The 102622-nt window shown below is 46.1% G+C and overlaps 2 protein-coding genes across 4 annotated transcripts; both read right to left on the reverse strand.

Annotated features, from left to right (window-relative positions):
- Positions 1-15260: 15260 nt before the first annotated feature.
- On the reverse strand, positions 15261-64082 carry LOC144484289 (NACHT, LRR and PYD domains-containing protein 3-like). Its single transcript, XM_078202817.1, has 11 exons — positions 64034-64082; positions 63625-63788; positions 58887-59058; positions 58732-58797; positions 51980-53717; positions 48266-48352; positions 40672-40842; positions 36498-36668; positions 31575-31745; positions 20892-21059; positions 15261-17855 (listed from the first exon to the last, which is right to left on the reverse strand). Exons 1-11 carry the CDS (start codon positions 64080-64082, stop codon positions 17768-17770), a joined length of 3045 nt encoding a protein of 1014 aa, XP_078058943.1. The 3' UTR covers positions 15261-17767.
- Positions 58887-101662, reverse strand: LOC144484298 (uncharacterized). Of its 3 annotated transcripts, XM_078202833.1 has the most exons (8): positions 100403-101662; positions 97780-97865; positions 97503-97561; positions 77543-77769; positions 72601-72763; positions 66334-66428; positions 63625-63788; positions 58887-59058 (listed from the first exon to the last, which is right to left on the reverse strand). In XM_078202833.1, exons 1-4 carry the CDS (start codon positions 100519-100521, stop codon positions 77692-77694), a joined length of 342 nt encoding a protein of 113 aa, XP_078058959.1. In that variant the 5' UTR covers positions 100522-101662; the 3' UTR covers positions 58887-59058; positions 63625-63788; positions 66334-66428; positions 72601-72763; positions 77543-77691. The 3 variants fall into 3 exon arrangements, with proteins under 3 accessions (XP_078058959.1, XP_078058958.1, XP_078058957.1); XM_078202832.1 differs by lacking the exon at positions 97780-97865; XM_078202831.1 differs by lacking the exons at positions 72601-72763; positions 97780-97865 and having other exon boundaries at positions 58916-59058.
- Positions 101663-102622: the final 960 nt, after the last annotated feature.

Genomic DNA, 102622 nt, shown 5'->3' on the forward strand with positions numbered 1-102622 from the left:
GGTTGTAAAATGAGGAATATTCGCACCAATTACTGAGCAGCAGGATTAACCTTTTATTTACAAGACTCAATCGCATATAAAACACGTCACATGTGGAACAGATTTCACTTAAAACTAGCGCAGATCAGACAACAGAATCAAGCTAATTGTAAATGAAAATCACAGATAATACGAATGTAACTCCCCTCCCTCCTGTATTTTGTAGTTTGTGTCCAGCTCCTCTCCCCTCCACCCCCTCCACCACCCCCCGGGGGTCACTGTCCCCCGAGTCTTCAATCTCCAACAGTGCTCTTGCTCTCTTGCCGCCAGTTGTGGACATTTGCCTTCACTTGTCCTTTTCCTGGGGCACAAACACCTTGGTGGAGCGGGACAGCAGCTTCTGGCCACTGCTGCCATCCGGCCGCTGATCTTTCCCATGACTCCTTCAGCAATTGGAGCAAACTCCTCAAGACCAGAGAGATTGCGTCTGCGTTGACAGTGGAGACAAAGAACCAGGAGCTCCTCTTCCAGCGGATCACTTGTTTCTGCAACAACTTCCTTCTCATAAACTCTGTCAGCAAAGAGCCAGCCAAGATCTAGCAGCTCCTCTGGAGGATGGTCAGCGTATGTTTCTGTGTCTTCATTATCTCTGTTCCAGCCCGTCTGAGAAAGGAAGGTGAGAGACCTGCAATCTCCTCCTCTGGTCCAGTGGTTACCGGCTGCTCCAACCTTCTTGTGTAGAGCCAGGTTCAGTTATTTTCTCACTCAACGGGCCGATGAACAGATATTGGAAATAAAAAGATTGGCACAACATTAAACATGTGTTCAAAAATAAAGCTCAGATATAAAAAGAAACATCTTGCTGAGCAATGAACACAATTTTGAAGCAATAAATTGATAATGTTAAAACATGAGTAATAAATAATGATGACCATTCGGGGGAGAGTGTGTGTCTGTCCGTCTCATCCCAATATCAGCGGGTGTGAGTGTGTGTTGGTGTGTGGCAATGAGGGTGGATGTGAACCCTCAGAGTGAGAGTTATCCAAAACATTATCACTCACTCACAAACACCTCCAACTTCCTCACATGTAAACACACACGAACACACTCTTACATTGCACATACAAAGAGATACACACGCAAACATACTTCTCTCTCTTACACACACACTCCTATTTCTTGCACACACACGGTCTCCCTCACACACTCTCTCACACAGACACACACATACACACACACACACAGACACACATTCTCTCTGACACTCTCTCACACTCTCTCTCTCACGCACACATCTCTCCTACACTCACACTCTCTGGCACACACGCTCTCGCACACACACACACACTCTCACACTCATACTCTCACACTCACATACTCTCTCACACACACGCTCTCTGGCACACACTCTCTCGCACAGTCTTGCACACACCCTCTGTCGCACACACTCTCTCTCTCTCACACTCACACACACTCTCACTCACACACTCTCACACACACTCTCTCTCGCACAGTCTTGCACACACCCTCTGTCGCACACACTCTCTCTCTCTCACACTCACACACACTCTCACTCACACACTCTCGCACACACTCTCTCTTGCACAGTCTTGCACACACCCTCTGTCGCACACACTCTCTCTCTCTCACACTCACACACACTCTCACTCACACACTCTCTCACACACTCTCTCTCGCACAGTCTTGCACACACCCTCTGTCGCACACACTCTCTCTCTCACACTCACACACTCTCACTCACACACTCTCTCACACACACTCTCTCTCGCACACACTCTCTCTCGCACACACACACTCACACATGGACACACTGTCAGACATGCACACACTCTGTCACATGCACACACATCACTCTCACACACACATGCTCACCCTCACATACGCTCATCATCACACACGCTCGCCCTCACACACGCACTCCCTCTCACACGCACTCCCTCTCACACGCACTCCCTCTCACACGCACTCCCTCTCACACGCACTCCCTCTCACATGCACTCCCTCTCACACGCACTCCCTCTCACACGCACTCCCTCTCACACGCACTCCCTCTCACACACACATGCACAGTCACACACACACAATCAAGCACACTCTCAGGCACACACTCTCTTACGCCCACACTGTCACACACACACACTCTCTCCCACACACTTTTTCAGGCAAACTCACACTCACTCTCACACGCACACACACTCTCTCACACGCACACACACTCTCTCAGACACACTCTCGCACACTCTCTCGCGCACACACTCTCTCGTGCACTCTCTCTCTCGTGCACACTCTCTCTCGCGCACACTCTCTCTCGCGCACTCTCTCTCACACACACTCTCTCTCGTGCACTCTCTCTCTCGTGCACACTCTCTCTCGCGCACACTCTCTCTCACGCACTCTCTCTCACACACACTCTCTCTCGTGCACACTCTCTCTCGCGCACACTCTCTCTCGCGCTCTCTCTCGCTCACACACACACACTCTCTGTCATACGCACACACACTCTCTCTCTCTCTCACACACATACACTCTCTCACACGCTCTACCTCACACGCACACTCTTTCTCAGACACACTCTCTCTCACACTGACTCCAGTCCCTCAACTCTCTCTCTCTCAGACACAAACATACCAGCTCTCTCACACACACACACCCTCCTCTTTCTCTCTCACACAAATATGCACGCATGCGCAGACACAGACACACACACTTCCCTCCCTATCTTACATTTACACACACATGCCAAAAATTGACACACTCTCTCTCACATACATACACTCCACACTATCTCTCTCTCTCTCACACACACACACTCCTCTTTCATTCTTTCACACACACACACACACATCTTGTTTCGCTCACACATACAGGCTCACACACAGACTCCTCTCTCACACACACAAACACACCGCTCCATACTGTCTCTCACACACCACACCCTCCTCTTACACACACAAACTGTGAATGTGTGTGTGAGAGAGACAAGAGTTGCAATGTGTGTGAGCGAGAGTGTGAAAGGAGAGTGTGTGTGTGAGAGACAGAGTAGAGCTGATATCTCTGTGTGTGAGAGAGGAGAGAGAGATTGGAATCAGTGTGTGAGCGTACATGTGTGAGAGAAACAAAGTGTGTGGGTGTGTGATAGAGAGTTGAGTGCTTCCATGTGTGAGTCAGAATGATGGGTGTGAGTGAGAGAGGGGGAGAGATTCTGTGTATAGGGGTGTGTGTGTGATATAAAGAAAGACTCTCCTCCTTGCTCACACACAAACAGACACACACTAACAAGCTGATCCCCAGTGTCCCTACCCAACCCGGCGCGCAGCACGGACTGGCCCCCCCACACTCACTCTGTCATCTCTCTCTCACACAGACACACCTCTTTCTTTATTCCACACACACACACAGCCATACACACTGAATCCCTCTCACTCACATCCCTCATTCTGACACATACATGCGCTCACCTCTCTATCACACACACACACACAGTGTTTCTCTCACACATGTATGCTCACAAACTGATCCCAATCTCACTCCTCTCTCACACACACACATAAAGATACCAGCTCTCCTCTATCTCACACACATTCACACTCTCACTCACACACACATTGCAACTCTTGTCTCTCTCTCACACACAGACATTCACACTGACTCCACTCTATCTCACAGACACACACACTCTGACAATTTCTCTATTTCACACACACAGACTCCAGTCCCTCACCTCCCTCTCTCACACACGCAAACATACCAGCTCTCACACACACACACACACAGCCTCCTCTTTCTCTCTCTCACACACACACACAGCCTCCTCTTTCTCTCTCTCACACACAGCCTCCTCTTTCTCTCTCTCACACACACACACACAGCCTCCTCTCTCTCTCTCTCTCACACACACACAGCCTCCTCTTTCTCTCACACACACACACACAGCCTCCTCTTTCTCTCTCACACACACACACAGCCTCCTCTTTCTCTCTCTCACACACACAGCCTCCTCTTTCTCTCTCTCACACACACAGAGCTTCCTCTTTCTCTCTCACACACACACAGCCTCCTCTTTCTCTCTCACACACACACACAGCCTCCTCTTTCTCTCTCTCACACACACACAGCCTCCTCTTTCTCTCTCACACACACACACAGCCTCCTCTTTCTCTCTCACACACATGCACAGATTGAGCTGGCCGAGCGCTAAAGGACACAGAGTGTCTGTGGCAAGTGAAGGAAACAACAAGAGGGAAAACATACAAGACCTCTTCCTCACCAACCTGCCTGCCACAAATACATCTCTCCATGACAGCAGTGGTAGGAGTGACCATTGCACACTCCTTGTGTAGATAAAGTCCCATCTTCACAGTGAGTGCTGTGTGGCACTATCACCGTGCTGTATTGGATAGATTTGGGGTTTAGGATTGAAATAAAAGTTCCGAATCTTGTTGTAAACTAATTTGTGATGAGAGTTACAGAATGATGGGGAAAGATCACAGACAGTGCTTCTTAAAGGGACTCTGTACTGGTTGGAGTCATACCTGACACATGGGAAGATGGTTGTGGTTATGGGTCTCAGTCATCTCAGCTCCAAGACATCACTGCAGGAGTTCCTCAGGGTAGTGTCCCAGGCCCAACTATTATGTTTCCATCTAATTATAAACAATAAAAAGACAACCATTTAGGTCAGTATAATTAAAACAAGGAACAGTTTACTTAACGTCTTCATAGTTGCATAGTCATTCTAATACTGCTTCCCCAGCTTGTTCCCTGGGTCACCTATCCCGGTCTCTTAAAGGGGCATAACACCCCAAACTACATATATAACACTCCTCCCCTTTAATTTCAAAAACTCTCAGTAACAACATATGTACACAATTTTAAAGATTATGCAGGCATTGGAGCAAACATATAAACATGGTAAGAACTGCTTACAGGAAAACATGGAAACACATGGAAAACAACCACCCTCCACCTTAAGCATCATATCCAATCATTGGAGGACTTTGACATAACTGAAACAAGGTCTCTCAGCATCATAGGGCAGGGTGGGTGTTACTTGTTTCTTCGATTGTAAAGACCAATTCAAAGTATCTGTTCAATTCGCATGTCATATCCTTATTTCCCATTATTAATTCTACAGGCTCACTTTCTGTGGACAAACACTCACTTTCAGTCATTTCTGTTTAAAAATATCTGTGGAAACTCTCAATATCTGTCTTCAGATTTGTGACGAGCTTTCTACTGAACTCTAAACTTCCCCTCCTTGTTCATCTTTCAGTCATTCTTTACTATTTTTGATAATCTGCCAAATCTTCTGATCTGTCACTCAAATATGTTTCATCTTTAACTTTGATACTGTCTTTATCTGTTCTAACTAACCACAGAGGGTGGGCCCTCCCCCCGGGAATTTATCATTCTTGTTTGAATATATCGAGTCTGTGGATTGTGAAATATTAAACTTATTTCAGTTGAGAATATTAGGCTCAGATCCTCCCTCAAAATGAATGCTAAATTCCATCACATTATGATGGCTGTTATCTCAGGGTGCCTCCACTATCAGGTCATTAATTAATCCTTATTTGTGTACTTTCCCAGGTCGAGTATAGGCTGCTCTCTCGTAGGTGGCAAAACATGTTGTTCTAATAGACTATCCTGAAAATAGTTATCAATTCCTCACCGAGGCTACCTTTGTCCGTCTGATTTTTGTCTTTATCTAGATTAAAATCTGGAATGATAATCGCCATCTCTTTCTGACAAACTCCTTTATACCTTGTTCCTCCTGTGTGGTTACTGTTTAGGGGCCTGTCAATCCCACTTCTTCCCTTCATCGTTTCTCATAAATTTCTTCCTGAACCGTTTCTACATCCAGGTTTCCTGAGTTTAGTCCATCCTCTCTATTGTGTTAACACCATCATTAATTAATAGAGCTAGTCCTCCTCCACCTTTTCCTCACTTCCTGTCCTTCCCAAACATCTTGTACCCTTCAATATTCCGGTCCCAATCTATGTCATCCTGCAGCATAAAACGGCTCAGATTATATTCATTTATTTCCATTTTTGTATGAAAAACAATTTAAAAATAAAACAAGAAGCTAAATAACCAAGAAACTGATGCTACTTCACAGTCTCACATTCACTCACTAACTCACTCTGCAAAGGTTACAGGAGTAAAAAAGGAAATGTTCCCACACCACTTCTCTGCTGTAATCTGATGATCGAAGTTGCAGTCCCGATGAGAGATCTCCTTTAGTGAAGGATCAGTGAAGGGGTTTTGACAGCCGGGGTAGAAGATGTTTGTTGGGATCCTCTTGAAAGGATGAAGTTGGTTTCTGGTCGTTTCTTCAATCGATGAACAGTCAGTTCCTGTGTGGGTTGAGGTTCAGGGAGAGATTCGTCTGCTCCTTGGTTTGTCACCAGAATGGACGGATTCTTCTTGTGGTGTCCTGAGGCTTCAGAGACTGTGGCCAGAAAAGCAGTTTAATGTTTTTCCTGATGTGTTGTGTCTGGATCTCTTCCCTGGCTGTAGTCAGAATGAGTTTAATTGTTTTTACTCAAACCAATAACTAACCTCAAACCAGCAGTGGTTGTGCTCAGATTTCTCCAGAATCTGCTGCTTCGCTCGGGCTGCTGTCACCGACAGTCACAATCCCTTCTCTTTGTGAGGCAGTGACTCAGTTCCCTGACTGGGTTCTGGGATCCACACAGCAGTGTCACCTGATGGTCAGAGGCAGCTTTGTGAACGCAGTGACCTCCTTTCTAACCTAACATTTTGACAGTCTCTCTGTGCAATGTCCACACTGAATAAGATCCATATTCTAACTGATGTGAGCCATGCCTTACATGGCAGCATCCTCTGTAGCTGGCATCAGACCAGCTCTGAAACCCAACCTCCCAGAGTGACCCCCAAACTGATTGGCCGTAACCAGGGGTGATGACCTGTCTCCAGGTGACATCACAAAGCAGCCAGCAGCCAATCACACGGCGGCCTGCAATGATGTCCCCAAGCGGCTGCAGTGGCCAGTTTGAATGGACGGGGAGTTTGTGACCGCTCCCAGCTCCAGGCACTGGACCCTTCAACAATCTCAACACCATCAACAACTCAATGCAGCAAGAGACCCCTCACCCCTGACATTACTGGGGCTGAGTGACGGTGTGTTTCAGAGGTTGCATCATCTCATTCGCTGTCCCAAAAGGAAGAAAAATAAATTAAAATGGATTGAATTAAATTGAAAATTGAGTACAGCCACACAAAAAGCAGCACTCGTCAGCTTTTGATGGCCTCCCTCACAACGGCGCGTAGAGCTCTTGATAGTTTGCTTTCAGAACAACTCAAAGGCCATAGTGAGGGAGTCCAGCAAAAGCTGCTGAGTGCTGCTTTTTGTGTCGCTGTACTCAATTTTCAATATCTAATATCTGTACTATGTTATCGATATAGATAATAATATCTATATTATCCATAGGATAAAAAGTGAGATCATAAACCCAGACCAAACTAGTAGAACAGGGCATTACTCTGGGGACAATCTCCACAGGCTCCTTTACATCATGACTCATGCCCAAGGTCGTGGAGTTGAGGCCATGGTCTTATCTTTCGATGCTGGAAAGGCCTTTGACCAGGAATCATGGGTGTTCCTATTTCAGACTTCAGACGGCCTGGGGTTTGGGCCCAACTTTGTAAGATGGGTCCAGATCCTTTATTCAATTCCACAGGCCTCTGTCAGAGCGAATGGTCAAATTTCTGAAGTCTTTGGACTCAAGAGGAGGACAAGACAGGATTGTCCTCTGTCCCCCCTTCTGTTCACTATCTGCATAGAATCCTGAGCACAAATGGTGAGAGACAGTCAGCACATAAAAGGTGTTCTAGCTGGAGAAGAAGAGCACAAATTGACATATTCTGATGACATCCTGCTATATTTATCAGATCCTACAACATCCATATTCTTTCTGAAAAGAGAATATTATAAAGTTTGGCGATTACTCAGGTTACAAAGTTAATGTTGATAAAACTGAAGAAATGGAAATAACTTCCCTGAAATGAGTTCCCTGCTTTTGGAATCTGTGCCACAATTGATAACTTCCTCTGTAAATTTAGAAACCCGACAGTGCTGAAGGAGGCCATTCGGCCCATTGTGCCTGCACCGACAACAATCCCACCCAGGCCCTATTGCTGTAACCCCACATATTTACCCTGCTAATCCCCCTGACACTAAGGGACAATTTACCATGGCGAGTCAACCTAAACTGCACATCTTTGGACTGTGGGAGGAAACTGGAGCACCCGGAGGAAACCCACACAGACACGGGGATAATTCTCTCTGGACACTCAGTCCAGGTCTAAATAGTGTTTGATATAGCTCAAGCAGAACCTGCCCTGCTCTGGTATTCTATACATCAGCCAGTAAAGGAAAGTATTCCATCTGCCGGTCGAAACCACCTTATCGAGCTGTCCTGTTACCCTCAGGAATCACTGGACACTCACTCTAAGATCCCTCTATTCACACACACAGGGAGATCGTATTAGAGAGAGAGGGGGGGATTGTTATGGGAGATGCAAAGGCCCAATGTGTCATATGGTCTCAATCTGATGTCTCTCTGCCTCAGAATTATTCAACACCGGCTCGGAGTGGGAGCATCACCAGAATCAAACACACGCCGCTGTTCTTTACATCCAACTCTGTAGCTCGGCCTGGCGTCCCCTTTGCCACATCAGGGTGTGGTGTCAGTTTGGATCTCTCCATCAAACCCATGTTCCTGGTGCTGTGAGGCAGCAGTGATAACCACTGTGCGACCGTGCCGCCCCCGTCTCGAGTTCAGATCCCAGTACTTTTTAGTTGGAGCATTGAGGAGTCAAAAAAACGGAATGAATGTGTGTGAGCGTCGGTGCACTTATGTTTCTGTATTTCTGTGTGTCTGTGTGAGAGAGTTTCCAACTGTGTGCATGTGTTTGTGTGTGTGTGAGCGTGTGTGTGTATTTCAATGTGTTTCTGTGTGTGTCTGTATCTGTGTGTGTATTTCTGTGTGCACGTGTGTGTGAATGTGTGTCACTGTGAGTGAGTGTATATCACTGTGAGTGTGTGTGTGTGTGTTTATTACTGTGGGTGTCTCTGTGAATGAGTGTGTGTGTGTCCGTGAGTGTGCATCTGTGAATGTGTGTCTGTGAGTGTGTGTGTGTGTGTCTGTGAATGTGTGTCTGTGAGTGTGTGTCTGTGTGTATGTGAATGTGTGTGTGTCTCTCTGTTGTGTGTGTGTCTCCGTGTGTTTGCGTCTGAGTGTGTGTGTCTGTGAATGTGTGTCTGAGTGTGTGTGTGTGTGTGTGAGTGTCTGTCTCTGTGTGTTTATGTCTGTGTGTGTGTGAGTGGTGGAGCAGGCTCGATGGGTTAAATGGCCTACACATATTTGAGATTTAAATATATTGATACAGATGCATGCTGTCACCCCCCCTCCCTCCCCACCCAGCCACAGAAAGATATCTGCAGTTTTGTCATATTTTTTGAACCATTTAATGTGACAGAATACGAAACATCCTGGCCAATGACACAAACAATGATCCAGCATTGTCAGCAGCATCGCTGGAAACATCAAATTGCAAAGTTATTCATATTTTGTAAATTGACAAAACTGATGGAGAGGTTTGAGTTCAGGGAAATGTAAACCGACACAACTTAGATTGAAAAGGGCTGGAACAATGTACTTTAATAAATGATGAAAAGTGGAAGCTCAAAATGTTCCGATATTTCACAGCTGGATTCACACAATACACAGAGCAATGTCTCTGATACTCTGGAATTGCTGCAAATGTGGTTAATCTCAGTACGGAGGCTGCTTTCATGGTTCAATGTTAATCTGATCACTCTCATCAAAACAGGGTCAACATTTCTGTACAATGTGAGGGATTCGTAAGTTAATATAGTTCAGTTTCAATGTTTAAAATAACCAGTCACTTTTCTGTGGCTGCTTTGGGAGTGTCAGTGGAATGTACTTCACAGTAAAGTGTGAACAATTGTATTGGGGAATAACTGGAAGCAGTTTCCATTGAGAGCTTCCTGCATTCTGGAAATGTGTGTGATCTATTCAGAGATTGGAAATGACGGATGAATAAAGATACAGTTTGTTGTTAGTTTCATGACATTGTCTGCCTTGAAGGTTCACCAGTTCCATGTGCTGAGAGAAAGGAATGATTAAACAATGTCTATAATTCAAATCCTTCAGACAAGTGAAAAAGCAGGAGAACAACTGAATCCACAAACGCTGCCACAGACAGTATTCAAAGCTTCAACTTCATGTTTGAATGTGAAGGGCTGATTGAAATAAACAGGAGGCCACACTGGGATGCTGAGCTATTTGATTCCTGTTTTTCCTAAACTAATAAAAACCTGTGATGAAACATTCCTTGGACAGAGCAGAGGGAATTTTACTCTGTATTTAGGCCATTACAGTATTTGTGTTGGGAACATTTGATGAACAGTGCAGATTAAACATTATTCTTAACCGCTGGAATTTAAATTAGAGCCTGATTTAATCAAACATTTAAAATAATGAGGTAAAGGGAGAGGCTGATAAAGAACAAGTTTTTCTGCTGGCTGGGAACTCCAGGATTTGGGGACATTTGGATGTAGCCTCAGTTTAGGATTTTAGAAATGTGGGAATGAAATCATTGCCAGATGTGGTGTGGAGTTAGTTTGAAACAATCTTCTGCAAATGGCTATTGATGCTCAGTCACTTGTTATTATTTTTAATCTGGGGTTGGTAGATTTCCCTTAGTCCAAGGGGTAAAGAGGTAGAGAGTTAGATCACAGATCAGCCATCATCTTATTGAATACTGGAACAGGCTTTCAGGAAGATTATTCCAGATTCCAAGCAGCCTCTCGGTGAAGTGATTTTACTCACTTCACTTCTGATCCATTTCCCCATCATTAATAATCTGTACCCTCTTGATCCTGACCATCTCTTGAGAGGGAAGATTTTCTCACTCTTTAACCAGTCCATACCTCTGAGGATCTTGAATCTCTCTATCAAGTCTCCTCTCAGCCTTGTTTTCTCTGGGGTGCGGGGAGAAAACATTCATTTCCACATCCTTCCCATTATTAAACTCTGACCAAAGGGGAACAGATTTCAAAATGAAATGAAGGTGGTAATGCCTGGTGACTGTCCAGCATTAAATTAATTAAACACATCAAAGCATTTTGGTGGGGGGAGTGGGTGGGGGTGGGTTTACACCAGAGACTGGCAGTAAAGAAACAGGGGAGGCTCCCCACTCCCCCATCCCTTCCCTGATCTGTGTCTCTCCCTCTGCGTTTAACCCCCACCTCCAGCTGTGTTTCTGACTCATTTTACAAACCGCACCAACACTGAGAATCTCCCTCATTCGATATCAATACATTCAATCTCAGCAATGAAGCTTCTATCACCCCCGCCCCCCTCTCTGTCTCTTTCACTCTCCCCCCAGATCGAGACCTATCCAATACACAATCTCTGCACCCCCTTCCTCTCCTGCTCTGGATAATCTGTCCTGATCTCTGCTCTGTTTCTCTATCTCAGTGTGAATCTGGATGAAGTGCTCTCTCTGATAAGTTGCTGTCTGACCGTTTAAAATAATGATGTGCGCTGTGCATCATGTTTTAAAGCTCAGAATGAGAAGAGAACAGTGGGAGGGGGAGCAGGAAAATCCACAATCCCACCCTGAAGTGGCTGCTGCACGTTTTATTGAACCATTGAATTCAGCCACTTCAACCCTGTTCGGGAATTAAGGAAATACGAAGGTGCCCCTGAGATTAGGCCTTGAATTGAGACCCAGTCACATAGGCCTTGAATTGAGGCCCAGTCACACAGGCCTTGAATTGAGGCTCAGTCACACAGGCCTCGAATTGAGGCCTACTCACACAGCCCTTGAATTGAGACCCAGTCACACAGGCCTTGAATTGAGGCCCAGTCACGCAGGCCTTGAATTGAGGCCTACTCACACAGGCCTTGAATTGAGGCCTAGTCACACAGGCCTTGAATTGAGGCCTAGTCACACAGGCCTTGAATTGAGGCCTAGTCACACAGGCCTTGAATTGAGGCCTACTCACACAGCCCTTGAATTGAGGCCTAGTAACACAGGCCTTGAATTGAGGCCGAGTCACACAGGCCTTGAATTGAGGCCAAGTCACACAGGCCTTGAATTGAGGCCCAGTGAAACAGAACAATCCTTTCCATCCACAAATCCCAGTGCCCTGTTTAAAAACACAAGGAGGACTCTGGGATTGAGAACAAGCCTTTCCTCAGGCTCAGGAATGTGAATTTCAGCCCCCTCTCCCTCCCGAGTGCTTCACAGTGAGAGAGGCAGACGGAGAATGTTACAAAGAGAAACTCAGTAAAAGTAGATTGAAGCGCTGCCCTGGGCTCTCACACAGCACCGTGACATTACTGAGAGTAAAACACAGGCACTGTCCAATTGGCCAATTAAACCGGGTCCCAATCGCAGCCTTTTTCATTCCAAGCCCCTGTGAGAACTCGATCGAAACGCCCTCTCTGCAGCTCTGCCTTACCCTGTTCCTCTCCATATCCCACCCTCCTTTCCCTCAATCTTTTATGTTTAAAATGTGGACACTGATATAGTGTTAGGAATATGGGGCAGGGAGGAGGCACAGAGCATGAGTGCACAGCAAGATCCCACACAGTCTGAACATGGCCAGATACAATGTGATATTTAAGTGAGGATTGAGGTGAAGTCAGTGGGAATGAGGGACCACACCTCTCCCTCTCTCCGCCCCTCTTCCTTCCACCCCTCCCCAGTTAAAATAAGGGGACATCACTCCTGGTTTGGTGCTGTTTGTACATTTGACATGAACAGGGAACCTTCCACTTCGAGCACAGTCACTCCTCTCTGATTCCCTCTCTCTTTTACCTCCACCATCTCTGCCCCTATCCACCCCCCTCTTCTCTCTCCTGCACTTGATGATCTATCTCTGTTCTCTCTCTCTCTCTCTGCCTGTTTATCTCCCCCTATCTCTGTACGTACCCATCGCCCTCCTCTCTCTCTCTCGCCTGCTCTGGATAATCTCCCTGTCTCTCTGACGATGAATCTGGATTGAAATGCTCTCTGAAAGGTTTCTGTCTGACCATTTTAAATCATGTCACCCTGTGACCACTGTTTGTGTTGATCACTGATTCACATTGAGAAATGAGGCTGGGGGCAGTGGTGGGAGATGGAAGCAATCACAGTCAGTTGTCAGTACACTGAACTTGGGGAGCGGAACCACGGTCTCCCAGCAGGATAGGCTGCAGGGAAAATACACACAGCAAGATCCCACAAGCAAACTGCTCTGTTACCCTCCCGTTCCCCCCGCCCCTCACTGTTACCCTCCATTTCCCATTTCTCTCACTGATAACTCACAATCAAAGGAGAACGATGGGAGACAGAGAGAGAGAGAGAGAGAGAGCAGGAAAACCCACAATCACACCCTGAATTAAATGGATTATTTTGTTTTTAACCATCGAGTTCTCCCACTTCAGCACAGACGCTGTTCGGGGATGAAGCAAATACAAAAGGACATTCTGAGGGCCCTCTGAGATTAGGCCTTGAATTGAGGCCTAGTCACAGAGGCTGCATTAAACCTCGGGGACAGAGGACAGTTTTCTTCCCCCTCCCCCAGTGAATGAGGACAATCCTCTCCAGCCCCGAAACTGCCCCAGACACGACTGGAAGGAGTGAGAGGGAAAAGGGAGAGTGGGGATGAGGGTGGAGCCAGTGATCTCCAGACCCTGCCCCTTCCACCCCCCCCCCGCATTAAAACAACAAATCACGTTGGGATTTTCCTCGACTTTATTACAAGATGCAACACAGAAGCAAATAAGCGGAGCAACGGGGAAGGATTGCAGGAAAGTGAGTGAAAAAACACCCTCGCCCTCTCTCTCCCCCTACTCTTGCCCTCCCTCTCGCGACCCACATTCTAGAACCTTTGATCTCTCCCCCTTGCACACTCTGCCTCCCTCACACTTTCCCCTCTTGTCCACTCCCTCTCCCACTGATTCTCTTCCCCTCACCCTCTCTTCTCCTCACTCCCTTCCTCCTCACTTAATTTCTCCCTCCCCCCACTCCCTCCCTCAATTCCTTCCCTTTCACTCTCTTCCCCCTCAGTCTCTGCCCTCACACTCTCCCCTTTACTTTCCATCCCTTAGTCTCTCTCCCTTCACACTTCCCCACTCGCCCTCCCCTCTCTCTCCTCCTCACTCTGTCTTCACTCTCTCCCTTCCCCTTCAGTGTCTTCCCCCTCAGTCTTTTCCATCACACTATCCCGCCTCAGACCTTCCACTCCCTTCCCCCTCAGTCTTTTCCGTCACACTATCCCGCCTCAGACCTTCCACTCCTTTCCCCCTCAGTCTTTTCCGTCACACTATCCCGCCTCAGACCTTCCACTCCTTTCCCCCTCAGTCTTTTCCATCACACTATCCCGCCTCAGACTCTCCCCTTCACTATCCGTCCCATCAACCTCTCTCCCGCTTATGCTCTCTCCCCTCAGTTGCTCTTCACTTACTCTCTCCTCTGACTCTCTCCCCACCAGTTCCTCTCCCCGTTCTCTCCCTCCTCTCTCCCTCATTCTTCACCTTTCTCCCCCTCTCACCGTCCCTTCACTCCATCTCCGCTCACTTTCTCCCCTTCACTCTACCTCATTCTCTTCTCTCTCCTCCTCACTTTCATCCCCCACTCTCTCCCCCTCACTCCGTCCCCTCTATCTCTCCGCTTCACCCTTCCCCTCCCCCTGCGTCCCTCGCACTCCCCTCTCATTCTCTTACCCCTCATGCACTATCTTCCCATCAGTCTCCCTCCCCTCCTCACAATCTCCCTCCCCCTCTCTCCCTCCCCCATTCTCTCCCTCACTTTTCACCTATTCTCCTCCTCATTCGATCTCCCATCGCGCTCTCCCCTCACACCATCTGCCCTCAACCTCACCCCCCCCCTCACTCGCTCTTCACCTACTCTCCCCCTCACTCTCTCTCATTGATTGTATTTAAGACAGAGATAGACATGTTCTTGATTGGTCAGGGGATCAAATGTTATGGGGGAAAGGTGGGAGAATGGGGTTGGAAACTTATTAGCCGTGATTAAATGGTGGAGGAGACTCGATGAGCAGAATAGCCGAATTCTGCTCCTGTATCTTATGGTCTTTTCAGTTTCACGCTCACTGTTAGCTACAGTATTTACACTCGTTCCCCCGCTCTTTATTAGCTTGTGTACGTATTAGTTTCAGCATTCCAATGATTCACAATTAGCATTTAACTAATTAACCAATAAGCATTTAATTGTAAATAACTACAGTTATACATATTGTAAAATTAGGAATATCCATTACAATTACAGAGCAGCAACATTAACCCTTTCTCTTCCAAGACTCAATAACACAGATTATGTCACATACTGAGCAGTATTCAGTTAAAACTAGCACAGACCAGACAACACAATAAAGTTAGTTTAAATTGACATAATGGATGATATGAATAGTTTGTTCTGAAGAAATGATATTAATTTGAAAGTGATTAATTCATAGTCTTTGAAGAATTTCCCCGGTTCAATGTGAAGCTTTTAATGGTGTAGAATATCTACCCACTTTTCAGCACCGGCATCTGCAACTGTAGATGGATGAAAAGCAACAATCTGACAAACACCAGGTAATATCTGTCATGGTAAAATAAACAGTTTGATAAATAATGGGAATATCTGACATCATGCATCTGTCCTGAGATCTTTGGGATAATCCAAAATAAATCATACATTCAGAAATTAAATAAAGCTGAGGTGAGTGTGCAGGGACAGAGTGAAATTGTGAATTCCAGCTTTCTATGCTCTCGCTCTGTATCTGCTCAGTGAGATATAAGGAACAAGGAAAGAGGAAACTGCATTTCCGAGGCTCTGATCCTGTGCAATGCTGCGCCAGTGTTCCTGTGTTCCTTTCGTTCGAGGGATGTCGGTTTCAGAGGAAATGTTATCACTGTTGTCCAACTTAAATCATTTGGTTGTGGGGTGCTGAGAATTCATTAACCTCTGTAATGCATGGGTTTGTGATGTGTGTTTCTGTGGGTGTATGGCTGCGTGTTATGTGTATTTCAGAGAGATTCTGTGTTTCTCTCTGTAAGTCTCTCTGTGTCTCAGTACGTGGGTAAGAGTCTGGGTTTGTATGTGTGTGTTTGTGAGAGTATGTATCTCTGTGCCCGTGAGCATGTGTGAGAGTTTGTCAGTGTGTGAATGAGTGTGTGGGTGCCAGTTTGTGTCTGTGTGTGTGCGTCTGGAGGGATGTGTGTAGGATGCACAGATGCGTGTATGTGTATGATTATGTGTCTGTATGTCTGTGTGTCGGTTTCCATGATTGTGCCTCTCTGTGTGTTGCTCTGTGTCTCTCTCTGAGCGTGTGTGAGAGATTGTGATTGTGTGTTTTTGTATGGGGATGTCAGTGCCTCTGTGTGATTGAGATTATAAATCAGAAACACATTCCACCTTTGGATTGGAATCAATTTAATCAACCTGTGCATTCGGGATTGTAACAGTTCCAGAAATAATTGCAGTAACATTTACCGTGTGTGTGTGTTGTGGGTTAAGGAATGGAAACCCTACTTCACCAGAGTCAACACTGAAACTTTCCCAGATAAATACGTGGGAACTTGTGTTGAGGTTGATAATTGGCAGGGTAAACGGGGGGCGAGAGTGGAATGAGAGAATTTGGATTCCAACTGAGCTGCTCTCTGTATCACCGAAACCTGTGGAATTGGAAAGCAAGAGTTGCAAAAGGGGAATAGTTTGTTTGGAAATTATTTTCTGTTCGAACACGGACAAAATGTGATTAAAGGTTGTAATTGTGTCTCAAAATGTTTGTGTTTCCAATTTTCAGAGAATCAGTCTGTGAGATTGAGACAATTCTCTTGGAAACGTTAAAAGAACCGTGAGCAAGATCCACTGTGTAAGATTAAACACTGAATGTCTGACACAGGAATTACAGAGTGCAGCAGAGTTTACCCACTCCCATTCTGAATGGAATTAGTGTCTGATAACTGCACCAAATGTACACATTACAGTCTGAGATCATCCCCAACTACAATCTCCAGACAATATCTCCCAAAGGGAATGAGGGAACAGAGTTCATGTACAGTGTCTGGTGATAAAAGGGTGAATTCACCAGCCGGGGTTCCTGCTACAAACTCCAATCCCTGTCAATATTGTTCAATATTCACGCTGCAGAAACCGGTTCCCAGATGCAGACATGGGACTTACTGAACTTGTCTGAGGCTCACAGAGAGCAGCGCCTGCAGTAGCTGGGAGCCGCCAGCAGATGGTGGCATTGTGTCACTTTAATCACCAGATAGTGAAAGAGGTTTTGAGGAGAGGCTGGTGGAGTCTTTGATTCATTCACAGAGACAGAGAGGAAACTCTGACAAGATTGACCAATCTGCCCCCTGCTGGACACTGTCAGAATCACACACACACTGTTCTCTCTCTGGAGAATGATCTCTGCTGCTCCATTTTGAAAGGAGGTTGAAGACTCTGTTGCTGAGAACACTGACAACACATTGCTGCTTAAACAATGATTTGCAGCAATCTTTCCTTCAATGTGGAGACTAAAACTACAACAGTTTTCCAGCTGGGAAACCAGGTAAGCAGGGAAATCAGTGCCAGGCTGGAGGGGCTGATGGAATAGGGAGGGAGAGGGGCAGGAATGAAGGGTTTGGAAGGAGCTGTCGAAGATCTTCACAATTCAGGATTTCACTGTAACCGGTGGAGCAGCAATGTTTATAGATTGAAATGTTCACACGGACACTGTCAGTCCCGATCTGGATCTCCGCAGCGACTTCAGCTGTCTCTCTCCATTTGGATTGAACTGATTTCCCCGCAGCCTGAAACAGATTAAAGATGAAACAGGAAATAAACAGATTGAACAACAGAGTAAATAACAGGAGACTGGAGTTAATGGGACAAATCTTCTGGTCTCTGGATCGCCAGAGACCAGACACACATCCGAAGATGAGCATCGGGACCCTGTGGATGTCCTGATGCACTGATCTACCTGGAATTGTCCCAGAGGTATTAACTTCTATTGGGGAACTCCCCTGCTGCAGTTAGAGTCAGATACTTGGGACAGATCCACAAAGTTTACCTGGATAGTTGCTCAGGTAATGTTAGACAGCTCACCACCTGGGCTAATACCTGAATAGCACACCCGAGTCCCCCAATCACTTCCCACTGATCCCCATACTCCACCTCCCACAATCTGACTGGACCCACTCATAGAGTCACAGAGGTTTACAGCATGGAAACAGGCCATTTGGCCCAACTTGTCCATGCCACCCTTTTAAAAAAAAAACCCGAAACTACAGTTCCACCCATATAGACTCAGTGGCTGAACCCTCGGATATATCCCCTCTCAGTACGGCCGTGATGCTTTCCCTCATCAAAAGTGCAACTCCCCCTCCTCTCTTACCTCCTGTTCTATCTTTCCTATAGCACCTGTACCCTGGAACATTAAGCTGCCAGTCCTGTCCCTCCCTTAGCCATGTTTCAGTAATTGCTCTAATATCCCAGTCCCATGTACCCATCAATGCCCTGAGTTCATCTGCCTTGCCCGTCAGGCCTCTTGCATTGAAATAAATGCAGTTTAATCTGGACTTCCCTTGCTCTCTGTCTTGCTTCTGTCTGATCTGTCTGGTACTAGGATTACTGACACTGCCTTTACTAATTAATGTGCTCTCTTTAACTTCCGTGCTGTCCTCAAACTTCTCTTTTGTCTCCCTCCTGCTTTGGATCCCACCCCCCTGCCAACCTCGTTTAAACGCTCCCGAGCTGTTCGAGCAAATCTCCCCGCCAGGATGTTAGTCCCCCTCCAGTTCAAATGTAACCCATCCCTCTTGAACAGATCAGCCCTTCCCCAGAAAAGATCCCAATGATCCAAAAATCTAAATGCCTGCCCCCTGCACCAGCTCTCAAGCCAAGCATTCATCTGCCTAATCCTCCTATTCCTACTCTCACTAGCACGTGGTACCGATAGTAGTCTTGAAATTACTACCTTCGAGGTCCTACACGTTAGCCTTCTGCCTAACTCTCTGCATTCACATTTCAGGACCTCATCCCTTTTCCTACCTATGTCGTTGGTACCAATATGTACAACGACCTCTGGCTGCTCACCCTCCCCCTTAAGACTGTCCTGCAATCGCTCAGAGACGTCCTTGACCCTGGCACCAGGGAGGCAACATACCATCCTGGAGTCTCGATTGCAGCCACAGAAACGCCTGTCTGTGCCTCTAACTAGCGAGTCCCCTATTACTACTGCTCGCTTGCTCTTTGCCCGACCCTGTCCCACAGCAGAACCAGCTGTGGTGTCACAGGCCTGGCTACTGCTGGTATCTCCCCCTGACAGGCTATCACTCCCGTAAATCATCTCTCCCTCCCCTCCAGCCCGACTACCTCCCACTAGCCCTTGAACAAATCTGACTAAACCTCCCAACTTGGCCTCATCCGTCCCAACCTCTCCTGACCTGACACAGAAACATGGAAGATAGGAGCAGGAGGCGGCCATTTGGTCCTTTAAGCCGACTCCAACATCCATCACAATCATGGCTGATCGTCCAACTCAAAAGCCTAATCCTGCTTTCTCCCCATAACCTTTGATCCTGTTCGCCCCAAGTGCTATATGCAGCCGCCTCTTGAATACATTCTTGACTATATCTCTGACTTAAACTGATTACTCAAGAACCAACCCCAACCCACTACTCTCCAAAGCTAGAAACCAATCCCAACCCCCGACCACGCAACCAAATCTAACTAGACACCCAACATTACCAACTCCCAGCCACCATCCAAACTGCTGATTAACCCTCCAACCCAACACAACACAACTCGACCACCCTCCCGACACCCAGAACTAATCCTTGAACCTCTCCTCAGCTCCCTGACTAACCACTCATCCAGCGACACACCAACCCATTCACTCCCACAATCAACTAACACTTATGGAGCTCCCCGGGGTCACTGTGCTGTAAATAAGGTGTGCTCGCTCTACCGCGACTCCACTCTGCTCTGATGGAGATCGCCTGGGTCACTGCTGTAAATAGGGTGCGTGCTCTCTCTTCCCCGACTCTACTCCGCTATGATGGAGCTCCCCGGGGTCACTGTGCTGTAAATAGGGTGCGTGCTCTCTCTTCCCTGACTCTGCTCTGCTGTGATGGAGCTCCCCAGGGTCACTGTGCTGTAAGTAGGGTGTGTGCTCTCTCTCTTCCAGGACTGTGCACTGATGGAGTTCCTTGGAGTCACTGTGCTGTAAATAGGGTGTGTGCTCTCTGTTCCCCAACTCTGCTCTGATGGAGTTCCACGGGATCACTGTGCTGTAAATAGGGTGTGTGCTGTCTCTTCCCCGACTCTACTCTGGTGGAGTTCCCCGGGGTCACTGTGCTGTAAATAGGGTGTGTGCTCTCTCTTCCCCGACTCTACTCTGGTGGAGTTCCCCGGGGTCACTCTGCTGTAAATAGGGTGTGTGCTCTCTCTTCCCCGACTCTGCTGTGCTGGAGCTCCCCGGGGTCACTGTGCTGTAAATAGGGTGTGTGCTCTCTCTTCCCCGACTCTGCTCTGGTGGAGCTCCCCGGGGTCACTGTGCTGTAAATAGGGTGTGTGCTCTCTCTTCCCCCACTCTGCTCTGATGGAGCTCCCCGGGGTCACTGTGCTGTAAATAGGGTGTGTGCTGTCTCTTCCTCGACTCTCGTCTGCTCTGATGGAGCTCCCAGGGTCGCAGTACCGAAGATCCTGGGAGAAATATGCAGCAGTTTCAGTTTGGGGGAATTTTCACACATACCATTGCTGCTACTTGGAAGATTCAGGCCCATTTATACTTTAAATCGATTTATATTTTAATTGTTACACTGAAAATTAACACAAACACTCACCAGATCTCCTCCAGACTCCTGCAGGTCAGTATGAGGCGGCGGAGAGCAGGGACAGATTGATCTGTGAAGGAGTTGAATTCCAGGTTCAGAATCCTCAGTGACTGTTTTGTACAGAGAGCGGAGGCGAGATCCTCAGCACAAGAATCTGTGAGAGCGTTCTTAACCAGACTGGAGACCAGAGAGAGGAATAACAGGAATCAGGCTCAATCCCCAGTGTTTTAAATAATACTGTTAATAACAATAATAATGTATTGTATCAGACATTCCAAACACACAACCTGCATTTCTGTAGAATGAATAAATACTCAATGCTGAAAATGAAATATAAATAAACTGGAAATGCTCAGCAGGTTAGCTAAATACATGTGAAGAGAGAAACAGGCGTAAAGTTTGAGCTTCCATTGGAACTGGGAACGGGCAGTGTGGTGATATAAACAGGGCCTAGTTTTAAGGCTGATAAAATTGGATATCCTAAATTAAAGAATTGGGCACATTGAAATCAAACACAGTCAAACCTCAGGCAGGCCAATTGTACAATACACAAATGTGTCTGCGCCTGACCCATCAACCACCCATCAAAGGTCGTTACACTCTACTTGAGACTTAGCAGGAGATCATGGCACCTCATTGAAATGCATCGGTCTATTGTTAGAAGCCCAGATCGGGCCAGACTTTCTGTCACCAAGAGATCCTGTAGAAACCTTACCGGATAACAAGTTTAACAACATGGAGATGGACACCTGGGGGCGGACCCTGGTGTCCTGTCAGGCAGACATCAAGAAACCCACTGGGTATTGGAACCCCCTCCTGGGACCTCATTGGCCAGAAGCCAGAGAAGTTTCTGGAAAGGCAAGCAGGCTGGGGATAAAGGGACACACTCAGGCACACAGGAGCGAAGACTCGACAGGGGAGACAGCCGTGACCATTCGGAAGACTGACCAGGGAAGGAAGGAAGGAAGAAGCGGCCATCGAGACTCACCTTCGTGACAACAGACCAGAGGGACTCAGAGAATCGGACCTGCAGTTTCACCAAACCATCTTTACGGGTAGTATACTTGAATCTGCTGGGGTATCCTCTTGTTTTATGTGGGTAATTTAAGGGTTAATAGTGTTATTTAATAAACTTGTTGAATCTTTACTTGTGTTTGTCCTTTGTCCACCTTGCAAATAAGGGCACCGGGGTAAAACCTTGGAGTAAGTAAACTGGTTGAAAGTATCTAAGAATTAACAGGTACAACAGTGGCGACCCAGATGGGACTTCGATAAGAAGTAATACGTTGCTCTGAAGTCGAACCTTCAACCCGGTATTCTCCAACACTCCGTCTGAGCCTGAATTAAGAGGGCAGCTGCCCCACGTGACGGCCAGTCTTAAGTGAGTGAAGGACTAATACAGATTCAACCAGTAAATTGGGCCATAAACCCGGTGTCTGTAACACAAGGTGGACAAACTGTAGTCAGAACTAGAACAGTCTAGGGAATTTGGGTAAAATCTACGGGAGGGAATTTAGTGAAAACCGGACCCCTACCCCGATCCCTTACGTATACTCAAGTGACGAATCCTAAAAGGAAATAACCATGGCCAGTCATGCTGCATGGGAGGACCTCTGGGATTGGGGTTCAAATGTCCAAATCCACCCATGGATCCGCACACTGTCACAACTGGCCGTAATAGGAATCCTACTTATGATCGTGTACCTAACCATCCTCACATTTAAGTGTGCCCGATGGAAGACCGCGCGCATACAACAATTGGAAGTGGAGGTAAGCACAGGAGAAGAAAGGAACCAGATTAACATGATACACATGAGCCAATTCCAGGCTCAATGTGATAAAGCCTGCCAAAAGGCACGGCGTGCTGTCCGTGAGAGAGAGGCTGCGCTGCAACAGGTAGAGGAAGTTAAACGTAAATGCAGCGACCTACAGGCTGCAGTAAAAGTTTTGCACCAAGCAGGAAAAGTAAATACAGCCCGCGCAACAGACCACTCCAAATGCCTGCGCGAGATTGAAGATTTAAAAGCACAACTAGCCATAAAAAGGGGTGTAATGTGTGAATACATGACTGAAACAGGGGATAGTGACCCAGGGGTAGTGTGGGGGGATTTAGAAGAGGATGCCTGCCATTATGCAACAGCTAGCGTCACTGCCGACTGGGGACCCCCACCTCCCTTCCCGGGAGTGGAACCAACGGCACCACCTAATCCGGCTCCCATCTGGGGAGCTCAGTCTCAGCTCCTAGTCCTTGTACCATCCCAAAAAGCCCAGTCACTAATCCGGTTCCTGTACCGATGAATCCGGTCACCACCCAACGACAGGACGGACAGAACCACAATGTGACTTATGTAACTCCATACACCATGACACAGTTTACTGACATAGCTAAAGTGATTGGAATATTTGAACCCTCCAGGGATCCACATGCTCTCTTTGACCAGGTTACACAATATCGTGTTTTAAACGGTCTAGATGAGGCAGAAGAGGTTAAACTTATTCTGTTATGTTTAAGTCCTGCCATCCGTTCCGCCCGACCCGAACCCCAGAACGTGGCCGGGGGAACCCTACCAGAAATGAAGGCGGCCGTTCTGGCCGTCATAGGCTACAATAGGGATGACCCGGTACAAGGCTTAAACAACTGCCAACAAAAGAGAGGGGAACACCCGACGGCCTATGCTGGCCGACTATGGAACCAATTTGTTGCGGTTTTTGGCCAATTAAATCGAGTCCAATTAAATGCACACCACCGGCCCACATGGATCCGGACCCTGATAGCACACGCCACCGAGGGGAGTCGGAAAGCCTGTGAGAATTTTGATCCCGATGACAATACACACACAGAAGCCTGGGCCATCCGCAAAATGACTCGTGTGTGGGAACGGGAAGTCAGACAAACAGACACCCCCAAGCCCACAAAACACGGAAAGATGAACCCGATCCACACAGACCCGGCCCCGGTTTGGCGTAACGAAGGGGGTGGTGGAAACAGGGGACTGGGAAACTCACCCCCATATACTCCTGCCAATCATCGATACAGAAAACCGCAGCCCCGCCCAGAACCCCGATATATCCACAACCCCAGGTACAGGGAACAAGACAAAACCAACCCCAGATATGCACCCCCACAAGCACAGTGTTATAACTGTGGGCAACCCAACCATTTTGCCCGGGACTGTAGGGCACCACCAAATTTCAGGGGACAAGGCCGCATAGGACATAGGCCCAACCCCCGGCACCGAGAACGATATAGAGCTGAACCCAGAGGCCCATGCCCACAAGCACAGTGTTATACCTGCGGGCAACCCAACCATTTCGCCCGGAACTGTAGGGCACCACCCAACTACCCCGCATGGCCATCTCAGCGGTTCCCCGACGATGGACCCCGACCCATGCCCCTTGAAGGACCAGCCCGACAAGCATCTATAACCCCCACATTCCTGGCAGACAACCTAACCTACGGTGGGGAGCCCCATGAATGCCAGGTTCCGGCAATAAAAGACCCCAAGGGGCCATTTTTGCCAAAACAAAATGGGGGAGGAGCCAGGGGAATCAGCCAAACCGCGGCCCAGGGGACCCCGATGGAAAGGATGGGGAACCCACAAACCTTACCCCCTATGGCACCCCTGGTACTGGGACTCCCAGAACCGTTTGACCCGGCGCTCACCACCAGAGGTGGTAATGCAGTGGGTACCTGGCAGCCAAAGCCCGCCCATATAGGTTCCCCCCACTAAGAAAGAATCAGGACATCACAGTCCAGATTGTAAATAGCTTTATCCGTCCACTCCACGCATCACCCAATTGAAAAGGGTTTCTTATCTGCCCACATTATACTGCGTTATAATCTTCCGACACACCACAGTTTGGTTGTGAGATGAAGAATCTATTGTTATACTGTGCCATAGTCCTCCAATAACAAGGACACGTGCCACATACCCAACATTTTATTTTCACGTTCTGCAAACTCCTTACCCCACTACCCTTCGTATGACACGATTGGGCCTTTATTATTCCTTTACTTATTTCTTTGGTTTTATTTTATAAAAAAGAGGAGTCATACGACATTCTAGTAAAGAAAAGGAAAAGAGAATCAGATATTAATAAGAATTAACAGGTGCTACCTTGATCTTCCCCAGAATGAACTACATACTTCCCTGTTATCTGGGACTCCTTGTCTCAGACCGAACCAGAGACACCACACCAACCAAAGACCAGAAGATCAGCCTACGATACCCCGGATACATGTGGTTCACCCCACGCCCGATGGAAGTACACTCGTCAGAGGTCAACCTTTTGGCACCCCTTAGAAACTTTCTGGAAGGGGACTACAGAACAATATCTAAAGAACGTAAACTCTTGCAGAATAAAAGACTTGATTTAGATGCAGCAAAAGCAAGACTGAAGAAGGCAAAGGTCTCAGAGGCCCGTTCAGCAGCAGAACAGGAAATGTGAATTACACAAAGTGAATTTGATCGCCAGGCAGAGATCACAAGACTTTTGCTTGAAAGAATTAGCAGTACACATGCTCATCACCTTTGTTGCCTGCATGACTATGTTGATGCCCAGTTGACCTACTACGCTCAGTGTTACTATTGCTTTGCTTTGTATATACCCAATTGACGTATTGTTTCTTGTTTTTAAAAATTATTTTACTTCATTTTGTACTGTTTATTGCTTTGTTTTGTACATACCCGATTGCTTATTGTTTTTTAAATTATTTTACTTATTTAAATTTGTTAGTACTATTGTGGGTTAGGGATGATACTGTCAACTCCAGATTCGGGGTACTTGCTTGTTCAGATGTTTTGGTGAGAATTGTGTGATCCGGTTCGCTGACGCTCATTGGATCAAGAGGAGGGAATGTGGTGATATAAACAGGGCCTAGTTTTAAGGCTGATAAAATTGGATATCCTAAATTAAAGAATTGGGCACATTGAAATCAAACACAGTCACACCTCAGGCAGGCCAATTGTACAATACACAAATGTGTCTGCGCCTGACCCATCAACCACCCATCAAAGGTCGTTACACTCTACTTGAGACTTAGCAGGAGATCATGGAACCTCATTGAAATGCATCGGTCTATTGTTAGAAGCCCAGATCGGGCCAGACTTTCTGTCACCAAGAGATCCTGTAGAAACCTTACCGGATAACAAGTTTAACAACATGGAGATGGACACCTGGGGGCGGACCCTGGTGTCCTGTCAGGCAGACATCAAGAAACCCACTGGGTATTGGAACCCCCTCCTGGGACCTCATTGGCCAGAAGCCAGAGAAGTTTCTGGAAAGGCAAGCAGGCTGGGGATAAAGGGACACACTCAGGCACACAGGAGCGAAGACTCGACAGGGGAGACAGCCGTGACCATTCGGAAGACTGACCAGGGAAGGAAGGAAGGAAGAAGCGGCCATCGAGACTCACCTTCATGACGACAGACCAAGGGGACTCAGAGAATCGGGCCTGCAGTTTAACCAAACCATCTTTACGGGTAGTATACTTGAATCTGCTGGGGTATCCTCTGGTTTTATGTGGGTAATTTAAGGGTTAATAGTGTTATTTAATAAACTTGTTGAATCTTTACTTGTGTTTGTCCTTTGTCCACCTTGCAAATAAGGGCACCGGGGTAAAACCTTGGAGTAAGTAAACTGGTTGAAAGTATCTGAGATTAACAGGTACAACAGCAGTGAATTGACAGGTTTGAAGTGACAGCGGTGGGTGGCTGGGGAAGAAACGAAGAAAGGATAAACTGGAATTACAGGAGTGATTAAATGATAAAAGTGATGATGGGACAGGACCACAATCACAGGATCCCCATGTCCTTACTCGGAGTGGCTCGGGAGGGACATGGGATGGTCAGTGGTTTGGGAATGCAGTTTGTGGCGAGGTTGAAGATAATGGCTGTGATTTTACCAGAAGCTCTGAAGTCCCAGCATGGGGATTGGAAATGGGTGGTGTGTCCGTGTGGGCAGGATAGGCAGAGTTATGAAGGTGATATTGTCAGAGGGGGACAATTAACGGCTGGCAGGCAGGGGGAGCTGCCCACTGAGGCAGCCTGGGCATGGGGCAGTCCCGGTTCAGGCAATGCTGGCACCATCTCCAAAGGCAGCAGGACTTTCAAACAGCAGCTCTGGAGGGAGCAGCGAGGGAGCTCTGCTTACTGAATGAGGGGCTGAAATGTCAGACAGCAGAGCAAGGCTTGCGCCCCGCCCCCCCCCCCTCCCTGGAGGGGCTCCTCCCGGCTGCTCAGGCTCAGAGGGAGGTCCTGTTCCCTCAGGATGGGAGGAGATTATCCCATCGGTACAAGCCAGTCTGGATGGAGATTGCTGGGAGGTGAGCAGGTTTCAAACACGTGGTTACAGAGTGGAAAAGGATCAATGTCCTGATGTGTTCTGCCACGGTGAGTGCAGCACAGCCTGATATGTGAATAAGGATGAGGGGAAAATTGTGGATAGAACATCTCCACCCAGACACTGGCAATGCAAAGGACTTGCAGAATCTCACTGGCTGTCCTGTCTGGAGACAATACACATCTCTGTAACCTGTGCTCAATGCTGCCTTCTCTCACATTATCTGTCTCTTTAAGACCTGGTTGGCTGTAGGGATTCGCATTCTAATCAGTATTCTGGAACTTGATTTTGTGTCTCTATGCCCTGTTTGAGAGCAGATTTCCACTCCATCTGACGAAGGAGCAGCGCTCCGAACGCTAATGGTATTTGCTACCAAATAAACCTGTTGGACTTTAACCTGGTGTTGTTAAAACTCTTACAATGCAAAGGCAGCAGCATTGACTGTCAGAGACATGTCCGTTAGGCTGCCACCAGCACAGGCTCGAGCAGGGCTGACCAACATATTCACTGGGCAAACACACGTCAATGTTTTTCTCACTCAAGGGGCCGATGAGTAAATTTCAGAATGATAAAGTTTGGCACAGCAGAAATTTCAATTAAAAACTAAACTGAGATATGAAAAGAAACAACTTGCGGAGCACAATAATGAGTAATAAATAAAGATGATTATTAGAGTTTAATCCTCATCAATCACAAATTGTTTCTCTCCCACATTTGCTGCAGATTGGCTCAAAAACCCAGCAGCAGCAAACATGGGAAAGAAACGGGATGTGATTGGAGGAGCAGCTCCATGCAGATTCTTCCATTCAAACTGAACTGTGTGACTGAGATTCTGGAAACTCGCTCCGGGGGCCGCATTGAGGGGCTTCGAGGGTCACATTCCCCCCTTGGTCCACACGTTGGACAACCCTGGGCTACTGCATGTGTTTGATGAGTGAGTAACAATTTATGTGTTTGGAAAGAGAGCAAATATCATCAGGGAATGAGTGAAGAAGAGTGGAGACATCCAGGTCTTGCCATCCTTACGCCAATGGAAGATGAAGTACTGGATCAGGAAGGCCTGGGGGCAGAGTGGGTAATTACTGCTGGTGAGATGGGTTGAGTGGGTGGCCTAATGAATGGGCACAGGAGAGCGTCTGGTGAGGACAAAACATAGAGCTTATGTATCCATCACTGGTCACAGAGAGCAGTCTGAAGGACGTATTGGGATAGGAACAAAATAACTAGGAGCAGCAGAAGGCCATTCAGCCCCTCGAGCATACTCCATCACAGCTGATCTAATTATAGTCTCAACTCTTTTCCCCGTAACCCTTGATTCACTTCTCAATCCAAAATCATTCTTAACTCAGCCTTGAATATATTCAATGACTCTGCCGCCACGAGTTTCTAGGGAAGAGAATTCCACTGACCAGCCACCATCTAAAATATAAATTTCTCCTCATCTCAGTCTAAAGGGACTGACAATTACATTTTAAAATCTGTCCCCTTGTTCTGGTCTCTCTTACAAGAAGAAACAGCCTCTCAGCAACCACCCTGTCTCATCCCCTCAATGCGATCACCTTTTAACCTTCTGAACTTTCATAGATATTGCTCCAATCTGCCCAAATTTTCCTTGTAAAATAAACCTCACCATCCCAGGAATCAGCCGAGTGAACTTTCTCTGAACTGGTTCCAATACAATTCTATCCTTTTTTAAGTAGAGCTCAACACTGTACACATTACTCCAGTTGTGGAGCCTCCCTGAGCCTCTCCACATCCCCTTGAAACATCTTTGCATCCTCCTCACAATTCAGATTTTCACCTAGGTTTCCATTATTCGCAAATTTGGAAATATTATATTTGATCCCCACATCCATATCATTGATGTAGATTCTGAATAGCTGAGACCCAAACACTGATCCCTGCCGTACTCCACTAGTTAGAGGCTGTCAACCCAAAAGTAACCCATTTATTCCAACTCCTTGTTTCTGTCCATTAATCAGTTCTCAATCCATGCTGGTATATTCCTCCCAATCCCACATGCTCCAATTTTATTTAATAACCTCTTGTGAGTGAATCATGCAACTATAGAATCCCTAGTGAAGGAATCGTCATTCGGCCCATCGAGACACACTGACAGAGTAACTTACCAAGGTCCGCTCCCCATAAACTCACAAATTTACTGGGGCTAATCCACCTAACCTACATACCTTGGGACACGAAGGGCAATTTTACCATGGCCAATTCATCTACCATCCATATCGTTGGAGTGTGGGAGGAAACCGGAGCACCCAGAGGAAACACACGCAGACACAGGGAGAATGTGGAAACTCCACACAGTCACCCAAGGCTGGAATTGAACCCGGGCCCCTGGCTGTGATGCAACAATGTTAACCACTGTGTCACCGTGCCAGCCTTTCATAAATCCATGTTGGCCCTGTCTAATCCTGCCATTAATTTCGAAGTGTTCTGTTATCACTTCCTTTATTATAGATTACTATAGGATTTCCATACCATCAATGTCAGACTAATAGATCTGCAGTTGCCCGGGTTCCCGTAACCCCACATATTTACGCCGCTAATCCCCCTAACCTACACATCCTGGACACTAACGGGCAATTTAGCATGGCCAATCCACCTAACCTACACAGTTTATTTGGACTATGGGAGGAAACAGGAGCAGCCGGAGGAAACCCACACAGACACGGGAAGAACGTGAAAACTCCACAGACAGTCGTCCAAAGCTGGAATGAATCCGGGTCCCTGACGCTGTGAGGCAGCAGTGCCAACCCCGGTGCCACATCTTCGCTTAATCTAATACACTCCTTGAATTAGCAACGGCTGGAACACTTCTGCTGCTCTTCTCCAAATGAAAGGAATGTATTTTTGTTGGAAACGCCACACATTTGCACATCACCATGTCTAAAACAGCTTGTTTTGTGATTGGCACTGGAACGTGCTTCTCCAAGAAATTGCTTGAATAGATTCTGTGAACGAATCTTCTTTTCAACTTTTGACAATCTGAGTGATTTATACAGTAAATGGAAGAAGCCACAGGAGCATTGACCTACAGAGGGATCTGTGTGTACAAGTCTACAGATCCCTGAAAGTGGCAACACTGGTGGATGAGGTGGTCAAGAAGGCAGACAACATGCTTGTCTTCATCGACCGGGGCATCGAGTGTAAAAGTTGTCAAGTTATGTTACAGCTGTATGAAACTTCAGTTGGCCACATTTGAATATTGCTTGCAGTTCTGTTCGTGACACTCCCAGAATGATGTGGATGCTTTGGAGAGGGTGCAAGGAAGGTTTACCAGAATGTTGCCTGGTCAAGGACGGTTAGGTTATGAGGAGACGTTGTATAAACACAGATTGTTTAACTACAAAAAAGGGAGGCTGAGGGGTGACCTGATGGAGGTGTCCACAATTATGAGAAGCATCAATATGGTGGATAGTCAGAGACTTTTCTCCAGGGTGGAATGGTCAACTACAAGAGGGCACAGGATGAAGGTGAGAGGAGCAAAGTTTGGAGGGAGGTGTGTGGGGTACGTTTTCACCCAGAGGGTGGTGGGTGCCTGGAAGGCACTGCCAATGGAGGTGGCAGAAGCAGGCACGTTTCCAATGTCCAAGGTGCATCTTGGTAGATACATGAACAAGAGACAAACAGAGGAATAGAATCCGCAAATTGGCAGTAAGTTCTGGGTCTGAATAAGCGTTAGGAGGCGCCACAGGCTTGGTGGGCTGAAGGGCCTGTTACTGTGCTGTGCGGTTCTTTGTTCTTCTTTGTATATGAAGATTAAAAACACCCGTGGTTATTGCAATATGTTTTACAAGGCCCCGTTATTTTTCCTGTGTACTGTGTCGGAGATTGTGACTGTTGTTAGGAGCCTATAAATGATTCCCACAAGTGATCTTTTAACTTTGTTAAATCTTATTTCTATCCAAACTGATTCTGCATCTTGAACTAAGTTCAGCTCTCGCTGCTGTACTGACATCTGTTACTAACAGCGAGACTCCACCACCATGTCCTGTCCTCCATTTACTGTCATCTATTCACTCTCCCCCCCTTCACTAATCAATGGATGCTGTGTCCGGGGAGAGCTGTGCACATCTGAGGAGGAGGAGAGGACCTCAGAGGGGGAACCATAACATTATTCCCCCACTCCCTCAACATAAGGATCTGTGGGACTGACATCCCATTGCTCAGAGATCAGAGAGAGAAGCAACAGGAGTCAGAGGAAAAGCAGTTTTCCTGATTCATAACCGACGCCAATAGTAATGGGCGGTGTTTTTTATACAAATACCAGTGGTGAAATTATATTGTTGAATATTCAGTTATTATAAACACAATCTCACACAGTCTGCTACTTACTGCAGTTTCTGTATTTTACAGTCCGGATTCCTCAGAGCCACAGACAGCAGTTTCACTCCGGAATCTCCCAGTTTATTGACACCCAGATACAGATCTATCAGTGAGCGGTTTGTACTGAGAGCAGAGGCCAGGTCCTCGGCACAAGAATCGGTGAGATCGTTACCATAGAGACTGGAGATCAGAGAGAGAAAAATAACAGGAATCAGGGTAAATCCACGGTGTTTTTAAGAATAAGATCATTAACAATAATAATGTACAGCGCGGGACATTCACGAAACACAACTTCAGTTGATACAGAAGACAAAATTCTATTGATGCTGTAAATCTGAAATATGAATAAAATATGTGGAAAATCTCAGCAGGACAGGCAGCATCTGTGAAGAGAGAAACAGATTTAGTTTCAGTTCAATTAGCTAAAATTAAAACTTGGGAGTAGCAGTGAATTAAATTGTTTTAAGTGACAGGGAGCTGGGGATGGGCGGGTGACAAGGAAAGAACAAAATGGAAGTGCCGGAGTGATTAAATGACAAAAAGGATGATGGTGAAAGGGAAGAGCACAGGATTCCCATGTCCTTACCCTGAGTCACAGGGGGGGACATGGGATGGTCAGTGGCTCAGGAATGGAGTGTGTGGTGGGGTTGAAGATGATGAGAGAGAAACCTTTTTCACGATGCCAGTGGTTCGGGTCTGGAATGTACAGTCTGGAAGTGTGGTGGGGGCAGGCTGATTCGAGGCATCACAGAGGGCAGTCGATGAACAATCGAATGAAACAATGTGCAAAGATACGAGGAGAAGGCAGTAGAATGAGACAAATTCCTAATCCTAGTTTGGTGAGCCGGTGCAGACACATTTCGCCTCGTGGTGCTCCGCAATAATTCTGTGAAGATAATGGTTGTAAATGTATCGAGATTTTAACTGGAAGCTGGTGATGTTGCAGTGTCAACAGGGTTAGGTAATTTAGCCAGTGTCCACAAAGGGCCATTGGTATCTCTCTCAGGTAGAATCACAGAATTGTTACAGAGCAGAAGGAGACCATTCGGCCCATGCTCTCTGCACCGACTCTCTGAATGAGCAATTTACTAAGTGTCATTCCCCCAAATTCTCCCCGTAACCCTGCACAATCTTCCTTTTCAGATCATAATCCAATTCCCTTCGGAAATTTTCAACTGAACGTGTCTCCACCACACTCCCAGACAGTGAACTCCAGCCCTTAACCACTCGCTGCAGGAAGTCCCGGTTCAGGCAATGCTGGCATGGGCAGCACTTTGATAGGCAGCAGCTCTGGAGAGACCAGTGAGGAAGATCTGGTTAAGAACACAGGGCTGGAATGGGAGGAGGAAGGTTAAACTCAATTCAATGATGCACTTGGCAACACTTGGTACTCTTCCCCAAGGCTACGTGAGTTTGGAGCAAATTTCTGTTCTCTCAGGACTGGACAGTATCTGCCACATCAATCCAAGTATATCGGGATGGAGATTACTGGAGACCTGAGTAGGCGTGGGTTATATGGTTGCATGAGGCAAAAGGATGAATAACTTGCCAAGTTCTGACAAGGTGGTGAAGCATTTTATAGCATATAATCTGAGGCATATGGGGTCGAATGAGAATGAAAGTGTGCACGTGTGTGTGAATGTGTGTCTGCGCGTGAGTGAATGTATATCACTGTGAGTGTGTGTGTGTTTATTACTGTGGGTGTCTCTGTGAATGAGTGTGTGTGTGTCCGTGAGTGTGCATCTGTGAATGTGTGTCTGTGAGTGTGTGTTTGTGTGTCTGTGAGTGTGTGTCTGTGTGTATGTGAATGTGTGTCTGTGTCTCTCTGTTGTGTGTGTGTCTCCGTGTGTTTGCGTCTGAGTGTGTGTGTCTGTGAATGTGTGTCTGTGTGTGTGAGTGTCTGTCTCTGTGTGTTTATGTCTGTGTGTGTGTGTGAGTGGTGGAGCAGGCTCGATGGGTTAAATGGCCTACACATATTTGAGATTTAAATATATTGATACAGATGCATGCTGTCACCCCCCCTCCCTCCCTCCCCACCCAGCCACAGAAAGATATCTGCAGTTTTGTCATATTTTTTGAACCATTTAATGTGACAGAATGCGAAACATCCTGGCCAATGACACAAACAATGATCCAGCATCGTCAGCAGCATCGCTGGAAACATCAAATTGCAAAGTTATTCATATTTTGTAAATTGACAAAACTGATGGAGAGGTTTGAGTTCAGGGAAATGTAAACCGACACAACTTAGATTGAAAAGGGCTGGAACAATGTACTTTAATAAATGATGAAAAGTGGAAGCTCAAAATGTTCCGATATTTCACAGCTGGACTCACACAATACACAGAGCAATGTCTCTGATACTCTGGAATTGCTGCAAATGTGGTTAATCTCAGTACGGAGGCTGCTTTCATGGTTCAATGTTAATCTGATCACTCTCATCAAAACAGGGTCAACATTTCTGTACAATGTGAGGGATTCGTAAGTTAATATAGTTCAGTTTCAATGTTTAAAATAACCAGTCACTTTTCTGTGGCTGCTTTGGGAATGTCAGTGGAATGTAGTTCACAGTAAAGTGTGAACAATTGTATTGGGGAATAATTGGAAGCAGTTTCCATTTTTGGTGGGGGGAGTGGGTGGGAGCTTTACTCCAGAGGCTGGGCAGGAAAGAAACAGGGGAGGCTCCCCACTCCCCCATCCCTTCCCTGATCTGTGTCTCTCCACGTCTAACCCCACCTCCAGCGGTGTTTCTGACTCATTTTACAAACCGCACCAACACTGAGAATCTCCCTCATTCGATAATGCCAATCCATCTACCATCCATATCTTTGGAGTGTGGGAGGAAACCGCAGCACCCAGAGGAAACACAGGCAGACACGGGGAGAATGTGGAAACTCCACACAGTCACCCAAGGCTGGAATTGAACCCGGGCCCCTGGCTGTGATGCAACAATGTTAACCAGTGTGTCACCGTGCCAGCCTTTCATAAATCCATGTTGGCCCTGTCTAATCCTGCCATTGATTTCGAAGTGTTCGGTTATCTCTTCCTTCATTATAGATTATTATAGGATTTTCCATACCATCAATGTCAGACTAATAGATCTGCAGTTGCCCGGGTTCCCGTAACCCCACATATTTACGCCACTAATCCACCTAACCGACAAATCGGACACTAACGGGCAATTTAGCACGGCCAATCCACCCAACCTACACAGTTTATTTGGACTATGGGAGGAAACAGGAGCAGCCGGAGGAAACCCACACAGACACGGGGAGAACGTGAAAACTCCACAGACAGTCGTCCAAAGCTGGAATGAATCCGGGTCCCTGACGCTGTGAGGCAGCAGTGCCAACCCCGGTGCCACATCTTCACTTAATCTAATACACTCCTTGAATTCGCAACGGCTGGAACACTTCTGCTGCTCTTCTCCAAATGAAAGGAATGTATTTTTGTTGGAAACGCCACACATTTGCACATCACCATGTCTAAAACAGCTTGTTTTGTGATTGGCACTGGAATGTGCTTCTCCAAGAAATTGCTTGAATAGATTCTGTGAACGAATCTTCTTTTCAACTTTTGACAATCTGAGTGATTTATACAGTAAATGGAAGAAGCCACAGGAGCACTGACCGACAGAGGGATCTGTGTGTACCAGTCTACAGATCCCTGAAAGTGGCAACACTGGTGGATGAGGTGGTCAAGAAGGCAGACAACATGCTTGTCTTCATCGACCGGGGCATCGAGTGTAAAAGTTGTCAAGTTATGTTACAGCTGCATGAAACTTCAGTTGGCCACATTTGAATATTGCTTGCAGTTCCGTTCGCGACACGACCAGAATGATGTGAATGCTTTGGAGAGGGTGCAAGGAAGGTTTACCAGAATGTTGCCTGGTCAAGGACGGTTAGGTTATGAGGAGACGTTGTATAAACACAGATTGTTTCACTACAAAAAGGGAGGCTGAGGGGTGACCTGATGGAGGTGTCCACAATTATGAGAAGCATCAATATGGTGGATAGTCAGAGACTTTTCTCCAGGGTGGAATGGTCAACTACAAGAGGGCACAGGATGAAGGTGAGAGGGGCAAAGGTTGGAGGGAGGTGTGTGGGGTAAGTTTTCACCCAGAGGGTGGTGGGTGCCTGGAAGGCACTGCCAATGGAGGTGGCAGAAGCAGGCACGTTTCCAATGTCCAAGGTGCATCTTGGTAGACACATGAACAAGAGACAAACAGAGGAATAGAAACCGCAAATTGGCAGTAAGTTCTGGGTCTGAATAAGTGTTAGGAGGCGCCACAGGCTTGGTGGGCTGAAGGGCCTGTTACTGTGCTGTGCGGTTCTTTGTTCTTCTTTGTACATGAAGATTAAAATCACCCGTGGTTATTGCAATATGTTTTACAAGGCCCCATTATTTTTCCTGTGTACTGTGTCGGAGATTGTGACTGTTGTTAGGAGCCTATAAATGATTCCCACAAGTGATCTTTTAACTTTGTTAAATCTTATTTCTATCCAAACTGATTCTGCATCTTGAACTAAGTTCAGCTCTTGCTACTGTACTGACATCTGTTACGAACAGCGAGACTCCACCACCATGTCCTGTCCTCCATTTACTGTCATCTATTCACTCACCCCCCTTTCACTAATCAATGGATGCTGTGTCCCGGGAGAGTTGTGCACATCTGAGGAGGAGGAGAGAACCTCAGAGGGTGAATCATAACATTATTCCCCACACCCTCAACATAAGGATTTGTGGGACTGACATCCCATTGCTCAGGGATCAGAGAGAGAAGCAACAGGAGTCAGAGGAAAAGCAATTTTCCTTATTCATAACTGACGCCAATAGTAATGGGCGGTGTTTTTTATACAAATACCAGTGGTGAAATTATATTGTTGAATATTCAGTTATTATAAACACAATCTCACACAGTCTGCTACTTACTGCAGTTTCTGTATTTTACAGTCCGGATTCCTCAGAGCCACAGACAGCAGTTTCACTCCTGAATCTCCCAGGTTATTCTTACTCAGATTCAGATCTATCAGTGAGCGGTTTGTACTGAGAGCAGAGGCCAGGTCCTCGGCACAAGAACCTGTGAGATAGTTATTATTCAGACTGGAGATCAGAGAGAAAAATAACAGGAATCAGGGTAAATCCACAGTGTTTTTAAGAATAACATTAACAATAATAATGTACAGCGCGGGACATTCAAGAAACACAACTTCAGTTCATACAGGAGGCAAAATTCTATTGATGCTGTAAATCTGAAATATGAATAAAATATGTTGCAAACTCTCATCAGGTCAGGCAACATCTGTGAAGATAGAAACAGATTTAGTTTCAGTTCAATTCGCGAAACTTAGAAATTGGAAATAGCGGTGAATTAAATTGTTTTAAGTGACAGGGAGCTGGGGATGGGCGGGTGACAAGGAAAGAACAAAATGGAAGTGCCAGACTGATTAAATGACAAAAAGGATAATGGTGAAAGGGAAGAGCACAGGATTCCCATGTCCTTACCCTGAGTCACAGGGAGGGACATGGGATGGCCAGTGGCTCAGGAATGGAGTGTGTGGTGGGGTTGAAGATGATGAGAGAAAACCTTTCTCACACTGCCAGTGGTTCGGGTCTGGAATTCACAGCCGGGAAGTGTGGTGGAGGTCGGCTGCATCGAAGCAGTCAAAAAGGAATTAGATGATTATTTGAATATAAAGAATGAGCTAGGATACGAGAAAAACGCTGGAGAATGACTCAAATTCCTAATGCTAATTTGGTGAGCTGGTACAGACACGATGGGCCAAATGGCCTCATTGTGCACCGTAAGAATTCTGCGAAAATAATGGTTGGAAATGTATCGATATTTCAACTGGAAGTTGGTGATGTTGCCGTGTGGACAGTGTTAGTCGCCATAGTCCTCAATAAAATGTTAATACTGATAGGCAGAGGGATCTGGGTGTACAGGTCCACAGATCACTGAAAGTGGCAATGCAGGTGGAGAAGGTAGTCAAGAAAGCATACGGCATGCTTGCCTTCATCGGCCGGGGCATTGAGTTTAAAAATTGGCAAGTCATGTTGCAGCTTTATAGAACCTTCGTTCGGCCGCACTTAGAATATAGTGTTCAATTCTGGTCTCCACTCTACCAGAAGGATGTGGAGGCTTTGGAGAGGGTACAGAAAAGATTGACCAGGATGTTGCCTGGTATGGAGGGCATTAGCTATGAAGAGAGGTTGGAGAAACTTGGTTTGTTCTCACTGGAGCGACGGAGGTTGAGGGGAGACCTGATATAGGTCGACAAGATTATGAGAGGCATGGACAGAGTGGATAGTCGGAAGCTTTTTCACAGGGTAGAAGAGTCAATTGCTAGGGGGGCAAAGGTTTAAGGTGCGAGGGGCAAGGTTTAAAGGAGATGTACGAGGCAGATTTTTTACACAGAGTAGTGGGCGCCTGGAACTCGTTGCTGGGGGAGGTAGTAGAAGCAGATATGGTGGTGACGTTTAAGGGGCGTCTTGACAAGTACATGAATAGGATGGGAATAGAGGGATATGGTCCCCGGAAGGGTAGGGGGTATTAGTTAAGTCAGGCAGCATGGTCGGTGCAGTCTTGGAGGGCCGAAGGGCCTGTTCCTGTGCTGTAATTTTCTTTGTTCTTTGTGTTTCTCTCCAATAGAGAGAGAGACAATTTGTTACATGTAGCTTCAGGGATACAATTTAATAAACGTGCGGCAATGGGAGGAGATGGGATTCCATGAACCCCACAGCCGGTAAGAGGACCAAACCCTCAGATTTAGCATCATTCTACATCACACTCTAAACACCAAACCAAATGAACTAACCAACTCCACATATAACCAAACAGGCACATTAATATCTGACAGGTTCGGGAAATCCGTGCACTCAGGCAGCACAGGCAGAATCACAGAATTGTTACAGAGCAGGAGGAGGCTATTCGGCCCATTGTGTCTGCACTGACTCTCCGAATGAGCAACTCACTGAGTGTCATCCCCCTACCTTCCCCCCAAAACCCTGTGCATTCCAGAGCTTAACCACCGTCTGCAGGGGAAGGCCCCATTCAGGCAATGCTGGCAACAGATTTAAAGGCAGCCAACGGCACTTTTAAAGGCTCTGAAGGGAGCAGTGAGGGAGCCCTGGTTAATGAACAAAGAGCTGAAATGGCAGAAGGCAGATTAAACCCAATTCGCTGACACTTCCCTGGAAATTCTCACGGCTATATCGGTTTGGAGGGAGGCTCTGTTCCCTCAGGAGTGGAGGACGAGACCTGTCACATCAACCCAAGCAAGTCTGGATAGAAACTGCCGAGGGCCAGAGCAGGCAGCACGTGGCTGCAGTGAGGCAAAGGGATCAATAACCTGATATGTTCTGACAAGGTGAGCGTTAAACTTACAGGCTGATATGTGAATAAGGATGAAAGGAATGGTGGAAAGAACATCTCCACCCAGACACTGGCAATGTCCAGACAGCAGCATCAATCTTCAGGAACATGTCAGCCTCTCTGTGAAGGGTTCCGGTCAGTCAGAGATGACTGCTGCACTGCCGACACTGAGTGACCATCCTGGTGGTCCCATGATGGGCAGTCTGGCAGCACCATAGGCTTGTGTGTGTCTTTGATGGGTGAGTATCAATGGAAATTTATGTTCTTGTAGAAGAGGGCACTCAGCGTCAGAGAAGGAGCCAAGAGTGACAGTGTCTGGATTGTGTCATCCTTATGCCAATGGAAGATGCAGTGCTGGAGCTGGGAGACCTGGAGGCTGGGTGGGCAATCGCTGATGGTGAGATGGGTTGTGGATCCAGAGAGAGTGAGTGAGTGAATGGATGGGCACAGGAGAGGCTCTGCTGCTGAGTCCATAACTTGGAGCTTGTGTGTCTTCCATTGGTCACATGGAGCTCTGGATTAGGAACAGTCAGAAGTTTAACAGCACCAGGTTAAAGTCCAACAGGTTTATTTGGTAGCAAATGCCACCAGCTTTCGGAGCGCTGCCCCTTCGTCAGGTGGAGTGTAGAAATGCTCACAAACAGGGCATACAGAGACACAAACTCAATTTACAGAATAATGACTGGAATGCAGTCTTTACAGATAATCAAGTCTTAAAGGTACAAACAGTGTGAGTGGAGGGAGCATTAAGCACAGGTTTAAGAGATGTGTATTGTCTCGACAGGACAGCCAGTGAGATTCTGCAAGTCCAGACAAGCTGTGGGCCATTCGGCCCATCAATCCTTCACTAACAACAATCCCGCCCAGGCCCTATAACAGTAACCCTACATATTAACTCTGCAAATCCCCCTGACATTAAGTGTCAATTTACCATCGCCGCTCAAACTAGCGTGCACATCTTTGGCATGTGGGAGGAAACTGGAGTAACTGAAGGAAACCTGCGCAGACACGGAGAGTACATGCAAACTCCACACAATCTGTCACCCAAGGCCGGAATTGACACGGTTCTCTGGCGCTCTGAGTCAGCAGTGCTAACAGCTCTACCACCCTGCCGACCATGATCAGCCGTGGTTCGTCCCAATTGCAGTGAGTATAGGACGAATAATTTCTATATTCTTTCATAAGATAAGCCTGGCATGCCATGAAAGACTCAAGCCAACATTTTCTCAAATGTTTATAAAATACGTTCATAAGGTGACCAAAACTATATACGTTACTTCAGCTGTGCTGTGACCACAAACCTATCAGATTTGTGACTGGCGACCTTTGCTCCCAGGCGAATTGTCCCTCATTGCCTTTTCTGTTGATTTGTCAAAGCTGTCGGATCTTATAATATGAAGTCATGTGACTGGATCAGGTTGGGGATTCTGAGAGTCAGCACACCCGAAGGTAGAAATTCAATACAGTTTGCAGTTGCCAATGACTGGACCTCAGAGGGTGAACCATAACATTATTCCCCCACTCCCTCAACATAAGGATCTGTGGGACTGACATCCCATTGCTCAGGGATCAGAGAGAGAAGCAACAGGAGTCAGAGGAAAAGCAGTTTTCCTTATTCATAACTGACGCCAATAGTAATGGGCGGTGTTTTTTATACAAATACCAGTGGTGAAATTATATTGTTGAATATTCAGTTATTATAAACACAATCTCACACAGTCTGCTACTTACTCCAGTTCCTGTATTTTACAGTCCGGATTCCTCAGAGCCACAGACAGCAGTTTCACTCCTGAATCTCCCAGTTCATTGTCACTCAGATTCAGATCTATCAGTGAGCGGTTTGTACTGAGAGCAGAGGCCAGGTCCTCGGCACAAGAATCTGTGAGATCGTTACCAGACAGACTGGAGATCAGAGAGAAAAATAACAGGAATCAGGGTAAATCCACAGTGTTTTTAAGAATAAGATCATTAACAATAATAATGTACAGCGCGGGACATTCAATGAGTATTCTGAGTGCAGTTAGACAGAGACACCAGGAGATGGAGACAGTGAGTATTCTAACTGAGTGCAGTTAGACAGAGACACCAGGAGATGGAGACAGTGAGGGGGTAACTGAGTGCAGTTAGACAGTGACACCAGGAGATGGAGACAGTGAGTATTGTAACTGAGTGCAGTTAGGCAGGGACACCAGGAGATGGAGACAGTGAGTATTCTAACTGAGTGCAGTTAGACAGAGACACCAGGAGATGGAGACAGTGAGGGGGTAACTGAGTGCAGTTAGACAGTGACACCAGGGGATGGAGACAGTGAGTATTGTAACTGAGTGCAGTTAGGCAGGGACACCAGGAGATGGAGACAGTGAGTATTCTAACTGAGTGCAGTTAGACAGAGACACCAGGAGATGGAGACAGTGAGTATTCTAACTGAGTGCAGTTAGACAGGGACACCAGGAGATGGAGACAGTGAGGGGGTAACTGAGTGCAGTTAGACAGGGACACCAGGAGATGGAGACAGTGAGGGGTAACTGAGTGCAGTTAGACAGGGACACCAGGAGATGGAGAGTGAGTATTCTAACTGAGTGCAGTTAGACAGGGACACCAGGAGATGGAGACAGTGAGTATTCTAACTGAGTGCAGTTAGACAGGGACACCAGGAGATGGAGACAGTGAGGGGGTAACTGAGTGCAGTTAGACAGGGACACCAGGAGATGGAGACAGTGAGGGGGTAACTGAGTGCAGTTAGACAGGGACACCAGGAGATGGAGACAGTGAGTATTCTAACTGTGGCTCAGGAATGGAGTGTGTGGTGGGGTTGAAGATGATGCGACAGAAACCTTTCTCACACTGCCAGTGGTTCGGGTCTGGAATTCACAGCCGGGAAGTGTGGTGGAGGTCGGCTGCATCGAAGCAGTCAAAAAGGAATTAGATGATTTTTTGAAGATAGGCAATGAGCTACGAAAATGGATACGACAAAAAGGCTGGAGAATGACACGAATTTCGAATGTCAATTTGGTGAGCTGGTGCAGACACGATGGGCCAAATGGCCTCATTGTGCTCCGTAAGAATTCTGTGGAGACAGTGGTTGAAAATGTTATCGATATTTCAACTGGAAGTTGGTGATGTTGCCGTGTGGACAGTGTTAGTAGCCACAGTCCCCAATGAAATCTCTCCAATAGAAAGAGACACAATTTGGTACATGTCGCTTCAGGGATACAACTTAGTAAACGTGGGGATATGGGAAGAGTTGGGACTCCATTAACCCCACAGCCAGTACGAGGACCAAACCCTCAACAACAGCGTCATTCGACATCACGCTGGAGACACCGAACCAACTGAACTAACCAACTCCACACAGAGCCAGAACGGGCACAGTAAATGTCTGACAGGTTCGGGAAATCCGTCCACTCAGGCAGCACAGGCAGAATCACAGTATTGTTAGAGAGCAGAAGGAGGCCACTCGGCCCATCGTGTCTGCACTGACTCTCCGAATGAGCAATTCACTAAGTGGCATTCCCCCACCTTCCCCCAAATCCCTGTGCATTGCAGAGCTTAACCACTGGCTGCAGGGGACAGCACAATTCTGGCAATGCTGGCACCAGATTTAAAGGCAGCCAGCAGCGCTTTTAAAGGCTCTGAAGGGAGCAGTGAGGGAGCCCTGGTTAATGAATAAAGGGCTGAAATGGCAGAAGGCAGATTAAACCCAATTCGCTGACACTTCCCCGGAAATTATCAAGGCTATTTCGGTTTGGAGGACGGTTCTGTTCCCTCAGGACTGGAGAAGGATACCTGTCACATCAACCCAAGCAAGTCTGGATAGACACTGCCAAGGGTCTGAGCAGTGGCTGCAATGAGGCAAAAGATGAATAATCTGATATGTTCTGACAAGGTGAGCGTTAAGCCTACAGGCTGATATGTGAATAAGGATGAAAGAGAAATTGTGGAAAGACCATCTCCACCCAGACACTGGCAATGTCCAGATAGCAGCATCAATCTTCAGGAACATGCCAGCCTCTCTGTGAAGGGTTACATGGAACATAGGACATAGAACAGTACAGCACAGTACAGACCCTTCGGCCCACGATGTTGTGCCGAGCTTTGTCCAAAACCAAGATCAAGCTATCCCACTCCCTATCATTCTAGTGTGCTCCATCTGCCTATCCAATAACCGCTTGAACGTTCCTAAAGTGTCCGACTTCACTATGACAGCAGGCAGTCCATTCCACACCCCAACCGCTCTCTGAGTAAAGAGTCAGTCAGAGATGACTGCTGCACTGCCGACACTGACTGACCATCCTGGTGGTCCCATGATGGGCAGTCGAAATTAGCGTCAGGTTTGTGTGTGTCTTTGATGGGTGAGTAACAAGGGAAATTTATGTTCTTGTAGAAGAGGGCACAGAGCCTCAGAGAAGGAGCCAAGAGTGACAGTGTCTGGATTGTGTCATCCTTATGCCAATGGAAGATGCAGTGCTGGAGCTGGGAGACCTGGAGGCTGGGTGGGCAATCGCTGATGGTGAGATGGGATGTGGATCCAGAGAGAGTGAGTGAGTGAATGGATGGGCACAGGAGAGGCTCTGCTGCTGAGTCCCAAACCTGGTGCTTGTGTGTCTTCCATTGGTCACATGGAGCTCTGGGTTAGGAACAGTCTCCAGGACATGTTGGAATGTGCATTACCCTCTAACATTCTTCACTCTCTCACAAATCAACAGCTGTGGTGAGCGGGAGACAGGCGTGTAGCTCTGAAGATGGGGAGGGGTCAGAGGATGGATTGTCACATGATACTCTATAACGTCCACCAGAGCAGATAATGTCTCTCACGATTAGCAAAGTGGTTACAATCTGGCAGCACAGGAGAGCACACACAAACCCGAGCAGCTGATGGAGGCAGGAATAGCTGAGTTCACTCACACTCTCGAGAGGACAGGTCATTGTCAGCTTCAGGAAGATGAAATGTGACTGGAGTCTTTAACAATGCAGCAGATACTGGAGCTGCAGCGTAAGGTATTTTAACATCCGGTGGAGTTTCCAAAGGCTGTGTGTATCCATACATAAAGGATGGAGGAGTCAATCCAGGCCAGCAGTGTTACCATGTCTCAGGTCTGAGCACAAATAGCATCCTCCACAGAGAGATTGGTGACCTTCATGGAGAGTCACATCCAGCCTATCACCCACAGGAAATACACATGAACCTGCATGTTCTCACCACCTCCATGAGCTCTGTGGAACACGGGCTGTGGGAGGCGTGGGAAAATGTGCCTGGAGTAACTGTTAGGAGCTCCCCAGCTGAGCAGGGAGGGTCCAGTTTGCCCTGAATGGATAGAGGAGCGGCTGCCTGCAGCATTTGGGAGCTCCACTCAGGATGCCCCTGGTGTGGGCAGTGGGTCCCCTTCTGCTCCGACTGTGACACAAGCACCTCACGAAGCTATGATGACAGAGACAACTCCAGCATCTGTGCAGAGGACCCGCAGTTGGCCGGATCCTTCCAGGACTCAGGAAATCCGAGGACAAAGGCCACGGTCATCGAAATTCCCAGAGGAGAGGAGAGAGGTAAGATGCTGCCTGCAGCTCAGCGGAAAGTGCGGGGATGCCGGTGGTTGTCATGGTGGGGTTGCTTCCTTGGGTTTCACAGGATTATACTTTGTTATTACTGGTCACTTTGTTATGTCTGTATTTTCAGTAAATTCAGAGATGGAGCACCACTAAAAAAATGCTTCACCATATTACTGGGTCTTTAACAGTTCACTGGGAATGTGAGATGGGAAATACAGCACTGAATCAGGTCAATACAATTCCAATACCTTTGTTTCATGTCGTGACGGCTCCAGGGAAATTATAAAACATTCACAGAAACAGCAACAGTGCTGGAGATGGTGAAGATTTATTACACTGAATGGCTGTGTGAGTTAAGGTTCTTGGAAAACATGTCTGCATTACTGAATCTCGATCCTCCCTGACACATATCCCATGTCCCTGGCCTGTGGTCCATGGGGTTCCTCATCATGAAGCATCTGGTCAACATTGTATTGCATCACACTTTCTTCAAAGCTTCTCCACTCTAGATCCAGGTTGTATGGAACACAGCACAACACCTGGACATTTGAGACCCTCGCTGAGTATATTGAATAGTTCCATCAGATCTATCTTTAGAATTCCACTGGCCTGTGCAATGGTCACACTATTTGTCCTGTCACAGCTGTTTTTTCTCTCTTCTGTGACTGAGTTTGGGTTACACACAGGCACAATTACCCACCTCTACAGTGGGTAGCGCTTGTCTTTATTAATTCTTTCAAGGGATGATGGTATCACTGGCAATGCCAACACTTGCAGCCCATCCCCAATTGCTTTTGAGAAGGAGGTGGTGAGCCATCTTCTTAAATTCTGCAGACCATCTGGTACAAAACCGCTAGGAAGGGACATCCGGGATTATGATCCCGCATCAGTGATGGAAAAGCAATATATTCCAAGTCAGAATGGTGTGTGGTTTGGAAAGAAATCTGAAGCTGGTTGGTGTTCCATCCTTCTGATATCCTTGGCCATCTCGGTGATGGATAGTGCCTGTTTGCATGATGCTGGCTCAGGAACCTTGGTGAGCTGCTACATTCCACCTTGTATGTGGTAAAATACTGCCACTGTGCGTCAGTGGTAGAGACAGCCAATGTTTAGTTTGGTGAATGGCCAGCTGATCCAGTGGACTCCTTTTCCATGGATGAGCTTCTTCAGTGTTTTTGAAGCTGCAGTCAATCCAGCAAGATGAGCGGATTCCATCACACTGCTGACTTGTGTCTTGGTGGTGGGAAAAATCTGGGAGACAGGAGGCGAGTTCCTCATCTCCGAATTCCCAGACTGTGATCTACCCTTGGAGCCATAGTGTTTACAGTTCAGTGTCTGTTCAATGGTCCCAGTGCGCCCCCACCACTCAGGATGTTGATGGTCGAGGATTCAGCAATGGTGCTGCCATTCAATGTAAAGGGAATATGGTTAGATTCCCGTCTGTTAGAGATGGTCCTTGCCTGGCATTTGTGCAGTGAAACATTACTTGCCATTTATCAGGTTAAGCCTGAACGTTCTTCAGAGCTAAAGACGCTAGCTCTGTCGAAGAGTCATCCAGATTCGAAGGGTTAGCTGTTCTCTCTCCACAGAAGCTGTCAGACATGCTGAGCCTTTCCAGCATTTTCTGTTTTGTTCAGGTCTTGCTGTTTATGGGCATGGACTGCTTCAGTCTCTGAGGAATTGTGAACAGTACTGAGCATTGTGCAATCATTAGTGAGCATCCTCACTTCTGACATTATAATGGAAGGCAGGACATTGATAAAGCAATTGAAGGTGGTTGGGATTTGGACATCACCCTCAGGAACTCCTGCAGTGATGTTCATGAGGCACTGGAAGGATGACACTTTTCTGACGTTCAAGAGCAGACTGATGGAGCAGCAATTCATCAGATTGGATTTGCCCTGCTTTTTTCAACATTGTCCGGTAGATCCAGTGTTGTAGCTGTACTGGAACAGCTTGGCTAGGGGAATGGCTAGTTATGGAGCACAATTCTTCAGTACCATTGCTGGGGTACAGCCAGGCTGACAGAGTTTGCAGTATGCAGCGCCTTCAGTCATTTCTTTACCTCACATGCAGTGAATCAAATGGTCATCTGTAATGTTGGGGACCTCAGGAGGAGGCTGAGATTAATCATTCTACTCAGCACTTCTGGCTGAAGATGGCACTGATGCTCTGGCCTCCCTCATCAGTAATGATGGAATTCTTGTGCATGTTTATAGAATCATAGAATTCCCACAGTGTAGAAGGAGGCCCTTTGGCCCATCGAGTCTTCACCAATTCTTTGAAAGAATATCATATCCAGGCCCTATCTCTGTAACTCCACATATATGGCCCACTAATCCCCGGAACCTACACACCCTGAGATACCAAGGGACAACTTAGCATAGCCAATCAACCGAACCTGCACATCTTTGGACTGTGGGAGAAAATTGGAGCACCCAGAGGAAACCCACACAGACACTGGGAGAACGTGCAAACTCTACACATCAAGTCACCCAAGGCCGGAATTGAACCCTGGTCCCTGGCGCTGTGAGGCAGCAGTGCTGACCACTGTGCCACCTTGTCGCCTAATGTAACCGGCATGTCCAACATTTTGTGGCATGTCTAACACTATTTATGACTGGATATGGCAAGACAGCAGATCTCTGATCTGATCCATTGGTTTTGGTGTGATTGAGCTCGGTCTATCATATGCTGCGTCCGCTCTGTGGTCTGGTGGCCGTGTGCTGGAGCTTCACATCTCATCTTTAGATAAACCCAAGTCTCATTTGGTAGTACATGTAAAGAAAATTAGTTGTAGTAACACAGTACTGGTTGCTGGGGAAAGCCACTGTCAGCTTCCGATAAATGAAAAGGTACAGTTCACCTCTCCTGCCTGTTTCCTGTCACTCAGATAACTTCATATCCAGGCTGCCTTTGTCTCTTTTATTTCATGGTCTCCAACTTTGCTCCCAAGCTTATTTTGTGTCTACTAATAGCGGACAGTGTTTTTAATAACACAAATACTGACAGCAATGGTATATTTAGTATCATTATTTGTGTTCTTAAAAACAATGTCCATTATTGATAGGGACAACATTCAGACTATTCTGCACTGTGATTATTGCCATTGCCAGCTGAGCTGTGCCTTGAACTGCTGGGCTGTGAGCTCTGGAATTCTCTTCATAACCCTCCCCACCTCCATCTCTGCATTCTCTTTTCAGATGCTCCTTAAGCTCCGTTTAACGTAAATTTGAGAGTGGATCCCTCAGGATAAAACTCATCAGAATTCAATGTAGTTTGTAATCTGCCTTACCGATATACAGCAGTTTTCTATGTTTAATCAAACTGAGAAGCCGACAGACATAAACATCTATAATCTGAATGACAAATTAAACTAAATTGAACATGTGACCAGCCATATCTGGGAATTCTATAAACATTTAATTGTTTTGTCCATCTTTTTTATTCTCATGAATGGATTTGAGAATAATTATAAATGATTAGTTAATTCTTTCACTCCTGAATCTCGCAGTTTATTGTAACTCAGGTTCAGACACATCACTGACGGGTTTGTACTGAGAGCAGAGGTGAGAATATCTGAGGCTGTTACTCTCCAAACTGAAAACAGAGAGGGAAAGATTTCAGGAATCAGAGCGAATCCGTGGTGTTGAACACGAATACTGACAGAAATTATGTGGAATGGTTATTAATGACACGATTACTGACACTGATAATAATTTACAGTGTCAGACCATCCACTGATTATTAACACAATCTCTCACAGTCTGATACTTACTCCAGTTTCTGTATTTTACATTCTGGATTCCTCAGAGCCGCAGACAATAGTTTCACTCCTGAATCTCCCACTTCATTGCAATACAGACTAAATGGAGAAAGTGAGAAACACATTAAATTCAGATTAATGTTCAGCAGGAAAAATAGCTGGATCTATTTTTGTGTCAGAAACTTAGCAAGTTAAGATTCAAGTTACGATACGATACCTCACCCAAGTTGATCTTTCTCTACACCCCAGCTATGACTGTAACACTACATTAGAACATAGAAGAACATAGAAAAGCTACAGCACAAACAGGCCCTTTGGCCCGCAAGTTGCGCCAAACAATTTCCTTACATTCTCGGCTCATCGAAAACCCTCTATCTTACTAACCTCCATGAACCTATCCAAAAGACTCAATCGAATCCACTTCCACCACCACTACCGGCAGCCGATTCCACGCACGCACCATCCTGTGAGTGAAAAACTTACCCCTATGATGTAATGATGACAATGATATAATGGTCAGCATAGTTGCTTTCTAAGCAGTTGATACAGGTTTAATTCCCAGCTATCTCAGTTTGTTGGAGTGAATGAAGAGAGGGCCAGGAGCCTGTAACCACAACCTTAAATAGTGAGTCAATCCAATTGAGTCAAGTCTGTGGCTCCAGACGGGAGCACTGGTGTTAAGCTCAGCTGAGGGTTGGAGGGTCAGTTGATCATTTAACTACACTGAGTCGACCCACACTGAGTTCAAAAGGGAAATGGTAAGTCTAATAATGACACACAGGAAACTAAATTCATTGGTTGGTAAAAAAAATGCCATTTGCGACTGGCTTTATATTGCTGTGAATTGGAGGAAGCAACAGAAAGGGTCAATGATGGTTCTGCTGTTGATGTGGTGTACATGGATATTCAAAAATCATCTGATGCAGTAACACAACAGACTTGTGGCATAAGCTCATAAAATAACTGGGAAAGTAGCAACGTGGATACAAAATTGGATGAACAAAGAGTAATGGATATTTTTCAGGCTGGAGGATGTCGGTAGTGGAGAACCCGAGAGGTCAGTATTGGGATCCTTGCTTTTCCCTGATATATATGAATGATCTCGGTAAATGCAGTCTCGAGGAAAATTTCAAATTTTGTTGATCACAGAAACCTTTGAGGCGTCGTAAACTGTGAGGAGAAGAGCTTGGGACTGAAAAACAGACAATAGTGGAGTGTACAGATAGGTGGCAGATTAAGTTCAATGCAGAGACGTGCGAGGTGATACTTTCTGGTAACATGCACATGAGGAAGGAATATAAAATAATCGGTAGAATTGTTAATGGAGTGCAGGATCAGAGGGACTGGACGTATATGCACATTGATCATTGCCGTTAGCAGAGCAAGTGTAGGGAGCAGTTAATAAAGAATACAGCATCTTGGGCTTTACTGCTGTGAAATAGTTTATGTTTGTAGGCATCAGATAATAATTCATGAGTTTAAGTTTAATTTGTGTTTCTGTGCTTGTGTGTTAAGAAAGAGCCAAAACTTTAATTTCACTTCGTGTTAAACAAAGCTGCCTGCCTGCGGGTTTTTTGTGTCCCTGCATTTTAATTTAAGGTTTACGACATTGTCAGAGTTATAGAGGTTAAAAAAATGATTGCTTATATTCAGAAGTCCACAATGAATGATAGAAACACTGAGTTTCAGTTACAACCAGTTAACCCAAGAAGCGAGATGGAGTTCACAGAAGCTGCCAGTAGAGGCAGGGCAATGCAGGGACTCAGAAAGCAGGACCCACAAGATAAATCACCGTCAGAAACCAAGGAGGAAAAGAGGAGTGCCAGGAAGACAGAAGTCAAAGAGACAAAAGAACCTGAATCTGAACAAGCGACTGCTCCCTGAAGTTAAAGAGAGGAGCAGAGAGAGGCTCCCAGTTAAAGACAGAGCTGCGAGATGCAGACATTGTAAAGTTTGCTCACGAGAATCCAGATATCTGATATATTCCTAAAGTTGGTGACACCTTCATACAGACTATGAGGCGCTGGTGTCTGTTGGCACGGCTGAGTATGGAGGAATAATGAAAGGAAACATTGAAATATTGGACAGGGATCCTTGGTGAAGGCACCTGACAGAAAGCATTGAAAAGATTCCAAAAGCTGCTTTTGTTTCTCGAGTGGAGCTTCTGGAGTGGAAGCATCAGTCCCAGTGAGACGGGTTTTCTCACATTGTTACAAACATTTGGGGGGATTTGAAGAAGAATCCACTGAAGTTACTTTGGGTGGCATCTGTCACTGAGTTTCAGAGAGTGGTATATCTGAACCACAGGTGGATTGTTGGTTTACATTAACTGTGTACTTACTGGGAACATTAAAGCATAAGATCTATTTTGTAACTCGTGTCATCCTTACAGATCTGCAGACATCTGTGAAGTTAGATGGGGTGGTGCATTGCAGTTATTTTTTTAACAAAGGTTTTATTCTTTTGTTAAAAGTTAATCGCCTACCTTGTTATTCTGTTCATCTACATTTCTAAATAATAAAACAATAAATAAAAGTTATGATTTACTGAGCCGGGTTTCTGCTCTTCGACCTGACTGTCCAGAAATCAGCTGGGATCATAACATTGTCAATAGGGGCATAGAGTACAAGAGCAAGGAGGCTGTGCTGAACCTGCAAAAGACATCAGTTAGATCTCAGTTCAGCGCGTCATACTTTACGAAGGCTTCGAACACATTGGAGAGAGCGCTGAACATGTTTAAAAGATTGGCTACAGGGATGTGAAACTTCAGACACGAGGATCGATAGGCGAGATTGTTCACCTTGGAAGGAAGAAAGCCGAGAGGACATTTGATAGAAATGTTCAAAATAGTGATGGTGCTGGAGAGAACAGGGAGCAAATCAAAATGTTGCTGCTCGGACAAGGATCAACAACAAGATTTAAAGTGATTTGCAAAAGATGCAAATACAGTGTGAATAAAGCTATTTTTTTTAAACACAGCGAGTGATTCAGGTTTTATGAGGCTGCAGTCAGAACCATGGAACAGAAACAGCGTGGGCTGCTGTAACCTAAGGGAGGTTTCTTTTCACAACTGCACACTGTGAGGTTTAATACAAGACTGAACCTCCACTGCGACCCTGACTGATGTTACCAGTTATCACATGACTTATAAAAGGACACTGTCCCGATAAAACACACACCAACTATAATACATAACAGAGGCAGCGTGCAGGAAAATAATCCTGACAATAATTAGCCACAAACTGTCAGCTGTACCGAACACAAGAGAAACAAATTTCCTTCTCGCATCATACATAATCAGATGGTTTCTGTTGGGAGAGTGAAATATCCTTTTTTTAAATTTGTAACGAGGCGTTTACACCTCTAATTATTTAAAATTTATCCCAATAATGCTTTTATTCACTCAAGGAACGTGATCATCACTGGTTTTGCCAACATTTATTGCCGATGCCTATTTGCCCACGAGAATCTGCGTTCTTGAACCGCTGTAGTTTTATCAGAGAATTCAAAATTTATTACAGGTTCAGAAGGAGGCCAATCGGCCCATCATGTCTGCATCTGCTCTCAAATGAGCTTTATGACTTTGTGCCATTCTCCCGCGCTTTCTCTGTGACCATTGGACATTGTTTCCCTCTTGACTTCCTCAACTGAACATGTCTGTTTTATGAGAACAAAGGAATTGGCTTCTCAGCAATGAAAATATCCGCTCTGAGACCAAACAGTTACCTCAATTCCTGACATTTGTGCAGAACGGGTCCCAGCCGCTGGAGCCCTTCACACTGAATGTAACATCCCCATAGATCGAGGTGTTTTATTGTATCACAGAGTCCAATGACATGAGACAGGACCGCACAGTCAATCGGGGTCAGTCGCAATCCGCGAAATGAAAGTTTTACCATAGATCCCACTGTGTTCCGAGCCAGTGCTTTATTCTGAGTCTCAAACAGGTAGTGGAATGTGTTCAGGAGCTTCCTCTTCCCAGTTTCAGTCTGTGAGTCTCCAATCTGCCCTTCAACCTTCTCCTTCACCCAGTCAATCACTCGGCAGGTTGTTTGATGAAGAAACGGACCCAGAAACTCCACCAGGGGTCGAGCTGACTGTGGGGAGGAGAGACCAGCAACAAAACGGAGAAATATCTCAAATCGCCCATCTTTCTCGCTGTGAACTTCACTGAGGAGTTTCCCGATCTCCCCGGGATCTGGAGTCAGGAATTGTGTGAGTGCAGCCACAAACTCTTGGATGGTGAGGTGTGGGAATGTGTAAACCACACTCTGGGCAGATTCATCTTTCTCCAAAAGTTCCACCAGGAATCCAGACAGGAACTGGGAAGGTTCCAGCTTGTACTTGATCAAATCGCCATCTCTAAACACAATCTTCTTCTCAGACACTCCTGTGAAGGCCATCTCACCAAGCTTCAGTAACACATCACGGAGGTTTTCAATCTCTCGGCCATGGTTTTTCAGAATGTTGTAAATATAGTAGGAATATAGTTGGGTGATGGTCTTGGGAACTTGCTGCTGTTTCCTGTCTCTTTGTGTAAAGAAGGGACCCAGTGACAGACCGAGGATCCAGCAGTAGGAAGGGTTGTAACACATGGTGTACAGGATCTCGTTCTCCTCCACGTGTTTGAAAACAGCTGCTGCCACCGTCTGATCTTCAAAAAACTTGTTGAAATATCCCTTCCGTTCATCACCAACAAATCCCAGGATTTCAGCCCAGACACTGATGTCAGCCTTTTCCAATAAATGTAATGCAGTGGGGCGGCTGGTCACGAGCACTGAACATCCTGGGAGCAGCTTGTGCTGTATTAAACTGTACACAATGTCAGACACTTCACACCAGCATTCGGGATCTGTGCACATGGACTGAGGTTCTGTATTTCTCCGATTGTCGGCAAAATCAATCCTGTCCTTGAATTCATCCAAACCATCGAATATAAACAGCAATCCCTCTGGGTTCTTCCAGAGCTCTCCCAGAATATTCCCAAAGTAGGGATACTGATCCAATATCAGATTCCTCAGGTTTATTCTACTGTTAATAGTGTTCAAATCCCGGAATTTAAAATTGAAAACAAATTGAAAGTGTGGGTATATTTTCCCAGTGGCCCAGTCATAAACAATCTTTTGTACCATTGTTGTTTTTCCAATTCCCGGCACTCCGCTCACTGCTGCTGAACTCCCAGATTTGAATTTTCTCTGGGAAAAGCTGCTCTGGAACAATTGATCAGTTCGGATTTTTTCCAGTTCTTTCCGGAGATCTTTCTCTCTCCATTCTTCATGGTCCCGGCCTCTTGCCAGCAGTTCATGTTCGACAAGTGTCCGATCTCGAACAGTAGAAATAACCGTGAGCTCAGCGTATCGACCAACCAGCTGGAAAATCTTAACCTTCTCCTTTATGAGGATAGTGTTCACTCTCAGTGTTTCAGTTTGTACCCGGAGTGTCTCCTTGTGTTTCTGTTGGAGATCTTCAATAAGAATGGAGAGAAAGTTAGTTCTATTGGCATTTTACAAACATCCCGGTAAAATTGACCAATCCATTAAATATTGCAGGCATTAGTTCAGTTCCAACATAGATTTTTGTACAACTGGCTTCGACAACTAATGGCCCATGGGCCAAATTCAGCCTCTGAACTGTTTGTATTCAGCCTAATAAATATGGCTGGACAGCTCAGCTCTGCAGAAGTCAAATCTGATCCAAACACCGGTCTCCCTTTCTGCCTCTGCAGATCTGCAGAGTTTCTCCACAATTTTCTCTTTTTATGTCATTTGTCCTGTAACAGAATTAGACCACAAATAAAGAAAATATGGGGAGAAAGGAGGCTGTGATTGGACAAGCAGCAAAGTGTTGAAAACTCCACTTTTCTATTTCAATTTGAATCTTACAGAGCTCGTATCACGACAGCGAATAGCAGAGTTCAGGTCAGGGCAGAGAAAGGGCGAGAATCCTGAGGAACAATTATTGCACGTGAGTGGGGAGTTTGTGTGTGCAAATATATGTGTGAGTGAGTGCACAGAGAGAGAGAGAGAGATGGAGAAAGACAGAAGCAGAGTGTGTGCGAGAGAGTGTGTGTGAGATTATGTGAGAGTGACAGAGAATGAGAACAACTGACAGAGAGCGTGTGGGAGGGAACATGAGAGTGAAAAATTCCCTGAGACTGTGGGTGTTAAACAGAATGCGATAATAACAGAGGAAAGGTTGAGGGATAAAGGTTGTGAGACTGTGTTAGGGAGAATGACAGAGGAAGCGATGAAGAGGGAGATAGTGCGCGTGAGGAAAGGCGAGAGGATAATATTGTGAGACTGAGTAGGTGAGAGTGAGAATGTCGATATAAGATAAAGAGAGAAAATGTGAGCGCAAAACAGTTATCGATGTGTGTTTGAGAAACAGAAAGAGATTGTGAGAGTATGTGAGAAATATGTGAGAGGAAGACCATGCGAGAGATTATGTGACAGAGAATCTGTGTGTGACTGAGTGACGATGAGTCTGAGAATGTGTGTATGAGTGCGTGTGTGTGAGTCTCTGTGAGGGATAGAGTGTGAGAGTGTGTGCGCGAGTGACAGTGAGTATGAGAATGTGTATGTGAGAACATGTGTATAACTGTGTATGTGGGACAGCGTGTATGTGTGTGAGAGAGAGTGTATTGTGACAGAAATTGTGCAAGAGAGTTTGTGCGAGAGGGTCCATTGGAGAGGTTTTTTTTAATCATTGACTGGATCCAGATGTCACTGGCTAGGGTACATATATTGTCCGTCGCCGATTGCCTTTGCGATTGTGGCGATGAGCTGCCTTCTTGAAGTCAAGGAACCGAACAGCACGTCTTTCGGGCTATGGGAGAGAAACGGAGCACCCGGAGGAAAACCATGCAGGCGCAGGGAGAACGTGCAGACTCCACATAGACAGTAACCCAAACCAGGAAAAGAACCCGTGTCCCTCGCCTGTGAGGCAGCATAGAGGGAGCAGCTGGAAAATGCAAGGTTAAAACAGAAGTTTAGTGAAGCAAAACTTGAAATTGTCATGTGGCCTTAGAAGTTGAACAATATAATGATATGCAAGTGTCACGGGTGAGTCACTTTCATACACACTGTGAGAAGGACGATAATGAGATAGAGAGCTGTGATACAGAGGGATGCAGCTAACAAGAATTTGGGGAGATAGTGCAGAAATATAGTAAATTCGAGGCAACTGTGAAGTGAAACATAGAACGCAATCAAAAACTGTCTAACGACACAACGTGTCAGAAGGAGATAGAGGCTGACATAGAGAGTGATAAATTGACGTCTCTATTCTCAGCTCAAATGGTATGATGTGCAGTTTTAAGAACCATGGGGTGGATGGAATCAGTAATAAATTGAATTATTGAATTTGCTACTGTCGCCTATGGTGGGTTGTTTTACACATTTGGGAACATAGAGCTGGATGAAGACAGCGACAGGGACGGAGATATGGTGTGCATTTGGTGAAACCATCAGGTCCACTTGCAACATCTGGGCATTTGGTGAAACCATCAGGTCCACTTGCAACATCTGGGCATCAGTGCGAGCTGATTGGAGGGTTAGCAGCTGGAAAGAACCTTGCACCACATGGCATGTTAGTTGCTGATATTATTTTCCACGTGGCTGAGATTTATTTTTTATATGCACTTTGCTTTATTCAGTGATGTTCAGAACGTTTTAGCCAGTTCACATAACGGGTGGGGATATGAACACTTTGATGGGCGGGGTGGAGCAGTCCCAGCTGACCGTATCCATGGACACGGCTGCGCTTGTTTAGACGGGAGAGTTAACTCATGTGGCTTATCACCAATGGAGCTGTCGGCCTCAGAGTCGGGACATCTGCTCTGGAGAATTATAGTTATGAGACTCAAGTAGACATTTGATGGGTTGAATAGCGAGCCACTTTTGTTGGTTTGAGCACATTTGGTTTTCAGCACTTGGAAATGGATCAAATTTGCAGTTAAACTTTTTATGTATATAGTTTTTATCTCACAGTAATCCCAAGGGAACCATGTAAAAGCCATTGTATTGGCAGTACATTTTTCTTTCTTTTTCTCCTTCCCCCTCTCTCAATGCTTTCTTCTCTGATATCAGGCTACTTGCCGAGCTGGATACTCCGGTCAGATCAATTAAATGCAGATTATTATGGATGTGTTCAAGGTAATTAGCTAGAATGTAAACCTGATATAAACCTCTTAAGGGAAAAATGCTCTCTCAGCTGAAACATCAAAGCTGCAAAATTGCATTTTTAAAGGAAACACATTTGTCAAATAAAGAACATAGTAGCTGGGCAGATCTTGGGAAAACCAGGTCTTCTTTTCCTCTCACCCATCAGGGGGAATAAGGGGTTTAACAATCTTATTTCACAGACTGGTGAAGTTTTGTGTCCACTCACAACATACGGACAATGAAGGCAAATTCGTATTGCATGATGGAACAGGAGAAGGCACGGAACTTTCATTCATGTGCCCCAAATGAGAATAACCCACAATTCATGAAAATATTCTTCAACCTTATCTCAGCTAAAAGTACAGGATTGTTCTTATTGGGTGAGATTCGAATTGTGTTCTGTCCCAAATGGGAGACTGGCTCTCAGCATCATCAAACCCCTGCTCCAATATAAGCAAATCACTGAGCAATCGTGTTACTGAATCTGGGCTGCTGGACATATGGAAGCTTCTGCACCCGAGTAACAGAGACTTTGTATTTTATTCCAAAACTCACTGCTGTCACTCTCGCATTGACTATTTATTTACAATTGAGTCAGAGTCTCATAGAATCATTGACAGTGACATTCTCACTATAACTCTCTCTGATCAGAGGTCCATAGACTTGTGACCTGGGTCAAAATCTACTGCAAAGAGCTGGCGTTTGAATGCATCTTTCTTAAATGATGATGAGAAAATAATTACAACGTTGTCTATAACTTAATACTGTCTCTGACCCGATGAAACAGCGTAAAGGAACATTTAAGGGGCCGCATCATATCATTTACTTGTTCCAAAAAGGAAGAAGAATAAATTAAAGTGATCAAATGCAAAAAGGTAATTCATAATTTAGAACAGCAACACAATTAGCAGCACTCATTAACTTTGATGGTCACCCTCACAAAGGCTCGCCGAGCTCTCGATACTTGACTTTCAGAACACGTTGAAGGGTGTTTATGAGTTGCAAAACAGAGACATTACGAGCATGCTAACAAGGCGAGCCTTGATAGTGGGGAAGGAAGCCACCAGGTCCATCGAGTCTGTACCGACTCTCCAACAGAACATCCCACCCAAGCACATTCCCGTAACTCCACATATTTACCCCCACTAATCCCCCGAAATGGATTAGTTAACTGAGGATTTGAACTATTTAAAGAATAAACTTGAAAAAACAAACTTGACAACGGTTCAGTGAAGTTCAGACATTCGAAGCATTTCTGGACTATGGTGGAAAATACACAGAACAAGAAAATGAGGTTCTGGTAATTTAGAGTTGCTGAAGTGAAAAAATATAAAGCACAACAGACGAAAGATGATTGGGAAAAACAGGAATTCACTGTGAAGGTTGTGATGCGATCAGCCATGGACTTGTTCATAAGAACATAAGAACATATGAAATAGGAGCAGGAGTAGGCCATCTAGCCCCTCGAGCCTGCCCCGCCATTCAATAAGATCACGGCTGATCTGAAGTGGATCAGTTCCACTTACCCGCCTGATCCCTATAACCCCAAATTCCCTTACCGACCAGGAATCCATCTATCCGTGATTTAAACATATTCAACGAGGTAGCCTCCACCACTTCAGTGGGCAGAGAATTCCAGAGATTCACCACCCTCTGAGAGAAGAAGTTCCTCCTCAACTCTGTCCTAAACTGACTCCCCTTTATTTTGAGGCTGTGCCCTCTAGTTCTAGTTTCCTTTCTAAGTGGAAAGAATCTCTCCATCTCTACCCTATCCAGCCCCTTCATTATCTTACAGGTCTCTATAAGATCCCCCCTCAGCCTTCTAAATTCCAACGAATACAAACCCAATCTGCTCAGTCTCTCCTCACAATCAACACCCCTCATCTCTGGTATCAACCTGGTGAACCTTCTCTGCACTCCCTCCAAGGCCAATATATCCTTCCGCAAATAAGGGGCCAATACTGCACACAGTATTCCAGCTGCGGCCGCACCAATGCCCTGTACAGATGCAGCAAGACATCTCTGCTTTTATATTCTATTACCCTTGCGATATAGGCCAACATCCCATTTGCCTTCTTGATCAATGGTGGAGCAGTTTAGAGGGACCGAGGGGTCAACATTTGCTCCTAATGTGTGTGGTCGTATGAATTGCAAACTTGAACCTGTGCAGAACAGATGAGGATGGACGACAAATTCAAACAATATTTAACCCTGATTCCGAGACTTCGACTTTCTGATTCCCAAACTCTGACAACTAATTATTCAGACTCTTAGAAGTGAAATAATTAGTTTGAATTCTTCACTGTCATCACTTACCTTTTAGGTTACTGGGTACTTCCGATAAACCTTGTGGGATGTTCATGTAAACAAATGCATCAGGACCTGATTAAAGGAATTACAGTCATGAAATCAGCTATGTTCAATATCAGAACAATCTGCAATGGTTAATTCACTGCGCGATTTTACTGTACCACGTGTCGGTAATTCTCTCAGTATTTTCTCCAACTTTGGTAACCCACGGTGCATTTCCACAAAGGATTCCCACATCACCCTGAGAGCCCGAGGGCCTTTCTCTATCACCAGATTTAGGAGCAGTTTGGAACAGTCTGCGAGGTTCCCACTGTCTGCGATTTCCTTTACTTTCTGTAAAGAATAATAAGGAGCGTATTGGAAAACAGAGTGAAAGGTAAGCACTGGGAATGAGAAGGAAAGGATCTGTTCAGGGATTTCCCAGGTGTTTTGAGGACAGGAGGCAGTCCCTGGACTGGGTCCTGATCCCTTCTCAACACTGAATAAAGATCACATTTTGATTCGGTCCTTAATTTAAACGACATATGAATAAACCAAATTTTTAATTTAAAATAATTTTCAAAGAGAGTGAGAAATCCCAGAGAACCAGCAATAATTTCAATGGGATTAATTTCATCTGAACTTCCGTGCCCAACATGACATCAGATTACTGTTAGACTATAGGATCCACTTTTTTATGATGTTGTGGCAGTGTATCATGTAAATGGTAAACACCGCTGCCATGTGTGTCGATAGTGGAGGGTGTGAATGCTGATGTTGGTGAGATGGGGTGTCAATCAGGTGGCTGTTTTGTCCGGGATGCTGTCGAGCGTCTTGAAAGTTGTTGGAACTGCGCACATCCAGGCAAGTGGAGACGATTCCATCACACTCTGACTGTGCCTTTTAGACGATGAAGAGGTCTTGGGGAGTGAGGAAGTGAGTCACGCTCCACAGAATCTGACCTGCTCTCGTCACCAGTATTTTGTGCCTGGTACAATTCAGTTTCAGGTCAGCTGCACCCCCCCAGCATCGTGATAGTGGGGGATTCAATGATTGTAATGAAATTCAATCGCCAAGGAGGGAGGGGTGGAATCTCTTTTGATGGCATTTGTAACTGCCTGGCATTTTTGTAGCGCGAACGTTACTTGGCATATCGCAGCCCAGGCCTGACTGGTGTCCAGGTTTTCTTGCATATGTGCAGTAATTGCTTCAGCATCTGTGGAGTTGCAAATTGTGCTGAAAACAGTGTAATCATCAGCAAACACCCCACATCTGAGATTAAGTTATAACTACGATCACTGATACGTCTTTCTCTTGCCAGAATATTGCCATGTTTACAGTTTACATTTACTTTGGTTATTTCATGATATCATTTGGAGTGAACTGAATTAGCTAAGGACTGACATCTGTGATGACAGGGACCTCAATAGACAGTCAAAATAGATCATCTACTGGCTCCTAAAACAGAAAAGGCTCGAAAATCTCAGCAGGTCCGACAGCATCTGTGGGGAGAGAATAGAGCCAAAGTTTCGTGCCCAGATAATCCTTCGTCAGAGCTCTGATGAAGGGTCATCCAGACTCGAAACGTTGGCTCTATTCTCTCCTCACAGGTGCTGTCAGACCTGCTGAGATTTTCCGGGGTTTTCTCTTTTTGTTTCACATTGCAGCATCCGCACTATTTTGCTTTAATTCTTTCTTTCACCTCCTGCGTTCTTCTGGCTAATAATATTTGCCAATGTTTCAGCTTTATCTTTTGTACTGCAATGTTCAGACATACTGAAACATATTTCATTTAGGACGTGGATATTTGGGGCGCCTAATACTCCAGATGGTTAGTTAATAATTCACACCAGCCATGGACGAATCCGGCAGGGATGCAGAGCTTTGGATCCGATTCATTAGATTTCGGGTCACTTCCCTCATGCTTGTTCTGCTGTTTGCTATAAAAGCATTCCCGTGTTGAACCTTCACCAGTTTGACACCTGTTGTTGAGGTACCCCCGGCGCTATCAATGGCATCCCCTCCTGCACTGTTCATTCACTCGGACTGATACACTGGCAATAGCAGAGCAGATGATATGCTGGGCCGTGAAGGTCGAATACAATTCTGCTGCTCCTACTGATTGATCACACTGTCTAATGGCTGCGCAGTTTTGACTCAACTGACCTGTACAAAACCTATCACATTTAACTCGTTGGTAAATCCACACAACACCTGAAGGTAAGTCAGGACTTTGCCTCCTAATGGAAAGTTTGTTGGTCACTCCGACAACTTTGACCATGTGCATCTGGAACAGACAGCCTGATCAGGAGGAGGTCAAATAAGTTAAACCTTTTGTTGATTCACTCACCGCCTGCCGCAGACCCAGTGCAGCAGCTATGCCCTTTAGGACGTTGCTCGCTCGTTCAATGGTGGCGCTACTGAGCATGACTTGTTGATGGATATTTCAGTCCACACCCAGAGTATATTTCCTGCCCTTGCCATCCTCAGTGCTTCCTCCAAACACTGTGTCACATGGAGGAGCACTTGTTCATCAGATAGTGGGCATTGTAGGCTGAAACCAGCAGGCAATTTCATTGCCACGCTTCCAACCAGATTATGAGACTTCAGGGAGTTCAGACTCAATGTTGAGGAAATCCAGGGCAATCCGCTCCCCACTGGATGTCTTGTGGGTCTTTCCTGTCAGCGGGACAGGTCATACCCAACAATGATGATGGTTGTATTTGGGACATTGTCTGCAAGTATGATGTTAAGAGGTTCATTGTTTCAGGGAACTGGTTGACTAGTCAGTGGGATAGCTTTCCCAATCTTAGCACTGGCCCCACATGATGAAATTTGTAGGGTCGACAGGGTTGGGAATGTAATTGTAATTTCCGGGTGAATCATTTGGTTTCAATACTTTTAGACTTTGCAGCCATTTAATAAAACTGAGTTGCCTGTTAGACTCTTCAAGACGTAATCACACTGTTTTAGAGCTGGGGTCACACGTAGTCCAAACAAGGACAGCAGATCTCAGTCTACAAACGACATTATTGATTGGGATGGGTTTTTACATCAATGGATAATGTTTTCATGGTCAGCATTACCGAAACGAGATTTCAATTCAAGATGTATTAGTTGATTTTCATTTCCAAAATCTTCCATACTGGTTATTTGAAAGCATGTGCCCACAGTATTAGTTCTGTTAAGGGAGCGTTAGTGATTTGCTGCAGTGCATCTTTTACGAGGTGCACATGCTGACATTGTGACGTGGGAGGAAATATTTTTAAGAACAAATTCCATGCAAATCAAGTGCGTAGCTTCATTCTCGATGGTGTCGAGCTGCTTAGATAATGTTGGACACAATAATCCATGATTGTGGAGTGAATTCCGTCACGTTGCCCATTTTTGTCTTGTGGATTATTCACAGACTTTGGGAATTCAGGAAGTGAGCCTTGCAGCAAATTCCCAGCCTCTGACTCTTCTAGTTAAGGTTGTGTTCAATTGTAACTCTCATGGTTGTTGAAGGGGGTTTCCGCAATGGTAATGTGACTTAGTGTCAAACAGGGATGGAGTTGTGTGGCAGGAATATCACTGACCATTTACTAGACTGGATATTGTTCAGTTCCTGATATCTGAGGAGTTACAGATTAAGTTGTACATTTTAACATCAACACTAAAACACCTCCACTTCTGACCAATTGATAGCAGATAGGTCATGAAACAGCTGGATATATTTTCAGAGAACACAGGACGTTGAGGAACTCAAGTATGAGGGCCATGGGTCTGCTAGGATTGACCTCGAACAATCGCAACTATCATTGTGCTAGGTATGACTGCAGCCATTGCAGAGATTTAGCGCAGTTCCCATTCATTTCTATCGCCTTAGCATTTCATGACAGAGTTCAATCAAATAATGTTGTGATGTCAGAGGCAGACACTCGTGTTGGTCCATGAATGGACCAAGGGTTTAATGAGATCAGGAGGCAAGTGATACTGGCAGTACCTAAAAGGAACTTCAATTATCATGTTATTAAATGCTTAAAGTGTATTTATTCATGTTACAAAGAGGCTTGCATTAAGAAAGCAATGTAGTGACCGAGGAAATCCCGTCGTTGTCACGCTCCAGCGCCTGTTCAGGTACATTGAGGGAGAATTTCACATGGTCAATGCACCTAACCATCACGTGTTTCAGACTGTGGGAGGAAAGCCGAACACCCGACGGAAATGCACACAAAAACTCGGCAGCACGGTTCCAAAGTAGTTAGCAGTGCTGCCTCATAGCGCCAGGGACCTGGGTTCAATTCCCGACTTGGGTCACTGTGTGGAATCTGCACAGTCTCCCCGTGTCTGCGTGGGTTTCTTCCGGGTGCTCTGGTTAGGTGCATTGGCCATGCTAAATTCACCCTCAGTGTTCCCGAAAAGGCGCTGGAGTATGGCAACTAGGGGATATTCACAGTCACATCTTTGCAATGTTAATGCAAGCCTACTTTTCACAATAATGAATAAACTTTAAAACGTGCAGAACATGCAGACACCACGTAGAAAATGACTCAAACCAGGAATCGAACCCGGTCCCAGCGCGATGAGGCAGTAATGCTAACCACTGTGCCACTTTGCCGTCCCAAACTGCAAAGTATCTGCAACTTTAAGTCACTGGCAATGACTCATTTTATCTCTGCCACTTAGTGGGAGGAGGCTTGTGGGGTGCAAATTTTCCATATGGATTTGTCCTGTTTTGGGCAAATGGGATAGACATTTTTTACACGTTGTTGGGTAGATGCCAGCATTGTAGCTGTACTGGAACAGTTGTCTTTTTAGGAGAGCAGCAAGAGAGACCATGGCTTCTTATTGTTCAGCAAATTATTCTTCCTCTAATTTAATCAGGTCTGCGAAGTGAAAATGGGCAAAATCACTAAACCCACTATATCCTGGACTTACATGACTTTCTTTCACACCAATATGATCGCATGCTGCAAACATCAGACAGAGTCTCGCCACTCCTTCAATCGCCTGTTCTAGTCTGTCCCGGTAGAATTTGGTCAACAGCAACAGTTGGTCATCTTTACAGTTTGTCAAGAACTCAGTCATTTTAGAGTTTGGATCTGTGAACAGAAATTGGAAAAAAATGAAACACAATGAGTTCCTATCTGGACTGTTTTAATTTCCCGTAAACTTAAAACAACCCACTTAAATGTCATGTGAGCCATGTTATCAACTATCTTTCAGAAAACATTCATGATATTTATCTCATTTGTGAATAAAACCCATGTATCCAGCTGACCTCCAAATCACTTCATACCCCTGGTTAGTAAGAAGCAATTCACATCAACTTTCCAATATCAATTACCTTTTTTGCAGGAAATGTTTTTGCGTTTCGAAGCATTTTTCAATTTCATTCCTGAAAGGTTTTGCCTTTATTTTAACTGCAATCGCCACAGCCGGGATTGGTCTATTCAGGAGCTTGTCTCGCTTGTAACATAACTTCTATCCCTACATGCTCTTGTCCTCTGGACATAAAATCCAACATTAAATTGTTTGTTTTACTTTATGCTCCCTTTTCACGATATTTTAACAATCTATATTCAGGAATTCCCAAGGTTCTGTAGAGCTTCCAAGTTTCTAGGTTTTCCACATTTGGAAAGGGCCCTGTTCTATCCCTTATTGAAAGTGAAGGACCTGATATTTGCCTGCATTTTAATCTATTTGCCACAAACGTGCCAATTCACTTAATTTACTGATATTTCATTGCATAAGGCGGGTAACTACAGGTCGGTTAGCTTAACGTCCGTAGTTGGGAAGATGCTCGAGTCCATTATTAAAGAGGAAATAACAGAGCACCTGAATAAGAATGGTTCGATCAAGCAGACGCAGCATGGATTCATGAAGGGAAAGTCGTGTTTGACGAATCTACTGGACTTTTATGAAGATGTCACTAGTGCGGTTGACAGAGGGGAACCGGTGGATGTGGTGTTTTTAGATTTCCAGAAGGCGTTCGATAAGGTGCCTCACAAAAGGTTGCTGCAGAAGATTGGGGTACACGGAGTTAGGGGTAAGGTGTTGGCGTGGATTGGTGATTGGCTATCTAACAGGAAGCAGAGAGTTGGGATAAATGGGTGCTTTTCTGGTTGGCAGTTGGTGACCAGTGGCGTGCCGCAGGGATCGGTGCTGGGGCCTCAATTGTTTACCATTTACATAGATGATGTGGAGGAGGGGACTGAATCTAGGGTATTCAAGTTTGCTGATGACACGAAGGTGAGTGGGAAAGCAAATTGCGTGGAGGACGCGGAAAGTCTGCAGAGAGACTTGGATAGGCTGAGCGAGTGGGCGAGGATCTGGCAGAGGGAATATAATGTTAGCAAATGTGAGGTTATCCACTTTGGAAGAAATAATAGTAAATTGGAATATTATCTAAATGGAGAAAAATTACATCGTGCGACTGTGCAGAGGGACCTGGGGGTCCTTGTGCATGAATCGCAAAAACTCAGTCTGCAGGTGCAGCAGGTGATCAAGAAGGCGAATGGAATGTTGGCCTTTATCGCGAGAGGGATGGAGTATAAAAGCAGGGAGGTCTTGCTGCAACTGTACAAGGCACTGGTGAGGCCGCAACTGGAGTACTGTGTGCAGTTTTGGTCCTCTTATTTGCGGAAGGATATATTGGCCTTGGAGGGAGTGCAGAGAAGGTTCACCAGGTTGATACCGGAGATGAGGGGAGTAGCTTATGAGGAGAGATTAAACAGATTGGGTCTGTACTCGTTGGAGTTTAGAAGGATGAGGGGTGATCTTATAGAGACGTATAAGACAATGAAGGGGCTGGATAGGGTAGAGGTGGAGAGATTCTTTCCACTTAGAAGGGAAACCAGAACTAGAGGGCACAGCCTCAAAATAAGGGGGGGCCGGTTCAGAACAGAGTTGAGGGGGAACTTCTTCTCTCAGAGGGTAGTGAATCTCTGGAATTCTCTGCCCATTGAAGTGGTGGAGGCTTCCTCGTTGAATATGTTTAAATCACGGGTAGATAGTTTTCTGATCGATAAGGGAATTAGGGGATATGGGGAGCAGGCGGGTAAGTGGAACTGATTCGCTTCAGATCAGCCATGATCTTGTTGAATGGCGGGGCAGGCTCGAAGGGCCAGATGGCCTACTCCTGCTCCTATTTCTTATGTTCTTATATTGCCAGCTATATTGACGACAATGTTTCAATAACTTTGTGTCATAATCAGTTTTATATATCCATTTTTTTATTCCAACATCTAGGCTGTCAATAAATTTGGTTCGTAATTGTGAGCCGAACACAGATGCTTCTGGAACACAGCAAGTTGCATCCTGACAGTCAGCCTAAATCACCATTTACCTCATCTCTATCCCTTGCTTTTCCACCAATTTCACAATGAGGTCACAAATTTGCCTTCAATTGCATGACAGAAATTTTAAGAAACTCTGTCCAAATTCCTTCTGGATGTCCATGTAAACAATGCCTATCGACATGCACTAGACATTGCTTTCAGCACAACTTCATTATATCAGTTTTACCGGTTTATAATTTGCTGCCGCTATGTTCTTCTCTGCTCCTTGTGTGAACAGCAGGTTCATGAATGAGGTCTGGATTCATTAACAGGACGGTGAAAACTTGGGAGTATTTTCTGAACCTACCATTGTCCAAAGTCAATCTTTTTGAAGATATTGGATATACTCCGCTGTTGAAACCTTCAGCCATTTTTGTGACAGGTGTTTTCGATTCTGGTGCTCTGAAATACACAAATCCAGAGCAGGGTTAAATGGAAACTGTGAAGTGAAAATGCCTTGTTTGTATCTTTAAGCAGCAATGTGATTTCCAAATTTTATATGGGGACGATCTTTTGGTATTTACAATCTCACAAACACCATGTGGATATATATAACTGGTAGATCTGACGGTGACCCCACAACCTTGGTACTGCCTCTTCAAAAAATCATCTTGATTTCATTTGCCCTTGAAAATCCCTGGCCCATGTCCAGCCTCCCTTTTCTCCAAAACACGTGACGATAACTTTACCTGATAAATGTTGACACAACTTTCTTGGAGCTTGTTTGAATACATCTAACTAGGTATCCACCTATGCCACAATACTGAAACAGCTCTTATCAAAGTCAAACATTACATTCTAGCAGAAATAAAATGGTCAGTGAAGTATCTTCAGCCGACTCTACGTCTCTGAAGCCTTTGGCACAGTTGATCACATGATCAGCTCTTCACTGCCTTCCAGCTGGGTGGAAATTATCCATCTTTTTGTTTATCCAGTAAATTGCAGAGCACATATCACTGGCATTGGTTTATCTTCCCAATCCCATTCTCTGGAGTCCCACTGGGTGGGCTATCCGTTTCTCATAAATATATTGCTAGTCAGCAAATAAAAAAGTGTTACACATGCAAGATGATCTTATGAACTGCCCTGAAACTTGCTTCTTGTATCCTAACTTGCACCATGTCTCATTAACCCTAGATCCGTGTACACCATCTGGAACCTCAATCGAGCTTTTCAAATATATCCACTGACTCACACGTCCCAGCCAGATATTATAGTCCAGCCTTAGATGTTGGCAATATTTCCGCGCTCCCGAAAGTTTGACCAGCCCTTATGTGGATTCTTCGACACATGGGCCCCTTGCCTTCAGCTGCCAAGAGACTACGCTCTGGAATACTCATCCCAAACATCTTCCAGCCTGTGGAACCCTTTCTTTAATTGAGATACTCATTTAGAGCTATGGATCTGAACAAACTGGTTTAGCATTGGGAGATATAGTGGCAGAGTGGTTAGCACTACTGTCTCACATCTCCAAGGACCTGCCTTCGATTCCCGGCTTGGTCACTGTCTGTCTGGAGTTTGCACATTCTCCCCGTATCATTGTGGGTTTCCTCAGGCTGCTCCGGTTTCCTCCCACAGTCCAAAGATGTGCGGCTTAGGTTGATTATTCATGTAAGATTGTCCCTTCGTGTGGCGGGATGTGTTAGTTAGAGTGATTAATGGGGTAACTGCGTGGGGTTGTGGGGATAAGTCCAACATGCGATTGTTGTCAGTGCAAACTCGATGGGCCGAATGGCCTCTTTCTGCACTGTCGGGTTTCTATTATTTCTGTGAGGTTTCTGGGTGTCCTTCCTTGTACTTCTTTTGCATCTTGGGATACGGCATCAAGTAGGCAGACTACCAGGGGAAAATTGAAACGTCAAAACACAATCTCTGTAAAGAGATTCAATCTCTATCCCAGACCTTGCAAATGCCCTCCAGGTAAGGAATTTCTCGCTCATGCCGGTGGACATGGCATGCTCCCCTTCCAGGGAAACCAGCAGTAAACCTGGCCACAGAAAATGAGTAAATTGTCTGAAGGAGAACTCTATCGAATCTGGTCTTCCTGGAGCCAGTAATAGCCAAATTGTGGAATATCTAGTTCACAAAATCATAGTGCAGCGTTCACACTTGTGGAGGAAAAAAGCTCCAGATCCCAAGAATGTGGCCGAGCTGAGGTCATTTTTGGGTTTGGTTAACTTTTACGGGAAGTTTTTGCCAGATCTTTCAGCAGTGTTGGGACCACTGTATATACTGCTTCACAAAGAAACCAAATTAAAGTGGGGGTCAGCATAAAAGAAAGCTTTCAAGGATGTGAAGGCACTGCTGCAATTAGCTAATCTGCTCGATCACTTTGAACAAGACAGGAACTCATTCTATCATGCAATGCCTCATCCTACGGTGTTGGGGCAGAACTCCCTCATCTGATGGAGGACAGGTCAGAGCAAGCCATTGGTTTTGCAGCTCATACGCTGACAGAAGCTGAGAAGGGATATTCTCAGTCAGACAAGGAAGGTGTAGCCATCGATTTCGCTGTGAAACATTTTCATCAGTATCTTTGTGGTCTTTCATTCACCATATGCACAGACCATAAGCCATTGATGAGTCTTTGCAGTGAATCCAAGCGCATTCCCCCCAAGGTTGGTAAGTCGCCGGGTCCGGATGGGATGTACCCCAGGTTACTGTGGGAGGTGAGGGAGGAGATTGCGGAGCCTTTGGCGATGATCTTTGCATCGTCGATGGAGACGGGAGAGGTTCCGGAGGATTGGAGGATTGCAGATGTGGTCCCTATATTCAAGAAAGGGAACAGGGACAGCCCGGGAAATTACCGACCGGTGAGTCTAACCTCACTGGTTGGTAAGTTGATGGAGAGGATCCTGAGAGACAGGATTTATGATCATCTAGAGAAGTTTAGTATGATCAAAAGTAGTCAGCACGGCTTTGTCAAGGGCAGGTCGTGCCTTACGAGCCTGGTTGAGTTCTTTGAAAATGTGACCAAACACATTGACGAAGGAAGAGCGGTGGATGTGGTCTATATGGACTTCAGCAAGGCGTTCGATAAGGTCCCCCATGCAAGACTTCTTGAGAAAGTGAGAGGGCATGGGATCCAAGGGGCTGTTGCCTTGTGGATCCAGAACTGGCTTGCCTGCAGAAGGCAGAGAGTGGCTGTGGAGGGGTCTTTCTCTGCATGGAGGTCAGTGACCAGTGGAGTGCCCCAGGGATCTGTTCTGGGACCCTTGCTGTTTGTCATTTTCATAAATGACCTGGATGAGGAAGTGGAGGGATGGGTTGGTAAGTTTGCTGACGACACCAAGGTAGGTGGTGTTGTGGATAGTTTGGAGGGATGTCAGAAGTTGCAGCGAGACATAGATAGAATGCAAGACTGGGCGGAGAAGTGGCAGATGGACTTCAACCCGGATAAGTGTGTAGTGATCCATTTTGGCAGATCCAATGGGATGAAGCAGCAGTATAATATGAAGGGTACCATTCTTAGCAGTGTAGAGGATCAGAAGGACCTTGGGGTCCGGGTCCATAGGACTCTTAAATCGGCCTCGCAGGTGGAGGATGCGGTCAAGAAGGCATACGGCGTACTAGCCTTCATTAATCGAGGGATTGAGTTTAGGAGTCGGGAGATAATGCTGCAGCTTTATAGGACCCTGGTTAGACCCCACTTGGAGTACTGCGCGCAGTTCTGGTCACCTCATTACAGGAAAGATGTTGAAGCCATTGAAAGGGTGCAGAGGAGATTTACAAGGATGTTGCCTGGATTGGGGGGCATGCCTTATGAGGATAGGTTGAGGGAGCTTGGTCTCTTCTCCCTGGAGAGACGAAGGATGAGAGGTGACCTGATAGAGGTTTACAAGATGTTGAGAGGTCTGGATAGGGTAGACTCTCAGAGGCTATTTCCAAGGGCTGAAATGGTTGCTACGAGAGGACACAGGTTTAAGGTGCTGGGGGGTAGGTACAGAGGAGATGTCAGGGGTAAGTTTTTCACTCAGAGGGTGGTGGGTGAGTGGAATCGGCTGACGTCGGTGGTGGTGGAGGCAAACTCGTTGGGGTCTTTTAAGAGACTTCTGGATGAGTACATGGGATTTAATGGGATTGAGGGCTATAGATAGGCCTAGAGGTAGGGATATGATCAGCGCAACTTGTGGGCCGAAGGGCCTGTTTGTGCTGTGGCTTCCTATGTTCTATGTTCTAAGGCCTCAGTGAGAATACAGCACTGGGCTCTCACACTGTCACCAAACCAGTATAACATGGTGATCAAGGCTGGCAGGGAAGGACAATGCAAACGCAGACACAGACACATGTCGTCTTCCTTTACCAATGTGCCGACCACAGGAAGAAAATGCTGCTGTGGCAAGGACTGCCAGTGGACTCTGCTTTTGGAGTGGATGACAGACATTCCTGTTTGGATTCTCAACCTACTCCTACACCCATCAATCCACATCAACTTTATATGCTGCTTCCTTTGATCCGACACAATCCTTGCTTTGTTTCCATTAGCCATGATTGGAACACATTCCTTTCTGGGTTTCAGATTGTATTGCTATTGTAAACTATGTATTAATTCTATAAATGTTCGACATTGTCTGACAGCTGTCATATCTTTAAACATAGTTTTCCAGTCCACCAAATTCAATTTGATCCTCACACCTTCAGAGTTTTTGTTTTAATTTAATGCCCTAGTTTCTAATGCAACTTAATCACTTTCAAACTTAAATGTAAAATTCTATCATGAATTCTACTGTGAATGGCAGAACCCTTGGGAACATTAACATATCTCGGGACCTGGGCGTGCAGGTCCACAGTTCCTTAAATGTGGCGACACACGGTGTTTAAGAAAACATATGACATGCCTGCCTTCATCAGCCAGGGCACCGAGTACAAGAGCTGGGAAATCATGTTGCAGCTATATAAAACCTTGGTTAGGCCGCATTTGGAGTATTGTGTGCAGTTCTGGTCACCACACTCCCAGCAGGACCTGGAGTTTTGAGAGAGTGCAAAGAAGGTTCACCAGCACGAGGGTGCTCATTATGAGTAGAGATTGAACGAACTAGGATAGTTTACACTGGAAAGATGGAGGCTGAGCAGAGACCAGATAGAGGTCTACAAAATTATGAGGGGCATAGACAGGATGGATAGACAGAGGCCTTTTGCAAAGGTGGAAGTGTCAATTACAAGAGGGCACAGGTTCAAGGTGAGGGGGGGGAAGTTTAAGTGAGATGTGCAGGCAAACCTTTTCACGCAGAGAGTGGTGGGTGCCTGGAATGCACTGCCTGAGGGAGGTGGTGGAAGCAGGCAGATCGAGTAAGGGCTGGAGGTTTTTTTTTGTTTCGTTAGGGCATCAGGATCGGCACACGTTTGGAGAGCCGAAGGGCCCTGTCCCGTTCTGTACTTTTCTTTGTTCATTGCTCTGATAACACTTTCCGAAAGACTCCTTTACAAGATCATTCATTAACACATGTAGTCTACTGTTTTTCGATTCCCTAGTTGGTTCTTCAATATACTATTCTAGAAAATGGCTCAGGATACTTTCAAACAATTCATCCCCTACAACATTACTAATTATGTTTCACCGAGTCTCGATGTAGATTGATTACTGCATTACCCTTCTTAAACACACCTCAAACTTCCTGACGTGCCTGAGATTCACATTCCATCTGCTGCTGGGTGACCGACAAACACTTCACACCAATGGATTTTGCCCCTGGCTGTTTCTTAGGGTCACCCAACTGATTTTACACTTCGATCTTCAAGAACTAAAGGTCACCTCTGACTACACGGCTAAAGCCCTCTTTAATTAACATAATTGCCCCACCACCCGCTTCCATGTTTAGCCTTGCTGCTTTGTCACTTGCCATCTCAGTTTCAAACTTCCTTGCCTGTCTGCAAGAGTGTCTCTCTCTCTCTCCACCTCTCTGCTTTTTCCTTTCTCCTTCACTCCTGTCTGTGTCTGTTTGCCCTGGTCTCCCTCTCCTTCTGCCTTGCATAGCTGATTGCTTTTGTCTATCTCCAGAATCCCACCTCTCACATGGTGATCCCCTCGCCTGGCCCCCACCCATCCGATTTCTCTCCACTAATTGGTGTCCGTACCTCTGCCTCTCGTACTGAGTAAGAAGTCTCACAACACAAGGTTAAAGTCCAAAAGTTTTATTTGGTAGCAAATACCATCAGCTTTCGGAGCGATGCCCCTTCGTCAGATCTCGTACTGAGATCAGTCAGATTGTTACCGCGGCAACAGAGGAAATCCATCAGCAAATATAACTGAAAACGGAAATAACAAAACCACCATCACACACCCTCAGTTCAGTTCAGAGGAAGATTAACCCAAAATAGTCAGTTTGTTTTAAGTTAACACTGAAGCTGCGATTCCAATATTGCACAACTGATATAACAAGGCCGAACACTGCGGTTTTATTTAATTAAAGTTTGAGACAAAAACTGATCAGCTTGACAGTAAATAACATTTTATATCCTCGATAACTGGACTCAGTGCTCAGACTCTCCATACCTCTCACTCAGCATTTCTGACCTCACCTTGTAACCTTTCTGCACTGTCTACAGGACCGGAATAAATGCAACATTCTCTCACCTTCCTCTCCAGAAAATATATGGAAGTTCTTTCAATCTCAAGGTCTCTCTCCGGCTGGCACTCTCACAATCCTGTGCTGGTTCACCTCTTAGTCCCGCAGTCCACACTCCTTGCTTACTTCCAGCTGTGGATTTTCTCAATCAATCCAGCATTCACCAGAGATCTGATTAAAGCAGGAATGAAAAAAAAAGTGACAAATAGTGCCAGGTGAACGAGAACGACAATTTTCTCACTCCCAGGTCAGCCCATAAACCAGAACTGAAAGAAAGATTCAATAAAACGGTTGGAAATGTTTCAATTAGAATGGCAATTTCCTCAATCCTGGGACAGTCCATCCAGTGAAGCGAACAGGGAATTTCAATAGGAGTGTTGGAAATGTTTAAATTACTGTATTTTCATTGGACACATTAATGAAGGTTACAAAATGTCTCATCAGACTATCCTAATTTTCAATCTGGGGTTTCATAAAATCCCGAGGTTGAAGAAGGGTTTTTTTTGACCCATCGAGTCTGCCCCGATGACAATCCCACCCAGACCGTATTCCAGTAACCCCACATATTTACTCTGCTCATCCCCTGACATTCAGGTCAATTTAGCATGGCCAATCAACCTGGCAAGGAAGGCGGAGTCCCAAAAGAAGACCCAGAAGAAGAACCAGGATTCTGTGCAAACAGAAAGAGCATTTAAGACCGATGATCCAGTCCATGTGAGGAACTTCAAGGACGGCAACCATTGGACCCCCAAGATTATAACGGAAAAGACAGGGCTCATGTTGTACAAAGTCCAAGTGCAGGTCAAGATTATCAGGAAGCACCTGAACCATCACCAGAATAGAGAACCTGTGTCAGTACAGGCGACAGTACCAGTCACAGGCATGGCCACTGCCAGCGACGAGCCATAAATGGAGATCGAACACACGCTGGCCCCTCCAAGTGATTTGATTTGTTATTGTCATATGTATTCAGATACAGTGAATAGTATTGTTTCTTGCTCGCTATACAGACAAAGCATATTGTTCATAGAGAATGAAAGGAAAGAGTGCAGAATGTACTGTTACAGACATAGCGAGGGTGTAGAGAAAGATCAACTTAATGCGAGGTCGGTCCATTCAAATGTCTGATGGCAGCAGGGAAGAAGCTGTTTTTGAATCGGTTGGTACATGTCCTCAGACTTTTATATACTTTTCCCAACGGAAGAAGGGGGAAGAGGGAATGTCTGGGGTGCGTCGTGTCCTTTATTATGCTGACTGCTTTGCCGACGCAGCGCGAAGTGTAGACAGTGTCAGTGGCTGGTTTGCGTGATGGGATTGGGCTACATTCACGGCTCTTTGCAGTTTATTGCAGTCTTGGACAACGTAGGAGCCATACCAAGCTGTGATACAACCAGAAAGAATGCTTTCTATGGTGCATCGGTAAAGGTTGGTGAGAGTTGTAGCGGATATGCCAGATTTCCTTAGTCTCCTGCTACGGACTCCGACATGGAAGTGCAGAAGTCCAGTGGCCCTGGTGAAGCGGGGCCTCAAAAGGAACCAGATCGGTGACTTTGCCACACTTTCTCCAGAAGCAAAGGTCCCCCATCCACTTCACACCCACTGATCTGGTCCGACCTCCAGCTGACCCAAGGCCGGTCACTAAGCAGCAGAAAGGATGCTTGCTGGTGGGGGTGCAGGGAATAAATTGAATTGCGGGGAGAGAGAGGGATGTTATGATGGCCATGGGGAATCATCAATAGATCTCTGCTGGACCTCTTTTCCTCTGAGTATCAGCTCCCCTAGGGAAGGAGCAGCTGGTGGGGGAGGGGGGAGGTGAGGGAAGGGGGCGTTAAAATCAGTTGGCTCCACACAGGCCAGCAGTTGTTGACTCAGGGCTTATTTACACTCTACAGCAGTCGAATGGCACTCAACTGCCGCTGTAAATAAATGGGTGTATGGTGATGGAAAACTGGCCTTGGTAAGATTACTACACCTTGATATTATTTATTTTCATGGATATTAAAATAGTTTAAAACTCAATCAGCAGGCTCTGATATCTGCACTGGCTTTTTGTGAGAACAAGGTTCAATTTTTCTCACTCTGACATCTTCTTCCTACAATCATTTATCTCATTCCCTTCAAGGATGTCGGGGTCTGTTCTGAACCAGAAAAGATTCAAACCATCCCCTCCCAGTTTAACGCACTGTTTGATCTAACAATTCAATCCTGATGGTACCACAAGTAACCCGCTGTGTTACTGAACGGGTATTTGTTTCCTACCCATCAATCTTTCAGAACATGAACAGTGCTTTCTTTCCTTTAACAGGATTTATTATCATTTTAATGAATGGAATTGACAGGATCTTACAGAGTAAGATAAAAAAATGGGGGCAGAATATTAAATTATACCCAATGCTAATTCATCCTCAGAAATATAACCAGTTGAACTAGTCTATCAGCAGCTCAGTCGCTGCACCTCACGTATTAACCTAACAATTACAGCTCAGCTCCACCTGGAGCCATTGTGGGCGCTTGGAATGGAATTCAAAGCTGAACACACTGAGCTCCAACTAACCTCATTATAGCGACCTGTAAAAACTTATTCAAACTGAATCCAACATATACTGATTTCTGTATCAAGAATCAGTCTCAGCATGACCATCTGTCATTCATTTCCTACTCCATTCAAATCTGTCGCTTTTAAATCCAAAGAGTATTATCTCACATTGTGCCCCAAGAAGGTCCTCCCACAATCTCTTCACTGTCTGTGGAGACCCTGTGCTCCCTGTCCCTGGTTAATCGCATCACCTCTTATTCAAAATGAGAGGGATGGTGGGGAGTAGAAACAAGTTGAGCTGTGAGGGTCCCAGTGTTGAATAAACTGTTTCTCAGTTACTGCCTGAGCTCACAGTGAGATAATAGCTACAGCCGCAAAGGATGGATTCACTGCGGGAGCTCACAGTTAGATAATAGCTACAGCCGCAAAGGATGGATTCACTGCAGGGAGCTCACAGTTAGACAATAGCTACAGCCGCAAAGGATGGATTCACTGCGGGAAGCTCACAGTTAGATAATAGCTACAGCCGCAAAGGATGGATTCACTGCGGGGAGCTCACAGTGAGATAATAGCTATAGCTGCAAAGGATGGATTCACTGCGGGGAGCTCACAGTTGGATAATAGCTACAGCCACAAAGGATGGATTCACTGCGGGGAGCTCACAGTTAGATAATAGCTACAGCCGCAAAGGATGGATTCACTGCGGGGAGCTCACAGTTAGATAATAGCTACAGCCACAAAGGATGGATTCACTGCGGGGAGCTCACAGTTAAATAATAGCTACAGCCACAAAGGATGGATTCACTGCGGGGAGCTCACAGTTAGATAATAGGTACAGCCACAAAGGATGGATTCACTGTGGGAGCTCACAGTTAGATAATAGCTACAGCCTCAAAGGATGGATTCACTGCAGGGAGCTCACAGTTAGATAATAGCTACAGCTGCAAAGGATGGATTCACTGCAGGGAGTGGAGGAGAATAATCTCCCTGGGAGGCGACACATTTAAATGGAAGGAAGAAAGGGATACTTCACAATCAGTTCAGAAACTACATTCCCACTTGACCTCAACCACACCGGCTTTACTGTCACTGTGCAGGTTCTGCCTTTGTCAATTCAATGCAGCCTGGTTATCTCAGTAGAAATCATACTAATCATCTGAGCTGACCCTGTTTATAATACCCGTGTCTGAGTTTCACCCTCTGGTAAAAGTTATGAGATTATTTCGAGGTTTCTATTTATAGGAGAGAGTAACCAATTGAACCAGTTTGACAAGTCTGCACCCAATTCAGCTCGAAACAATGTTTGAGGCTGATTCGAGAGGTTATCATTTCCAATTCAGTCAGTGCAGTGAATTTCTATCTGTAACATTACAAACAGTCACAGTGTACATCTGATATTTTGACTTTTAACCAAACACTTGAGAGTGCGGTCATTCCCCGAGTATTGGTTGGAGCAGGGAAATGCAGACTGTGCAGCTAAACTCTGTATGTTGAGGGCATGATGTGGAGATGCCGGCGTTGGACTGGGGTAAACACTAAGACGTCTCACAACACCAGGTTAATGTCCAACAGGTTTATTTGGTAGCACAAGCCACTAGCTTTCGGAGTGCTGCTCTTTCGCCAGGTAAGTTGGAGTTCTGTTTGCAAACAGGGCATATCAAGACACAAACTCAATTTACAAAATAATGATTGGAATGCGAGTTTTTACAGTTAATCAAGTCTTAAAGGTACAGACAATGTGAGTGGAGACAGGGTTAAGCACATATGAAAGAGGTGTGTATTGTCTCCTGCCAGGACAGTTAGTGAGATTTTGCAAGCCCAGGCGAGTCGTGGGGGTTACAGATAGTGTGACATGAACCCAAGATCCCGGTTGAGGCCGTCCCCATGTGTGCGGAACTTGGCTATCAGTTTCTGCTCAGCGACTCTGCGTTGTCGTGTGTCGTGAAGGCTGCCTTGGAGAACGCTTACCTGAAGATCAGAGGTGAATGCCCGTGACCGCTGAAGTGTTCCCCAACAGGAAGAGAACACTCTTGCCTGATAATTGTCGAGCAGTGTTCATTCATCCGTTGTCGTAGCGTTGAGGGCGCCAGAGCTCTAAAATTAATTCCCTGTAATTACAAAAACCCATATCGAGGAAGGTCCAGGGCCCAGCCCGGTCTGAACTGGGATGTGGGAATGCTCTGATTCACCTCATTCCATCCCTCTTAAAAATGAAAATAATGGTGTGGAACAGGAGTGGTCTGATTCTGGGAGCCTCACTGTTAAACAGATCACCTTCATCACTGCTCCAACTCAGTCACTGTATAAAACCTCATGGAAGGGGAATGGCTACAACAGCCCATGTAAAATAATCTGACTGAGAAAATGGTTTAAAGTAAAGAAATACATAAAGTACAGGAGCAGACAAATCTTACCTTGACCTGCAGATTCTCTGCTTCCGTGTGGAGTCTGCTAGTTTTCTCTTTGTAAACTCTTTGCTTCCAAACGCACTGTTGTTCCTGGTTTTCTTTCAGCAAATCACAGTTCAGTAATTGGATCTGATCTCTGTAATTTGAGATTTGTATTACATCTCGATGGGTTGAATGGTTCCTGCTGTGCTGAAACGACTCTGTCTCTGTCTCTGTCCTCCGACTGGAAGTTGCTATTCAGAAAACACATCATTGAGCCAATTTAAAAACTCTTTGAACTGTGAACAAAGTTAGTTACAAACAATTTGTAATTAATTGCTGTCACACAGTGAGTTCAATCGGAGTCATGCCTCCAGAACGAATCACTGGGTTTCAACCTGAAACTGTTTAAAAAGTCCATCGATTTTCTTATGTTTAGTCTTTCAAACAAAGGGCCAGTGTCAGATGTTTCAATGCAGGACCTGATAACTTTAAAGGTGAACACATTAACTGTTTAACTGCTGAATGGAAGTGGGGCTGCACAGTGAGAAATTTATTTCCCCATGCTCAGTCATATAATGAAACTGGATCTTATTCACTCCAGGCTGCCTGTCGACCCTGCCCCCTGTGTTCACTGACCGACATTGGGATTCAGTCCAGAAATGCCTTGATTTTAAAGTTCTCATTCCCATCTTCAATTTTCTGAACAATTTCATCCCTTCCGATATCTTTAACATTCTCCAACGCTGGAACCATCCAAAGTTTCAGCGTTCTTTCAATTCTGCGTCCCTCATTTCTTTCATCCCTCCATTGTCAGCCGTGCCTTCATCTGCCTGGGTCCAGAGCTCCAGAATTTACTCCCATCTGTCCCTTAGAAATCTTTTACAAATCTGCCTCTTTTATCAAGCTTTTACTCTCCTGTCCAGTAAGGACAGTAAGACAATAAACTTGCCTCATTTTGCTCCAGTGAAGGACTTTGGAATATTTTATAGCACTAAAGGAGCTATAAGAATGCAAATCGCTTTTGTTGAAATCAAAGCAAAATACTGTGAATATTGGAATCTGAACCAAAGGGTGAGATGGGTGGCCCAGTGGTTAGCACCGGTGACTCTCAGTGCGAGAGACCCGGGTTCGATTCCCGGCTTGGATCACTGTGTGTGGACTTTGGACGTTCAACCCTTGTTGACCTGGGTTTCCTCCGTTGCTCCGGTTTCCTCCCACAGTCCGAAAGACGTGCTGCTTAGGTGCATTGGCCACGCTAAATTCTCCCTCAGTGTAACCTGAACAGGCGCCGGAGTGTGGCGACTTGGGGATTTTCACAGTAACTTCATTGCAGTGTTAATGTAAGCCTACTTGTGACACGAATAAATAAACATAAACAGAAAACACTGGAAAATCTCAGCAGGTTTGACAGCATCTGTGGAGAGTGAATAGAGCCAACAGCCCTCAGCAGAGCTGACCATGGTCCTTGCGGGCATTCCCCTCGGTGAAATAGAGCTCGTGGCAACAGGCTCTGAACTTTTGCACAAGGCAAACACTTCGCTGCTCTCTCCTCGATTTGGGTATCGAGCCCTGACCACTAAAAATAACTTCTTTAATAACTCAGCTTCCCTCTGGAAACTTGACTGACGATATTTTATGGTCTGTCCGGCTGACTGTGAGAAATGGAATCCTAGTATGAGGCCCAAAAAACATTGTTAGTGACTGATTATCCATTAATTCAGTACATTTCCTTCCACATCGGTGTTGCCCTGATTCTGAAAATGATTCCTGGAGCTTCCTTTTGTTTGTGTGCAGAGTTCATTCCTGCTCTGTTCAAGGTCTTGGTGCAAAAACTATCGGCTTCTCTTTCCCATCGGGCATTGCGTGAGAAACTGCTGCCTCCATCCCATAAGGCGATGCGTTATGTGCCAGTTGCAAAGGTAAATTTGGATTAAAGTGTGTCAGGATTTCTGACTTTACTAGTACCTCTTTAGCTTGTACGAAGGCTTTCTCACACACATCCACCCATTTCCATTTCTGTTTCCTCTTATGACACAAAAAGTTGTGTAAATGTTTAAGAATAGTCGCTAGATTAGTGACAAACCTTTCATGAAAAATACTTTAATAAGCCCAAAGGAGAATTAAGATGATTGATGTTGAGGTGCAGGTGCGTCAGAAATGGCTTTGACTTTTGAAGGCAATTTGTGCAGTCTCTTTGCATCTATAGAAGATTGGAAATCTTCCGTATTTATCTTTCCGTAATCTTAATCCATGATCTTCTAGTCTCTGGAGTGTGGCATCTAGGTTGTGGAGATGTTCTTCCTCATTCTTTCCAGTAACTTAGATATGGCCGATGAAACACTGGACTCTTTCTAATCCGCTTAGAATTTGATCCATGGCACATTGGAACAGCACAGGTGCAGACATGATGCCAAATGGAAGTCTTGTCTATCTGAATAGCCCTTGGTGTGTCACAATCGTCAAATATTGTTGTGAATCTGGATCCACATTCATCTGGAGATAAACACGATTAAGATCAATTTGACTGAAGTGTTGCCTTTAGCCGAACCAGTGAATAAATCCACCTTTCCATCATACAACATCTGTTAGCTCTGGGATCAGGCATTTCCCAAGAGTAATCATTAACTCTCCACAGCCGGTGTGACACAGACAGCTGCCCAGTGAAATCCAGAGAGTCCCACTGGTCCCCACAACCTGGTTACAGGTGGGATCCTGTTCACTGAGACTCCACACTGGGAAATCCCATTGGTTAAAGATTTACTCCCAGTGCAGAATGAAACCAGACTAATTCCCATGGCAGAGAATATTCTCAAGGGAAATGTGGAGTTTGGTGATCAATGGTGAATTAAATGATCCTTCACTTGGTTTCTAACAGCCTGGCAGGGTTGTACTATGTTAACATTTATGTTTGATGTGTTTGATTTGATGGAGTTTTGATATTAAGCTCTGGTAATGTATGAATTATATCTCTGCACTTATACATTATAAGTGGATATGATTCCTCTGGATAGTGACAATCTCCATGAGATGAGTGCCCTGGTTGAAGCTCTAACTTGAATACAGTGACCAAATTTCTCATTGTGTCAGCAGTTGACCAATGAACACTGTAGGAGGTGAAAGTAGTTACCACTCTTCTACTAATATTAACATCAATGTATAATATTTTCATTCGTAAAGGTATCATCAAATAAGGTCATATGAATTGAACTGAAGAACAAGAAAGGGACACTGACAGTTCTGGGAGTATAACATCTACCCCAGACAGTCAAAAGGAAGTCAAAGAGCAAATATGTAGTGACATTGCTGAGAAGAATGTACTCAAGAGGCGGCTGGATATCGCATTTGGGGCAAATGGGATCAAAGGTTCTGGGGAGAAAGCAGGATGAGGCGATTGAGTTGGACGATCAGCCATGATCGTAGTGAATGGCGGAGCAGCTCAAAGGGCTAAATGGCCTCCTCCTGCTCCTATCTTCTATGTTTCTCTGCATAGAACATAGCACAGGAAACGGCCCTTCAGCCCACGATTTTGTGCTGAACATGATGCCAAATTAAACTAATCCCTTCTGCCTGCCCCTGGTCCGTATAACTCTCTTTTTTGCATATTCATGTGCTTCTCTAAAAGCCTATTAAATTCCCCTATCGTATCACCCCTGGCAACGCGTTCCAGACACCAACCACCGCCACCCCTGGCACCGCGGTCCAGACACCTACCACCACCACCCCTGGCACCGCGGTCCAGACACCAACCACCACCACCCCTGGCACCGCGGTCCAGACACCTACCACCACCACCCCTGGCAACGTGATCCAGACACCAACCACCGCCACCCCTGGCAACGCGTTCCAGACACCAACCACCACCACCCCTGGCACCGCGGTCCAGACACCTACCACCACCACCCCTGGCAACGTGATCCAGACACCTACCACCACCACCCCTGGCAACGTGATCCAGACACCTACCACCACCACCCCTGGCACCGCGGTCCAGACACCAACCACCGCCACCCCTGGCAACGTGATCCAGACACCAACCACCGCCACCCCTGGCAACGCGTTCCAGACACCAACCACCACCACCCCTGGCACCGCGTTCCAGACACCAACCACCGCCACCCCTGGCAATGCGTTCCAGACACCAACCACCACCACCCCTGGCACCGCGGTCCAGACACCAACCACCACCACCCCTGGCACCGCGTTCCAGACACCAACCACCACCACCCCTGGCAACGTGATCCAGACACCAACCACCGCCACCCCTGGCAACGCGTTCCAGACACCAACCACCGCCACCCCTGGCAACGTGATCCAGACACCAACTACCGCCACCCCTGGCAACGCGTTCCAGACACCAACCACCGCCACCCCTGGCACCGCGGTCCAGACACCTACCACCACCACCCCTGGCAACGTGATCCAGACACCAACCACCGCCACCCCTGGCAACGCGTTCCAGACACCAACCACCGCCACCCCTGGCAACGTGATCCAGACACCAACCACCGCCACCCCTGGCAACACGTTCCAGACACCAACCACCACCACCCCTGGCACCGCGTTCCAGACACCAACCACCGCCACCCCTGGCAACGCGTTCCAGACACCAACCACCACCACCCCTGGCACCGCGGTCCAGACACCAACCACCACCACCCCTGGCACCGCGGTCCAGACACCTACCACCACCACCCCTGGCAACGCGTTCCAGACACCAACCACCACCACCCCTGGCAACGTGATCCAGACACCAACCACCGCCACCCCTGGCACCGTGGTCCAGACACCAACCACCACCACCCCTGGCACCGCGGTCCAGACACCTACCACCGCCACCCCTGGCAACGTGATCCAGACACCAACCACCACCACCCCTGGCAACGCGCTCCAGACACCAACCACCACCACCCCTGGCACCGCGGTCCAGACACCTACCACCGCCACCCCTGGCACCGCGTTCCAGACACCAACCACCGCCACCCCTGGCACCGCGGTCCAGACACCTACCACCACCACCCCTGGCAACGCGTTCCAGACACCTACCACCACCACCCCTGGCAACGCGTTCCAGACACCAACCACCGCCACCCCTGGCACCGCGGTCCAGACACCAACCACCACCACCCCTGGCAACGCGTTTCAGACAACTACCACCACCACCCCTGGCACCGCGGTCCAGACACCTACCACCACCACCCCTGGCAACGTGATCCAGACACCAACCACCACCACCCCTGGCACCGCGGTCCAGACACCTACCACCGCCATCCCTGGCAACGTGATCCAGACACCAACCACCACCACCCCTGGCAACGCGCTCCAGACACCAACCACCACCACCCCTGGCACCGCGGTCCAGACACCTACCACCACCACCCCTGGCACCGCGTTCCAGACACCAACCACCGCCACCCCTGCCAACGCGTTCCAGACACCTACCACTCTGAGTAAAAAATATGCCTCTCACATCTCTGTTGAACAATCCCCCTCTCACGTTAAGTGCAGGCCTCTTAGTAGTAACTCTCGGTAGAAAATCTTCTAGTAAATGTCAACCCTATGATCATTTTATAGATTCCTTTCAGGTCTCCCCTCAGCCTCTGCCACTGCAGAGAAAAGAACCCGAGTTTGTCCATCCTCTCCTTATAGCTCATATCCCCTAATCTAGGCAGCATTCTGGTAAACCTCTTCTGCACCCTCTCCAAAGCCTCCACACCCCTCCTGCAACGTGGCAACCAGAATTGAACACAATACTCGAAGTGCAGCCGAACCGAAGTTTTATAAAGCTGCAACATGACATCCGAACTCTTAAACTCAATGCCCCGACCAATAAAGACAAGCATGCCGTACACTTTCTTTACGACCATATCTACTTGTATAGCCCCTTTCAGGGAACCCCAAGATCCCTCTGTCCATCAATGCTATCCAGGGTCCTGCCATTGACTGTATACTTACCCTTAACATTTGACCTTCCAAAGTGCAGCACTTCACACTTGCCCGGATTAAACTCCATCTGCTATCTCTCTGCAAATATCTGCAACTGATCTATATCCCGCTGTATCCTTTGACAACCTTCTATACTATCCACAACTCCACATACCTAGAGTTGTCTGCAAATTTACTGACCCATCCATGTTATCATCCAAGTCATTTATATGTATCCCAAAGCAATAGGTCCCAGTGCGTATCCCTGTGGAACATAACTAGTCACGGACCTCCAGCCCGAAAAACACCCTTCTACCACAACTCTGACTTCTTTGGGCAAGTCAATTCGGAATCCAAGTGGCCAAGTCACCGTGGATCCCATGCTTGTAAATCTTTTGGATGAGCCGAACATAAGGGGCCTTGTCAAAAGCCTTACTAAAGTCCATGTAGACTAAATCCACTACTCTACCCTCATCGATCACCTTCATCACCCCTCAAAAAAACCAATCAAGTTAGTAAGACATAACCTGCCCCACACAGGCACATGCTGACTTTCCCGAATAGGCCTGGCCTTTCCAAGTGCAGAAACAAAATGGCAGCGATCAAAGTGGATTTCAACTGTCCCAGAATTAACTGAGATGAATTGAGGTTGGGGGGCAAAGAGCAATCAAAATGCATTTGTCCAACAATATACTCTACACATGAAGTTTACAAAAGTATATTACAAGACTACTCAAAGCTGACAGCACACAAAGTGCAAAACAAATAAGTTTCTCCCAATTCTGGATGTTATTTACTCCATTCACAATCACAGTTAACATTTAGCGTGAACATACGTCAAACGTGTAGCCTGAGGGTTTATTTTGAGTTTTCATTCTCTCGCTGAGGGGTCTTAAAAAGCAGCCTTTTCCCTTTGTGGGAGCGGCCCCAGATTTTACTGTGGCCCCAGTACGTTATCCTGAACCTGGGAATGTGTCAGTCTGCGATTACAGAGCTGGAATTAAAAAGGAACTCGCAAAAGCAAAGAGAGGGCAGGAAACAATAAGGGGGCTGTAAAAAGGAAAGACAAAATATATTTTATAAAGACAAAAAATGCAAACAGATAACTCAGACAAGAATACCAAGCATTAAAAAACAAAATGGAAACTTGTGGATGGAGAGAGACGAAATGCACATGGTTCTTAATGATCTGTGTGTCTGTTTTCACAAAACAGGGAAGCGAAGCAGACCTCTCAGTTAAAGATGAGGGTTGTGAAATATTGAATGTGTTAAACTTAGTGAGGGATGAAGTGTTGAGATATTCACCATCTTTGAAAGATTTGAATGAAATGCATCCCAGGCTGCCAAGATGAGTAAGGGAATAAAAAGAAGAAGCTTTAACCATCACTTTCCAGTGCTCTTTGGCTGCAGCGTGATGTTGTCAGATTGGGGAACTGCTAATGTTGTACAGTTATTTAAAAAGCAGCAAGGGGTAATTACAGGTCAGTCAGTTTGATCTTGGTGGACAAATTATTCAAAGACCTTCCGACAGTTATTATAAATGCTCCTTTGGAAAGGCATCAATTGGTAAAAGAAAGGTGATGTCTGACTATCCTCACTGAATTTTTTTCAGATTAGAGAGACACTTGTTTGATGCAGTCTACGTGGGTTTTAGTGAGGTTTTTCTGACAACTGTTCAGAAAAGTAAAAGCCATTGGATCCAAGGGAAAGAAAGTGGTCATTTGGATCCAAAACTGGCTCAGTGGCTAGAATCAAATTGTAATGGTGGATGGATATTTTTTGTAATTGAATGACTATCCAGTGAGGACTCCGTACTCGGCGCCTTGCTGTTTGTGGTAAATATCAATAATTAGTCCTAAATATAGCAGTGATCGGCACAAGGAAGGTCCTCTGCTTATTTCTCCACTCTTCACAGTTCTGCACATTCCTCTGTAGTTATTCATCAGAGCGTCCCATTTCCAAATTCAACGAGCAATAATCCGAGCGAAAGGAGCGAAGAAGTTTCCTGACTTCCTGTAAACTAAACACAAGTCCTCTTCCTGAAGAGTGCTCCACCCGTAAGCAGCCATTGTACCTCGGGTATCCAGCACTTCCAATATTGCGAACAAACATTTACTGGTTCCATCACCATTGGCCAGGCCTCATAAACCCCACATGGGAGACTTAATTGGGGCTGGAGTGAATTGCAGAAGCAAATCCTTCCTGAGGTTGCAAATGATCCTCCTACACTGACTTAAATATAGGAGCCATGATTAAGAAGTTTGCAAGTTATATGAAAATTGGTTGAGTCGTTAACAGTGAGACAGAAAGCTTTAGAATGAAGGAAGATGTCTGTGGACTGAACAGCTGGGCAGAAAAGTGTCAAATAAAATTAATCCAGAGTAGTGTGAGGTAATGCATTTAGAAAAGGCAAATAAGCCGATGAAATACACAATAAATGGATGGATTGGGGAAAGAGAGACCAAAGATACAGAGATATGTTGGAATCCAGGACAAGCTGCATGTACAGAATATTGGTCAAGGCATTAAATGTAAGAAGTTACATTAATCTTATCTTCTGTCTGCAAAAAATCCCTGTCTCTTCATTTCCGTGTAGTGTGTGTCAGTTCTATCCCTGATCCTCTGCGTCAATGAGATAGAAATTTCTTGCAACTTGCTGAAATGAAACAAATTGGAAATGTGATTGTATCCCTTTTCAGTGAAGCTCACAGCTTTACCCTCTGTGTGAAAGCTGCTGCCCATCCTCAGCATGGAATTCAATTTAAACATTCCCCACTTACTGCAGAGAAGGGAGCGGCCCCATTCCAGGCATCAAATTCAACCTGTTTGACAACCTGCGGCTAATTCAACTGTCAACAAGTTTCATTTGAAATTTTACTTTAACTCTTCTTGTTCCAGAGATGTTCAGTAAATCAGTCAAATGATAAGAAACAAATTCCAACTGGGACTTCGGAACTTTGAGCAAACATTGATTTCCTGATATTTGTGGTTTCACCCCAGAGCCCAGGAGCCAGTTCCTTGTCAATGAGCTGAGAGAAGGGCTGTTTCTCTACATGGAGATTAACCATTTAACTTCCAAACTGAATGATCTCTGAGCAACAATGGCTGCAGCTGTTGGGCAATGAGCACTAACACTCCAGTTACATTTATTATTGTAAACCAGCAACTGAGACACCAGATTCTGGCCCAATGGAGTTATTCAAGAAGATGCTCAGAATTTCACTAACTCAGGATGACAAGTGAAGTGAATCTATGGCAGGTCATCGTCAACTGTCCTTATCGAGGATGACATCTACTCAGGGTAAATGGAGTTAAGATGCAGATTAGGCAACATTTAATTAAATAGAGGAAGAGGCTCAAGGGGCGGAATAATTTCATCCTGTTACTGTATTTAAATGTTGGTTGAATAATGAAGTGTGAAACTTCTGGAGGATTTGCACCTCCCTTTTAATCAGTTGATCTTGGATTGTTTATTTCAGATGGTGCAACATTTTTATTCAGAGAATGATCAGATAATCGGGTTCAAAGGACAAACTTTAGAAACGATAGTTTAGCAAAAACACTTTCAATGTTCCATCCTGTGCCAGTTATAGAATCAGGCCCCTAAACTTACTGATAGTTTTATTCTGGGTTCAACCAAATCTCTGAACAAAAGATTTGCTATCGAGTGATTTTAAATATCCAGATTTGGAAATTACTGATTTATAACCTGATCCAACCTGCTGAGGATTCTAGATCGGATCCACGAGGTTAAATATCAATTTTGATGTTAAATTGATAAGAGTAAGACAGGTGAGAGCAGTGTGCACTCTAACACTGCTTCCAACTCTCCATCTCTGTTGGGTGAGGTCCACTGGTTCTCCTGCACCCACTTGGCAGGACAAGACAACAATTCAGGTTGTTGTTTTACTGTGTGTAAATTACAGACAGTGTGGGCCTCCAAATGAAAAGAGAGAATCGAGCCAAAGTTTTGAGTCAAGATGACCCTTCATCTGAACTTGTATTTTAGCTCATTCTTTAAGTTTCCTAACCTACTAGCTGTAATTGAATCAGAATTTGACCGTATTTAATTCCTAGAAATCAGGAACACAGAGGGACTAAGTGAGTTGGTAAAGCTACAGCATAAAAAAACTGGAAATCTATGAATAGGCAGTGTGAGGCCATCCACTTCAGTTCTGAGTATTTTCTCTGTGGGAAGTTGGATGAAAAAGTGATTACCATCTCCAGGTAAAAGACATAAAAGCAAAGAGTTCAGGGAAGGAATTTCAGAGCTGCAGGTCAAAGGGAGTGGAGATACACAGGAGGCCAAACGTGGAGGAATGCTGAGATCTCAGAGGGGAAAAACCATAGACCTATGTGAACAGGAGGTTGAAAATTCTCGGTCTGGAAGAAGACACAGTGCTAAAGAGAAATGAGGCCTCAAAGGGATATGAAATGCAGGATGAGATAGTTCTCTTCGGATGACAAACGGAATAATTTTGGCTTATTCACTGAGTTGAGAGGAATAAGCGGTGATTGCGCTGAAACATACAAGTATCTGAAAGGGCTGGGCAATGTAGACACTAAGTAATTGTTTTCCACTCGTTTGGAAATTGAAAACAGCAGTGCAGGATCTCAGGATAAGCCGTGGATTGTTTAGAATTGGGGTGAGGAGAAATGTTTTCACTCAGAGGGTTGTGAATCTTTGGAATTCTCTACCCCAGAGAAGGTGGATGATCCAGCACTGAAAATATTCAGGACTGAGATTTCTGATCTCTTATCGAGTGAAGGGATATGAGGAGCAGCTGGGAAAGTGGAGTTGGGGCAGAAGAGCAGCCACGATTATATTCAATGCAGAGCAGGGGCAAGGGGCCATGCAGTCGACAACTGACACTATTTCTGATGTGTTTAAATTAAAAGCCAGACATTTGCCAACTGGGGACCAAGGCAGTAATATACAAATTAACACTTTCAGTTCACTGCCTGGCAGACAGTAAAAGAAGATATTAATGTCCATGGAGAAGTAGTCAGGGTCAAAGCGGCAGTCAAGTTCACACATTTAGCCAATTAGGAATGGCTGGAACAGAAAAGAGAAAGATCTTACAATGGAGCGTGGACAGTCTTAACAACCATCACCTTGTCTGAATCCGCAATCACCAGCTTCCCCTTTCCCAAAATACAAATGAAGAACGTATCCACCTGCTGCTCTCCATTTATTCAATTGCAGCTCTCAGCTTCACTTCCAACTGAAATCCTTCATGATCATTTGTGCTGCAATTTGAAAGGGAGCCCAAAAACAGAGAGACTTGGGAAAAAGGGCAGAGATTTTTAAAGACAACACTGTTTAAAAAGCTGGGAAAAATTCCAAATGCCGAATTCGCGTAAAAACTGGAGTAATTCCCGCTGGGGTTTATTTTGGTGGGATTTTCAAATCTCCCACACTGTGCGCACTGCAGAATGCACTCGCGTGAATCTCCTTCAAAACCCAGGGCGGAGCCTATTCCAGCCGGAGAGGCCGGTGGCAGAGCACTGAGCGGGTCACTGTGCAGACGCTGCTTTGTCAGAGCAGAGACTGGGGCTGGCGCAGTAATCCACACTGCCAGCCTCCCGATTGCTGTCCAGCCCCGCGTCCCCACACACATTACTGACCGTGCGACCCCCCCACCCACCCCTCCCCCACACGCCCTGATCACTGGTCTCGCAGACATGTCTGGGCCAGCCATGACCTCTCTACCCCCCCACCCAACCTCCCCCACCGGCCTGGAGGGGGACTGGGGGGAGATGCTTGCGGCCCCAAAGACTTCAGTCCCAGGCCCGCTATGCAAATGGTCATCAGTATAATTTATACAGCTCCGCACCGATTTCTGGCACAAAGCTGACTGCGCCAAAAATCTGGCCAGTGACACACGGAGGCCGTGGCACCCAGCGGGAAGCCCGCTACACGGTCTTCGCTTGCGTCTCTTGGCTCACTGCACTGCTCGTGGACTGGGGGAATCACCCCCATAAACTACAAAAGGCGAGAGAAGGTTATGTTTATCATTCACCAGTTCAGCCTCAGCTTCAGCACTGCACCCAATTTGAGGTCTCTGGAAAGAATGTAAAGCAGCATTTCTGGCACAGCTCCAAGAATCAGGATCTTTACCAAATGACTGCAAAGGTTCATGAAGGTGGCTCATCGCCACCTTCTTATCGACAATTAGGGATCAGCAACAAATGCCGGTGATGTCCCGATTCCATTGACAGAGAAGAAAAACTTCAGTTTTGTAGACCATGGAGAAACTGGCACTATTCTCCGAGAGCAAAGAATAAAGAGCGTCTGAACAGGGGAGTTCAAAATGAGGAGGCTTTGATAATGAGAAGTGTTTCCACTGACAAAAGGGTCAGAAGCAGATAAGGACAGATTTATGGCGTTCTGTAATTGGTAAAGGAACCAGAAGGGAGATGAGCTATCTTTTAAACAGCAAGTTCTGATCTGGAAAGAACTATCTGAAAAAGTGAGGCCGCAAATAACCTCCCCTCCTGTTCTCCCTCCAACTGCTCTAACTGAGGATTTTAGGGTTTTGAATGGAATTATCAGTTGACAGAAATTTTACTCACTGGTGTGAGAGTCGCCGGGTCCGGATGGGATGTACCCCAGGTTACTGTGGGAGGCGAGGGAAGAGATTGCAGAGCCTCTGGCGACGATCTTTGCGTCGTCGATGGAGACGGGAGAGGTGCCAGAGGATTGGAGGATTGCGGATGTGGTTCCTATTTTCAAGAAGGGGAATAGGGATAGCCCAGGAAATTACTGACCGGTGAGTCTAACCTCAGTAGTTGGTAAGCTGAGGGACAAGATTTATGAGCATTTAGAGAGGTTTAGTATGCTCAAGAATACTCAGCATGGCTTTGTCAAAGGCAGATCGTGCCTTATGAGCCTGATGGAGTTCTTCGAAAATGTGACGAAACACATTGACGAAGGGAAAGCAGTAGATGTGGTTTATATGGATTTTAGCAAGGCGTTCAATAAGGTCCCCCATGCAAGGCTTCTAGAAAAGGTGAGAGGGCATGGGATCCAAAGGGCTGCTGCCCTGTGGATCCAGAACTGGCTTAACCAAAGGAGGCAGAGTGTGTGCATGGATGGGTCTTTTTCTAAATGGAGGTCGGTCACCAGTGGTGTGCCCCAGGAACCTTGCTGTTTGTCACTTTCATAAATGACCTGGATGAGGAAGTGGAGGGATGGGTTGGTAAGTTTGCCGAAGGTTGGTGGGGTTGTGGATAGTCTGGAGGGATGTCAGAAGTTACAAAGGGACATAGATAGGATGCAAGACTGGGCGGAGAAGTGGCAGATGGACTTCAACCCAGATAAATGCGTAGTGGTCTATTTTGGCAGGTCAAATGGGATGAAGGAGTACAATATAAAGAGAAATAGTCTTAGTACTGTAGAGGATCAGAAAGACCTTGGGGTCTGGGTCCATAGGACTCTAAAATCGGCCCCGCAGGTGGAGGAGATGGTTAAGAAGGCGTATGGTGTGCTGGCCTTTATCAATCGAGGGATTGAGTTTAGGAGTCTGGGGATAATGATGCAGCTATATAAGACCCTCGTCAGACCCCACTTGGAGTACTGTGCTCAGTTCTGGTCGCCTCATTGCAGGAAGGATGTGGAAAAGATTGAAAGGGTGCAGAGGCGATTTACAAGGATGTTGCCTGGATTGAGTGGCATGCCTTATGAGGATAGGTTGAGGGAGCTCGGTCTTTTCTCCTTGGAGAGACGTAGGATGAGAGGAGACCTAATAGAGATATATAAGACGTTGAGAGGCACAGATCGTGTGGACTCTCAGAGGCTTTTTCCCAGGGTGGAAATGGCTGCTACGAGAGGACACAAGTTTAAGGTGCTGGGGTGTAGGTACAGGGGAAATGTTAGGGGGAAGTTTTTCACACAGAGGGTGGTGGGCGAGTGGAATCGGCTGCCATCAGTGGTGGTGGAGGCAAACTCTATAGGGTCTTTTAAGAGACTCCTGGATGAGTATATGGGACTTAATAGGATGGAGGGTTATAGGTAGGCCTAAAAGGTAGGGATATGTTCGGCACAACTTGTGGGGCTGAAGGGCTTGTTTTGTGCTGTAGTTTTTCTATGTTTCTATGAGAGCTCAGGACAAGGGGACAAATATCTTATTATCAGAGCCAGGATATTCAGGAGATAAATTTAGGAAACACTTGCTCACACAAAGGGTGGGGGAAGTGTGGAACTCTCTCCCACACATAGCTGCAGATATTAGCTGTTGAATATTCTCCCCGTGTCTCCATGGGTTTCCTCCGGGTGCTCTGGTTTCCTCCAACAGTCCAAAGATGTGTGGGTTAGGTGGATTGGCCGTGCTCAGTTGACCCTAGTGTCAGGGGGTTAACAGGGTAAATATGTGGGTGTTATTGGGGTGGGGCCTGGGTGGGATTGTGGTCGGTGCAGACTTGCTGAGCTGAATGGCCTCCTTCTGCACTGTGGGGATTCTGTGAACAATTTTCACTCTGAGATGGGGATATTTCTGCTGCCAGAAGGTGTGGATCTGAAGCCCAGGCGGCTGGATGGAGTTTGTCTCCCTGATCAACGGGCAGCTCAGGCTGCAGGGACTGAATGTCTGCCTCCTCCTCTTGCTGCTGCCGGAGCTCAGAGCTTGTGCAGCTCCTGGAGCTGGGGGAGGCCATTCGGCCGCTTCAATATGGACAGCCCACCTTTCAGACAGTTTATCCCTTGTCTGATGTCGGTGAGCTTTGTGTTATTTTTATTAAAGGGTTATTAACAATGTGCAGATTCACACAGACTCTCTCCATGTTACTGGGTCACCAATGTTGCTGATCTTTCCCCTGAGCGGGGACACTCACAATAAGGAAACAGCCTCCTCACCCAGGCCCGGCCCGTTGCTAAGGGAACCTGGCTCAGTCACTGCGCAGGCCCGGCCCGTTGCTAAGGGAACGCGGCTCAGTCACTGCGCAGGCCCGGCCCGTTGCTAAGGGAACGCGGCTCAGTCACTGCGCAGGCCCGGCCTGTTGCTAAGGGAACCTGGCTCAGTCACTGCGCAGGCCCGGCCCGTTGCTAAGGGAACGCGGCTCAGTCACTGCGCAGGCCCGGCCTGTTGCTAAGGGAACCTGGCTCAGTCACTGCGCAGGCCCGGCCCGTTGCTAAGGGAATGCGGTTCAATCACTGCGCAGGCGCAGCCCGTTGCTAAGGGAATGCGGTTCAATCACTGCGGAGGCGCAGCCCATTGCTAAGGGAATGCGGCTCAATCACTGCGCAGGTGCAGCCCGTTGCTAAGGGAATGCGGTTCAATCACTGCGCAGGCCCGGCCCGTTGCTAAGGGAATGCGGCTCAATCACTGCGCAGGCCCGGCCCGTTGCTAAGGGAATGCGGCTCAATCACTGCGCAGGCCCGGCCCGTTGCTAAGGGAATGTGGCTCAGACACTGCGCAGGCTCGAGCCCGCTGAGGTCAGCTCGGCAGGTCACGTGAGGAGCTGTCAATCAATTGCCTATTCAGCATCTTTGTTCAATCATTGACTGAATAAATTCTGTTAACCTGTTGCATCAAACTCACTGTCTGGTGTCTTTTCATCTTGTCCCAGGAACTTAGTTCATCTCAGTGAGTCTCACACAAGCAGCTGGAGGCACTTTGTGCTCTCATGGTTATCCTGTCCACCCAAATAGTCTGAAGATTTCAAAGGTTGGTGTGAGATTCTTGAATTTACCAATGTATGGGAATAACAATAAACATATGGAATTTTAACCATATCTCACCATTGACTTCAATCATGCACACGTACAAACGCATGTACGCACACACGGAGATGGCCCGGAACTTGCACATGTTCACGTGTGATTTCAAGAAGAAATTAGATATAACTTTTGGGGCTAAAGGGATCGCGGGATTAGGGAGGGGAAGGGGAGATCAGGATATTGAATTTGATGATTAGCCATGAGGAAGAGTTCATAGAGTGTATCTGCGATACCTTCCTTGAACAGTATGTAATGGAACCTACAAGGGAGCAAGCTATCCTAGATCTGGACCTGTGTAATGTGACGGGAATAATTAGTGATCTTACAGTTAGGGATCCTCTTGGAAGAAGCGATCACAGTACGGTTGAATTTAAAATACAGATAGAGCGTGAGAAGGTAGAATCCAAAAGCAATGTCTTGTGCTTAAACAAAGGAGACTACAAAGGGATGAGGGAGGAGTTGGCTCAGGGAAACTGGGAGCAAAAACTTTATGGTGGGAAAATTGAGGAACAGTGGAGGACTTTCAAAGCGATCTTTCACGGTGCTCAGCAAAAGTATATATCAGTGATAAGGAAGGACTGTAGAAAAAGACATAATCAGCCATGGATATCGAAGGAAATAAAGGAGGGTATCAAATTGAAAGAAAATGCATACAAAGTGGCAAAGATTAGTGGGAACCTGGAGGATTGGGAAATCTTTAAAGGTCAGCAGAAAGCCACAAAAAAAGCTATAAAGAAAAATAAGATGGATTATGAGAGTAAACTCGCTCAGAATAAAAAAAACAGACAGCAAAAGTTTCTGCAAATATATAAAATGAAAAAGAGTGGCTAAAGTAAAGATTAGTCCTTTAGAGGATGAGACGGGGGATGTAATAACTGGATATGAGAAAATGGCTGAGGCATTGAACAGGTATTTTGCGTCAGTCTTCACAGTGGAAGACACAAATAACATGCCAAGAATTGATGAGTGGAAGGCTATGGCAGGTGAGGACCTCGAAACTATCATTATCATGAAAGAGGTAGTGTTGGGCAAGTTAATGAGGCTAAAGGTAGACAAGTCTCCTGGCCCTGATGGATTGCATCCCAGGGAACTAAAAGAGATGGTGGGGGAAATGCACTGGTGATAATTTACCAAAATTCGCTGGACTCTGGCATGGTTCCCGCAGATTGGAAAACAGCAAATGTGAAGCCACTGTTTAAAAAAGGAGGTAGACAAAAGGCAGGTGACTATAGGCCAGTTAGCTTAACTTCTGGAGTAGAGAAAATGCTTGAAGCTATCATCAAGGAAGAAATAGCGAGACATCTGGATATAAATTGTCCCATTGGTAAGATGCAGCATGGGTTCATGAAGGGAAGGTCATGTTTGACTAATTTGGTGGAATTCTTTGAGAACATTACGTGTGCAGTGGACAATGGGGAACCTGTGGATGTGGTGTATCTGGATTTTCAAAAAGCATTTGGCAAGGCGCCGCACCAAAGACTGCTACACAAGATAAAGGTGCACGGTGTTACGGGTAATGTATTGCATGGATAGAGGATTGGTTAACTAACAGAAAGCAAAGAGTGGGGGTAAATGGGTGTTTTTCTGGTTGCCGATCACTGACTAGTAGTAAGCCGCAGGGACCAGTGTTGGGACTGCAATTGTTTACGATTTACATTGATGATTTGGAGCTGGGGACCAAGTGTAGTGTGCCAAAATTCGCAGATGATACTAAGATGGGTGGCAGAGCAAAGTGCGCAGAGGACGCTGAAAGTCTGCAAAGGGATATAGATAATTTGTGAGTGGACGAGAGTCTGGCAGATGGAGTACAATGTTGGGAAATATGAGAGCATCCATTTTGGTTGGAATGACAGCAAAATGGACTATTATTTAAATAGTAAAAAAATGCAGCATGCTGCTGTGCAGAGGGACCTGGGTGTTCTTGTGCAGGAATCTCAAGGAGTTGATTTGCAGGTGCAGCAGGTATTTAAGAAGGTAAATGGAATTTTGTCCTTCATTGCTAGAGGGATGGAGTTTAAAAACAGCGAGATTATGTTGCAGCTGTATCAGGTGCTGGTGAGGCCACACCTGGAGTACTGTGTAGTTTTGGTCTCCTTACTTGAGAAAGGATATACTGGCACTGAAGGGGGTGCAGAGGAGATTCACTCAGTTGATTCCGGAGTTGAGAGGGTTGGCTTATGAGCAGAGACTGAGTAGACTGGGGCTATACTCATTGGAATTCAGAAGAATGAGGGGAGGTCTTATAGAAACATATAAGATTATGAAGGGAATAGATAAGATAGAAGCAGGGAAATTATTTCCACTGGCAGTAAAACTAAAACTAGGGGGCATAGCCTCAAAATAAGGGGGAGCAGATTTAGGACTGAGTTGAGGAGGAACTTCTTCACACAAAGGGTTGTGAATCTGTGGAATTCCCTGCCCAGTGAAGCAGTTGAGGCTACCTCATTGAATGTTTTTAAGGCAAGGATAGATACATTTTTGAACAGTAAAGGAATTAAGGGTTATGGTGAGCGGTCGGGTAAGTGGAGCTGAGTCCACGAAAAGATCAGCCTTGATCTTATTGAATGGCAGAGCAGGCTCAAGGGACCAGATGGACTACTCCAGAAGTTCTTATGACCAAAATGAATGGTGGAGCAGGCTCGAAGGGCCGAATGGCCTCCTCCTGCTTCTCGTTTCTATGTTTCACACATAACCCCCATGCAGGCAAACATTTACACACTCACACACTCAATTTCTCTCACAAACACAGACACACACACTCGCACATAGGCACACACCCCTCCCATGCACATATACACACACATACACATACTTGCAGAATACACACACACACATACACACACCCAAATACGCCTATGCAGACCACCTCACACCCTGATACACACACACACATACTGATACATACACCAATATACGCACGCAGACACACACACACACACAGACACGCACACAAACAAATACAATCTCCCATTTCATTGTTTCATCAAACAAGGACAGGACAGTTCAGAAAATGCAGTTAGATACAGATGAAAACTCCCATCATATCAGCCTCTCTTTCCCACTCTCCATCCAGCTGGAGTGGGCAAGAGAGAAACAGGGATAGAGAGAGAGTAACAGAGAGAGGGGAGGAAAGGAATGGAGTGAGAGTCACAGAGAGGGAGAGGAAGTGATTGAGATAGAGTGTGTTCGGCAGAGTTCCTGCAATGCTGAGTACAATGGCCTTTGAAGGTACCACACAGAACACAACAAATAGGAGCAGAAGTAGGCCATTCTGCCCCTTGAGGCTGCTCCTCCCATTGATAAGATCATGGCTGATCTGACTGTGGCCTGAACTCTACTTTGCTGCCTGTCTCCCCATAATGCTCAACTCACTCTCTGGGGAAAGTGGTTAGCACTGCTGCTTCACAGCGCCAAGGACCTGGATTTGATTCACAGCTTGGGTCACTGTCTGTGTGGAGTTTGCATGTTCTCCTCATGTCTGCATGGGTTTCCTCCGGGTGCTCCGGTTTCCTCCCATATTCTGGTTCGGTGCATTGATCCGAACAGGCGCCAACTAGAGGAATTTCACAGTAACTTCATTGCAGTGTTAATGTAAGACTGACTTGTGACCAATAAATGAATTTTAACTTTGAATTCTAAACACTAACCACCCCCTGAGAGAACAAATTATTCCTCCTCATCTCCATCTTTAATGGGCGCTGTATGAATTTTAAACTGTGCCCTCCCTGATACTAGATTCCCCCATGTTGGCCCTGTTCTGTGATAATACAGATGTTTAAAGATTATTCAGTAGTTCTTCAAGGGTAGCAGACACAGGGAAAAAAGAAGTGACTCTGTACACAACAGATATATTTCAAGGGGATATATATGAGTGGGCAGTAATCTTCTCTCAGAATCAGACAGATTGTGAGTTCAGCTCAGAGCCTCAAATACTAGGCCCTTAGCATCGATCAGAGACTCCGAACACAGCATGATGGGAGAGGGGACAAAGGAAACTGGTGTTGAATTTGTGAGCCTTGCTTTGTGGAAAGCTTTAGTGCTTGGGGAGAATGTCAACTTTTGAATGTACCTACCATATATTAAGCTGATCTTTCACTACACACTATCGGTAACTGCAACACTATATTCTGCACCCTTTCCTCTCATTCTCCCCTATGTACTCTATGAACGGTATGTTTTGTCTGTATAGCGCACAAGAAACAATACTTTTCACTGCATCCCAATACAAATCAATCAAATCAAATCAAATTAACACGGTGAAGTTTGGACCCCGTGGGGTGACAGTTGTCTGAATATAGATTCTATCTTATTGTAACATTCAGGTACCACGTGTACTGAGCTCACCAGCGTTCTGTCTGTATTGTGTGAATCCAGTCTTGAAATATCCACTAATATTGCTAATTCTGCCAAAACAGAAACAAAAAGAGTGTTTGAATTCTCCGTGATTAGTCCCCTTAATGATAAACAACATGGTGGATGAGAGGGATAGAGAGAGAGAGGAAGAGATACAGAGTAACAGAGAGGTAGGGAGAATGAGAGAGAGCAATGCAGAGAGTAACAGTTGTCTGAATACAGATTCTATCTTATTGTAACATTAAGCTACCACATGTACTGAGCTCACCAGCATTTGCAGAAGCCATTATATAAATACTGTTCTGTCTGTATTGTGTGAATCCAATCTTGAAATTTGCACTCATGTTGCTAATTCTGCCAAGACAGAAACAGAAAGAGTGTTTGAATTCTCTGTGATTAGACTCCTTAACGATAAACAACATAGTGGATGAGAGGGATAGAGAGGGAGAGGGATAGAGAGGGAGAGAGAGAGATGGAGCGATGCAGAGTAACAGAGAGATAGGGAGAGGGAGCAATGCAGAGAGTAACAGTTAGACAGTCAGGAATAGAGATTAATTCAGATGGATAGTGAGTGTCAGGGGAGTCCGAGACGCTCCATAAACAAGGTAAAGATTTGAAAATGGAGGAGTGTTTCTTACCCACTTTTAAAAGACAATCCACACTCACACCAGTCACATTTCACACTCTCTGCTCAGTCCTGTGTTGGGGGGTGTTGAGTGTGGGATCAGTGTTTGCTTTTCTCAAACCGCACTGATATTCCCAACAAGGGCAAGAGGTTTCAGTGTTTGAAAATGTAAACATTTAAAAGCAAAACTAGACTGGATTTGGTTAAATCTCGTGGGATCCAGGATGAGGTGGCCAAATGGATACAAAATTGGTTGATGACAGAAGACAGAAGGTGGTTGTGGAGGGTTGTTCTATTTTCAAACTGGAGGCCTGTGACCAGCGGGGTGCCTCAGGGATCGGTGCTGGGTCCCCTGCTATTTGTAATTTATATTAATAATTTAGATGAGAATTTAGGAGGCATGGTTAGTAATTTTGCAGATGACACCAGGATTTGTGGCATAGTTATCTCGGATTGCAACGGGATCTTGATCATTTGATCGAGTGGGCTGATGAATGGTGGATGGAGTTTAATTTAGATAAACGCAAGATGATGCACTTTGGTAGATCGAACCAGCGCAGGACTTAGTTAGTGGTAGGGCATTGGTGAGAGTTATAGAACAGAGATCTAGGGGTACTGATTCATAGCTCCTTGAAAGTGGAGTCACAGGTGGATAGAGTGGTGAAGAAGGCATTCCACATGCTTGGTTTCATTGGTCAGAATACTGAATGGGATTTGGGCCATCATGTTGAAGTTGTACAAGACATTGGTAAGGCCACACTTGGAATACTGTGTACTGTTCTGGTCACCCTATTATACCAAGGATATTATTAAACTAGGAAGTGTGCAGAAAAGAACTACTGGGATACTGCAGGGTCTTGATGGTTTGAGTTATAAGCAGAGGCTGCAAAGACTGGGACATTTTCTCCTGGAGCATAGGAGGCTTCGGGGTGGTCGAACAGTGGCCTCGCTGGATTCACTCTGTCCTTTCAGATTCAGTCTCACAGGCCTGGCTGTGTTCACTGTGTCCTTTGAGATTCAGTCTCACAAGCCTGGCTGGGATCACTCTATCCTTAGAGATTCAGTGTCACAGGCATTGCTGGGTTCTGTCTGTCGCTTGAGATACAGTCCCACAGGCCTGGCTGGATTCACTCTGTCCTTTAGGATTCAGTGTCACAGGCCTGGCTGGATTCACTCTGTCCTTTAGGATTCAGTGTCACAGGCCTGGCTGGATTCACTCTGTCCTTTAGGATTCAGTGTTACAGGCCTGGCTGGGTTCACTCTGTCCTTTAGGATTCAGTGTCACAGGCCTGGCTGGATTCACTCTGTCCTTTAGGATTCAGTGTCACAGGCCTGGCTGGGTTCACTCTGTCCTTTAGGATTCAGTGTCACAGGCCTGGCTGGATTCACTCTGTCCTTTAGGATTCAGTGTCACAGGCCTGGCTGGATTCAGTGCCAGGTTCACAGGAGTGCCCGTGTCAATTAGTAGTTCCCTCTAGCTCGATTTGAAGTCCCAACTATCTCAATTTGGAGTGCCCCCTATCTCGATTGCGAGTGACCCTCTAACGATTAGGAGTGTCCCATCTTGATTTGGAGTGTCCCGATCTGCAATAAGGGAGCCTTCTATCTCGATTAGGAATGCCCCCCTGTTTAGATTTGGACCAGTGACTATTTCAGTGAGGTGTGCCCCCCGTCATTTCTGAGTGTCCCCGGTCAATTAGGAACGCTGCCTACCTCGATTAGGTCTGTCCCTCCCTCGATTAGGAGTGTCCCGTATCTCGAACAATGGAGCCTTCTATATCAGTTCGGGGTGCCCCCGATTTAGATTTGGAGCAGCGACTAATTCAATTAGCAGTTCCCCCCCCCATCGCCGTTAGCAGTCCCCCCCCTCCCCGTTAGCAGTGCCCCCCCCGTCGCCATTGGCAGTGCCCCCCCCGTCGCCGTTGGCAGTGCCCCCCCCATCGCCGTTGGCAGTTCCCCCCCCCCCCCCCCACCGTCGCCGTTAGCAGTGCCCCCCTGTCTCGATTGGGAGCACGCCGTATCTCGAATAAGAGAGACTTCTATCCCGATTAGGTGTGCTCCCATTTAGATTTAGAGCAGTGACAGTATCAATTCTGAGTGCCCGCATATCAGCTCGCAGTGCTCCTGTCAATGAGGAGTGCCCAGGTGAATCACAAGTGCCCCCAATTTCGGTTTGGAGTGCCCCCATCTTGATTACATGCGCCCTTATCTCGATTAGAAGGCCATGGACCAAATCCTGAGTGGAATGACAGGAGTCCAGACTTACCTGGATGAGATCTTGCTCATGGATTCGACTATTTTCCCAGTACTTGCAGAATACCTTCGAGGTTGCAGGAGCACGGCCTGCAAATCAAGAGAGAAATATGAGTTCTTCAAGGACTCCATTGAATGTCTGGGTCATGAAATGGATGCACAAAGCCTCAGATGGAGGTCATCATGAAGGCCCCAAGACCAGACAATGTGTCCCAATTCAGGTTGTTTTTGGGTCTAATCAGTTACTATGACAACAAGCTCAATCCGGACCTGGCGGCAGCATTGAAACTGATGCTCCAGTTGCTGGTGAAAGGAGAGCCGTGGAAGTGAACAAAAGGAGGCCTCCCTGGCGGTAAAGCAGGCTTTGAAGAGATTGGAAATGCGAGTTCAATTTAACCCAAAGTTACCGCTGCAGCTTACATGCGAAGCCTCGCCCAATGGGATTGAGGTTGTCCTGTCTAACGTTCTGTCAAACGGAGAGGAAGATCCATAGTATTCGCTTCTAGATCATTGACGAAAGCTGAGGAAAAGTTTGCTCGGGTGGAAAAAGAAGGCGGAGGCATCGTCTTTGCATCAAGAAATTAAAATCTCTGCCATGATGATGTTGTGACTGAGCTCGAAGGGCTGAATTACTGACTCCCTTTCATAATTCCTATATTTTATCTTCCATCCTTGGACCATTCACTGGGATACCGTCCATGGCAGCAGTTTGATTGCAGAGGTGGGTGTTGGTGCTGTCAGTGAGAAACACGGCAATGCGGATGCTCTGTCAAGGCTGCCTTTGCCTGGAGATAAAGATGTTCCCGCTGGAATGTGCAGATAATGCACTTCACACAAGAAGATAAAGTTCCGGTAACCGCTAACCAGTTACGGAAAGCCACCCGGAATGATCCGGTTATGAGGCAGGGAGTGGAACTTGTCCAGAGAGGGAGGATGAGTAGAAAGCACCCGGAGTTACGGCGATAAGTGTGTGGAAGCTGGGAGTTGTCGGTGTTGCTGGATGTTTATTCTGGGCTATGAGAGCCTCATTTCCCCATCATTAAGAGGAAAGGTGCTGGAACGGGAGCACCAAGAGCACCCGGGGGTGCTGCCAATGGAAGAGACAACAAGAAGCTGTTTGTGGTGCTGCCCAAATGGAAGAGAAAGTGGGATGGTGCGAATGCTGCGCTTGGGGACGGAAGGTGCCGCCCTTGCTGCCTCTTGCTGGCTGGGATTGTCCCCAATGGCAGCGAATCCACAGCGAGTCGCTGCTTCATCACAATCTGCCCGACTCCACCCACACTGGCTGTCAATCATTCTGCTGGAGCGACTTCCTATTGGCTGTGTTCAGCTGATGGACAGCAGAATGCACCAATGGAGAATGAGGGTGCAGTGATGGATTGTGCAATGAATCAATGAGGCTTTTGACAAGGTACCACATGGTAGGTTGTTGCACAACCTCCATCATGGGACCCAGGATGAGGTAGTTAAATGGATACAAAATTGGCTTAATGACAGAAGCCAGTGAATGGTTGTCCAGGGTTGTTTTTCAAACTGGAGGCCTGTGACCAGCGGTGTCCTCTGGGATCAGTGCTGGGTCCACTGTTATTTGTCATTTATATTAATGATTTGGATGAGAATATAGGAGGCATGGTTAGTAAGTTTGCAGATGACACCAAGATTGGTCGCAAAGTGGACAGTGAGCGGCACGGTAGCACAGTGGTTCGTGGGCGGCACGGTAGCACAGTGGTTAGCACTGCTGCTTCACAGCTCCAGGGACCTGGGTTCGATTCCCGGCTTGGGTCACTGCCTGTGTGGAGTTCGCACATTCTCCTCGTGTCTGCGTGGGTTTCCTCCGGGTGCTCCGGTTTCCTCCCACAGTCCAAAGATGTGCGGGTTAGGTTGATTGGCCATGATAAAATTGCCCTTAGCGTCCTGGGATGCGTAGGTTAGAGGGATTAATGGGTAAATATATGGGGGTAGGGCCTGGGTGGGATTGTGGTCGGTGCAGACTCGATGGGCCGAATGGCCTCTTTCTGTACTGTAGGGTTTCTAAGATTCTAAGGTTATCTCGGATTGCAACGGGATCTTGATCAATTGGGCCAGTGGGCTGACGAATCGCAGATGGAGTTTAATTTGGACAAATGCGAGGTCATGCATTTTGGTAGATTGATCCAGGGCAGGACTTACTCAGTTAATGGTAGGGTGTTGGGGAGAGTTACAGAACAAAGAGATCTCGGGTACGGGTTCATGG

This window comes from Mustelus asterias, unplaced genomic scaffold (assembly GCF_964213995.1).
Source record: "Mustelus asterias unplaced genomic scaffold, sMusAst1.hap1.1 HAP1_SCAFFOLD_98, whole genome shotgun sequence".
Classification (NCBI taxonomy): domain Eukaryota; kingdom Metazoa; phylum Chordata; class Chondrichthyes; order Carcharhiniformes; family Triakidae; genus Mustelus; species Mustelus asterias.

Bases quoted from the DNA above. Each gene is read 5' to 3' on its own strand.
- LOC144484289 (XM_078202817.1), bottom strand. From the start codon at position 64,082: ATGAAATTGAAAAATGCTTCGAAACGCAAAAACATTTCCTGCAAAAAA. The intron at 40,843-48,265 runs GTAAGTATCAGA...TCTGATCTCCAG, and splicing joins TGTAAAATACAGAAACTGGA to TCTGTCTGGTAACGATCTCA. The intron at 31,746-36,497 runs GTAAGTAGCAGA...TCTGATCTCCAG, and splicing joins TGTAAAATACAGAAACTGCA to TCTCTATGGTAACGATCTCA.
- LOC144484298 (XM_078202831.1), bottom strand. From the start codon at position 100,521: ATGGAGTCCTTGAAGAACTCATATTTCTCTCTTGATTTGCAGGCCGTG. The intron at 97,562-100,402 runs GTAAGTCTGGAC...CTGTTTTGGCAG, and splicing joins ATGAGCAAGATCTCATCCAG to AATTAGCAATATTAGTGGAT. The intron at 77,770-97,502 runs GTGAGCTCAGTA...TTTTCTGAATAG, and splicing joins ACAATACAGACAGAACGCTG to CAACTTCCAGTCGGAGGACA.